Raw genomic sequence first — 121,896 nt, 5'->3', positions numbered from 1 at the left:
CGTGGCAAGAATTTGGCAAGTAGATCAGCCTTTTTTAAAACGTCCAAGCTCCTCACTCTATTTGCAGATCTCTTGGAGTTATAATATGATTTTTTTTCTCTATTATTCAAACTATAGAAATGTATTCTTTCAAAAATCATGAAAGCGGGTGTTTCCACAACACTTTCCTGGTCAAACTGGTAACTTTACGCAGTTTCCAATGAAACTGAGCCTCTAACACAATGCCAGAATTTGAAAGCAGAAAGGAGTGACACGTCACCCAAGCGGCTGACGGTGTGAATGCATGTCTTCACAGCGTCCCTTTCCAGTAACACGAGCTGCCTGACTAACCATTCTTAAAAGTGTATACTGTGGAAAGTGAGTCTTGGTCCCTGGGCAGTATGTGTTTGTATTTTCAGTACAGAATGGAGTAACTCGTAGTAGAAGAAGAAGTTGGATATTTCCAGTTTGTTTGTGCCTTTTTATTCATTTGCATATTTTGTGTGTATAATTCTCTATGCTGAGTCATTGTTTGTATTTTTTAATGCACTATGCAAGCACTTTGTGTTTGACATTACAAATAAATTAAAAACAAAACAAATGTTTGCTTAGGCAGTTAAAGTTGTGTAACACACAACTGACAACCAAATAGCCCCAAATATACAGGAACAGCTGAACAGACACAGTGAAAATGAGACAAGAAATCAAAAGATCCAAAGTTCCAAAGTTATCTTTATTGTCCCAGTTGGGAAATTGATTTGCAGCCAAGATGTCCAAAATACATAAAAACATACAATACCAATAAATACACATAAAACACACACACAGAGCAATCAACCTCTGTTAGGAAAGAAACAGCACATAGAGCAACACATAAGAACACATATTGGGCAGAGTAGATCATCTGACTCGTAGATTGTTGCATCAAACTAAGTCATAGTATTCATAGCCCAGTGCAGGGTTAGCAGCGGGCTACCACTTTCTAGTAAGACACTCTTTGTAAAAGCTAGTGAGTTGGAACTAATGGCTTCATTAATGGCTTAATAAATCATTTGCTAATGCTTTATAAAGCCATTAGGCCATTATGGAAAATCCCATTGTGTGTATCCTTTACAATGTAGTTACAAATGTTGGTAGCCACTAATAAATGCATGGGTTGCCCTATGATACCACTTTCTCATAGGGCTTCCTTCATAAAGGGCTTATACGTGTAAAGAAAGAAAGAAAGAAAGAAAGAAAGAAAGAAAGAAAGAAAGAAAGAAAGAAAGAAAGAAAGAAAGAAAAAATTGGGGTTTGTGAGCTTATTTTCATATTAATTTCTAATGGTGGGTTTCTCGCTTTATAATAAGCGAGCGAGTCTGCAGTTATAACTGTAATAAAGAGGTCTAATCAATACCCTTACATAGACCCTTAATTTCCAAAAGGGTCTTATTGCTACCACTGTATGAAAATTAAAAACATTATTGTAGAAATTGTAAAATCCAACGCGACCGTGAATAAGCGTCTGATAACTGCAGGACAATTCCGACACGACCTTTTAATTTACGCTGCAACGCAAACGCCTCCTCGGGGACCTGTTGCTGTGGTTAACGCCTCACACGCACGTGCGCACTGAAAGGCCCGGCGGTGCTCTCGTGCGTAATTACACCGCCACTAATTGGTAGTTGGGTCGCAGATGCGCTCAGCCGACCGACGGTCTTAAAGGGGATGCTGCACCTACACGCGGTGGGCGACCCGCGTCTGCAGAAAGCGCGAGCAAAAAATGGGTGTGCGTGCGCGTGCGTGCGCGCGTCAGTGAGCATCTCCTCTCTCGCATCAGCATCACGGGGTTTAGTCGCTCTTTCTCCATCACCGAGGAGGCGTCTGCCTGCCTGTCTGTCTGCCCGCACGTCGCCGAGGAGAGGAGTTGTAGTTCGGAGACAATAAACCGGTTCTACTGGTCCTCTGGGGAATCTCCTCTCTCAGCCCGGAAGACTCATCACATTCTCTGCTTAAAGGAAGTTGAAGCGAACAGGTGCGTGAACAACAGCTCTTTTTATTTCTTGTTCTAGCTATTTATTTAACAAACACATCATGTATTTAAGAATGTATCCTTGTTTTTATTTCCTTAAAACATCCCTGTGTATTTAAGTGAATGCGTTGGTTGAGTTGGGAGCCGTTCCTACAGGTGGCATTTTCAGACCTGGCGGAGAGAAAAGCAGGGCGGCGGCATTTTTCCTTTCCTTTTCCAGTCTTGTCTCGCGTTTTTAACAGCGAGCGCTCGGATCCGGGAGCGTCTTTCTTATTTGCGCCTCTTTTTTCACATCTTCACATCCTCACAGTTGTGTGCGGCAGCCAAACGAGCAGCCATGGAAACGTTCAAGAAGGGCTTCCTCAAAGCCAAGGATGGGGCCATGACGGTGGCGGAGAAGACCAGGCAGGGAGTGACTGGAGCGGCTGAGATGACGAAAGACGGGGTGATGTTTGTCGGTGAGTGATTGATGGTTATGTGATAATTACACAACTCTGATTTAACACTCATCTGAGCCATTTTATTCATATTCTTGTGACTAATTGAGCTTCACCTGCATCCTTTCAGGTACCAAAACCAAGGATGGAGTCACAACAGGTAACACCATATATTCCATTTTAATAGTATAGCCTATACACATTCTGTTTACTCAGCTGCTTTTTTATAGATATAGATATTTCTGACATAAAAGCAAAAACAAGGGTAATCTCACTGGATCCTGGTGGTGGTCAGTGACAGAGATGTATATCATACCCATCCTGCCTCGCTCCCCACGGGCCAGGCCCCCGCCATTTCTCATCCATAACAAGCAGAGAAGCCAAGGGGGACTTCCTGTTGGCGGCCTCCAGGGAAATGGCTGTGTTGTTGCATCACAGCTGCAAGTAAAGCGAGTGTTTTGGAAAGTATACACCGAACGAGGGAGGATATTTTGTTTCTCAGCGGGGCCGAGCGACCTACACCAGACGTATAGGATCTGATAATCCGCTCTCAGGAGGTCCACACATGACGCTTCACAGCAAAGCTTAGCAGCGATTAATCGTTCAGCTTTTCGTTTTCTTTATTTGTGACCGCCGTGTCAACAAGAGACGGATACAAATATACTTTATGTTCTGTATTTTTGTCCTGTGCTGCTAGTGATCTCCTCGAATCTAACATTTTCAGACGTAATATAAGAATTAATTAAAAACAATCTCTTCAAAACAGTTTAAGTTTGAGTCACAGGGACTATAAACTGTTTTCACATCTGATCCTTCCTGAGGAAGCACATGTGAGATCAGATGCTGTGATATGCTAAATCTCACTTTACACACTGCATTGTTCAGTGACCAGTAAGAGGCGGGGTGAAACTGGTGCAGGCTGTTCCTGACCTTCTTCAGTTACACAAATGACTCTGCAGGTCGTACATAACTCTGTAGGGCGGTCCAACTGGAATCGCTACTCCGACTACAGTAATGCTAATTAGCTGACACAGAAACGAGTAATGATTAATCAAGTTGATAGTCTGTATTAACATGTGACAATCCTCACCTCAAATACATGTTTCCAAAAGGAATTACCTTGTAGATGTTCTCAGCTTTTTTTCCTTTCAAATCTAACTAAATGAAGTATTACATATAACTTGGTGTGGTGTTAATAAAATTGAGGTCATTTCTATTTCCTGTCAGCACCACCGTATAACATCTAACGGTTAAAGATGAGTCAATAAAGGGCCACTCATGTGATCCAGTATGGTGAGATGATCTGTCATGTTTGTCTCCCTGCATGCTAATCCTCACAGCGTGGCGTCGAGGCTCTGCAGAGATACACCCTCCTCAAACGCCCCTTCTTCTTCCTCCTCTTCTTCCTCCCCTACAGCTGTGTCTGGAGTGTCTCAGGTGAGCGGGGCCGTGGTTACCGGGGTTACCGCTGTGGCCCACAACACAGTGGAGGCTGCAGGCAACATGGTCGCTGCCACTGGATTGGTCAAGAAGGATCCAGCCAAACAAGTGAGATCATTTTCATTCAAAGCTTTTTCTTTTTTTTAAGAAATCATTAAAAAACATACTTATGCTTATAATAGCGCCCCCTACAGAAGCATACTCCAGTATGAGAATTTTTCCATTAAGGTCCTGTAGCACTGTAGGAGAATATTAAGCCACGCCCACATCAAAACACACCCACCTGATGCCACGCCCCAAATCACTGCACGTTTCCGTGCAACAGACCTGTTTCAAATGGCTGTTTGCAGCTCGTCCCTCCTTTTCCCACACGTTGGCCACCAGCTATAACTCCTGACTGTCATCATGGCTGACCTCGAGTCATTCGTCATCACTTCTCATGTGTTTCTTCCTCGAAATGAAAGCCGCCACATTTTGTTGGCTCTGCTGCGTTGTTCATCTTGTCAGTCCAGCCATCGTTTGTCAGAAGGAGGAGGAGGAGGAGAAAGCAGTTTACCGTCGCAAACAATTAACTGCTGCGACTCGAGTCAGAAAAACGATTTTTCTCTTCTCCTTTTCTTTTTTGCCCTCTTCTTCTCTCGAGCGAGGATTTTGATTGATGATGATATATTTTTGACATTATGTTGGAAATGTCCCTAGAAATTTGTTTTTAACTTTTTTTTAACAATCAAAAAACTATTAAACTTAAGTCAGGAATTTAACTTAATTAATTGAATTAAAAAAAAAACACATAATTAATCAAAACTTGGGGAGTAAGACAAGTTAGACTCATGACTTCAGTATTTCTAAAATATTTTCAAATTTACATTTAACATCCTTTTATGTTTTTTGAGCACTAGGGGCACTATAGAGCAAAGTTTCCACAAGTGGGTCCTTGTTTTCTTACTAAAGGCACAGTTTGGTCGACCGTTTCACAACAAAACTCTGATCAACATTAAGTTCCTGTATCTAATATACATAAAAGTGTGTCTACTTTTGTCACCAGATGCTATTAGTGCAGAAACTCTTCCTTCAAGTGGAGCAGATGGGCCTCATGTTCATACTCTGCTTATTTTTTTTTATTTTTTTTTTACACCTAGCAGAATTGCTCCTCTTCATTTGTTGTCAAAGACTAAACTGGGTTATCCCAGGATTAATAAAGTGTTAAATTGGATGTAATTCTGAAGGGATGGCTGAATGTGCCTGTAATGACCCTCCTCTCCCGTCACAGAGTAGCAGGAAATGATCAGCCAATCAAATATGTCCCCGAGCAACACTTTGTTGACTGTTTGTTGTGATGCTCCATCTCCGGCCCCTTAATTAGCAACGAGGCGCAATTTAGTCGTCGAGAGATAACAGCGCGCGCACACTTGTTGTTTAATTGGCTCTGATGAGTGAAAAGTACCAGGATGAGAAGAAATGATCGACTTGTTTCCCTGCCAATGGCAACAACTGACACCTGCACAAGCAGTTCTTATATTGAAGCAAACAAATGAGTTCCCAACCAAGTCACGCTTCATTTGCTGCTTTTGATTTCAATATGAAGAAGACGCTCGTGGTATTTCCCTCAAACGTCCAAACGCGTCCTTTCATCCTCGTCATGAGGAACGCTGATGAGCCGAGCTGGCTGGCGGCGACAGATGGCTGAGAGAGTCAGCGTGCTGACTGATGGAGATAAACGCAGGAATAAACACCCAGATCCTGTTTTCTTCTTCTTTTCTTCCCAGCGAGAGATTGACACGCAGACATCGGCAGCTTGTGCTCATTTAAACACCGTTCAGCCATTAAACGTCATTAATATTGATTTAATTTAAAACATTGATGCCGGCTTCAGAGAGCACATCAAAGATTGCCTCCTATGTCTGACACACACACACACACACACACACACACACACACACACACACACACACACACACACACACACGTGTGAGGATGGTGGGACGCTGAGGCTGATTAATCTCCTCATCTAGTTGTTTCTCCAATTCATCCGCTGCAGTGACTCATATCAGGAGGCAGAAAGGGAGAATGAGAGGGAAATGACAATGAGATAGAGAGGTGGAGGGTGGCAGGGAGCTGAGGAAGAGGAGGAGGAGGAGGAGGCATGATGGGAAAGTGGTCAACAACACCACATCTTATTGCTCAAAACCTTTCAGCGACATGCAATAAAAGAGGCGTCCCCAGGAAGCAATTTCTGCTCTGAAACAATACAGACAGGATGTTGGTTTACAGATATTTCTGGTTTCATTTGTCCGGGAGAAGAAAAAAAGCAAACAAATCTTCAACTTCTGGCTAAAGTTGAATCTGACCACAGTAAAAAAAAAAAAAAAAAAAAAAGGTTGTGTGTCTCCATGAGCACACGTCTCTCTGGCTCCGCTGGGTGGAGACAGATGGAGGCGTGATGGGTGGTGTTGAAGGCGACAGCAGGAAGGTGAAGGTGCAATAGCAGCACACCGTGACCATATTAATGAAGGTCAGTCCAATGGCACGGTCGAGGCCCCCCCCTTCTTCATCAGCGCTTCACGCCCCTCCTCCGTCTCAGCGGCCCACCAATCAGAACGGCTGCTTCCAAAGCACCTCTTCATGGAAGAGTGGGGTGAATTCTGTGGGTGGTTTTGTGTTATATAACATTGCATAAATTATGGCATAATGGTAGTGAGTTCATCCAGATGTTCTGATAGTTCTGGAGGTGCATCTGTGTCTGCAGGCTGCAACTAATGATAAACACAAAGGAAAATAATTATCAATTCAACATGCTCGATATGTGCACAAATACAGGCACAGAGCACATCTTATATTCTTTCACTCTTTTCCTTCTGTTTCCACATTAAACATACAGTACCTCTCATAATTCACGTATCAAATGGGATGATATTCAAGCTTTCCTTTTCGTCGTTCTCCCAGGGCGATGAAGCGTCAGCAGTACAGGACTTGGCCGAGTCACCGGTTGATACCGACCCTGCTGATGCTACAGAGGTAGGACTCCATAGCAACAGTCAATAATGCTAATACGAAGCTGCGTTTCACATTTTGGAAGGACAATATCCGCTCCTCAACTGTGTAGCCAAAAATGCCCTTAATGAAACTCATTAAAACCATTTTTGATCCTCTCTCTCAGGACGACACCGATGACAACTGACCGGGGGCGTCACAATCAAAAAGCGAATGATCAACGATCAATGAACGAAACATTCCATGTCGCTCTGCCAAGTCCCGTTGTGCCTCGTGTTGATCCTTTTATGGAGTCTGTGCCCAACGTCTGTGTGTGTGTGTGTGTGTGCAGTTTGTTGTTACGTTTGTCTCTGTGTGTATATGTTGGAGAGAAAGTGGATGTTGTGTGATTGTGTGTGTGTGTGCCTTTTACAATCCAGTCCTTCAAGTGACCAGCTGTCATTTAAATAGAGTAAATGTCACTGTGTGTGTGTGTGTGTGTGTTTCCTGTCTACTGTGTGGCTACGTCAATAAGTCAAACATGGAAATATACCACTTCAAGCACCTAAGTGTCTCTATATTAATGATATACGGTGATCTGTTTGAGATGGAAGTATACATATTCTCTATTTTTGTCCGTACACTGTCACTGTTTTTTGCGGTGGACTCTGAAGTGCTGAGCTGTTTGTGCATTCACATTGTATTTTATAATTTATCTCTGCTGTAAGACTGGGCTTTCAAAAAACCACGAGCATGTAAAACAACGCAGCTGAGCCGCTGTGATATGGATTTATTTGGAGTTAAGTGTTGAATAAAAAATATGTAATAAAAGAGAAAAAAAAAAGGTGTGTTGTGAAACAATCATCCGGGGGGGACGACACATGTCGCAGTTAGGAATTTCAATATGTGCCAAGAATGTTTGTAATAAAAGGCCGGGTGATTGTAGGGACTGTTATTCTCATCAGGGGGGCGATACCGTGTGTCTCTGGGTTTAAAGGGAGTAATAATCCCTCCTGCATACACTGAACCAACCAGTGTGTTATTACAATAGAACATGCTGGCCTTGATTATGTGCTGGAAGCTCTATAATGTGTGTTTAAGCGGGAAATAGGAGACAGACATGCACTTAAAAAAAACTCCTTTCCGGCGGTGCCTTGCTCACATGCATCTACAGCTGTGGTACAGCTTTGTTTTCCTTCACTACGACTACGCTTCTTCTGAATATACAGGTGTAAATGTGGCCTGTTGAATCACTCCCTACATTCCAGTCGTGAGAGTGAGTCATTTCATTCTCTACTTTTTCACTTGCGTTTCTTACGAATGGATCCTGCAGAGGCAGACACTTGTTACTGCCCACAGCTGTTCCCTGCAGCCTCATTAAGTAGTCCATGACTCAGTTGCCGTTTGCCACGGCTTCATGCAGCGACAGGTACTGAGAAACCATGACAACATTTTGCTTTTCGGAGTTTAAGGTTAGGTTTGCAGGACACAACGGTCACTCTCTGTTTAGGGCATGTTCAATATCAGAACCCCAGGCTATCAAGCCGACGACGGATAAGTGAATGCAGAATCTGTCTGCAGAGGTTTGGACAGTTTCAACCTTCTCTGTGTGACCAGTTCCGTCTCCGAAAATGTGTCTTTCTTCAGCATCCCATGTAGCCATGTTTACTCCTCTTAAAGTAGAAAACTGGCTTCTCTCCCTCTAAACACCCACTGAACAATGGCTTTTATGTAATAGTCTGTTCATGTCATGGGGTTTGTATTACCAATCCCCCCTCTACCATGCTGGGAATAATCCTGAATCTTAATTTACCGAGCTTGACTGGAAGAACATGGATGGAAAGCAAGAGAATGAAAAGATGCAGCCATTTATTTGTTCAGTTTTTAAGCACATTGATGGATTCTGGTTAATAAAAAAGGAGAATGCAAACCGAGTGTTCACTGCTGCGCTGACTGACACTTCCAACAACAGTATCCGATCGCAGCAAACGCCTACATCATAATATTTGACAACTTGGTGTGCATTCCTGACAGCTTTTTGTCAGACGCTAGAAAACGGGTGCTGCGACAGTGAAGTTGAATTTGTCCCATTTTGCGATGAATATAGAATCCATGAAGTTTAAAACGGTTCCCATTTAGACACATTTCAACCTCTAACGGGCCGTTATCCACATCTGGATGGTAGATGTCCATTTCACAGGGAACAGATGAAGGAGAGAAGTGATGAAGAATGAGACGCTCACTTCTTCTTCCTCCTCTTCAGGGCCTTCCACTCGCCCTCCTGAGTGGCCAAGCTGCCAAAGAGCTCCCTCACTTTCTTCTTCCTCTCCGAATCTCTGAAACACACGACACGCAAACCGGTTAAAAGGCTTTTCCACTGAAGCATTTTGGTTCCTTTCCACATGGGCCCTCTGCTCCAGTCCGTACCTGTTCATGACCTCGTTGAGCTTCTCTCTGGCGAGGAAGCGCGAGTCCTTCCTGATCTCCCTCAGAGCGCCCTTGAACTCCTTCTTGTACTTGTGCTTCAGTCGCTCCTTCTCTTTCTCCTCCCTGGTGCTGCCGCGCTTCTTTCCGTAGTCCAACCTGACAAATATTACAAGAAAATGAGGTATTTAAAAACAGCTGCACTACCAAGTAAAGTGTGTGCTTCATCTCTGAGTCATTGGAGTCCATCTTACACTTCAACGATCTTGGGTGTGAGCAGCTTCAGAGGAATCGGCTTCTTCTTCTCTAAAACCAGCCGGCTGCGAGTCACCGGAGCGCTGCTGATGGTCTCCAGGATCTCACCGTGGAGCTCCTGCCACAACACAACAAATAGCATCATTAAGGAGAAACCCACGCTAAGATGCGTTGAGAGGAGAAAAAGAAAAAGAGAAGACGCCGCTGTGTCAAAAAAACAGTTTGGCAACAACCTGGAGAAGCTCTGGTAATGTTTGGGCTGAAAGATGTCTGGAAAGCAGCGTTGCGATTGGCTGGAAGATGCACGTGAAGGACATGAGGTCTTTGTAGAGCAGGCAGCACCGCTTCACCAGGTCCAGGCAGGTAGAGAGACACATCAACCTGCAGAGAGAGAGAGATTACAGGTTTATAGTTTGATGTTTGTCTCGTGGTTGCGGCCTGTATTATGAAGCAGGTTCATCACACCCAGGGTATGTTTTAGTTATTCGGCTTAACAAACCCCAACAACCACAAGCTTTGGTGCCATCGCCTGAATCAAATACAGAAATTAGAATATGACCGGGTCGTGCTGTGTTCATTACAGGGTGGATCAGACCTCCAAGCAAGGCGTTTTAAAGATGACATATGGAGTAGGTGTTTAGGGTTGCAGCGAGCCTCCGTCTGACTCAAGAATTAAAACACCGTATAACTGCTGCCTTCAAAAGACGATGCTTTATGATTTCTAATCATTGAAACTGATATTAGATGCATCACTGATTAGATTGAGGTTTGGTCTCGCAGGTTTAATTCTTTTTCTTTGACAGATCGCCAATAAATGAAATGAAATGAAATGGTCTCCAACGTAACTGCGTTTGAGTCTGGGTCATGTGGTCGATGGCATGTCACGAGTATTCATTTTGAGCACAAACACAAATGTATACTCTGACAAGCTGCACACACTCGTGGTGCTGAAGCCCGTTTGCAAGCTTTGTTTTGTGCCCACACACCAGCTGCTGTGTGAAACGGCGCTGGCGACTCATGAGAACGGCACGAGTGGATGCAACGGCTCCGAGGTAAACACAGTACGATGGGCTCATCGCAGCTTTTTATATCTGTTTTTATAACGCTCAACAGACATTAAATCCTTATCAGCATTGCATTCTTCGTTACACTACGTTGTAAAGCAACCGTTTAAAGAAAAGGTTTGTATGAGTGCGTGCATCCATTTCCTCTTCCAAAAAAAAAAAAAAAAATTAAAAATCAAACAAGCTTGTCTTTTTAATTTATATATAGGGAGATTAATCTAACTACATTTCTTCATGTCGTGACATTTCTCATTTTTGGGTTTTCAGCTCTGGTCCAAACAACATGAGAAGCTGTAAGAAGACAAAACATTTTCTCACACTTCTTCTCCCTCCCTCCCTCCCTCCCTCCCTCCCGGGCTTTTAATTGTCTCCAGACCAGAATTCGCTCCAGTTACTACATGATGTCGTTAAATACTCAATACTGAACGGCCATTTAAGGCATTCTGAGGCCTGTTGTTGTGGATGCCTCGTCTCTGGGAGTCAGCTGTGTACACAGAAGGGTATTCAAACAATGTCTGGAGGATTTAATTTAAAAATAATTTTTGGAACGGTGAACATATAAATCAGGAGCAGTAATGTAATAAAGAAATTACAACGGGGCTCTTGTCATCAAAACCTTCCACATAGACCTGGATGATGTCACATCTTTTCAAAAAACGCGCCATATTATATTTAACAGATGATATAAATATATAAATAAACAGGCTTTTGAGAAAAAAATGTTGCATGAAAAATGCATTCACGGTATTCACAATAATACAGCTTCAGAATATCTGATTTTAAGACCCAATGAAATTGTAACTAATTAAACTTCAATCAATCATCAAACTATTTGACTTGAGCTGTTAACCAGGCTGGAATAAAAAGAAAATAATAAAAGGTAAAAAGGAGAATAAATGTCTGTTATGGCCAAGAGTTAGGTTATTGCTGACAGTCTTGTTTTTCTACGTTGTCGTAGAAAATTGTTAAACACGTGAACTATTATTTGATTGTTTTTTCCAACTGAATTAAATAATATCACAGGAGTCTACGGTTAATGGTCTGAGCAGCTTCTTTCCCTCCAGGTGTACTCCCCTCCCCTCCTACCTGTGGTGATCTCTGTCGAGGTCACTTTTGAGCTCCAGGTGTTGGGTCGCAGACAGTGGAAGGCTTTTCTTGCTCCAGCTCTTGCAGGACTCCGAGTCTGACAACACCAGCAGATCACTGCAATTCCCTGACGGCCTGAAGGGCGGCACCACTGTGTAACCTGCAACACAACGTCACAGTCCGTTCACCTTACAAATGTCGACCCCAAAAAGTACACAACAGAACTGTGGAAAAGTGTGGTGGGAACGTGTGTGCAGCTACCCAGAGAGGTCTTGTCCTGCACGGCCAGATGCAGCGTTCCAGACAGGAAGTTGACGAGCTCAGGCAGGAAGCGCTTTGAAAAGGAGACGTACTCCACCGCCAGACAGCACAGCACTAAACCGGACGTCACGTCCTGTAACGATCTCACTGGACACTGAGGACATACAAATCAGGGATAAATGGACCAGACCAATACCCGTGTGGTATTTAGACTAGTGGTCGACCGCTATGGGTTTTTCAAAGGACCGACTAATCGGCCGACCGCTGATTTAGACTCACTTCAACATGACTGCCATACAAACACTGAGTGCAGGAACAAACAAAAAGAGCTCTAACAACACACTGACTGTGTTTACCTTGGTGAGAGCCTGGCTGATGTAAAGTAGTGCTGGGGTGGTGACTGGGTGTCTGAAATCTGAGGTAGGAAACAGCAGGGCTGTGACCTTCAAGTAGACGAGCTGGAAACACAAAAAACAGACACACAGAGAGGAAAGAATGAGGAACACATTTTGTTATTTGATACAAAGAAAAGGACAACATTTCAGCTTCTCGTTGTTTTTCATCAATCAAAGATGAATCAGTATTTGTAGTAAAGATATAAATAGAACATTATGAAAGCTTTTATTTTGTATTTATTTAATGACGACGATATTTAACTTGAGACTGGAAGCAATATGTCAGTCATTTAAAACCTCTTAAATCTCATTCACTCTGGTGGACATTCAACACGTTAGATGTATTGACAGCATATAATCCATACCATGTCTAGAGCTGGGAAAGCAACATGCCCTTTGACCTCAAGCACCTCCTCCGTGCCGTGGCCAGCGTCTCCGAGGATGCTCTGCATGCCCTTACAGGCTGCTTCTGGAAACATCTGGCATAAAGTGTACAACTCTCTACAGAGAGAGAGAGAGAAAAGGAATGATCAGATACGTTTGGTTTCCAGGACTAAATCTTTGAATCAGGAGGTAAAACTGGAGAGAGAACTCACGGTATGAGTTTATCTATGGTGGTGAGTTCAGGTGGACTCCTGGTGGCCAGTTCTCCAATGTACTCCAACAGGAAGCCAAGAAGTTTCTGAGACAAACAGAACACTGTTATTTCATATGGCACTGAACGCAACCTAGAACTGACCACGGAGACAGAAACGCCTCACTGACTTACAGGAAGCACAGCCTATACTCTACCTGAAGTTTGAGCTTATTGCCGACAGCCAAACTGGCATGGTTGCTTTTCTGAGTCCTGGCCACAATGAGGCGCTGGTTGTCAGGGGTGTGGCCATGGAGCAAATCCTTCAGATCGCTGTAGCTCTCTGGAGCTACGAGGAAGAAACGCATACCGATATTAGAAATACAATAATTATGAACAACTATAGAAACATACCTAAAAATAAAATGATTAAATTAGATATTTTTTAAGAGTAGAATTAAGGTGTGATTTGAACGACGTGGGTCATCATGAGTGTAGTTTTTGAGTGCCGTTACCAGTGAATGTGTATGGGAGCTCTGCTTTAGCTGCTTCCTGCTGGGCCTTCATCTCCTCTTCGCTCAGACTCGGTTTGGCACTGGTCTCTTCTCTCTCCTCATCCTCGCTTTCTTGCTCGGACTCCAGGTCCGAGTGACCATCTTCTTCATCAGTGCTGCCCTCCTGCTCCTCTTCCTCCTCCTCCTCCTCCTCCCCCTCTTCATCTCCATTTTCCTCCTCCTCCTCCTCCTCCTCCACTGATCCCTCCTCTTCCTCTCCACTTTGTCCCTTTTCTTCATCTTCATCCTTCTCTTCCCCAGACTCCTCTCCGATGTTCCACTTTCCATCCTGGACACACAAAAGAAATGCAAATGAAACACATTCTGTAACAACAACAAAACAAGTGAAGAAGGAACCCAGTTGAATTGTGATCTCTCACCTGATAGGACAGCGTCTTCGTGTCGTCCTTATCCAGGATAAAGCCATCATTGAGGTCATCAGCAGACATGTGGATCTGACTCTGTGAACTCTCCCCGACTTCATTTCCCATCATCCTCCTCAGACGATCAGCCTAGGAAAGTAAAACACCAAATTAAACATTTTAATAAACTATGTGTGATACTGACAAACACGTTGCAGCTACCCTGCACTGTGAACATACCTCTAGTTTCTGCAGCTTCTCCCGCTCCTCTCTGGCGACCTCCTCCGGGCTTTTCAGCCTCTCCGAGGGTTGAGCCTTCATCTCAAAGCCCAGCTCTCTGACCATCATGTCGTACTGCTCCAGCTGTGATGCACAGAGGAAGCAGAAAGAGGACAAAGAACTATCAGGCTCTGCTACGGGGGAATGAAAATGCACAGCGGCAGAGCAACATTCTGCTGATGGATAGGTTTGACCCCCACCTTTGGCTTCTCCTCCTCGGGACGTTCTCCTTTGGGAATCTTCTTCACCATCAGAGCCTGGATGCTCTTCCACTCCTGATCCAGCTTCTCAGTCAGCTCCTGAGACTCCTCTTTCTGCACCTGACGTTCCCGCTGAAAATGTCAAAATGGACCACAAGCAAATCTTTAGAAACAGGTCACTAATAAACACTTAAAACGACACTGCTAATATTTAAACTATGCAAGAGAATATCTGTAATATCTGCTGTGATAGTGAGTATTTACAGCACCAGGACAATAAATGTGGGATCAACTCAAAATAAACTACGATGGCAGCGTTCAAAGTAATGAAGGACCACGTCCCGAGTGCTACAGTGTGGCTCATTGGTGTGTTTTGAGTAATTTTTGGACAACTAAGTACATCAGGCTTTAGCTACACAGACCATACTTATCAATCCATTCATTGTTGCTTTTATTTGGTCTGGTGGTAATCCACAATTGTTGGCATATATCCATCCATATTTAATAGGGACCAAGTTAATAAATGGCATTGTGTTACGGGCTCACCTTCTCCTGCTTGGACTTCTGGATGAGTTCTTCAATGAGCTCCTGTCTGGACTTGGCCCTGTATGTTCCGTCGTCCCCCTGCTCCTCCCCAGATGCTTTCCTTCTGAGGAGACCCCCTCCTCCAAAGTGGGCGGCGGTCAGCTCGGCTAGATGAGAAAGAGAAATAGTGGCACTATTAAGTACCAGACTGTCATCTGTAACATGACTCATCTAATCTAGTTGTAGGTTGGATATGATAAAACCACATCTAAAAATCCACCATGTTTGAGAGCCTTTTTTTTTTACGGTTTTGTTTTCTCATAATCATTAAACATGCACTTTTATGGATTTTGGTTTGGGGAAATAACTGATAATTTTCAGATCATGCGAGGCTAAAAGGTGCATATATATTGCCTTCAAGAGCTCTCAACATGGCGGCTTGCAGCTAACGGTGCAAACAGGGCTAAGAGTACCGACAACACCGACAGTGCCAACAGAGCAGAACAGTATTAACTAGAGTGTGCACTACGCTCTGTAACACTGCTGTCTGTCAGGACGGCGTTATCAGTGTAGCCTATATCTGCATAGGCATTGCCTATGTCACCAAAGAGAGAGTACAGCACACACTTACATCACAAATAGTTGTTTTTCACTATATTTACACTCTGATTATCAATAAGAGTACCTTTAATTGAACCAAGACACTTTTCACAAACATCCCACCAGGCTTCGGCAATGAAATTATATTTACATCCATTTATATAAAATATGATCACGACTAAACTTTCTGTTCATTTGGTGTTTGGAAACAAGTATTACTCACCTGATAAAAGACCTTTCTCTTCTGTTTCATCATCACTATTCACATTGTCATTGAATTTCTCCATCTCAGCCAACGATTGGCCGTAATGAGTCAGCTCCTCCTCCTCGTTCAAGTTGTACATATCCTTCTTATCGTGGGCACGCTGAACGATAAGCAAAGTTTCGCTGAGTTTAGTTCACATAGTGAGATTTGTTATATGACATTTTTAGCAAAGTATTTAATATTACATTTGAAATAAATACATTTATGTTTTCATATCTGTCTGGAAGCTAGGTTTACTTTACTACATCACTCACCTGTCGCTCCATCGCAAACCTCTTCAGGATCTTGTCTTCCGGTGCCATCTTGGTGTCGTACTCCCCAAATCGTCTGTCAATGAATTTGCTGGACCTGCCCTTCTGTTTGTATTCCTTCAGGAGCGTTTCTTTTCTCTAAAGATTGAAAATCAAGAATTGCATATCATACACACAGAGAACTCTGTATTTCAAGAGTTATGTCAATGCTTTACTGATCAATCTATATGATCAGCAGCAAAAGCATCATGTGATATACATACACAATCATAAATAAGAAGGAAGATTTAATATGTTTAGTTCAGTAATAGGTGTCGGGACTCTACATTTATCCTCACTTGAACTTAGTTAACTTCATGGTACTCTCTGTCCTTACGAAGCTCTCAGTCTCTCCTGCAGAAAATCCCTCTCTCAGCATGAATGTGTGAGCACCAGGCTTCACAGCACAGATAGTGTTAATGGAAGCTGAGCTGTGAGCCACAGTTGCCAGAATAAAGTGCTACAGTAAAATTCATCACAGGGTAGAATCATGAACGACTTATTGAGAGTCTGCTGCCTTCTCTTTGTTCTGCTGTATTGCCCAGATTTGTCTCATTTTCTACGGCTTCTATTTGCAGTTTTGTATTTATGATCAGTTCGGTCAAAGAACTTCCTCAAAACATCCTAAGGCTATACATATCTCCTGATCAGCTGGATATTTGCAAACTTACACAAGATTATTTACTTTAAAAAAATACAAAATAAAATCTGACGTCAGCTGTGTTCATATGGCTCCAATTGGCTCATCAAGGAATACAAGAACTCGTTAGAGATGATGGTTCTCATCAATTAATAAAGTTGACTTCATGGCATTAACGACCCATACAACCAATCACTGTAGACACTTGGAGTGAATTCATCCTACAATTATATCTTGAAGATCAGTCATTTTGAATGAAGATCTAAACGTTTGTACTGAACAGCAGCTAATGATAAAAATGCCCATTATGAGCCTTGATGTTACCTTTTAAGAGAAAAGATGAGGATGTTTGTCCATGTCATGATTTATGGAACTGAAGGCAGAGACAGAAGTTTGTGTAATAACATGAGATGTCTTCTAACTTACCTTATTAATGGCCTTGGATCGGGACACACCAGGAAGACCCACATCGTGCTTGGTTTTTCGTCCCAGGATATCAAATTTCTTCCTGTTGATTTTCACCTCAAACGGGTTGTTTTTGATCTCAGTAGAGGTCTTGGTTTTGCGGACCTTGTCTGCGAGGCTCCTCTTCTTCGTTACCTTCCCCATCTGTAACAACACTGACGTTAGACTCTGCTCATCAGGCGACCTCCACCGGACTCTTTGGAAACTCTTATTCCAGACACCACATTAAGTAAACGGGCTCTGAATAACGTAATTTTGAATTGTTGCTGCTGGAATGGTGGCAGCTATCCCTCCTGTAAGCTGCTAACATTAGCTAACGGTTAGCTATCTTTTAGTTGTTAGGGGGGACGGTAATGTACTCACGAAAACAAAAGTGTAATACGTGTAAAAAGAAAAGAAAAGAGGGGAACCTTGCAAAATGCAAACAACTGCAGCTACTTTATAGCAAGCTAGCTTCACTATGAGCCGTCGCAGATAGTAAACAAACTGACATTACGACACGGAGACAGTCTTACCTTTTAGCCGCGTTAAAGAGTCCACTTGTTAAATCCGGGCGGAAGAAAACATGGGAAAATAACGGTCTGCCAACGATTTTTATAAATAATAATTGTATCTTTTACTATCCACGTTGTTTCACTGGGTTTCCATATCCAGCGTGCACAACTCTGAGGTCAAAGTTCAAAACAGGAAAGACACATGAGCGACTTCCGGTGTGAGATTCAATACAGCGCCCCTAGCGTTGATTCATCCTTCAAAATAAGGGCATGGGTTATATAGAGAACTGTATAGTTAACTTATTTCCTACAATCGCCAGCAGAAACACATAACTCATCTTAATGTCTAATCTATAATAAAAAAAATAAAGTTTACATTTTAATACCTCCAGAATAATATATTGAATGATTATCTTGTAGTTGGCACACCACTTTGGTCCAGACTGACACACGGTATCTCGATATATATGATGGATTGCTATCACATGTTGTACAAACATTCACGGCCCCCAGAGGATGAATCCTACTGAGTTGGTGAACCCACTTTGGTTCAGTGGGAAATACCCATGCATGAATGATCCACTAAATACTTAATATTGAATGATGGCGATGGTTTACAGTAGATTTACACTATGAGATTTTACAGAAATGACTACAAGCACAATACTGATTTTCACAGTAGTGTTTTATTTTATTTGTGGCTGTAAAAGAGAAAATAGAGATGGAAGTGGTAAGTCTGAAATTGGTTTAATGATGAGACACATTTAAATTGGAAGTAGTTCAGACAGAGAATACAATTCAACATAGCTGCAAGATAAAAAAAAAATCTATGGTTGACTCAAATGAAAACCATGACAAGGACTTTAGTATTCTAAAGCTAAAATAAAGTATAATTCAAATAAAAAGGGTAGTTACAGTCATTTTAAAGGACAGCGCATGCTCCAAGCACTCTACAAATGCAGTCCTCTATGAGTCAGACATTCTCAGCTTGTATGCAATTATGCAGATACACCATCTGTTGTGAACACAGGTTTATTAACCGTCTCAGATTAAGTGAAGCTTCCCGTTAGTTTTCCCCTTTGGTTCACAAGTGAGATTGATGAATGACTACCCCTCAAATAAAAAAGGATGAATAAAGTTAGCAATGAATGGAGATGATTTTTGTTTTAAGCACAGCTCATTTGCAAACACACCTTTGATTACACATCAGTGACATAAAAAGGGTTTCTCTAGTGCACATTATGTCTTTACTGCAACTGAAAACAGAGAAGTATTCAATGCAAAAGTCACATTTGCTCAGAGTGGAGTTTTACACAGGAATGTCCAGGCTGATCATGCAGCTTCGTAACAGAGAATATGTAATGCAACATTGGCTGCCATAGAAAGCCATCATGGCTGAAGCTACTTTGTGAGGAAAAACAAAACAAAAAACGAAAAAAATTAGAATAATAAAGAGAATTTATTTTTACACATTCCTTCATTCTTGCGACTTACAGCCAATCACAATTATATCATCAACCCGAGGAATAATAAACAAGCACGATGCTTGCCGTTTCCTGGGATGTTGCCTTGTTGTGATCCACACTCACTATCAGTAGGTTAGAACAGGATCATCTGCAGGTTTGCAGCACCACAGATTCATCTGGTTTAGAGAAATATTAAACCCAACTTCCACATTATATGAACTATGAGCATAACATACCTGTAAGGCCGTGTTAAATGCTTGTGGTTAGAAGAGACTGAGTAATAAAAAAACAACAACAACAACAAACAAACACCCGGATGGGATTTAGCTTGTGGATGATTTAATGAAAATATTGGATTATAGTCACATTAATATGGAATTCATATGACTGCATTTTCCATAATTGATCACCTGAAAATATCCCAACGGTAGTTTTTCTGGCCTGCGAACATGTTATTACACGGGAGCACAGCTTCAGAGGTAAAATTAGCACTAATCAACTTGCAGTTTTCATTGTCAAAGATGACCACCAGTTAAATGCGAGTACAAGCTTCTCTTTCTGCTTTCAGCATTTTTAAAAGACACTAACATATTTTCGATACAATCCCAATACATTCTAGTGGTTACAACAGTTTAGTAATAAAACCCTAAAACCCCACATTAAGCGTGTGAGGGCCTGGAGTAATAGACATGCACCAAAGGCCAGATGGAGTGGAGAAGACAGAATGTATCACTCACTCACAACCGAGAAGCCTCTAATAATTAAAAACCTATATGCAATCATTTTTACACTGTATACAAAATTGGCACACACTAACGAGGAAAAATAGGTTAATAAGCCAGCGACAAATGATATCAAAACGACAACAAAAAAGCATAACTGTGTTACGGTGGCTTGCTCGAAGGGTGCAATGATAGCAGACAAAAAGCGAAAATGCAAAGAGGCAGAGGCCAGCCTTGAGGACCGATCCAATACTCTCCAACCTAGGAATCAGTCTTTTTTTTGTTTTTCTTAAGGAAGGAAGGTGTGCGGAACTTCTTTTTCTTTTTGGAGGGGGATTTGCTGGGAGACTCTTCTCCCTCCTGGTCGCCAGCGTCAGCGGGTTCCTCCCCCTCAGCCGTGTCTGCGCTGGCAGGGGCGGAAACTGATTCTTCTGCAGGAAGTGCTGGGGCATCGGAGGGGTCATCAGGTGTTAAGTCTGGAAGGGTCTGTCTCAGGGTGGCGGCGTCACTCTCGTCCTTATCGGTTTGCTCTGGCAAGGACTCTGGTGGGACGAGGGAAGAGAGCGTTAGCGACCTCGAAGGACAAACTTATGGATCTGCGCTGCTGAGCTTACACACCTCCAAGGCTACTACAACTCAACCGCTGGATGAGTCAATACATCAACATGATTTTCTCTTTACTTTATAGCATCTATAAGATTGATGGGCTTTCAGGAACATACAGAAGAAACAAAGGTCTGACACTTCCAAAGTTAACATTCCCACTAAATTCACAAACACACACCAATAATAAAACACCACACCAGACAGCTTCCCTCAGGTCAAAACCCCAGAGAATAAATATGCACCGTTTTTATTACAATAAAAGAAAGGCATCTCTTCAGGACTCCCCACTTGTACTGCTTACCTTCAAGAATTAACAACTGAAAATAACACTTTGCTCTCATTAATCAGGATTTCATCTTTCTCTCTGACTCCTTTCATTTTCCTTATTCTGACCGGCCCAAGCTGATACACGGCATTATGTTTTACCTCATTTAAAAAGGGAGATCTTAATGAGTGCAGTTCCCTGGCTCATTTGCACCCTGTGTAGAAAAAAACAAAGATCCAAGTCTACAACACAGAACATATTGCATTGTGTTTTTAAGAACATAACCACACAAGTGAGGTTAAGTAACAAGTCAGGGGGGTGGGGTCGAGTTAAATTCAGTTTGAGTTAAGTTCATTTAAAGCTGCCGAAGCTCTCCAGGAGAAATCAAATCAAATCCTGATTGATTATTTGACGGCAATTTCATCCAGTTGCTGGGAGTGTAGACGCTACATCGAGCTGTTTTGTATGAGAACAAAATTACATTTTCCTCATCATACTATACTTTAATACTAGGGCTGCAATTTTGTAGATTTTCAATATTTCTTATTTATGTCAACTTGAGACGCCAATGATAATATCTGGCCAGCTATAACTAAAACTGAATGCGTCCGTCTCCTGTAAAAATCAACCATTGTTTTCACCCCAATCCTGTCTGAAATCATCACTAGATAAATAGTTAAGAGCAAAGCTGGTGTCATCCTTTAAAAATACTCCCAGCAAAAAGAGTCCAGAAGCAACAAGTCCTGTTGCTGGACCCAGAAGCTCTTCTTCAGTCGGCCTCCCGGGCCCAAACGGCATCCAAATCACTGCCTCATGCTCAGGTAGAAGCTCACACCGTGCTGTCAGGTGCAGAACAACTAGAGCTTTGTTCATTTTTTATATTGCTCACATGCTACAGCGACGAGTGGGAACAACTCTTTAGACCTGAGAAAACCCTCCACACTAGTCTTCATCCGTGTCTTACAGAACAGAGACGGCCCGAACACACAGACAGATAATAAAACCAGCACATTTAATCACCACCGCACAGCCAAAGCATCCGACCTCAACCATCTGTAAAACTAAACCGACAGTGAGTTGCGAAAGCCGACAGCAGCAAGTTTGGTTGGAAAGCCACACCCAAATAAAGCACTGATGTACCTGGTAAAGGACTCGTCTGTAAGACAAACAAGCATTCAACACATTTTTAATAAAACATAGAAATGCCATAGAACATCGATAAAAATGTGCACATGTGCAAGAGAGGTTGGTTAGTTAGACTGTGAATCGTTGGCAGGAAGAAAAGAGGTTATCTAACGGAAAGGTTTGGAGGGTTGTGAGGTTTACTTCAGGAGCGTCCGCCACTTTTGTTTAGACCTCGTCATTCAGGTAAAAGAGACACTAATTCACCATATTACAGAGTCATGGATCATATCTGAAGATTATAAGCAAAATAACTATTTCTTGCCATGGTTATTTTTATTTATTTATTTATTTTTAAATAGAAAGTGGAAACAGTTAATCATGGCTGATAACAAGAGAAGGAGAAGTTCTGAAATAACCCCCATCAACCCCAAGAAAGAGATTCAGAGGAGTTCAAGGAACAGAGTTAAAACAGACAATCTCAAACCCCAGAAAAAAGGGTAAGTCCGGACCACAGATCAGCTCTACTAGTGAAGCCATGCAAAGAAAAAAAAAGGGGGGTAAATGATCAAACACAGCTATGGAGGGTGACGGGTACTTAGGAGGGCGTTGAGGAGTTGGAACATCACATACTTACTATGGCAACAGGTACTCTTTTGTATTTCCATCTCCTGATTGTAATCGCAGCCACAAAGAAGAAAAAGCACAAGTAGAAACAAATGTCTATGCAGATCAAACCACAGGCACAGTGTTAAATAAAAAAAATTAATAAAAATGTGGAGAGAGGGAGAGAGAGAGAGAGAGAGAGAGAGAGAGAGAGAGAGAGAAAAGAAAAACACCCGAAGAATCTTAAGACCTTCAACCTGAAGAAATCTTAGACCCCAAAAAGATGGAGAATGGAAGTGAAGGGGTAAAGGAGATATTGTACATAGAGACACATGTTATCTCACAATATTTCGGGTATTAGATTACACCAGCGATCAAAGCCACTCATCCCCTTCCCTCATGCGGATAGTAGCTCATATAAAGAAGAAAACTTCATGTATGGAAATAATGCCAATTATTGTTTGAAATAGAGATTATAACTTTAATGGACTTTTCTAACCAGGTATCATCGTGGATGATACAGTTCACATAGGTGTAATCCAATAGTAATAAAGACCAAGAGGGAGAAAATAAATATAAAAAAGAACAAAAATAAAAATAAAAACTTGTCTGCACTGGGGTCTATTAATTAATGCTTCATTTTTCAAATATGTCTGTTCTAGTCTCTAGAAACTATTACCTGACATTATGTCTGGAGACTGTAAATTTCCATCTCTCTGATTAAATTATCAAAACCTCTTGGCCTGTTATTACAGAAGACACAGCAGAGCACATGTAGTAGTATGATTATTATTAAGGACCACAACATGAACAGACCCCAAGACAGACAGGCAGGTGGACTGGCAAGAGCCGCCGCATTCTCTCTGTAGACCCTAGAAAAGCTTCAAAACCTAAACGAGGACCGGAGAATCCCATGCCGAACCAGGCAGAATCAGGCCGTAGAAGGAATGTCAAGTACGTGAGGCCAACCTACCTTCCTCTGCTCTGACAGGGGTGCTGGGTGGCGTGGTGGTGGGTTTCTGGCTTTGGGGCTCTTCCTCCTCAGGCTCGACCAACTGCTCCTGGTCTAAGTGGAAATCAGCAGATAGGAAACGATAAGACATCATGAAATAAATGACCATTTAAGTCATCTTAAGATGTCAAGAGCAACGACATAGCAGCACTAAGAAAAGGGAGGACAACACCAAGAACCAAACCAGGGAGGAAGCCTAAATCAGGAGAACACGGCAAATTATTTCAAACAAGTCCCAGGAAAAAAAGAAAAATTAATCAATCTTAACATATTGGGAAGAGCTAAACAAATCATTCGTTTTATTGGAAATCAGGAGATTGGACACCAGCATATATAAATATATATATTCAGGACAGGTCAGCAGGAAGAGACACCATTATATCCGATCTCCGATTGGATGACTGAGCTCAGACACAGCTTCCACAAAAAACGTTAGCACAGCGCTCCGCTGCAAAGGCACGGAGACATCGCCCTCAGAGTGAGGGGATGGTTTTAAATCTGTCACTCCTCACATCCTCTCTAGTCAGCTCCTCGTCCAATCAAACTGCAGGAAGGTATCTGATCTGCCAGAACTCTGATGCCTTTGAATAAGACATCAGAGAGAGCGGGGATGGGGGGGGACAATCAAACAAAAGGCTTGAAGATTGAACTGCGGGTAGGGAGGATGCTTGCGCGTGGTAAAACAGCGTTAGCAGACTCCAAACCCCCAGATAAAGGAGAGGACACAGCAGGCTGGGATCCCCACCCTCCCAGTGCAGCAGTGTGCAGTGAGACGGACCAGGGCTGAGCAGGGGAGGAGGGAAGCGGAAGGCCGGATTTTAGGCGCGACTCCGCTTCATGTAGTGTACCTGGAGCCCGATCTGCCTTAGCTGCCTCTACCACCGATGGCTCCTTGCTGAGGGCCCGCAGCACGGCGCAGTGGAACTCTTTGTGTGGGGAATCTAGAGCCGGTAAAACCTCTTCTGTGGCCATAAAAACGTCGTCTGCAGAGTTCGCCCCGCTCCGAACTGGCTCGGTGCCACCGGAGAGGACGAGGGAAGAAGAGTCCTGCTCAGAGGCCGGTGTGACAGTTGTGGGCAGGGTTTTCTCTAAGACGGGCGTGTCTGACGCAGACTGTAGAGGTGTGGAGATAGAGGCTTGGCCCGTCGGTAGCGCCTCAGGACAGGGTACGCTGGAGGCTGATCCTTCCCTACTAACGCCTCGGCCCTGCACTGTGGAAGCATGTGTATATGTGCATGTGTGGAGAGATAACATCACCAATCTGAAGTTAATTAGGCTTTTGCATGATTCTGCAGGTTTTTTAAAAATATAATCTATTCTTTAATTATGCATCATTTATGACCATCTCATTTATGATTATTTCATTTTCGAGTGCCATTTCAGTCTAAGGTTTAAGCCCACTTCCTAATTTGGTGATTATCGGGATATAAAATTTTCACATTGAACCATGCCTAAAGAGAACATACAGTATAACATTAAATAAAGTGAACATGTGAAACACACAATGTGAAACAGCTCAGGTGATCTCTACTAAATTCTTGCTGTGGAGACTGTTTTATGCGACTTTTCTCTAACCCTTTCATCTGCATCGATAGAAATGCTACCACCACTAGTCATTGTGTAGATGTATCATCATCCGATATTTGTGGAATACAACAATGAAGGTTAGTCAGCGTTCCTAAAATGTGATAAAAAGAAAAAAATGCTGGCAAATTCCATGTGAGCTGATCACAGTGGTCATACTTTACCAGTTGTGAATATCATTTCTATAACTGAATACCAAATAATTTTTTCCCCCACTCGTCATCTTTACCTTCAGGCCCCTTCTGTTTCTGCTCCACCTCCTTGCGGTACTCCTCCAGCTCCTGGTCGGTGAGTTTGGTGAAGGGGTTGGGACCCTGCTTGCTGACGATGACCTTGGGCTGGTACTCCTTCTCGATGATGGCCTTGGATGCGGTCACTAGCTCCCCCTTCAGGACACACAGAAGGAAGGCAGGAAGAGGTGGTTACCATCTGTAACCAGGATCTATTTACTGAAAACGTTCTAGCAGTGCCAAACGCTTGAATACATTTCAACTGAATTGATTATAAGACGCATAATTATTTTGCAGCATGAGCAGGAGTACCAAGCACAGATCTGAGTTCAAGCCAACAGAACACCACCAGGTGGACAGGACATAGTTATGGTTATTAAAAAGCATGACTGTGGTAAACTAACAGCAATAGCTGTATTCTTTAATCCCAAAACATTAACAGTTTCTTTATCAAGGACTTTCAAAAAAATCCGTAAAATACATGCAACAAACACCTCCATCACCAGATACCTGCCCTCTTTACTCCTCACTTCAACGTTTAAAGGAGTCATAACCTGGTTTTATACGTATCCAGCCCCCCTTGGATCGCTTTGGATCAATTCGTAAAACTTATTAGAAAAAAAAAAAAAAATTTTAATCAAACATTGAGCTTGTTCTGACCCTTTTTCGTACCGCGATTTTATCACGCGAGATTACGCGCGAGGTTTTGACTGGTCCGGATGTGCATTGTATAATATGTAATGAGGCGCGCGTTGATTCGCCGCAGGAAGGACAGAGCCGGGGGGGCTTGCCTGCATGCAGACTCCAAAACATAATGGCGGCGCTTCGGCGATTTCAGGTAGCGGACGGGGCGGGGTTGGGTGGTGAAAGAGGGGTGGGCTTATGCAAGTAGCCGCCACGGTGACGTCACCGAAGGCGCAGAATCAAAATCTCGTGCTTTAGGAATGCACACCCTTGTGTGCTATTCCTGTTCGGAAAAAGAGCAGAAGCGAAAAAACGGCGCCACTTTCAAACTCCAGCCTTTCAGGCAAGTTTCAACTGAGGTCAAACACAGATATGCATGTTTTAACAAGAGAAATTGCGATTTCCTGGTGATGACTCCTTTAAAAAGAACGACAGCAGGATACACAGCTGGCTTTAGGGTGCATAAACATGAAGGAAAGACTAGGTCACACCGCACACGCATAAAAAAGAAAAAGACCTCATTCTCACGATTACCGTGACTTCATCAATGACTGGAGGATGGTGTGAAGTACAGGAGAACAGTATATGTAAGTACCTTTCTAATAGATTTAGCAGGACTATAGGACCCCTCGGACACATCGAGGCCATCAATAGTGTCTGTACAGTCAGACAGAGGGGCGTCCTGCAATAGTAAACCCAGTGAGGGGGGGAGCAAAACCCAGCTCTTAAACACTAGCACATTCACATCGGGCAGGCATGAAATGTGTGCAGCCTTTCAGAGACCTTTCACACACACACACACACACACACAAAGGTGGAAAGAGCATTGCACTATCTCACTGAGGTCCACAAGCTGATGCGAGGCTACCAATTTGGGGAACGCATTTAGGGCCACTGTGAAAGCAGCCGTATTGTCAACCTGACCATGATCATTTCAATAGGAATACACACTTAGAAATATCCCACGTGTAAAGTTTAGAGACATCAGCTTTCAGAAAAGATTCTCAAAGTGAATGTGAGTCCGCCCTTTTTTTAAAACTAGTTTCTTTTCTTCATGAACAAGCTGAATGTAAGCTTGGTGAAAGTAGGGGTTAATAATTATTTGTTTGTTTTTGTTGAGTTACTTTCCACCTCTGCACACACACACACACGTAACACACGTAACACACGTAACACACGTAACACACGTAACACACAGTATTGGGAATGCATGCATAGAGAGATGGGTTTGGAAAGCGATGGTTGTGAAAAGCATAGCAGTGATGGAACAAACAGACAAGATCATGCACCGCAAAGACAAACGATCCACACAGGGCGTTGCTATACAGTATGCAGGTCATACAAGCAGAGTCTTAAATAACAGCACATCAAGGACTCCTTTTGGACGTTAGCAGCTCAGTTTAAATTTGCCCATGAATTGCAAAAATTGAGCTCTTTTACTTCTCTAAAGAGGATAAAAGGTGCATGCGCAGAAAATAATGTATTAGTCTGTAGTGGGGATCCTGTTAAATATGCAAGAGACCAAAACGACCAGTCTGCAAGTGCTGTGACGGATAACATCCTCAAGTATGAAATAAATAAACAAAAAAAAGCATGAAGGATAAAAAAGGCGTATATATGAATATGGACACAACCACAGCTGGCAGGTTTGGAGAGGACAGTGAGGTTACCTCTCCCAAACATTACTCACCTGCCAGATAGACAATCTCTGTGGTCAAAGAATAATGCGTTACAAAGTCACCCCATGCTCTGGGACACAACACGGAGGACATATTTCTCTCTGTTATTAGAAGTGAAGTTACTCCTTCAGAAAACTGACGTCAGCTCAGATTACAATGAATGGGTTTTTGATGACGACCAATTTATCTCTATTAAAGCGTTGGACAACTCCAGACCTGGACAGAATATATAATCAGAAGTCTATTTCATTTCAATGGTTTTAATAAAAATTATTCCATCAGCATGAGACACATTCATCTCCAGGTCAGGATGGCAGGAGCAGGGAGGTTTTTATGTGCCACATTCACAGACTGACCTGGCTGAAGGTGCGCTCCACGGTGCTGGCGCACAGAACCTGCGACTGAGGCCCTGCTGTCTTTATGTCCTGCAGGTTCTGCTCTCGGATCTACAAACGACAACGTTCAAGTCATACGAGGATAATGAGCACAATCATGTGGTCTTCGTTTGACAAAAGTAAAAGGCAGTAAAAAAAGGAGGAAAACCTGATACCTTATTTCTCATCTCCAGGACGTCTTTTGGGTTGGTGTTCATTGGGATGAACTGATTGGCTGCGGCAGCCTGGCGGAGCCCGTCTTCCTTTGTCCACTGTAAACACCACATAAAGTGTTCAAGACATTACTAAAACCGAACATCGTGAATGACATGAAAACCCAAGCACAAAAATAGATTTAGACAAAATACTATGCAGGCTTCACAACACAAGAATCATGCTGAACTCAAATGGACAAAGTTGGATGGCTGTAAAAAGGTTTGAATGTAATAAGTGAACCAATGATGATGAGATTCAGTTCTACTTAATTTAGCGGGGGGCTGTTATACGTCCCTACCTCTCTGATTCTTACTTATCAACCCATGATGCAGTGGGGCTCCAACACAGGCCGAACAAGGGACTAAACTCTCTAAATTGAGAGCATTAGGGCCATCTTCATACAGGATCGTTTATTTTGTTTGTGTGCGACTTAATGAGAAACTGCATCGAGCTGAAATAAAATCTAAGCAATTTGTCTAGAAATGCTAGAAAACTACAGACATGATGCTCACAGGAAAAGATGTGTTAATGTCATTTAAAAATGAAGTCACTTAAATCTGTCTTAGTATTTATAGATTCAGCATAAAGAATCATGTCACCCATAACAGCCGTATCCTTTACTTTATAAATGTTCATCCTTAAGTGCCGATGCTAAAAACACTAGAATAACAGTCAGATCTCACGCGTGATGTAGTTTTAAGATGCAACAACCGAAGCCCGACTGTCTTTATACTATTACTATAACATTTGTCATCATCATTGATGTACTATTAGAAATGAAACAGAAGGAGCACACTGAACTCAACGCTCAACTGAAAACATCACAGAATGAGAAAACGGTTAAAGGGACGAGGAGGGGGGGGAGGTGAGAGGTGGGGGGGGAGGTGACAGATGATGAGGCTGGCTTACGAAGCGAGAGTGGCAGTGAGGGGTGAGCTGGCATCACCAAAGTCATTTCCCAGGCTGATACACAACAACGAGGACGACAGATAAGAGAGAAACACACCCGAGGACACTCGTCCACGTTGGGACGAAAAATAATAATAAAATAACGCCACAAAGCCACAAACTTAAAACAAGAGTGCGTCTTCCCTGCAGAGGATGAAACTTTTCATTGTCATGACATTTTTAAATATGAAAAAATACCCCATCTACTTTCCAATGTGTTTTTCTAAACCTGGTAATGCTCAGCATGATTGGAGGAACAAAAAAAATAAGTCTGTACTCATTTCTTGCACCAAACTGAATGAGCAGCGGGTGAATAAACAAATAAAATATTCAGCTTTCATGCAAAAATACTTAGTTGAACCCGTTTAAAGGAGGCATGTTATTCGCGGTGGAAAGCGTAAGCTCATGACTTCATTCCTGCGTTTACTTTAAGCTTGGCTGGTTAGCTGCCAAACCAGGGGCTAGATGAGGGAGGGTTTCTGGATGGAAGTTGCTGGGTTGGGTTGGTTGAGTATGAGATGAACATCAAAACGCGATATACTCACTCAGAAAGAGTCTCACAACACAACATTTCCTACTTTTCCAACAGGAGATAATTGATTTTAATTCAAAGTCAAATTCCACAGCTTTTTTCCCCTTTTCTGTTCTCATGCACTTGAGGCGTTCCAGAATAAACTGAAAGCATAAAAATAAATAGAGGGAGCAAACAAATACAACCGGGATCCGTGTTTGAGGAAAATATAAAACTAGAAAAGCAGGCTGCATAACTCTTATGCCAAGGAAAATTAACATTGTTTTTGAATTATTCTGGTCATTAAAGATTCTCAGTTAGAAACATGCCACCTCCCTCATTTCTGTTTGCAATGTAAATCTTATAAATGGTAAATATTTGTGAGAAGCAATAAAGCAAACTCACATTGAGAAAGGTTGACTCAAATCTCTCTGTACTTGCATTTTCTTTATCCCTTTTTGCTGAAACATGTTTGAGCAACAAAGTTAACAACAGCTAACTGCAAGAGACTAAATTCAGAGTGCGTTCTGCAGGGCAGTAAACTTAAGGCGGTTGGTTAGCAGTATCGTCGCCGTATCTTTGCCACATTCACCTGCCCGCTAGAGGACTCATGCCACACCCCTGCTGTCCGCTCCTCTGGGAAAAACATCAACACATACAATGCATTTCACTACTACACATGCAGTGGGGCATGCTTTGGGCGGCTGGCCCGGCATCATGAAGCGTTAGGAGGCCAGAAGGGAGAGGGAGCAAAGAGGGTCAACAATTATACACAACTATGCTACTTAACAAAGCACAGTTAACTGCTTTAGAAAGGTGTTTTAATAGGACATCTGAAATTACAGTGCCTACAGTGAGTCTGAAAGAGCTGAAAAGTAGTGAAAATTAGCAGATACACTCAATAAAAGATCATCCCCCAGTCCCACTGTCCTCTGAACTTCAGGATGCCGGCCATCTGCCCATTTCCACCAACAAGGTAGCTGTAAAATCTTTACTATGAACAATAAGGTAGGCACAGACCAAGCAGTTGGTTATACAGCTTGGCACGCAGACACCAGACGAGAGAGACTGCAGCAAGGGTTTGACGTGATCGTGTGTTATGTTCGTCCACACCTTAGGCTTCGACTTGGGGCTGCTGCCGTCGGGCCCGTCCTCGTAGGGCTCGTCGGGCCGGCCGCCGGCATTGAGCCAGCGGGTCTTGTCACGCTGGCCGCGCTGGAAGCTCTGTTTCAGCGGGGAGCGAGCACCTGAGTCACTGTCCTCCCCGTATGAGTAACCACCGTGGCCGGAGGGAGCGCTGTCCCCGTCACTGTACTTTTTAGATTTGTCACGCAATGACGGGCAGCGGTAAGGGTAGCCCGTCCTGTAGCCCTGGGAAACAGGAAGACAAACAACAACAGGGGTTAGCCGATGGCCAATACACCATCAACTAATATTTAAATTGGGCGCTGGATAGCTCAGTGGTAGAGTTGGTCGTCACTGCAGAGACCCTGGGTTTGAATCCGACCGGCGGCCCTTTCTGCATGTCATCCCTTCACTCTCTCGCTGTCCGATCTCAATAAAAGGCACAAGGGCCAAAAAAAAGTTGTTTTGATTATGCAGATTGGAGAGGTGGGTAGTAATTCAACACAAACGCAAAAAAAAGCAAAAAAAAAGCAAAAGAGACTTTTGCCACCACCTCCAAGTGTTCAAAGAATAAAGAAATCCCAAGCAATTGTTTGAGGCTTCCCTTTTCCTCGTTCTACTTACCAAGTTGTCGAGCATCCTCATGAGAGCCTCAAACTCCTGCTCCCCGACTTGCCACTTGGGTTGTGCAGAGGACCCGTCTCTGGCTGGCTCTGGGACAGACGAGCGTGCCTTGTATTTGGTTGGGTCCAGAAACACCAGATTATCTGGCCCTCCAGCGCTGGCCAGTGTTCTCACCTGAGAGAAAAAAAAATTGTGAGGGATACCACAGACAGATACGGAAGGAAAATTAAATATGGACATGCACACATGAACATGAGAAAAGATGAGACAAATACAATTGTTGTGAAAAATGCAGATAAACAGCAAGTCAGTTGTCCAGTGTTATTTCAGAGTTAATGTGCTTTACAGCATGCACGTCGGTGTGCTTCTTACCTGGATCTCACAGGCGGTGACCAGATTGTGGATGTAATAGAAAGCTTCCTCCACTGTTGCACCTACAGTCACCAAGCCATGGTTCCTCAGGATGAGCACCTGTGAGAGAGGGGAAATAAAAGGAAAAGCACATTCTCATTTCTTCTATGCGTTTTAGAGGTTACTAAGAGGAATTAAGCAGGTATTAATGACATCATTGTATTTCAATTTGACATTCCCACACCTGCGGAAGCAATATTTATCTTGTTTTTATTTTCACGTAGATAAAGACATAAACACTTATGTTACCTTGCTGGTAGGCCCAAGGTTCTTCTGTATCAAAATATCTTCTTCTTCATCCACCAAGATGCCATTGTAGTCATGATAGCACACCTCGCCCAGGGACAGTGCCTCAGGTGAGATGGGCAGCAGGCCGCATTTCATGGCAGACACCTGCAACCAAACAGACCACACAGCATATGACATAGGACTTGAATGTGTCCATGTCTGTGCTTATACTGGGTGTCATTACTTTGCAGACACTGTCCCTTACCGCAGTACCCGCCGCTGTGTGTATATGTATGACACAGTTGACATCAGGCCGGAAAGCGAATATGGCATTGTGGAGAGTGAAGCCAGCCTTGTTGACCCCGAGGTTGGTGCTTCCCCGCTCAACTATCTCACCTTGAGAGTTTATCTTCACCTGGAGAGCAGGGCAGACAACGAGCAGCAGCTTTAAGTGAAATGTCTTTAGCCATCAATCTCACTTGTTTTCACACGAGACGCAAACTAATCCCCACAGAAATCTGTGACAGAAAAGCAGAAATAAAACTTAAGACAAGACTTCAGCACAGATTCTCACCAGACTGGAGGCGGTGACTTCACTGTACAGGAGCCCAAATGGGACAATTAGGAAGGAATCCTGGTTCACCCTTACCTACAAGGACAGAAACAGTCGATTACAGAGTTATTTTATTGTTAATTTCACTTACAAACACCCTCTTCGATTACATTGCAACCTTCCAAATCAGAACATCTACCCACACTGTATGTGTACAATTTAGCCTATATTTGGCCTACATTTTTAGCAAAGTAGCACTAATAAAGAGTGTGCTGAATTAGCTTTTGTCAGTTCCTGAATGTGCCCATGAACGCACAGACAACCATCACTGTACTTCATTTAATTAAAAACGTGATGAACCTTTCGTGGAACAGATGGATATACTAAAAGCCTCAATGTGAATATGTCTTTACTTTACTGCTAGATGATATTTCCGGTTGTAATATAAAGAAAGACGGCCATCTTACTGTGAGGTGGTTGAAGATGAGCTGGGACCAGCCAAACAGGTCGCAGACACGGTAAAAAGCAGCCAGCTTGCAGCGAAGCAGCTTCTCTTCCTTGTCATAGGAAATGGAGTCAGAGCCACGCAGATCGTTCACTGGAGTCACCATGCCCAAACCTGAGAGGAAGAGATGTGATTAGACAGAAAGACATGAAAGGTTGAAAAATAATAGTGAGGAACAAGAGACAAAATGGATCAAATATCACGCTCTGTACAGGAAACAAGAAGTATTCCTGATTCCTTGCAGGCAGGAAAGAAAAGAAATCCACATACAGATAACAACAATTAGATGGAGTCTGCTTGCTGAAATCCCAACTGGACTCTTTGTCCAGAAATTAACTTTATTACTCGTGGTTAGCAGAGCTGAGGTCAAAAAGTCACACACACACTCATTCTTCTCTCTGCTTACTCATGTTGAGTGCTGCCATGCCTCCCTGTGGTGCAGCTGGATACATGGAAGGCATGCTGGTGGTCATGAAGTCGGCGATCTGCTGCAGAGCCAGCAGGCTAGTGGGCGTCTTCCCCTTCTTCAGCTGATCCTGGATCATTGTCTCCAGCTCGTCGCAGAATGCCTGCCAGTCATCAACGAAGACAGAAAAATGTAAAAGGCAAAAAAAAAACACACACAAAAAACTATGTTTACGAGATTTTAACAACCATACAATTGCTGTGGCTTTTTAAAAAAATGTTTTTTTTTACTGTATTAACTAAATTGAAAATTTTTGATACTGCCGTGTTTACCGTCACATTTTTAATTTTCTGAATGGTATAAAAACAACTTGCAGAAGCGTTATACTTTTTGCTTGGTGAGAATCCCAATTTGACATTTTCAACCAGAAGTTAAATGATACCCTTCATGAATATAGGATAATCTGGGGGCAAGGGGCTATATTTCTGCAGTTCTGGTGTAGCCAATGGATATCTGGGCCAAGACTTCCTTTTCCAACTCCGTATGCATATTCATGCGACAAGATTTTGGTAGTGAAAGCATTCTGGTTTCTGTTTGCAGTCCAACAGTAATGACTAATCACGTTTTTGTTAAAAGACAGTTAAAAAACACTTTTATAATGTGATAGAGCGCAATTGCATAGTTAGACTACATTAGTTGGAGCTGGGTGAAACTAGAAGATAGGCAACTGAGTGTATATCAACAGAAATGTCTACAATCTGAGTCACGTAGAAAACACTGACCTGAGCTCAACAAAGTAAAAAACTCATAAGCACCACTCTGGGCTCTTTTTCCAGGACTTGAACCCATCAGTGCTTTTCACACACATACAATTAGCCTTTTAACAGTGACACTCTGTTGCTGGGGAATGAACCGGATCCATCATGTGATGTTGAGAAAGCTGCTGCCTTTACACTAAAAAGAACCTATTCACATTCAATACTGGCTGTGGCAGTGTCTCCACAGTATTTTGTCAGTTCATGAAGTGTATGCTACTGAACCAGTCTGTTCCACTGACCGGGCTCTGCAGTATCATGGAGACCCTCTTCCTCTGCTCCATCATGTTGAAATCCTGCCGCAGGTCGGGCGCCATGTTTCTCTCCCTCTGGTACTCCGGGCTGCTCTCATCGACCCGGTCGAAGTACCGCTCCTTGTGGGGGGCCGTGGTGGGAGGGGGGGCCGTCACTACGCCGGCACCTGAGTCGCCGTTCATCCTGGGCTGGCCTCCTGTAGAGGAAGGGATTTTTTCCACTGTCAGATAAAAGCGAATAACAAGTCCGAGGGATGGATGAAGGTTTTTCTGAACACATTTGACCATTAAAAGCACAGTACACCTCCACGAACACCAGGTTTTATATCACGGCGTCATGGGCATACCGTTTCAGGAGAGCTCGATAACATCAATAAAAAATGCTGACAGAGGGATACAGAGAATGTATCTGCAGTGAAATGAACATCGCCAGTCATAAGACCAGAAAGCCACTCACACAGACCACACTCTCCCTTACTTCCTGTCACGATCATGTGACCACTCCTCCCAGCTGAGATGGGTTTACATTGATTTCCACAAGGTGTTTCCTGGAATCACAACACCACTCAACTGTCAAGGCTGGGCGACAGAAAGTAAAACAAAAACAGGAAGTGACTCATCACTCAGCTTGATGAATAAAATTCAAGCAAAAGTCTTACCATCATCTGTATATGATAACTATTACAGTATTCTGTATGTTTTGGAAACAAATAACCAACATTCAGCTCAAAGGTTATCATGCGTCTCCTTCAACTGACAACTGGGAGCGATTAAGAGATGTAAAGAGAAGAGTGAGACAGACTTCCTATGGATCAGTGTCCATCCTGCTGGCTGGGTGTATGTGAGGATAAATAGTCTCAGCCTATCTATCACAGCGCAGACTACTCAAGTCCCAACTCTGAAGTACACAGACGGGCTTATGAGCACGGGGAAATGTGATGTGTGCAAGCATGCATGGGTAATGTCTGTAGGGTTGCTCTGGCAGAAACTGATGCGGCCCATTAGTCGGCATCAATACAAAAGTTCAGCAGAAACTACCATGACAACTGTGGACCAAACCCGAAGCATCCGCTATCACACTGGGAGCTGGAAGAGGCCCTCTCTTCATTTCTGTCCACTTTTACTGGTTAGATTTTCCACAACATCCAACCCAACATTTATTTTGTCCATTTTCACTCCATACACACATTAAATGAAGGGAATCGCAACAATCACACCATAAAAACATCGTATAGAAAAAGCAGCAGTTGAGAAAAATAAAATGTGAAAAAAAAAAAAGGATTTTCAATGCAAGAAGAAAGTAACTACAAGAATCGGCTATATTGAAAAGTTGGGATAGTAGGAATGGGCCAATTTGTTTGTTTTTCATAAAAAGGATGTTCATTAAAAAAAGGGAATAAAATACAAATATTTGCTTGTCAACAAAATGCAAGGTAAAGTGATTACAGTGGATTTTGGTGCCATTTCAATGATAATCGGGATAATATCATGAATTAATTCAATCAATTATTTTGGCCAGGATAAAACCCATATATTATATATTAATATTATTTTGTATAAATATTATTATTTACTGGATTAGGTGCTTTTATTTGCCATAACTGCGGTGGCCATTTTTCCCACGCCTCAAACCAGGAGCTTTAAAAATATCCCTAAAAGTCACACTGAACAAATAGATGGTTATATTGACAGATAGAGGCAGAGTAGGTCTGTTTAACTCTAAAGGTGTGTACACGCCGGAAGAACTGCCCGACTCGCGTCGGTAAATGAAGTCGGGCTACTTAATATGGCCGACTCGAACAACGACATGGGCGGTTCACACCTACGGAATTACAGCCGACGCCATACGTTCCGCGCTTGCGCGAGATGTAATGTCTCCAAAACAACAGGCGGCGCTAATCTGTATTGTGGGCCAAAAAACACGAAAACCGGAAGTAGCCGGTCCTCTCTAGACCACCTTCTTCGATTCCACTGGTTATCTGGTATGTTTACCATCGTCACTTCCGGGCTTCACTGATTCGCTAGTCAAGCTGCTAGCCTCCACCAATCAGAATGGTAAAAGAATGACCGACTCGAATGGCGGATTACACATTTGAATCGGCTGAAATGAACGCCGACGTGGGCCGATTCGAGCGACCACACCAAGGAGACTCATGTCACGGACGCCGACTCTCTCAAAGACGCCGATTTTCGGTCTGGTGTGAGCCCGCCTTAAAGAAAGGTACGTGACAACATGAGAGTCTCTGCAGCCCCTCCAAGACCGGCCCGTGTCAGTCTGGTGTACAAGAAAGAGGCTCTTAATTCTTCTAGACGGCTCATCTGATCTCATCCACTTTGCTCTGACTGGTTTATGTTGCATTGGCTGTCTGCTGTTCATGTTGGTGTTTACCATCAGCAGCAATGAAGGGAAGCAAACTTGTCTGTGGACAACAGGACAGCTGAAAAAAAGTGACAAATCCCCCAAAAGGATTAAACATTCTTGCTGCTGTTCTTTTGTTCAGAAAGGAGAACAGATCTACATTTTCAGCACTTCAACGCTGATCATGCTCACAACGAACCATCGCTATGTACTGAAGCACTGCAGGAATTGTGTAATAGGATCCTTTCAATTGTCTCCTGGTTGCCATTGGTCTGCAGTACACATGAATACAGTTAGATAAATTGGGTCGCTTACACAACCTTCTTGGTGAGAATTTCTTTGAATAAACTAATTTAAAGCTGCACATAATATTACACACCATTCCAACACGAACAGCTCATGTGTGTTTCTGTAAACTACACTTAAACAAATATTCATAAGTTGTCCATTTTCTGTGGACAATGTAGCAATAACAATGGCTGTAGGAAGGAAGGAAGGACGGAGCTTTATCTATGGACACTGTACATCTCACAACCACAGGCACCCCCACCTCATCAGACCCCCTACTTCTCATCTCTCCTCAGATATGTAGGTGCAGAGGATTGGCTAGCCTCCACTCCTGTGAAGAGTGCAGTCACTATGGAAACCAAACACAGCACCATGGAAACAGGGGACAGCCTCTAAGATTGCTGTTATGTAAGACCATGGGCAGACATCACACTGCAAGCCAGGCAGTGTCACAAGGCGCACAACTTCAAACTAATGGTACATATTTTACATTAGATTCAACAATTACTCTGGGACTTGAGGGAAATGCAACATACACTGAATTAATAGTTGCATTTGTTTTAGATTAAGATGAAGTCAAGTTGGGTAAAACATATCTCTAGAAGTTTGATATTATTATTATTATTATATGAATAACATGATCTGGCTATAGTCATGGAGAGCCAAGGAGACTGATTTGCAGGGAAACTAACATGTTTTACTGTTAAATGCATCAACACTAACTGAAAACTCAATATTTCCTCTGTCTACGTAGCTCCAAAGACATGTGCTTTTAAAGGTGTAACCAGTTACAGCAGGACCATCTTGTGATTAAGTCATCTGAATTGGAAAATATCCCGTCCTCAGTGTGAGTGGGACCATGGGTGTGCCTAAAGCTGCGACTCATGCACCACCCTGCAGATGTTGGGGAATTTACAACAGCACTGATAGTAAGTATCTGGTCCTGGCTCTATACGGTCTGGCCTGACTAGCACTATGTGTCCTGCATGTTTGATCAACTAGCCTGTGTATACAGGGCTTCAATACACACAACCACAACACAACATAACGGCCTATGGACATCACACGCTACTATTTCTGCCTCCATTTTCACTTCGGATGTGTAAAACCCTTGGACTGGATGGATCCATGGGTTTACTCGTCTCCTAGCAACTGGAAGAATGTGATGACCAATCACGTGTAAGGCACCTGACAAACCAAGGAACTTCATAAGCAGTCGTGCCAATTGATTTACAGCATTGCCCACAAAGGTCAAATACACACAGAAGTGTTGAGATAGCTACCTCCTTACCAACAGTATGGCAAAATGGCTGATTTTATGGTATGTAAAAACGGCATGTCATCATTAGGGTTGGGCATCGTTTGGATTTTACCGATTCCAATCCCGATCCCGATCCTCTGTTTCGATTCCTGTTCTAAACGATTCTCGATTCCGATTCTTTGAGGTGCAGGTCAACAGGTCCAGTGTTGCCACAGTTACTTTGAAAAAGTAATCCGACTACTGACTACTCCTTTAAAAAGTAACTTAGTTAAGTTACTGACTACTTGATTTTAAAAGTAACTAAATTAGATTACGAGTTACTTTATTAGTTACATTCAACAGCTGCCGACTACCGATTTTTGCCAATACTCACTTTATTGATGTGCTTTTTTAACAGTAACATCAACAATGTATCCACTTACATTTTAAGTTGCACTTGAAAACTATGTCCTGATAGAAAATACATGTTTTTATATAAAAAAAATAAAAACAGTCTTTCTTGACTTCACTTAACTTAAATAATTGTTTGCATATTGTAATGGCAGTAACATCATGAATGAACATTTTATGAATATTGAACCAGCATTAGAGCAGCAAGGATTGGTTTTATGAAACTAATGAGCACAGACCTCGAGTATGAGCAGCGTGATGATGAAGGGAGGGGGCGGGGCCAGCAAGCAGCGAGACATTTCTCCACTAAACACTCAAGAGAGACTCCGCTCGCATTTCAGCACAGACTGAGTTAGCAGGAGCTCCGAGTTAGCAGGAGCTCCGCCATCCATGTTGAGTGAGTGACGTTCTATCGCGGAGTCTCCGCACGCCGGGCGGAGTAATACAAACAAAGTAGTACGAGCGGAGTAACAAACAAACTGGCGCGGAGTCTCCGCACGGCGGGCAGTGTAATACAAACAAACTAGTGCGAGCGGAGTAAAACAAACAAACTAGTGTGGACGTTTAAGAACCGAAAAAAAAAAGGATCACAATTCCAACAGCTTCTTAACGGTTCCGGAACCGGAGGTTAGGAACCGGTTTCTATTTGGAACCGGATCTCGATGCCCAACCCTAGTCATCATATTGCTCAAACATATTAGAAAAGTATACGCTCAAATGCAAAAAGGTGCTCTTCATCTTAAATACATTTATGTGCTTAACATGACGTTGCACACTCAAAAAATACATTTCTGAACAGGATGCTGTTTAGTTGAACAAGCGACTGAATTTCCTCTGGATGGTTGACTAAACTGTTGTTTAGAACTTGCAATGAGACCCCTCAATACAGACGTTTCCACCACCCCCCAGAGGCTGCAGTGAGCCAACGACAAGAAGGCCAAAACGTAGAGACATAAGTCGACGAGTACCAGGCTTAATGCTCTTTCACAGCGGCTGGCTTTAAAGCACTGTGCACTTCAATTTGATCATAATTCTTTTGAGACACGGAAGCTTGCACTAAAACACATTTTCAGCATGAATAAGCTCTCTGAAAAAAAGAAAGCAGTGTGATGCAAAAAAAGATCCATTTATTGTGTTCCAAAAATATGCCAATCAAGCAATCGGCAATGAAAGGATCATTATGGTCCGGGGGGGAAAAGATGGCCGAACAGTCTTGCTTGTATTGGTGTGTGGTTGCCGTTTCATGCAGCTTTGAACATTTGAGAAAAGCATTCGGACAAGGCTCTTTATACGTCTGAGCCGGATGCCTGTCATTACTGGGGACGAGGAATCCAATAGCAACTGGTCTTGTTACAGACCCCAACCACTACGACTTGTAGGAATGCATTAGGTGGCATTTTTAGCACTGCCCCATGTATGGTCTTGTGTACCAGACAGAAATTGTCACACACAGATGTTGTAGCATTATGGAAAACAGGAGCTTACAGCAGTAGGGATGGGGTTAATTTTAAGCATATTTTAAAATTGCAATAATTTTGGCCAGGATAATTTTTTAACTCTTTTTTTTATTATACATTTCTGTATCCTGTATTTATTTATTTTTAAAATCAGGCTCTAGTCTAGCCTCTACCATGATAGCGAGCTAAACAGCTTTTTCGTGACTATATTAACGATTATCCAGATAATGGATAAGAAGTCACCACAATAAACGTATTGTGAGTATTTCCTAGTGTCCATAGCGTCAACAATGTGAAAGGGGTCAATTATCACCGGAATCTGCAGCTCCCTTCAGCTGTACGGCATTTTATAGTAACTTTAAGCCATTCAGGCACAACTCGACTGTTTAGGTCCACTCTCATTGCTCTCATCATAGCGCTGTTTTCAGCCTCAGCAGGCAGCTGAGCTCTTAAAAACCCACCGACTGTGGGTGTCACAGTTAGCGACTAGCTGGTTAACTTAGTCATTAGACCAATAGCTCCCTTTGCTTTGGTATGTCACCATGAAATGATCATCAAATACATTAGCCAAGCAATACATTTTAGTTTCAAGTAAATAGCTTGTGAGAGGATCAAACATTGTGCTTTAAAAAGAAAAAAAAAAGTACTGTATGTCAAGCTTCACCATCACTTGGACTAACTTCATGGGAAAGGTTTTATCTGCTGCAGACTACCAAGGCCAGGCCTGTTGCTGTGTTGCGTTGGAATGTAAGTACAGTGACACGGGGGTTATCTGGCTGTCGCATGTCATATAGAGTGGCAGAGTGGTGGGAGATTGCTCTCTGAGACAACAAACTCCTCCCTGTGCAGTTTCCTTAGTGTCACACTCTAATCTGCTGTGTGTTGTCCCTAACCTGTACATCTGACACGACAGTGAAGACACATCGGCGGAGCTCTCTAGAATCTTTTGCCGACAACCAGCCAAGGAGACAGGGAGAGAGATGAATAAGGAAAATGACAGCAAGATAAAGGTAGATTTAACAAGCCAACGCTAAATTAAGGTTGATTGTTTTAGTTTAAAAGAACATTCACCACTTACGTTATGCTCTATTGATTGGTGTTGCATAGTCCATGCAAGTATTGTGATACCATGACTTTAAAACCAATATGATACGGTACTTTAGGTATAACCGTGTTTTAATAAGAGTTGCGTTTCTAACAGCAGGGCAGGGATGTGCCTGCAGAGCTCTTCTAGGTAACTGAATGGATCCACACGAGAACGGGTTGAACTTTGCAGCAGTCAAAACATAAACAACACATCCAGGATTTAGCTAGCATAGCTAAATAGAATCATGGAGGCAACAAATGAATTTGAAAGGATAATTAAAAATAGGACATGAACCGCTTGCCAGCTGCACAGTCCTGTTCTGAGCTGTTGTCTCCATCAGCAGAAATCCATGATTCAAAAAACAAGGAAAATAATGGACCAACCAAACCCACTGATAACATTAAACTCACCATCTCTTCTGAATCTGTCCAAGCATCTCCTGTAATGCAGCAAAGCCCGTCTCTCTGACCCGTCTGTGAATAACCCCTCCTCTCCGTGCACACTCAATTCTCATGCACAGGAAGGATCATTTCATAGACCAAAATACGTCATGTAACTTCAGGTGCTTGTGAACGAAGCCATGAAGCCAGCCAAGCTAAAGCGTCATCTGATTACAAAGCACCTGGAATTTAACAAAATATTTTTTTCTGTCGAAAGAGCAAGGAATACATCTGCCAGAAAACACGGATGGTGAACCTGGCCACAACTTCAGAGAAAGGCCAGAAGGCTTCCTATTTGGTCGCTCAATGGATTGCTGAAAGTAAGAAGCCACACACAGTACTGTAGTTTACTCCCTGGCCTGTAGCGTACCCTCCAGCCTGTAGTGTACTCCCTGGTCTGTAGTGTACTCCCTGGCCTGTAGCGTACTCCCTGGTCTGTAGTGTACTCCCTGGCCTGTAGCGTACTCCCTTGTCTGTAGTGTACTCCCTGGCCTGTAGCGTACTCCCTGGTCTGTAGTGTACTCCCTGGCCTGTAGCGTACCCTCCAGCCTGTAGTGTACTCCCTGGTCTGTAGTGTACTCCCTGGCCTGTAGTGTACCCTCCAGCCTGTAGTGTACTCCCTGGTCTGTAGTGTACTCCCTGGCCTGTAGTGTACCCTCCAGCCTGTAGTGTTCTCCCTGGCCTGTAGTGTACCCTCCAGCCTGTAGTGTACTCCCTGGTCTGTAGTGTACTCCCTGGTCTGTAGTGTACTCCCTGGCCTGTAGCGTACCCTCCAGCCTGTAGTGTACTCCCTGGTCTGTAGTGTACTCCCTGGCCTGTAGCGTACCCTCCAGCCTGTAGTGTTCTCCCTGGTCTGTAGTGTACTCCCTGGTCTATAGTGTACTCCATGGCCTCCCCTTAGTGTCAAAAGGCAAGTGTCTTAAACATCGCCTATATTGACAGTAATGGTATTGACCTCTGTGGTGTGAACGATAGTTAAAGAATGACTAGCTTAAAAGATGTCTCCTGTTAAGTAATCACATATGGGCAGGAAGGAAGAAAAGGGTGAAATAGAGAGAATGGACTTGAAATGAGGAACACATTTTCAGCTGCACTGCAGTCAAGGGTGTGGGCGTGGGGAGTGGGAGTAAAATAAACACTCTGTATCTGGAGTGAGAGAGAGTGTGTGTGTGTGTGTGTGTGTGTGTGTGTGTGTGTGTATAAAGTGTGTGGCTACATGGAGCCAGACTGACAGAGCTAAGCTCCCTCCTTTGGGAGTGTTACTCATTTTAACAGAATTACCAAATCCAGAGAGTTACCATGCCTTACCACACACACTCAGATAGTTCATCTTGACTGTTTGGCTTAGCTAATCCTCATACAGTATCAGGGGGAAGGGACTTTTTTGTCGACTTCAGAGAGAAGCAAAACACAGCTACAGATTAGTCGTTGTGATGCCCGCTTTGGGGCTAAAAACCGAACTACAAAAAACTTTCACAAAAGGCAGTTAAAGGCTTACAAACTCTCCAGTTATCATCACCTTTCAATACACTCTGCTATTAGAGCTGGACAATTAGTGCTATAACTAACACTTACTTTCATCAACTATTCATCTGTAAGTTATTTCTGAAATGACTGTTAATCTTAAAGTCTATAAAATGTCAGAAAGTCATGAAGAGCGATCATCAAAAGCTTCCAGAGACCACGGTGACATTGTTTTGTATAATAATATTGTATGAAAACAGAAAACAATTATTAACAACAATTAAACAGCAAATATTTGATTGTTTTTGTTAAATGTTGCACTTCTAACGCACAGTGCATCACGTGCACTATATTTTGCTGTATATTTGGAGTTGAGTATAAGTTTCCCTCTGTCTTTAGTTATCAAGTTTTTTATTTCTATGTTTTCTTCAGTGCATGTCCCCTAGGGATTAACACCATACTTTAACTGACAGTCTGCCATGGGTTTTCCCATCTTATACTGTGAAAAGACAGTGTCAGAAGAGAATTATAAAAAATGAATGTGCATGATGTGCGTTATTATGCAGGACACAGTGCCATCTTAACAACAGGAAACCGCTCCTTCAACACACAACTGAGTAAAGGCCCATCCCAGAATGGAAACTAACAGAAACACCACATTAGGGGGCATATCGACCCGAGCAGCCCTTATTAACAACGCTACAGTAACTGTGCGACTGCGAAAAGAAAAAAATAATGCAACCACAGGCCTACTCGGGCAGCGGGCTAACGATACACACACTGGGCAGCTGAGTGTGTGGCCGCGCGGTTGTTGTTGTTTTTCCCAAAACGGGAAACGCATTGTGCTCAGGCGAGTTCATTTAACCACACTAAAAAGACAGAAAGTCACGTTTATAGCGATACAGCGTCTTCATAACTGCAGACTGCACCGAGCCACACATTAGCAAAACAGTGAGAGCTCGCCGTGCGGGAACACAACGTAACTGACCAGAAAACATTATCGCGCACACATACGGGTCATTGTACCGGACAAACGGCTGAAAAACAAAAGGCTTCGATTATTTCCGGCCTTACCCTCTCTTTGACGAAGTGGTGAAATGTGTATAAACAGTTCTCGGTGAAAGCAGGCCGGTGGGGTTTCGCTGTCTTTATCCGCTACTCTAATGATCTCTGAGTGGGTTCATCTCTCTGCTGCGCTCGTTGTCGCTGCGTCGCTCCGCCCAGCCGCCATCATCCCACTTGGGTGCGGCAAACTGGGTAATGCCCGGCTCGCTATTGGACACCTGTAGGCACGTGACAGCACCGGAGACAGTGGTTGGAGCATTTGGGTATGCGTCTACTGCTGCCTTCAGGTGGTATCGGAATTATGGGAAATACAAGATGCTGCCTTGGAAATTGCATAGAACGCCCCCCTCAAATCGTAATTACGATTGGGGAAACTCGGAGATTTTGAGACACGAGTTGCCGAGTTGGGGTGGCCATTCTTTCAACATGGCGGAGAAGAGTACAGATACAGTAATGGATGAGACGTTATTCTTTCTTTTTAACAGTGCAACAAGTATTAGCTGTTGCTTGTGTGCATAATTTTCATCTGGAATATATGCACACTTGAGTTGATATAGACCAATGCTATTTATCGTTTTATAATTTTTTGAATCAAAAAAGGATTCCCCCAAACCGCAGGTAACAGCAAACCTTACGTCCGCCATTGTTTCAATTCGTCCCGACAACAAAGCTCGTAATTCCGATTTCACAAGTGGGAAAGAGGATCTTCCGAGTAGCACTTGAAAGCAGCATACTTATAGACAGTATGCAGCCATGCGTTTGTACTTAACTGCTTACTATACATCCGTAAAGCTCATTAGAAAAAGCATTGGAAAATTACATTGAATATTTAGAATATGCAAAACACATTTTTAAATATATCCTTTTATTTACCATGACTGCTGTTCCCCAGCGGTGATTTAGCTCAATGCCACTCTCTTACCAAACACTTAAAACATGGTTTGATTTACTGTTAATTAAATAGTTGTTCAGAACATAAATGCCATTTGATTTAGTATGTACTGAGCTTGAATAAAATGTTAAGGATTGAGGATGTTATTTTAACAACTCCAATACTCATATCGTCATCAATCCAGCAGGAGGTGCTACAGCAGGGTCGATCAAATGTCCTATGAACTCAGTCTGTTTCAATTGAACTGCCTGCGATTGTCAGAAGACATTTTTTTTTTATGTATAGATGTCTTGTACTGCTGCAGCACAGCAATGGTACAATGTTTTGTACCATTTTGTATCACATAAACATAATTCAGACATCAGCGCATACAAATTGCTTGCTCAATTTATTTCAGCCAAATCATCCGCACATTCAACATTATAATTTATTCCTGCGAGATCAACAATTTCCATTGTGCATCTTAATAATCTTATAATTTTGACACAAGAAAATGTAGGCCTCCTTCCTGCACACTGTCACTGCTGAACACCCAACATCAGTCATTGTCAAAAACCCTCTAACACCAAAATATGAATACAGATTATAATTTGATTATAATTAATGGTTCTGTGCACAACTCGTTTTTTATATGTAAATATCTATCCCTATCAACATCAATCCTACACATTGTACATTTAGTATACAGACATCTCATCCAGTCCATGTTTATCCTTTAAGTAGGTATATGTCTTTGGAGTATTTTTTATAGTTTACAATTTACAAATCACTTGACTTTTATATATATTTCTTATTTGATTGTTGGTCACTGGTGTTTATATTTACACCTATTTGTTTTTACGAACGTGACAGTCCTATCTCATTTTTACCTTTAACTGTCCAGCTTTCTGTCCTTTTCCCTCGCTGGGACTCGATGCCAGTTACATCACGATGTTGACTTTCATCAACTTGCCTCCAGGGGGCGCGGTACAGTCATGTGTCGGAGACGTGGATGGGATTTCCGGTGAAAAATACCCAATATACCCGCTTGCACACTCTCACCAATCCAATACGTTTCAACATTTCAAAGAGCATCACGTTGCTCTTTAAAAATAAATGATTTCCGATTATAACTCAAACGATAATCAGGCACACCCTTCTGCGCACGCGCAAGGTACGTCCACGTGCGTTCATTCAACATATGGATGAGCTGTTTGATATTTGCCACTAGATGGTACTGCTCTACCACACTGCTGTCAGTCAACATGTTGTTTCCTAAAGTAAACCTCACCAGTTTATTTATTACACGACTATTGCTTTAGGGAAATATGTGGACTAATAAGCTTATGTAAAAAAATAAATAAATACACCACTGCATTTGATCAAGTGAGAAAGCAATTTACACCAAACTCCTGTAAATCTGTCCTACAGGAATTATTTCTATTTAATGGGATTAAGTCGCACAACAACCTTAACATGTGTCCGAAAAGATAATACAAATAATACCAAAAGCAGTTATTGAGCAAATCTCTGTCTTGTAGCTTGTTGTACTGCATTTCGTCAATTGTGGGAAACAAGATGTTATTTGTTAATATTTAATGATGAATCTATCATTGAACCTCTTTGCCTCATTTTTCATGGCAACAGTACTGACTAACCTCTGTTTATAGCTGAATGACCTCACTACTTAAGGAAGTATTTTAAAACGTAAGCTTTATCGGATCTTGTATATAGGGGTTGATGTGCCTTATTAAACCCATGTGTTTACTGCATATGTATATATATATATATATATCTGTGATATGAACGGAGCAGTGGCCCTGACCTCTGACTCCTGTGGTGTTGATCCTGTACCGTACCAGTCGACAAACACATGCACTCCCCTCTTGACTGACCTCAGACCAGCGCTGGGCCTTCCAGTGTTGTGAATAATTGTGGTATGCCTTGTAGCATGGATACACCAGCTAGGGACTCTAAATATATCCAACTGGTGTGTCTGAAGCGCTCAGGCATGAAGATCATATACTTACACTGGAAATCTACACCTTAACTCTATTACGTTCTCATCTATTGTGCGTGTGTGACTCACTGTTCCTGTGGCATTTACATTTTGGACATTTATCTGATATTCTTATCTGGAGGAGCATTAAAACAAACAATTTTTTTTTTTTTTTAATGCAGAGTGACGGTAAATTAACAACCATCAGGTAGAATTTGGGGGGCAGATAATAGAGAAAAGACCTACATGTAGAAATCCTATGAGATCATAAAATGTCTTTTAAAATGCAGATCTGTATAAGTGGTGACAAATCATTTGAGCACCAGCATTACGTTTGGGTTTCAGTGCACATTCCTCGGTCACCTGTTTTCTCTTAGCAGCACATGTCAGAGAGTGAAGATAAACCCAGCTGCTTTACGTATTCATTTCAGGCAGCTCTTATCGTCCCCTTTTAACTCCGGCCAGCCTTTAACCCTAAGCTCTAAATTCACCAGGGGCTGATGTGAAAATAAACAATTTGTAGTATAGCGGAAGTTGCCGACAGTATTGGCATATTTAAGGCTACGGCGAAGAAACGTACATTTTAGACACATTGGAGCTCAGCTGCGCAGGTAAACTGTTATTTAGCGAAGCCACAAAGCAGCCACAGAGGTAGACTGGCTGCTGTTCTGTCTTCCACCAGCAGCGATTTGTCTTTTACTCAAAGATGGTATTGTATTCGGCCGGCAGTGCCATGGAAAACCCCTCTCCCTCCTCCTCTGCCCTGCACAATGACACAAGGGTCAGCCTGTCTTTCCTTCACTGTGTTTTTGATTCACTTCTCCTTTAGGAAAATGTTGTGTAACCTTTGACCTCCAACTGTGACCTTTTAAACCCACCGGCCCCACCTACAGAGTCCTCTCAGCCAAGGTTTAAGGTAACTGATTCTCCACCGGGGCTGTCACTGGCTACCACAGACGACATTAAGGTCATGTCCTCCTTTCTGGAAGTTTTTGGGGTTTGAATGATTGAATTGAAATTAAATGGAATATTTTTCTCCACCTAAATTACATACATTTAAAGAAAGAAGCCTTTGAAAAAGTCCTACATTCAAAACTCAAAGTAAAGGTACAGAAGTTTTAAGAAAAGTGCAGCATCATTGTATTTGAAATTGGACTATTACTACAGAAGCATATAAACACAGCTACAATAGCGTGGCTGGAGGAGGTGGAGCTAATTTGAACGCACTGTGTTTGGTAATGTTTTATGTATGCTTCATAGTTGTATTTGTGTAATATGTAATATAACCAGTAAATCCAGATACCATTAACTGTAACGCCGTAAAAAGCCCATTTACCTCTGAAATGAAGTGGAGTGCAAAATGGAAATACTTGAATAATGTACAAACACCTCAAAATTGTATGTACGTCACTGTACATAAATACATACGTTTACGTATTTATATGTCCAGTTTTAATCAATTTATATATTTGTCAATAACTTGACTTGGTTAAACAACTTGAATTACTTTTAATATACTTATTTTTAGCAGTTGTGCAGTGGCATATAGTGGAGTAGAAGTTATCTAAAATTAAGTAATGTACCTCAAACTCATACTTAAGTACAGTACTTAAATTAGTTACCTTCCACCACTTGCTATTGTGGGTGCAGAAAATAAAATCATAGAAGTACTTCAGTGCAGTTTTGAGGTACTTGCACTTTACTTTAGTATTTTCACTTTCATATTACTTGACACTTATAAACCACTGCGATTCAGAGTGCATAACTTCGTGCATAATTCATATATAGTATTATAAATTAAGATAATACTGTATTGTTTCCTGAAGGGATTGTCAGCTGCAACATTAAAGTGATTATGCATCAATAATCTAAATCTATTATAATAATATTCTGCATAATATCCGTTTTTATGTTAATTTAAACCCATTTTGAGCTAATCCGCCTGTTCTGTCCTGTTTTAAATGAAGGACCTTTATTTTGACATTGCTTCACGTTCCATAAGTATGAAGGTCTCCGAGTAGTTCTCCCTCAGCAGCGCCGCCTCCCCCCGCCGCCTCCCCCTGCACCCTCCCCCTGTCTGTTGATATCACAACCCAGAGAGGTTTGAATCCAGTCCCTGGCCCCAGCCGCCGCCATGCTGCGCTGAGAGAGAGAGTTTAGAGACGGAGACCCACCAAACTTTGCTGCACCGACGCTCATCTCCGGACACGCCGGGACAAAGAGGAAGCCTCCCCCCCTCCACCCACGGTGAGTAGCACCTTCGGGTCTCGCTCCAGCGCAGCCTTTAGCTCGTACCAGCCGAACCGCGTCCCCGGTTCGTATCGCTGCGTTGTTCCAGCCCGCGCCCCGCCGCGCGTGTTCCTGCGCGCCGCCGCGGACTCTCCACTGCACTTGTTGCGCTGCAGCCGAAAAGCCCCTCAACCGAGACCCGAAAACACCAGGTCGTAGTTCGAACACATGCTTGAGGTGTAACGTGTTTCTTCGCAGGATAAAACATTTAAGTTTCAAAAGCCCGACTGCAGTGGGGGGATAAGAAAAAATAAGATGTTAGCGGACGACTCGTTGCTCTGCGAGTCCGCACGGCCGCTGTCACTGTCCTCGCGACGTACCTCCGGGAGAAAATAGTGCGTGTTCACCAGCCATGCTCGCACGAATCTTTTTAAAGATTAAACTCCCCGTGCACTTTGGAAATGCCATTCTGGCACCCGGAGGTCATTCAGGGGTTTCTACCCTTGGCATGCATAAATCAAGGGTTGCTCTTTCACTGCGGCAACAAAAGGGCTTTTTTATTGACAGCGCTGAAGCATATCCATCCACGTTACTGCGGTTTGTGCGGAGTCTGGTTCTGGTTGGAGCACCAGGCCAGAGAAATACCTGCGCGCACTGTTGTGGCTCGAGTTTTTGAAGTTTCCTCAGTCTGGAAGGCGTCTTGTGCCAAGACTTGGAGGACTGGTCCAGTTCAGCTTCGGCTCATCAGCGGACCGTCATAAACATTTCACCTGCGTGCGCGTCTTTCTGCGTGGACCAGGGTGGAGCAGTAAGAAGTTAAGGAGCTGCTTTCTGTCTCACCTTTTGCCCTCTGACCTGGCTAACTGAACTCTCCTGGCCCCCAGCAGTATAATTCATACTTCACCATCACCACCGTGGTGCTTCTCTTGACCTCCTTCAACCTGAACATGAACTTCTGAGGGACTGAAGAAGGAGAGACTTGTGCCTTCACGGCTCCAGTTTTTCGGTGTATTGCTTATTTAGTTGACCGACAGAAAATAAACCCAAAGCCACGTTTTAAATAACTCCACTTTCCCAAATGGGAACATTTGCTTTTGCTTCATTATAGTAAATGGAATATTTTTGACCTTTGGGACAAAAGGCTCTTTGAAGACGTCGCTTTGGGCTCCAGGAAATTGTTTTGGCTGTTTTTTTAATCTATTTTGTCTGGTTTCTTTTGTTTGTTTCTTGAGACCAAAGAATTCAGCGATTTCTATCCAGAAGAAAATCTACAAATGAACTAATAATGAAAGTAACCATCTATGATTCGTCTATATCTTTGTGCCGTTTACCATCACACGCAGGAAATGAATGAATGCTCCGTGTTTAGGAGGGAAGAAGAAACGCCCCTCACATTACATACAGGCTTAGGTTGCATAAGCACTGTGGAATTTTAAAAGGACACCGGCTGTTTAGTTTTCCCCTTTTTTTTATAAAAACAAATACAGCTGTTGTGTTTTCTAAATCTGTTTTCCACTGCTTCGTTAGTGACATTAACCGCCCCTCGTCTCCCTCGTCTTTATCCAAATGCGTGGGCCATGACACCCCTTCCCTCGCAGCCCCAATAAGTCATTCTTCTGCCTCATCGAGTTTGATTCCTCAGGTCCTTTTGCTGGGTCGTATCAGGCATGGTGGTGGGGAGGAGGGGGGCACCCGGATCTTGTCAATATGATGGGCTGGCTGGCGCTTCAGCAGCACCGGGGCAAGCCAGAATCATGTCAGCTAGACCCCTCAGGGGGGGCCCGGAGAACCAGCCAGAACAGGATATTGCTGTGTGATCATTCACCAGCAGCAGACAAATCATTAAACCGCTGGCTGCGTGCCGCTGAGAGGCTCCGTCACACCGACGCTCCCCTCAGGTTAGAGGTTGTGTTTGTACGGTTGTCATTGACGGGCTCCGGAGCCGCCGTCGGAAAGAAGGGTAGATGTGTCGTTTTGGGTGAGAATCTGTGTAGTAAACGTCTTTTCCCTTCTCTGTCCTCGGCTTCTGCGTAGTCTTGAAGACAACTCGTCTTTCTTTCTAGACTTGTAGACTCTCCCATACCGGCTTTTTATGGGAGGAAATCTTTGCACACATTTCTTTCCCAGGACTTCCCATTTCAGGAAAACTAATTAGTCCTCTTTTTGTGTGTGTGTCTGTGTTTGATTTGCTTAAATACTATTAGTGGAGCAACTGAGCTATCCTTGTCGTTTTCCCCCAGACTCATTGGAAGCACAGGATTCACATGTGCTAAATGAAATTACACAGAACGCTCTTGCTTGTTAATGATAACCGCACATAAGCATGCAAACGCTGATTTAGAGTCCCTCCTTTAAAAAAAAAAAAACTAATCGGCAATCAATTTAAAATGGGTGGGAACTTTGTGGCTGAAAGAGGGTTTTGTTCTAAACTTGAACTTTGTGCAGGAATGGCATTTGTTTTGGACGTCGGGGGGTTATTTACTTGGATGCCCTGTTTGGTTTTCAGGCCGAGTCCTGGCTGTTTGTCAGATTCCTCTCTTGTAAAACGGTGGGACCATTGAAATCGGCTCTTACTGGAGCGCGTCCAGCGCCGCATATAGGAGCGCCCATTAAGCACACATTCTGTGTTTGTGTGTCACCCTTGAGATGCAAACGCCGTTCGACCAAGACGTCACGTTTCCTCACATGCCCGCAGTCACTCCGCTGTCAGGTAATTGAATAAGCTCTTAATGGATTTGAGGGTGACCATTCATGAGCGTTCGGAGGCTTTGTTCTCGTCCCCTCTGCTGAGTTTGGTCGTCAGCCAGCCTCCTGTGGAAGAAAAGGCTGGAATACCTGCAAAATGGTCCGGGCAGCGACACTTCACCTCCTGCCGTGGAGGTCACTGTAAAAGGTGCTACATCTCTGACACGGACACACACAACCCCTTATTGTTCCTTCCTGCTCATTAGCGATCTAATTATCAGGAATCAGCTGGCAGTGGAGTCACAAACACGGCTCAATTTAATTCTAAATCCTACGCATTGCAGACTGGAAGTAGCACATGACAACGGTAGTTCCTAAGAGCCTTTTAGGAAACAAGTGAGGGGGGTGGATTTTGATGTCTTGTAGTAACCTCATTGTTTTGGTCCTGCTGGATTTAAAGGGTTAGAGGTCAGGCAGCCAGTCTGATGTGGAGGTGTGCTGTGCTGGCTCTATGAAACAGACATCTGGGGCAACCCCCCACCTCCTCTTTTTGAAACGCACACAAACCTACTGCCACACCCCAAAGTATCCCAACACCCTCGGGCTGGAATAATTTCCTCCCGGCGAAGAGGGAAGCATCTGGCTCCGTATCGGCCGCAGACAGCGCCATGTGTAGGAGCTTTATGTGTGCGCTCGCGTGTCAGTGGCCGTGCATAATGCACTGCTGCATTCCAGAGATGTCTCAGCAAAACGGCCTCATGATTGAATGTCGGTTTTACATCAGCTGATGCAAAGACAAACAGTGGACGTTAGATCCTGGTTTCCTGTGCTTCTTTGTTCGGGGGGGTGACTATAAAGGTGAGGAACGCTCCACGCCCCGCAGGGCTCGGCTTCACGTCTCCTCAGCGATCCAAAGAAACTTTGGCGTCCGCAGCACCGCGGCCCGTTTATTTATTTGAAAGCGCTGGGCGTAGTTGCATTCTTGGAGAACTTCTCAAGGAAATCTGTGAAGATTCCCAAGATGCCCAAGCCCTGACTGCTTGGGCTGAGAGTGCAGGAAGTGTGCTGATGCGCCGCTATTGACAGGTCACTTTTATGCTTTTGAAAATGTTCCCAGCGTTGTGTTGCCGAGAGCAGGCAGCTGGAAGGGAATGGAGAGGGGAGCTGGACATACAGTACATTCTGTTGCTGCGCCACACAGCCGACTAGACGGAAGGTGCTCCCCTCATTTGTGTCACTATCAGAAGAGCTTGTTAGTTTTGCATAGAGGAGATGTTGCATGACAGAAACCTTATTTGCAGGCAGCAGATTTTCATCAGTTTTTCTTTCACCAGCTTGTTGTGGCTCAGTATTTTAGTTAAGCGTTATCATAGAGAGGAACGAGTCCCGTCAACGATTCATGGCCTGAGGATGCAAACTGTCTTTACAGTTAAACTGTGTGTGTGTTGCCAGTTGATTACAGCAGTCATGGAGCGACTCACCTGCTCATGGTCAGCTTGTGTTGAGGCTCTATTAGACTGTTAGTTTTAGCTTGGTGTGCTTTTTGAACTGGCAACTGTGTGTAGATGACCCAGCTGAATACAGTGCTGAGAGAGGAAGGCAGCTGGATCTGTAGTCCCCCATTCACAAAAAAAAGAAGTCCCCACAACAATAGACACAACCCGACAGACGCAGATACACACTACCCTAACCTCAGCCCCCAACCCCTCCCCCCCGTCTCCCCTCCCCTCACCCGCCACCCCAAAAGTCCCCCTCCCCCTTCTCTGCAATTGTGTGCGTTGACGGTTTCCAGAGGCGCGATCTCAGCGCCGCCGCTCTCCGCTGGCAAGCAGCGTTTGACTGCTGTGACAGAGGAAACCGGGCGTAGACAGTCCACCCTTTTTTGATTTAAAGTGAAACAGCCCTTTAAATGAAAGCACCATCTCTCCACCTTTTGCAGCCTCTCGTGTGCTTTTTGTGTGTGTTTATCGTGCAAGACAGAGAGGCAGGGGGGAGACCAAAGGAGGGAGTGTGAGAGAGAAGGAGCATGACCGGGGAGCAGAGAGGGAGGAGGTGACCAAGCGCTCGTGCCGGATGATCATATTCTATTTTCTTTTTCATCTGTCATGCAAACCACTGCCGACTTTCCCAGTAATGACAGTGTGACTGAGCCAGTTTGGAAGAGCGTCTCTTTTCCTCCCCTCTCAACCTGCAGGATCTTCCCCCTCCGATGATGGTAAGATTCACGTCTCGGCGTGGACGCCCGCGAATGTGTTGACTGCCGGCGCGTCAAAATGTCAACACCTTGTTCCTCCGCCACATCAACCAGATTGCTTTTTTTTTTATGCTTACCATGTGCAGTGCAGAGAACCTGCAGTGCAGCACATGCTATTTTTACCCAAATTGCATTTGAGGGGTAAATAATTCAGTGTTGTGGCGGATGGCAGGTTTTCTGGAGGTGGTGAGTGGGACTCTGCTGTGGCTTTATTTGAGTAAATACCCACATTTCACTTAGATCAGCCGCTTTTGTGTGCCTATTTTTACGAGCTAAGATTTGAAAAATGAAAAAGCAAATAGAAAAAGGGCAGTATTGGCACTGTCTTGTTAACAGCAAAGCTGGACATACACTATGGATTTGGCCTGAGTTGCGTGCGGTTGATTAACGATCGGATGGATTTCTGGCATGTCTGAAATTCTGGTCGGCTGTCTTTGGGCTCGAGCAGATGCACAGTGCGATTTGCCCTCATGGCTGCCGGAGTCATGTTTTTACACGACACGTGTTGAGGACTGTGATATTAAACCGAACGTAGACACATTGTCTGAATCTTCTAGACATCCGAGACTTTGTGTCTTTCTTTTTTTTTTTTCAGATCGAAGTGCAGGAAAAAAAACGCTGCCTTTTGACTTTTTGTCAACATCGACGATCCAGCCATCTTGTTTTAATAAACTTTATTGCAGCCGTCACTCAAAGCAACCAACCAGGGGTTGCGTGCGTAGGTTCGGTGCGGTCGTGGCAGGTCAATCGATGAATCGAATGAAAAGGTTCTGGCTGTGCAGACAGGCTGATTTTTAAAATAAAGTGTGAGTTAAAATACCAAATTGCACAGCGTCTGACCAGCTTTAGATGTGGAAACGGTTTGTTTTCCCCCGGCTGGCTGCTGTCAGCACTCATAAATCACCCATAAGGAGTGGCATTGTCCTCCCTGCTTGGACATTTCAGATTTTCCTTCACCACGCCACACGTCTTTTAACTGGGCATCGACGCGGCTGGAAAAAAAAAGATGCTGGCTGTAATCGTTTGAGTGTTTGGCTCAGGTAGATCAAAGCTAGCTGTCTGATTTCAAGTGCTATCACTCTACTTTCAAGAGCACTGTTCTTCTGTCTGAGTGCGTCTCTATCTCAGCCGTGCACCGGTGGAGACAATTCTATCTGTTGACATTTCAGTGACCCTTTCTAAACCACCGGCTGCAGATCTCTTGTTCTTTATTGTTGAGCACTGTTGAACGCCAGCATCGGGGCACCGCATCATTGTTTGCGTGAGAGTTTAATTTCGGGCTTTGGGTAAAGAACTCCCGCCTTTTCAAGGAAAACACTGCATACATCATCATAGCAGCGTGCATGGGAAAGCATGAGATATGTTCATATAAAACTCATATTGTCACATTGTGCAAAAGCATGGATTCTTGCATATTTCAACAATTCAGTAATGTAAGGAAATGTCATTCAGAAATGGGCTTATTGTGCTTCTTGAGAGAAATGCTGTGACATTTCATACAAAACATTCTGATGGAGCCTCATTTCTTTTGTTCTTTAACAAAGAATTAAACATTGCTGGATAACCCCAATTCATTCAAATATTGACCCGATAATAACTGTGATGTCAGAGTCTTTGCGTTTATATATTTCCTAAAGACACGGTGGCTGAGAGACGAGAGGAAATGGAACTTAATTGATTAGCAGAGATTACTTTGGTGTAAACGGCTAATGCCTCTTTCTGGACTGAAGACTGACACATGACTGACAAAAGTTCAACGGGCTGCCATTAGACAGGGAAATTAGAGAGACAGATGAGCATTGGAGGTAAATGGAGGTCTTAAGGATGCAGGGTGCAGAATTCAGGTGTGGCGTAGTATGGAAAGTGGAAAGGAAAGCATGGGAAGAGGGCTACGTCAGCCTCTGGACCCAACATCCCCACACAGACAGACTCCGAGGCTGGTGGCTCTCTGTCTGGCTTTGGGGCTGATGGGATTGATTGGGTGGGGGTTACCTTCACTCTTCTACCTCCCTCCAGTTGTCGCAGACGGCAGTAAAACCATTGAGTCCTCTTTGGTTAATCAGTGTGGGATTATTAACTGAAATAGACCTATTTCTGAGGTGAAACGTGATTTAAATCTTTCCTTTTCTGCCCCGGGTCAATCATGTGTACTTGACTGTCTGTAAGTTGGTATCTCTATATCCCTTTATCTGCTTATGGAACCTAAATCTCCCTTTTGGCAGATTTAAATCTGTGTGTTGACACAAACCCGGATCTAATCTATGAATCTAATGCGCTGCTATCGTTGCCGTTTAAAGGCAGATAAGCTGAATCGCTAATGGCGGCTTTTGTTGAGTTTGCTCGTCATCGGCGTACAGGGCACAGGATGCGTCTCGTCTCATCGCCTCATTAATATTTCAAAATCTGAACGCTGGCAGTGAACAGTTGCTGTTTCATGCGCATCCCCAAATATGCATCATTAGCAGAGGTGTGTTTTTCATAGATTTCCTTTCTTTTAAACCATGGCACTTGTTCCACCCACTTGATAATGTGCGTTATCTTTTCATTAGCAGTGATTTATGGATTATGCCAGCTTTGATCCAGCTCCACAGAGCCCGAACTGGCCCCGGCGCTCCCCGCTCACACAATGCATTCTTCGTCTGTGATTGGATTCATACTGTCTGCTCGCGGCCCGGAGGATTCCTTGGTTCACTCTATTTATACAAGCTAGCTGGCTGGTCGGCTGCCTCGGTAACTATGGTAACAGTATCCCCCAGAAAGTCTAAGAGACCAGAACTTGCTAGGCTAATTGTGAGCAAGTGAAGCGTGTCTGCAAAGTTAGCGGTGGCCCCAGTGGCCCCAGCCTGGACCATGGATTTCACTGGTGTGCAGAAACCATCACAGAAAATGTGATGTGCTTGTTTTCTAAAGTGTTTGCTTCCCATCAGAGAGCACTGAATCCTCACTTGACCTACATACACAAAATTTAACATAAAAAAGATGATTTGATGTTTTTTCTTTGTCATCTGTGATGGTTAACCGAATATCTTTGGGTTTTTGACAGTCGGTCGAGTAAAACAAGCTAAATTCATCACTTTGATGAATTAATCTTAAATGATCACGACAATAGTCGTTTACATGGTGGTTTTCCTTGAGTTACTGCTGTTATCTTGTCTACCTGCTGTCGGTGTGAATGAATGATTTGCTCTCCCCCTCTCTCGTAGACTGGTGTTGAGACGTTTGCCTCGGGTCTCTCCCTTCAACCATTTCTCACTGTGTGAAGGAAAGTGAAAAGGCGTCTTAATGAATCAGTATTCGCTGGCCGACGCCATGACAGACAAGTAAGTGGTTTAACCTTTTCCCCCCTCAAAAGTGCGTTTGTGTTGCATGCATGCAAAGAGCCCACTGTACTCTCTGTGTGTCCCCCTTTGTGCAGTGTGAAGTAAGAAGATGATGTTGTCTCTTGTGATTCCACTTCTCTCGCTCTGCACAAGATTGTCTCCTGGAAGTGTTTTGTGAGAGTGTGTTTGCAGTGCAGCGGTGGAGGAGAATGGGGGTTCTGGTAGCACAGAGAGAAGTGTGTTGTGTTGGGGGTAGGGGGGGTTGGTTTGGCATAAAGACAGTCTGTTTTGCCCCTGAAGACGTATGACATTTGCATCGGGGCTGATTTGCATTCTTGTTCACTGTGCTGGTATGTTGCTGCTGCTGTTGGGCTTTATTCCCCTGACAAAACAGTCATTTAGAGGGTTTGGAGCCTTTTGCCGTTCTACCTCTTCCTTTGCTCCTTCTCTACATTCTCCATCTTTTTTGTCTTTTTTCCGTCTTCCCCCCTTTTCATTTAGGACCCATTCTCTATGCTCCCTATCTCCTTTTTGTCTCTTTTGTCAACTTTGCCTTTTGTCTCTCAGTTCGGTCTTGGATTTGATCTATAGAGAGGACGGAGGATTTTGGGCGCAGTAGGCAAAATAATCTGCTGTCAGCGTTCATAATAAGAGGAATAAGTGGCGCGGACCAGTCAGCTCAAAGGGTAGCAAACGCATGGCGAAGGCCAAACAAGTCCGGGGCCCATTATGTGCTTGAGTTACAGAAAATGAAAGGCGCAGTTTAAAAAAAAAAAAGAATAAACGGTCTATCTGGAACAAAACTGAAGAAACGGGTTGTTTTGAGAATACTTTGATGAATCATGGCACTTGTACAGGACTGAAGAAGCAGAGGAGGTTTATGAATATTAAGTGTAGGTCGATGACATGGAGGTTGATGGGAATCGCCGTATGGATGCACTTTAGTCAAACTCAAGCATCTCTCGGAGGAGATCTGGTGAGTCACTCTGGCTTTCTATGAAACAGGCCTCAGGGAAGCTCTCTTGGTTAACACCCGAAATATATAATGTCATGAAATCTCGTGCATCTTTTAGCAGAGCTGGATGATGCTATATTTGCCCAGAGGGGACTTTCTCTTGCAAATTAGAAGGTTGTACCACTTCAGCTGTTCGTTTAAGGATGCGTTGCAAGTTTTTGCAGAGCCCGACGTTTGAGCTTGGAAGGTTTTTAAGTGTTTTGGATGCAACATAAAAGGCAAGCAAGAAAAAAGAAAAATGATCTTGGAAGCTATGTTTTAAAAAACAAGATGCAGCAGTGTGTGTTTTTTTTTTCTAATGAGGCTCTGCTGGACCGAAAGCGATGCAAAGTGAAAGGTTGGGAGTCTCTAAGTAAGTGATGATGTTGTTGACAAGCTGTCCCGCTGGATGAAAGGTATCCGAGCAACCAGAAAGGGGGGCGGGGGCGGTAGTTTTTATTGTGCGCTAGATGCTCGTCCATGTTGTAGGATGATTGTTCGTTGGAGGAAGAATGATAAATGTTACGCCAAAAGGAAGTGAGGGGAAAAGTTGGAGGACGTGCCCCCCGACGGTGACGGCGAACAAAGCCTCCCTCAACGTGGGACTACTTAAGATTCATACAAAGGCAGAAGAAGACGGCTATTTATTTGCTCTCTGAAACACACACACACAAATGTTTCTCTTTTTTTTTCTCATGAGCAAACATTTACACAAAGCGGGATATCAGTGGACATTCCTGCAGATGTAAGCATTCCAATTGGTTTTCCCAGATACACACTAGCCTGCAGATAGGAAGTTGAAAACTTTGCAGTTTTCCCACAAAGTGCACGTACGTTTCACATTTGTATAGTAAAAGAGTTGTTTTTTTTTCTTGTGTGTCTTGTGTTTTCAATGCAGATGTCACCTTTGATTCAGGTGCTTATTATCCAGCTGCAGATGTGCTCTCCCCTCCCCAAAAATGAACACGTTTCAACTGCAGGACTTTAAAGTTCAGCCTCCTATTGTACCAGGATGCTCTGGGATGAGGAAAGTTTCTAAAGCCAGATTTGCTCCGTAGTGCTTGTAGACAGGGATTCTTTCTGTAGAAATTCAATCCGCCGTTAATCCTCTTCAACACACTGCTTTGTGTGTGTGGGTGTGTGTGTGTGGGTGTGGGTGTATGTTTGTGTGCAAAAGTGCAGAGTCCATGCACCCTCCATGCAGGATTTGAATGAACTGGAATTTCACCCAGTTGTTCTGTTTTTTTTGTTGCTTGTTTCCAAATCATTTGCCCCAGCGTTCACTTTATTGCTTCATGCATGAAAGTAGGGCAGAAAGACAATTCACCAAATCATATTGTCAAAGTACACATTTTCTACGTGTAAGCTGTGGATTGTACCTCCAACTGGCTGCCCCCCGTCCTTTTTGGGGGTAAAACACAAAGACAGGAGCAGGAAGGAAAATGTTTTTCCATAAGCCCTCCAACCATACTCATGTGTCTTTATGCAACGGCTCCATTCTTGTTTTCCATAAGAGAATCCTCCTCCTACTCATTTCTCCACGTTCTGCTCTTTGTCCTCTCTCTTCCAGCACTGTATGAATTTGCACGCTTGAATATCCTCTCTCATAGCAAACCCTGTTTTCCTCTCTCTTCCTCTTCTCGTTTTCCGTCCCTCCCCCACCTGTGGGGTCACGCTGACAGCCCTGTCAGAGACTTGGGATGTTTATAGACGGACAGTAAGGATGGCTGCACAGATACCAGTGTGTGATGGGGGGAGGGAGGGGCTTTTACCAGGCTGCTGTACATCTGTTTGCGTTGTGTATCTGTATCGGTTAATGCCCCACACGTGTATTCATGTCGGTCCCGAGGGAGAACGAATCCAAACCACCATGAGAGACGGGTTAAGAGCTTTCAAAGTGTCACGGACACAAAGCTGCAACATGTGTTCCAGTTGGAAAGCTGCTCAACTCCCCAGTGTTTGGTCAGAAGTTGCACCCTTGAGGGTAACGACGTTTGAGGACATGTTTAATAGGTTCCTTGTGCAATCCAATCTGCAATCTGACTGTATGTTTGTTGATTGATTATTACATTTCTCAATCCCACACACTCGAGGGCAAAGATTTATTTTAAAATACGGACTTTGCTCTTAACTGCCTCCCCATGCAACGATACTCCATATTGATTTTCAGGGATTTTTGAGGTTTGTCTTTCACTTTGGATCCAGACGAATGTAACAGCAATTCCAGCCATGGAATTTGAGACAGATGTTCATGGTCCCCAGAGGATGAATTTACTTTGGTGACCCCCTGCTTTTCCTCTTGTGCCACTATTCCATTGACTTGTGGTTTTGAGTGAAATGTCTAAATACTTGGATGGATTTCAATGACATTTTATGACCCAGCAATGAATCTTAATGACTTCGGCGGTCCTTTTAACTTTTCATGTGGACTCATCATCAGACCAACATTTCTGTCCGTCTAATACTTTGGTATTTATGAGCCTCGGATGTGCTTTCTGTTTAGTGCTAATAAGCACATGTTGGCGTGCCAAACTCAGATGATCATCAGCATGTTAGCATGGTCATTGTGAAAATGTTCAAAGCTGTGCCTCACGCTGAGTCACACAACATCGGGCGTGACGGCTATTTGCTGCGAGTTTGTGCGGCGCCGTCACATTGTCACTAATGGTCCATTGACTGCATGAAGATTTATGTCTTTAACGGTTCTGGATCGTTGATTGATGATTCAGGTTGTGTTTCTCCAAAATATTATTCTTTCAACTTTCTGCCGCTGCTGCATTAAATGTTTCCAGCGCCATAGCCTTAATACACGACCCACATTCAAAATGAATGGGAGGACCGGTGTTTTCACTGCTTGCATGCTTAGTTTTGTGTTATTTTATGGTGCTTAAATGAATGGAAACCTACTTCAGAACGTAGCTGAAACAAGAGAAACTCTTCTGATAGTAGGATTTGGTTGAAATATTTGAAATAAATTCACATAGGGTTCTAGAAAAAGAAATGGACTCGTGCTGGTTATAAGCTCCTGATGGAAGCTAGAGCTGGGACCTTTCATCAGCTCAGGGGGGAAATCATAGCTCAATAGCCCGTCCTGTCAGTATGTTTACCATAGTCTGAGTTTCTGAAGTAGAGCCCATTAATACATTTGTTCTGGCTCGGAGAGTCAAAAGGCCGGCTTTGACCGGTCATCATTCAAGTCCACTCATCAATTAAAGAAACCCCGGACCCGTGACATCTCCACTTCCTCCCTGTGCCCTCTCCAGGCCGCCGTGTCACCAAGGGTGTGGTTTTGGGGCACGGCTGGGCTCGCAAACCCGGGCTCGACCCACTCGAGGCGTCCTGAATTGAGACATGTGAAGGCGTGGTGTCACCGTTGTCACCGGCATTCGTGGGCGCATTGTAGAAGTCCGTATCAACTGTCACGCGGTCTTGTGGGAGTCGAGGGAAGCCGAGTCAAAGTGCTTCCTAAGGATGTCGAGGGGGATGCACCCTTTGGCCTCCAGCTCATCAATCTCAGCCAACTGTCATCTTCTCCCAGTGGACCATTGATGCTGTCGGAGGAGGGCGAGAGGCAGCGACCCGCTGTGTCGTGGATCTGTGCTCGCTTGCATGCGTGTTTTTTTTGTTTGTTTTGTTTTTGTCTTTGTCTTTGTGTGCGTGTCTTTGCGTGAGGAAGTGACAGGAGAAAGGGAAAGTCTGGATAGAAATGGGAATACAACATTGTGCATGTTGAAGGATCGTCTCAAAGTGGCTACACACTGCAGCTGTGCAGCACGGCTCTTGACCTTGAGCTACAGGAACAACCCTCTGTGCCTTTGGGAAACTGATGGTAACCATGAAACTGATCTGGAGATAGATGCTATGATTTACCATCATCTAAAAATCTATATTTATGTGATAAGCCATTGTAATATGGGTAAATCCTCCCCCACCGCAACCAACGCATTACAGGATGCTGCACTCAGTTTATTAATGTGAAACCTGAGGACAGACGGTTACATACAGTTATGTTTTGTCTAAATATGATGCATTGTGGGTTAACTGCCCATCTCTGCTTAACATAATCTCATTATTGTTTTGATACAGTTGAGCCGGGCTGGTGTGGGGGAGGGAGGAGGAGGGGGGGGGGGGGGGGCTGCATTACAGTAGCTTACTCCACCAAGCAAATGCTAATGAATCTGCATATTTGGGTTGATTTGGGTGACCTGAATTCAGTTGTCTGGAAGATTTGTCTCCTTGTTCTGGGGCATATTTGTTTCTTTGCCAGCAACATCCATCTGTTATTTTTTACAGACTTTTGTTTATTTCAAGATAAACAAGTGTTTTTTTTAGGATGTAGGGATAATTTGTCCGATAGACTATAAACTAGTTTAGGCAAAGTAAATATGTAAGGCCACGTTTTGCCCTCACACAGAGTTGGATTGTGGTGGACTGTGGGAATAAAGCTTGCCTACTTGTGCAGGGAGAATGTATTCAGCCTTGTTGTAAAGGTTTTCATTTTGCTCAGGGAAGCAGTCTAAGGGAACAGCCTGGAAGTGAATGGAGGTCCAACCGTCTGTCGCGATGGCAATAAGAAGATTTCTATGTTTCTCCCCTTTTGACTTATGAAGTCTTGTTTTGAGAAAAGCGAAAGAATTTTCCAGCCGACCTATTCTGTTGCTGCCGATGCAGATTATTCCCTAAAGGCTTTGTTCTCCTCCTGATTCATTAGTGATGCACAACTCCCGTGCTGACGCAGTGCAAAAAATCAAAGGCCCTGAGAACCTGTTTTCTTAATCAGTTTCTCTTTTTTATTTTTTTTTTGAGGGATGAGGGCGAAGTTCAAACGCTTTTGGTCGGTGTAACTCCAACCACACTGACGCACAGCAAACCAAGGAGATCAGCTGAGATTTTGAGTGTGAAATTACTACCTCATAATACCTAAGGATGTTCTCATGATGTTGATGATCCATGATAGTCATGTGGCTCCAGAGATCCCAATGTCAGGCTGTCGGTTGGACATAGTTGTCCGTGACATTTCATCTGGCGCCACCAAAAAAGTCATCTCTTATCCAGCCGAATATCTCAACATGTATTACATGGCTAGACATGCATGCGTTTCCTGACCTCCTGAAGTTCCTTTGTGTTTTTTGGGTGAAATGTCTCATCTTCACTCACTTTATGAAATGGAAAACAATGTATACAAGAAACTTTATTGTAGCCAATGCATAGGGCAACATTTCTCTACATACCTCCCATCAAATATAATCTTATAACTTGTACAACCTGTTCTTCCTTCGCCCTCATAGAGCAGATTGAACTGTTGAAGGGAGGGGCTGGCTTTTACATTTACACCTGGTCTTTCTGTGGAAGGCCAAAAAGTGGAAGAGGAAATGAATACAGCAGCCACAGGCCTCAGGTTCCTCTGGAAGTATTAGCACAAGATATTGTTTATCATTTGGCCGCTCTTCATTCATTTGTCCTTGGTTTATAAAAAGTTAGCGCCGTATCCTGACAGACATCACATGACATCAGCGGCTGTGGATATTTAAGCCACTATATAATTGTTTTGTCCTTCCCAAATTGATCTGTGTGTGTTTGGATGGACACATCAGCGGTGACCATCTGTGTTATTTAATGGCAGTTTTATTGTGCAACTATCTGTCTAACCATTGTCTAGACAAACGACCACACACACACACACACACACACACACACACACACACACACACACACACACACACACACACACACACACACAGTCTAACTAACTATCTTGTCTGATCTTTCTGTCTTCTCCCTCCCTAGCTTGAGGATTTTATAATTCTCTCCGGAGGAAGAGCGTCGCATCTTGTAAGGAGCCACAGGTCAGAAACTCTACTCCTCTCCCCCCTTTTTTTGCTGTGCAGACCGACACCGAGCTGCTCTCGGGCCTGCATGCTTCAACACGAATGCTGCATGCTTCTCCAACCCCCCCGCCCCCGCCCCCTGTAACCTCCTCGGGCTGTACTCCTTTTTTTGATTTTATTACCCTCTGCATGACCACACCTGGCCAATCCACCTTTTGATTTGATTCCGCTTGGCTTTGGTGCTTCTGGAGAAAATCTTCTTCCAATGACACTTTTCCTTTTTTTACCAATCATTTTGCCCTCCATCAGGTGATTTGATTTTCCTTTTCCCCTTTAAGTTGTGCTTCTCTTGTTTTTACCTGCTTTTGAAGCAAGCTGGTGTTTGATGTCTTATGTATATCCACTATGTTCATGTCTCCAGTGGCCTTTTGGACAACCAGCTTGGCTCTGCAATCGACTGTTTGCTTAACCCCTCCCCCGAACAGTGACTGTCCAATATAGCATAGCAACCGTAACTAGGCACGGCAGGCCTGTCAAGCTTTGAATTGCTCCAAATGCTGAATCGTTGCCAGTCGAACTCTAAATTCAAGAGTTTGTACAGTTGTGCAAAAAACGACAAAAGAAACATCAACAGTAAAAAAAAAAAAATGGATAAACCATCCCTACTTCCAAAAACAAAGAGCATATCTTAAGCTTACTATCTTACTATGTGTGGTAATAAATTAGGTTTGATTAAAGCATCGTTCAGTGGTGACACACAGGGCCAACTCAAGCTTAACTTAATAACGATTACTCGGCAACAGTACCTAAGGGAGGTTTACTGATGTCTCCCAGGGATCAATACTTTCATAAATGCTGCCCAGGCATTTATTTTTACTTTTTTATGATGTACTTTTACTTTTTTTATGATCTACTTTTTTACCTGCTTAAATTTGAAGTGATTAAACTTTCCTTAAATGCCTTAAATTACTTCCATTACCACGGGGGACGGAAGTGTGCCCTCAATCTGCCCGCCAGATCACGGGAAAAACAGTGTGGCAAGTGTTTAAAAGTTTCAGGCTCGGCTTTGTGTTATTCATCCCTCTCTGCGCCGTGAATGAAACGGTGAAATTGGTGTTTTTATCTCCTGGGATGCCAAGTTCATGAGGACACACTGTTAGTGTTGTGGCAGCCTGTGGTTGATGGGGTGAGTTTTCACACAGCACTCCAAAGGAGGTTTTTGTCTCTGCCTGGGCCGAAATTACCACCATGAAATCAGTGCCTGCTGAGAGAAAAGCAAAACAGAAAGAAATCCTCCTTTAACGGCGGAAAGACGAGGAGGAGAATATAGCAGGGTTTTTAGTGATGTTTACAGCCCCCGCAAATGTCCCATGACTGGTGGGAAAACAGAGGAACTGTCGCTTGAGACTTTTGTTTTATCTCATCAAAAAATCAGTATCATGTTTGCAATGTGACGAAGGGCAATCAGATTAAGATATTTTGTTCTGCGTCAGATGATTCAAACCCCAGAGATGTGTTCCCCGCTGGGAGCTGTAGTCACCTGTCCTTGGTTATCGCTGGTTTTAAAAAAAAAAGCAGCCACCAATGCAACTAACATTCACCAACTTGGGACCGCAAGGCCTTCAGCTGGGGACCACAAGACCTTCAGCTGGGCTTTCGCAGCTTCCCAAAATAGTCCCATATTACACGCCCCAAGGTCTGGCTGGCATCACAGTAGCCTGAAGGAAACTACATCAAGTGAAAGGTTTATGACTTCACTGTGAGTGGTGGCTTCCGTGTGACCCCAGGCTGTATAATGTACCAGTATTCACCCCAAGATAAGCGGAAAATAAAAAGTTTTTTTCACCTCCAGCATGTCCTCTCCTCCAGCTTAGTTTTTGGACGAGACAACAAGTCTGGAAATGTCTCCTTTTTTTCTTCTTCTTCATTTACTGCTATTTTTGCATTATATGTAATATTTGCATTTGGCTCAGATACACTCTGAGACGGAGAGGAAGTGTCTGTTTGTACAGGAGTAATGCCTTAATTAGCTTCAGGAGACTGTTTACATTGGTGTCTGAAAACTGCACAGGATGACGGCATAAAAGGCCATTGTCATCATAATACATAAGTCACCTCTTTTCTAGGTGATCCTCAAAAGTAAAGTTGCTTTATTGTTATTTTTGCCAATGCAGATGTCAATAGTAAAACCTTTTTTTTTTTGTCCTTTTTAATTAGAAGAAAACGTGCCTGGTGATTATGCTTTCATGTCGGACTACAGAGGCACATTGGGTTCTTGGATGGGGAACACCACACAGCAATCCTTGTTCCTCCAGTTAGCTGACTTGCCTGTATGTTTATAGGGACGCTTTTCAGATCTTCCAGAGCCACGTGACTCAAGGAAAGGGCGTGTTGTTTTTAAAAAGCTTGCCATCGACGGACTAAATATACCCTTTACTAGACCTGACCCCTCATTTGCCTTTGCTGTGGCCACTCTAGGTCGACATGCTAGCTCAGCAGGGGCCCAACAACTAGTAATTATATAGGAGGGTTTCCATTTAACATCCCCTGTATAGTGTTGCCTTCACACAAGGCGCTTTTCCAATTTAGACATTTGGGTTGTCATTGATGGTTCACCTTTTTTATTTAACCAGAACTGTCTGTGTCCGGCCTGCAGCAGAAATGAGCATCATGTGCTCCTTGTCACCATTCAGCCATAAATGTAGATGTGAATTAATGAATGTAAGTGATAGTGCTGTTAATCCTTGATCTGGCTTTTTAAAACGTCGCCTCCCATCTGTCATCGGGCGACCACGGCTGACGTACGGCGACGGCTGCATCAGCTGCCCTGGTTTTTAGATGATTTTTTTTTCTCTGTATGAGCAACAGTCAGCTGTGCGGCGCAGGTTCATTCAGCTGTTCGCCGGCTTTCACGTGGCTTTATGTTAACATGATGTGGCTTTGACACGGTGGCTTTGCACTTCACGACTGAGGGCTGACGTCTATCTTCGGTTAATTCCAGATGGTTCGGACACGGACCACAGCGGCAGGTGGAACTGTCGCGTTTATCCAGACAATTAAAAGAGGAACAACTCTCCGCATTGGTGACGTTGGTTGAAACTGAAAGCTGCAAGTTTGAAAATAAAAAGTCGGGGCTGCATTGTGGTGTCAAGTTCAGACAAGGAAGAGGAGAGTAATATGATGGTACCCACCATGACGGGCACACAAACTAAGCAGGATGTCGTCTTCATCATCAGATGGAAGTGTAATGGTCAGCTGTAGTTTTTATAACGGACTTGAAATGTCCAAAACAGTTCATCAGCCTGCGGGGAGAAAGGTAACCCAAACCTCTGCTGCAGCTGGCAGTATTTTAAGACGGGGCTCTCGGTTCCTGTCTGGTCTTATGAGAAGGATTTGATGCCCGCAGTTGGCATTATCGTGTACACATGTGAGTGTGCTCGAGTCTCTGCCACATCTATAGCCAAACTCTGCAAATGACATTGGAGCAGACATCTGTCCCCATCAGTGTGTCATCCTCTGCGGTCTCAGTATTTTCTTTCAAGTCGAGGCTCTCTCGCTCGCTCACTTTCTCATCCAGGCTTCAAATAACCCACAATGCCCCTGGAGAATTTAAGAGCAAGCAAGGAAGAAGCACCAACACTATGAGACACTGGAACAAACCTAGTATATTCTACAGAGTAATTTCTCAATGGATTCATTGCTTGGCCTGTAGACTGTCAACAAAAGTGAATTAAATTACCGTGTCAAGTTATGGTTGCCCATGGTTACGTTTTACAATGTGCAGTGCAGAGAAACTATTAATTTATGCATTTTCATCCATCTTGATTCAAACTATGCAGCATTATCTACTGCCAGTCACATGACCATTGCATGGCTACCGGTTCTGATGTCCAACTGTGATAGGTCCGCTAAGCACCATCATTAGCGTAAGCTGCCAGTGCTGTTATCAGCATTCCCACAGCTGGGTGGGTTCTGTACTGATGGTCCTGGTGATTAAGTCGGCAGTCACACAACTATGACGATGCGTTACATGTGCTGAGGATTAGACTGCAAAGACCGTTTTAAGCTGTGTACCTAATAAACTATCAGTCCCAGCTTCATCCTCGTGTTTCTGTCAGGCTGCGTTACACGACAAAAGCTCGCTAAAAACGGGAATGTTTATTTTCCTTTTGCTTTTTAAAAAAAGTCCCGCGTTTAGACAGCATTGTTTTGAAAACCATCCGCAAAAATGAACTCTAACGCTGTAGTATGCATGCCAGGCCAGTAGTTGGCGCTGGAAGTTTGGTAATACATAACACGTCTTGAAAATTTGGCACATTTAAATTATCCGCTGATCACAGCAACGGTGCAGCAAGTCTACGCTTTGTTGCTGATGTTGTCTTACTACTCACGGATGGCTGTGTGACTGGCGTGACATCACCGTTTCCACGGGGATCGGTTTTGGTAATTGAAACGGCAGCGCTGCATATCCAGAAGATTTCCCTCTGGGACCCGGCTTCAGAAGTTTCCGTCTGCAACCCCCCAAAATGCCCGTTGTCGTGTAAACGAACGGCCAGAACACAAAAATACCTTTGCTTATTATGTTGAAAATGTTGTCGTAGAAACTGCCCCTAAATTTAAGCCCAAGTTATGCTTCCGCGTTGACCCAACACAAGGGGGCGTACGGACCCTTTACGTCCTTGCGGACCCCCCTTACGTCCACCGCAAGGGCCTGACGTGCATCTCCCAAAAATCCTAGACGCGCGTCGAGGCGACGCAACACCAATGCAGCGGCATTGGCTGTGATTGGTCCGCTAACTACATCCGCTGGAGACCGCTTTTCCGGTTTCCACTTTAAACTTTTAATACTTTTATTGTTTGCACCTTGTCGCTTTTGCACAAAGAAATAAAACACTGAAAAATTGTGGAGGTTTAAAGCCGGAAGGTAAACATATAGGCTATAACGAGGCTAACGACGATATACGTCAAGAGTCTCGGTCAGTCGGTCAAAAACCAAACCAACCACAAAAGCCCTCTACCGGTGTGGCATTGAATTGCATTTCGACACGTAAACCCAACGCAGAACCATCACGGTCTCCAAGCAACTGCGTGGCCATTGCGTGATCACTACGCGGAAGCATAACCAAGGCTTTAGTCTTCCCTCATTGATCTAAATGACCTGCAATGGTTCCAACTCCTCCTCCTCAGTGCTCAAATTACGGTTAGAGACTTTGAGGTGTGAAGCAGCAACTTGACAACATCAGATTTTTTTTTCTCCAAGAGGAATGTGAGCAACTCGGAGGGAAGTTTAGTGGGCAGCACAGCATGAAAATGCCATAATGAACTGCCAAAAGAGACATTCTTTCCACAAAATGAACGACTTCAACACATTTCCCATTACACCAGTTTGTTTGTGCGCGGTTAGGCCCGTCGGTATTATAGCAGCAGACGGAGCAGGAAAAACAAAATGAGTTTGCAGCCTCTTGGCATGCTGCAGGAAAAAAGAAGAAGAAGAAGAGCATCTCTGTGCATTGATGCTGATGATGAGTACACGGAAAAGAGAGCCAGCGACGGGAAAAGAAGCGAGGGGTTGGAGTTGTTGGCAGGCGCTGAATGTCCAACTCCTTCACATCACTCTCCATCTCAACGTACTCTCCGCTCACAGGATGTGGAGCTTCTTTTTCTGCACCCTCTGAATTGGAAATGAGATTTTAATGGTGAAGCCGCCACGAGGTCACGACGAGACATCCTAACGTTTCATCAGGAAACTGGTTTGACTTTAAATCAGAGAAGGTTGGTTTAGTTGATATTAGCCATTCTAACCGATGACAATCGCCACCAACACAATCAAATGAGTGCCAGCCCTCACTCAGTCCGACTTGAGCCCTCCATTCATTTGGATGAAGCCGGCCTGTCGACGCAGCTGCGGTGCCAATCCCCACTTAAGGCAGATTTATTGTCAAACAGAGGGGGGTTAACAGGAGTTAAAGTTTTGATTCCCTGTTCCGTGTCGGATTTCTCCCATTGTTGGCACCACTGCAGCACTCGATACAGGCATGCTATATAATTTAGCCCGTATGCTTTTAATTATAATCTGTGGAAAGGTCCACCTTCCTTTATGACGAGAAGGCTGCGAGGCGCCATAACACCGAGTTGCATTTTAAAGAACGTGCACTTTGGCGTTGCCTTCAATGTAGCTTTGGATCAGCGATGACGTAACGAACCACACTGAGTACAGTTTCTTTGTCCGTGTCATAAATACAGTGATTTGTCCATCGGGGAAGTAAAAAGAAAAACCAGTGAAACGAGCAACTAGGACCAGTCAAGTCCACATTCATGGCGGACCCCTCCACCTCTGCTGACAAGTTTCAACACATACTTTCACTGATTGTTGCCAGATATTTTCCGAACGTTCCAGTTGTTTATTTCCCAGCATGACTTCCCCTTTTCTACAGTGATGGACATGGACTGTAAAAACTGTCAGCTCGTCCTCCTCCTTGATATTTTCTGTATCCGTCTTCACCGCAGTCGGCTCTAGTCTGTTGACCTTTCGTGCTGCCTCTAAATCTGACTGAGCATTTTATCTGCTCCCAGCAGAAGGAAGTACGTTTGTTTTTTCTGGGTTTCCTCTTTTTAGTATAATCCTTCAGATACACCTGTTGCTCTTTAAACAGAGATTATCTGCTGTGAAAATGCCACTGTGTATCTCTTTCCTTGAGTAAGACATGCAAACAGACGTTCTTCTCCTTTAAAACACTGCATTTGTTTTACAAAAATCACGTATTAGGACAGAGTTTAGCAGTAGTGTGATGCATTGATCGTTCAGCAGCTGTTGTGGTCGTGCATGAGGATTGGAATTAAACAGCACATGGTTAATGATTAGTCTGTGTTGCAGGAAGACATTTCCAGATAGTTTTCCCTCTTTCATGCTCACTAGCACATCCACAGATAGGCAGAGCTCCAGTGTCCCTGTCCTCAGTGGGCAGCCGGCCAGCCAGCGAGCAGTGCAGTGCTGGGAACCCCAAGGCCCCAAGCAGGTGTCAGCCTCCCTGCTCGGCCAAAGGAGCTGAAAGGGGAACACAAAGGGCTCAAAGAGACCTGCCAGCATGGTAACAGTCTTAAATATCCCTGGCCTGTGTGGCCACTCCTCTAAATCTCTCAGCAGCAGAGGGTAGCTGCCAGTCTGCTCTCTCTGCTACTGTAACACCAACTCTCAAAGGGGGGGCTGAAGCTTTTACTATGTTTTTTTTTTAAAGCGCTGCCCTTAATGGGGCTCAGAGTGATAGAGGGCATCAGGAGTGCACAGATGGAGGGATGAGTCGAGTTTGAGGCTTTTCTATGGGCAGCTACTGGAAAGAAGTCAAAAACCAGAGGCTGGAAAAAAAAAGCCGAGCTCATCGGTTCACACTGCGCCTGCATCCCGGCCCTTTCTTTGTCCCCGTCAGACGGTTTATAGATCGTCTTTACGGGACGCTGCCACATCTCATGGGCGGGTTTGATCTTTGGGAACACTAGCTTGACTCGGGGCTGAGCTGTCCTGGCATTTAGATTGGCAAGACTGTAAAAGAAGTGGATGAGAGGGAGTCGTGATGCCTTTCTTTCTCTCTCTCTCTCCTTCGTCCTCTGTGCTCCCTCCTCTCTCTCTCTCTCTCTGTTCATTGTTGCCTACTCTGCAGTGATGATGTGGATGTGATGGGGGGAGGTGGAGTGGATTGGAGTGGAGGCTACCCTCATCTTCAGTAAACAATAGGACCTTGTGTGTTTGACCCCCTCTTTAGCAGAGCGGAATCCGCGGCTCCAGCTGAAGCCGGGATGGAATTCCATCTTTGCCGGAGTTTAGTCGGTGGAAACCCTCGCAATAAAAAGCAAACAATCCCACTGTTGGGAGGGTCATAGCTCTGGGGTAATTTATTCTAATTTACAAGCACATCAATAATCAATTATGTGGTGGCCCTCATCGATTGTTTGAATGTTACCACGTGATGTGTCTCCCCCCCACCTCGGCTCTGTAACTGATTACTAACCTATATTTGAGTGGGACGAACCACAATGGTGCCACTAGGTCATTAAAAAGTGGTTGACAATGATTTATTTGTGCTTCAGTCGTATCATTTGTTCTGTAATTCTGGTTAGAAAAACAAAAATGAGGACAAATGACCCGGGAGGGCAGTAGGAATGCTTTACATTTCCCTTCAGATTCACATCTCGTACGTGGCTTTTTATTCCTCACGTCTTCTTTCGGCCTCTTTTAAGGCTTTTCAGTAGCTTGAATTCAATCCACATTACTGGGACATGATGAGCCTGCATGTTGGTTCCTGTGAGAGAGAGGTTTTCTTATCTCCGTTCTCGTCTTACGAGACACCCGATAACCTTTTTATCCCCGTGTTCGCGTGACCGGCCCACCCATTTTTTTTCACGGAGGTGTGCTGCAGGTACTTCTGCCTCTTTTGAGCACATTGTGAGAAACCAGAATGACCTGCTTTGTGCCGGATCACTTTACTTCCTCAGCAGCGCATGCAATCACCTCAGCAACCTGTCTGTGACGACGTTACTCTCTGAGCGACAGGAAAGCTCAGGACGCGTCCCGCGATTACATCAGGAGACGGGAAGCACTCCAGCCTTCCATTTGAATGATGTCAGTCCATCACTTTCTGAGTTAATGTCATTTCAGTTTTATATCGATCGCTCTTCCGTCCACGTCGGGATGAATTTGGTCGACGGGCATGAAAATGGACCTCCAGATTCTTCTGCATGTGCTCTGCATTGCAGTAAATTTGGCAAACCTGGCATGTTTTACAAGCAGGATTGAGAACAGATTTAGAGATTTATTTTAATATTTAACTTAAGCTTTAAAGCATGAGCTTTTCTCCCCCTGCAGCTTTTCTGCTGACCTAAAATAGGCGACTTGAAATTTCGGCTTGTTCAACCAGAGGATATCGCCATTATAGACACAAACGAGCGACTGGAAGCACAAAAACATGATTACTTATAATAACCGAAGCTTCTACATTTGATATGCATCACTTCCCAAATGAAACGCAGTGCATTTCAAGATGAAACCATGTATTTATCCTTAATTTCATTGTGAAAGCATTGAGATTGTTTTGTATTTAATAACATTTAAAGATTGATTAAAGCCATCGGATTACTGTTTACTATTTATTATAGCTCTTCTCAGCGTTTAGGAATGCTTTGCTGAATTTAACAGCTGGTTTTATTGAATATGAAAGCATCAACATCCTGATGTGGGTCTGGATGAGTTAAACACTCCACAAATTGGATGAATGGAAAACGACACCCGCGCGTGACGAGATGATGGCGAGCAGGAATGCTGTCTTCATCGGCATCATCATTGTCATCGTCATCATCACCCGAGGCAGACGGATACACCTTTCACTGTGTCCCAACAATAGTGCAGCGCAGAATAATATGTGTTCAGAAAAAAGGGGGATTTTCTTAAGCTGGAGGTGTTGCACAACACACACACTAACAATCAACTGAGGTGTCACGCAGCGTTCAAACACGCAGCGTTCAAACACGCTGCGTTCAAACACGCTGCGTTCAAACACACGTTCATCTCTGTGTCCGGCCGTGTTTGAGCGCTTCACAAAGAAGATCAGGTGTTTTCCTGCCGCTGTCAGTGGCGTTGCTTCAGGAGGTCATGGTGTGCTGCAGCTCCCTCTCCTCCCTCCTCACTGCCCCCCCGTCTGCTTCCTCGTTCACATCTGGTTTCCTGCTTCGTTGTTCTACGGTTCTGAAATGGCTCCGAGATCCAAGAAGCGCTTTAAGATGTCCACTCAAACCACAGGACGAAAATGTGCAAATGTCAGAGTTGTTATTGAGCACTAGCAAGAGTTTACTTCCTTTTTTCTTAGCGGTGAGTTAAAACAACACGACTGCAGATTCATGAACCAACAACTTCCTGATTTAAAGGTGACTTTTGCAGCTGACTCTTTAGCATACAAAAGAAGCATGACTAAAAGGTGAAATAATAAAAAGGCACACTGGGTCTTTTGACATGTCATAATAACATTCCTATATATGTGTCATATGGCAAGTAATTATTTTCATCATTGATCAATCTGCACAATATGTGAAAGAAAAGCAGCAAGAACTCTATTTGAGTAGCTGTAACCCGTTAATGAAATATTACTGAAGTGATTAATTGATGATTAACTGACTTATCTGTAAAGCTTTTTTTAGATTTTTTATTCTGCCGTTTCTGTCCCAAATATCTTCACCCATTGATTTAATTCCGATGCGTCTGGCGTGCTCTACGAGCCTCCTAAGCGATACAAAAGAGGATGAGTCAGTCCTGGCAGCTTTCAGTACGAGGGAAGTGGTTTTGATGCCGGTCCCCTTTTTAAGCGTGCATGCTGCATGATCGGAGATCAGCCTGTGAGGAACCCGGTCACTTCTACATCCCTGTCAAACCTGATAACAATATATTTTTTATGCGTGATGAATTGCTTTTTTACTTTTTGTCTTGCAGAGGAAACTTCACAGTTCCGAGGTTATCAGAGGCGAACATGGGCTTCGGTGTGCTGGGAGTGTTTCTGGGGCTGCTCTTGGAGGTCTCCACCCACGGACCTCACGCCGTGCCTCGGACCTCCTGGAGACACCAAGGTAAGCCTTCGTTGTATTATAGAAATAACTGGTATTTCTGTGTGATTGAAAACATTCCGTTTGGTAATTATAATTAGGTTGAAATGTCAATAGCATTAGTTAGCACTTACTACTCCGAATATTGCTACAGCAAAGACATAAAATAGAAATTAAAGAAGTCAAACTTTGCTGCGGTCACTTTAAATTGCCATTTATTTTTTTGCTTAACTGATTAATTGATTTTACAAATCAATTATCAAATTAAGTGTATGTATACAAACAAAAAGGGGTAAATCATAACGTGGATTTCACAGTAAATCCTCAGACAATTCAACAGTTTCTGCTGAAACCTGTGCCGTCTTAAATTGAAACCTTGCGTGAGTCTCCAGCCGCTCACTTTGGGAAGTCGTACTTGTTAGAGTCGGTGTTGGTATTTACGAGGTTACACTCATTTAAAGCGACGTTTGCCGAGCTGTATAGATAGATCTGGGTGATTATATCAAACCGTTTTTAACTCAAGGTGCCTCACGGACTTAAAAGTATCTCAGACCAACCACAGCGTCACCACAGCCCTCCAGTTGGAGCGTTTAGGCGTCAGGCGGAAGTTTCTGTGTGCATGCCCGTCCACAGAAATAGCTCCAGTAACCCAGTAACTCTGTGAGAACCAGTGCAGCTCAACCCTCTTAACAAAGTTCCTCAGCTCGCCGCGGCGCAGTCACTGTTTCAGTCAATCAGTGAGGGTGTTCGCTTTCATCATTGTGGCGTTTATGTCCGGGCACCTGCAACCCGAAACCCACTTGCACCTGGCACACCCGAAGCCAGCCAGACACGAGCGCTCCGCTGGGTTTCCGTCAATCCCAACGCTCGGTATGAAGAGAGTCAGGGACACGCCTCTAACATTCAGCCTTCACTCTGACGAGAGTCGTGTGTTTGTGGCTTTATCTCCAGGCTACATCCGTCACCTTGATGAACTCCCAGCTGTAACTTAAATGTCCATTAAATGTTTTTTTTTTGTCCACCAGGGGGCAGCGAAAACGAGCGGTAAACATATAAGTGACATATTACAGTTTATAAAGTTGTCACGATGAGCAGTCTATACATCTAGCAACATTAGCATTCATTTCAAGTGGTATCCCTGGCAACCAGATTATTGTTTAGTCTCCCTCCTAAATAAAATGCATGACTCCGCTGTGTTTGCCAGCTAGCCACTAACTTTGGCGCTCAGCAAGAAGCGTACAGGTTTTTTTTTTAAAGCAGTCCCGTGCCTTAAAACTAGAAGAATAAGCTTGAAGAAGCTAAACCGCTCCATCAAGCTGACCTCTTTCAGGTCACACAGTCATGTGATATTATTATTCTAACATATATAGCAGCTTTAAATTAAATTCTCAACAATGTTGAATACACATGTTTTTTTGGTTGTGCTCAGATTTAGATCTGATGGAGTTTTCGGAGCCGGACATTTTCAACTACTCCACGTTGTTGCTGAGCGAGAAAAGAGACGCGCTGTACGTCGGAGCCAGGGAGGCCATCTTTGAGCTCAGCAAGAAGAACGTCAGCGTCAAAAACAACAAGGTAACAAATATGAATGAAGATTTCTGACAACGAGAGGAAATAAAATATTCAAGATATTTAGCCTGATTTTTTTTTTCTATACACTTGAAGGTTGGATGGACAGTTGCAGGAAACCCCATGGTGATGTGCATGCAAAAAGGAAAATCAAAGGAGGTTAGTTTAATAATAAGTGTTGATGGTTTTTCAAGAATCACCCAATATATATGTATTTTAATTCATCGAGCGTTGTCTTCCAGAGGGATTGTCTGAACTACATTCGAGTGCTCCAAGTCGTGGACGAGGAGCGGCTGTATGTCTGCGGGACGCACGCCTTCCAGCCTCAGTGTGATTACCTGGTGGGTTCATGGAAAGGTCACGCCGCTCCAGTAAACATACGCAGTCACGGTTACCTTCACACTGAAATCTAATCTTTCAGAACCTCGCGGACTTCTCGTTGGACGGCCGACCTGAAGATGGCCGAGGGAAGTGCTCCTTCGACCCGTCACAAAGCTTCACCACCGTCATGGTTGGTGAGTTGAGGACCAGTTTTGTCATTTCACAAAGAGCTCTTTTGGTTGTCGGCTAAAATGCACAATAATCCTCAATAATCTCTTATTTTCCGGAGGCGAAATGGACTTGCTGGACAATAAATTGCTTTTTTTTTTTATTCCCTGCCTTTCTATCAGATGGAGAGCTGTACTCGGGGACTGCTTATAATTTCTTAGGCAGTGAACCGATTATTTCCCGATACTCTCCATCCCAGTCCCTGCTGAGGACCGAGTACTCCACATCATGGCTCAATGGTGAGTTGGAACAATATGTTTGAGTGTCTGGTAGAGCCGTCCTGAGCCGGAACCCATGGATCGGCATCACAGATCATGATCTTTACTGCGTTGCAGCGCCTCCCTCCTTTAAGATATCGTACTGTGCAAAGATTTAGCAAAACATAAACATGATTTGTTTGCAATAGTATGGTTGCTCCTGAGTTCAGACACTTTGGTCGATAAAATACACCAAGTTGCATTTTTAAATTAGTTTTTTAGAAGACGTTTCTAAAGGTCTCTGCTGGTCTGTGTAATAGCACCCTCAGGAGACTTTTACCAATCGTTTCTCTCTCCGTCTCTCCCTGCTTTCCTCGCAGAGCCCAGTTTCGTTTTCGCCGACGTTATCAGCGAAGGGAGAAACCGGGTGGACGGCGAGGACGATAAAATCTACTACTTCTTCACTGAGGTGTCGGTGGAGTACGAATTCTTTGGCAAGCTGCTCATCCCGCGGGTGGCGCGCGTCTGTAAGGTCAGTACACGTCATGGACCATCTGCACATACCAGCAGCATCCTTCCTCAGCCTGCAGACACCTGCTGTCTCTCTCTCTCACCTCATATCATGCTACAAATCAACTACAGTCAGTCAGCTGATGAGTTATTTATTCATGCACATACAAGGGTCCGGCCCACATTTGACCCATGAGATTCCAGAAATACTGTCTCATTGAGAAACATTTGCCAAACAAAGAATGTATGTTTTGTCCCATGATTGAAATGTTTTGTTATTTTTAAAACCCCTTTTATTAATTATATAAATTGTATTAAAAACACAAAAGGTATTTCTTAAATCACACCTAAAACACATAAGAAACGGAGCATGACATTTCTATGCAAAATGTCCCATTAAAAAAAAATATATATATATATAAATATATTAACAGTTCAGGCATATTCATAAGTCTGTTCCAGTTGAATCATATTTATGTGACGTTTGGAGGTTCAGGCAATAAGCTGTGATGCAATTTATTAGTTTGTATAGAAGCCAGAAGCGTAATTGGAAACAGGACACAGCAGTTAATTTTGTTATGGTAAAAGACATTAATAGCTGTTGTACCAACTGTACACAAAGCTCTGTATTGTTGATGCATGAACTTATCTTAAAATCTGATTGATAGATTATGTTTAATTTTCATCTTTACAACAAAGAACACTGTCCTGTCTTTAACTGGCGTTCAATTCTAGCGTCCTTTTAGGAGAACATTTATAGAAAACAGTGCAAAAATAAGTTGTAGCACTTTGGGAGGGTAATTACTGAAGGCTGCTTCGGAGAAAATATCATTTTGAAAAGCAAAAGGGACTTGTTTCCCCCCATCAGCAGTGGAAATTACACCCATGCACACTCTTCCACCTCCCCCTCCTTCAGCCTTCTTCCTCTGCCTCTCCCCGCGCCGCCGAATGCTAAACCTCTCTCTCCCACAGGGTGACCTCGGGGGGCAGCGCACCCTGCAGAAGAAATGGACGTCCTTCCTGAAAGCCAAGCTGGTGTGCTCCATGCCCGAGCTCAACTTTGTCTTCAACGTCGTGCATGACGTGTTCATCCTGAAGGGGGCAGACTGGAGGGACACGGTCATCTACGGGGTCTTCACCTCGCAGTGGTCAGTGATGGGAACGCCGTGAGAAGGGGAAACTATTTCAATGTAATCCAGGTCCTTAAATTCTCTTCTCTTCCCTCCCCCGCTCTCCTTCCGCCTCATCATCATCATCATCATCGTCACCCTCGTGCCTCCAGGGGGAACGTTGGCCTGTCAGCAGTGTGTGCTTACAACATGACAGCTGTGGAAGAAGTCTTCTCCAAGGGCAAGTACATGCAGAAGGCCACGGTGGAGCAGTCCCACACCAAGTGGGTCCGGTACAACGGCGTCACTCCTTCCCCGCGCCCCGGAGCAGTACGTACCTTTTAACGCACAGCTAATAATTAAGACTGAGCTCAGGTTTGCAGAAATGCTTGTGCAAACCTTCTGTAGTCCATTTAGTCGTGCATTATTTAACGTCTCCTGTCTGCCTTTTCCCCTCGCCAGTGTATTAACAGCCTGATGCGACAGCAGAACATCAGCAGCTCCCTCCACCTGCCAGACAAGACCCTCCAGTTTGTGAAGGACCACCCCCTGCTGGAGGACCCCGTCCTGCCCATCGGCAACGGGCCCCGCCTCATCACCAAGGACGTCAACTACACTCAGATCGTCGTGGAGAGGGTCCGGGCGCTCGACAGGAATATTTATGATGTCATCTTCACCGGAACAGGTAGGAACACAAATAGTTATTTATTCACATTTTTATTGATTTTATTCATTATTTATTGATTTTTTTGATTATGAAATATATCTGCATTAAGAAAAAGAGCTTTCTGTATGACAACTATTATATAGTGGTATATAGTGTTTTTTTTAAATAATACAGAAGATGATATGTAAGAATTTTGCAAATATTCAAATGCAAAAAAGGTGGTGCATGTAAATCACCACTCAAAGGAGCTGCATTCATATAGCATGTTTATCTTTATAACTGATACCATTCAATTGAATATGAGTAAATCCTGTATTGTAATATTTTGTATAATTTCCAGCTTCTACCTCGGCTAAATGCTTTACCGTTGTTACTTTTAGATAAGGGGGTCCTGCACAAATCCGTGGTGTATGAAGGAGAAGTGCACATTGTGGAGGAGATCCAGCTCCTGAAGAACTCCGAGTCCATCAAGAACCTGCTGCTGTCCTCTGAGGTCAGTGACGTGTCAGTCCGACTCCCACCTCTGTGAAAGTTTGAACGTTGAGTTCTTGTTTAAACTCTTTGAAAGCGAAACCAGCAGTTCTCTAAATCCGACGAGACTGCACGTTTGTGGTTGGTTATCATCGTGATCTTTCCTTTTGTTGTCATATTTATGTACCTCGTGCTTCCACAGACACGGTCCCTGTACGCTGGCTCAGACTCTGGTGTGGTCCAGTCCCCCACGGCCTTCTGTGGCCGCTATCTGTCCTGCGCTGACTGCGTCCTGGCTCGAGACCCGTACTGCGCCTGGGACCCTCACAACGCCGCCGCCTGTGTCAATATCTTCGATGCTCCCAGTCAACGGCTTCGGTAATCTTGTTTTTTCTGCATACCGGTACTCCGCTCATGCATTATCAGGCTGGCTAACGAAACCAAAGCACCATCACCTTAACTGATAATCCATCCAGTTTGACCTGCTTTACTGTGTGGAAGGGTGTGTGCATATTTCAGATTGCCATGAATATAGAGCTTGTTTTTGTTTGATTTGCAGGAAGCTAATCCAAAGCCTGAATGGTGACGCAGACAAGTGTCCTTCAGGTAGGTTTCAACACGCTCACATCCGGCCTCGTAAAGAAGCCCTGTTACATGGACAGTGAGTATAAATCACTTGGCCCCAAAACTCACGACTTTCTTGTTTGCCTCGTAGCGGCGGGTCCGTCTCCGAAGGACTACCAGCGTGTGACGGTGAGACCAGGGAGCTCTGCGGAGCTGCCGTGCCTGGGACACTCCAACCTCGCCCAGGTGATGTGGAAGTCCAACGGCTCCGCTCTCACCGAGGCTTCTCGCTTCCACCTCATAGGCGAAAACGGCCTCCTCATTTACAGCGTGGCCCCGGAGGACCAGGGTCACTACGAGTGCTGGTCAGTGGAATGGGCCCCCGCGGCCGGGAAGAACTTCAGCCGCCTCCTGGCCGGGTACATCCTCACCCTGGATCCCCCGCCCCGAGCCCCAGCCCAGGCGGGCCAGGTGACCACCACCCTCGGCAGCCAGGAGACGTCTAGCACACGTGCAGCTGAAGGTAATGGTAAGACAGACAGAGCCTTACTAACGTCGGCCCTTGCCCCTCCCAGCTTCACATCCACAGTCCAGTTCACCCCCCCACCCCAAACTGACTCATCACTAACACCGCCGCCCAGCAGCACCATCAAGATCCAACCAAAGCAGCATGTGGCTCCGAGCTCCAACGCTCCCCGCCCGGACATCCAGGACCCGGCGGCCGAGTACCTGCAGCACAACAACAGCACGGCCCTCCTCTTCCTCTTCCTCCTGTTCTTCCTCCTCTTCCTGGCCGCGTTGGTGTACAACTGCTACATGCAGTATCTCCCGGCGCCGTGCCTGCGGCTGCGAGCCGCTCTGTTGGGCAGCCACAAGAGCGCCAATCAGCCCGAGTATCGGGCCTGCGAGGCGGGACTGATGGAGGCATCCGCCACGGAGAAAATCAACATGACGGAGCAGCCGACGCAGAACGGCAGCCAGACCACCCAGAACCTGCGGGCGCTCCGCGACACCGGCTACGAGACGGAGCCGGAGTGCGGCAACGGTCAGATCCCGTCTCGCGCGTTCGGAGGCGACAGCCCGTCCCAGGAGAAACCCTTCGATGTGGACTGTGAATCTCAGCCCATCCAGTTTGCAGATGCAGATGAACCGTACTGCTAGGCTGAAACCTCTCCGAGGCTCACAGATTAGAGACGATTACACACTTTCACTGCATCTTTCTCCAATGTGGAAGTATGTCCAGTGTGACCGTTTCATCATCAACTCGGGCGTTCCACTCGGCTGTACAGATTAAACTTCCTGTCTGATTTAGGGTTTATGATGATAAAGCGAAAAACTGTATTCACAGAAGCTGCACACTCTCAGCTTAGTCCAGCGAGAAAAGCTATTTCTTAAATTCCAGATTGGAAACATTGTTTACCAAATTGGTAAGTTAGCTTGATGTTTTCCAAATTGGAGTCCTTTTTTTTTTTTTTTTTACAGCCCGTTTGAAGAAAAATCTCTTGAAGCTTTTGCGTCTTTTTTTTTCTTGAAGCAACATGCCGGCTATTGGACTTTGGGTAAATGCTTCGACACTACAGTAATTTCTCAGGGAAGATTTGCTGAGTACGTTCTAGACTAGCTTTGTGCAGAGTTGCCGTCTGCAGCACCCGGTACGCGGGGCCTTAATCGCACACCAGTGAGGTGGCAAAGTACGGTTTGAAGGTCGGAAAAAAGTGGCCAAGCGACGACTTGCATAATAGATCATGCTAGAATGAATCAAACCACTGTTTTGTGTAGCGTTGTCTTATGAGTGACAAGAGTTTCTCTGTATTTAATTATTTTTCCTCCTATGACGTCGACATTCCTACGTGGATTCAACCTGACGGTCCTGCGTATTAACTTCTACTAGTCATTCTCCATCATGTGGTCTGTTGATAAGATGTTCAGTATGACGCAATGCTTTGATAAATATCAATCATCAGTTCTTTCTCGATAAACAGCCCTGGAAACGATCTTTTAAAAGAAGTTATTTTTCTATTATTATTTTTTAATTAAGCCTTCAGTTTTAGACATTTTTCAGAGAATTATTATTTAAGATGAGTCACATTTGTGGTGAAATCATTTTGTGTAAGTAGCTGTGATCTTCCTTCCTTTTTATTTTATTTATTACAGCATATTTTTTCCCAGATCTTAGTCCAGTAGTCTCCCTCTTGTCTCGTCTTGCATGTCTCCCCATTCGTCTAGATTTCCTATTTTCCTCAATCCTCTCTCTTCTCCCATCACTCCCTCCCTCACAGCCTCGTCTCCTGTCGACACTTCATCTCCCTTGTCCCGCTCTGCCCTCCCTTCCTCCTCTTCTTCCACCTCTGCCGCCACCCAGCCCCACAGCGTGGAGGCCCGGGAGGCAGAGGTGAGACTGTTGCCTCCCCTGCTGAAGGACCAGGCCTGGGGGGTTCACGCCCAGGAGGCCTTCCTGCTCTTCTGCCTGGCCTTGGGTGAGTGGTGTCGGTGGCGTTGACTCGACTCACACCGCCCCAACTGGAAATCTCTCACTTTTTAACCCCTCCCCCTTTTCCACTCATTCTCTTTTTCTTTCTGCACGTTGCATGTTACCATTTCCTACACTAACTGTGTGTGTGTGTGTGTCTGCGCGCGTGTGTGTAAAACAAGCCTGCCCTTTTTTGCTTCAAGGCGTTTGACTCGTGGAAAAACTGTTCATCTTCATTGTAGGCGTCTGGTAAGATGCCTGTATAATGAGCGAATGTTTAAAAAGACAAGATTCAGTATTAAACTGTCAACCTCGAAGTGATCGAAGTTTCAATTCTATGTGAATGAGAGTTTTGTGTATCGTGTGATGTAACAGCAGTCCGACGTGAAACATGTAACATTTAGAAGTGGGTCCTTTTCTATCCAGGGTAATATTGTAGTCTTGCATCTCAATACTTTATCTGGATCTCTTTTTTTGTGCCTGTAAACAAGTGTAAATATAGATGTATATATGGAAAATACCATTTGAAGATGTACATAAGTCTAGGGGACATTTTGGGACTTTTGCTCTTGGTAGGGAGGCTAAATAAATCTTGTCAAATGTTTTCAACACTGGCTTGTTTTCTTACTTTACTTTACTTTAGTTATTTTTAAAGAAATTTGTGACAATAAGTGACCAAAAGTTTAGGATCTTGTTTGGTATACTAAAAATATCAAACTAATATCACTGGTAATCTTATTTATTGCATACAGCTCATTAAATCTGGCTTCATCTGTTCAAGATGTGTTTAATCACAGCTGAGATCAGGCGTTACGCATATTTTCTGCTGCATGTGTATTCGGTTTCACCTCTAGAACTCACGCATCACAAACAGGTCTACCAAAGGCAAGTATTCCCACTTCACCTAACGGCACGTCTGTGTGGCGTGTCAGCGGCTCCACCAAACGGGGGTTAGGGGGGTCAACATGAAGTCCTGTTCTGTCCCCCAGGTCCCAGTGATGTCCGCATTCACTGGCTCATAAATGGGCACAGCCTGGACACCCCCATAATGGAGTACCGCCGGCCACTGGGCCAGAAGGAGGTCCTGGTGAGCAGCTGGCTCCGAGAGGGCCCGCTGATCAAGGACGCCCGTTACCACTGTGTCGCCGAGGCCAGCACAGGAAATGACATGTCTGAGGTGGACCTGCGCCTCACTATTGGAGGTATATCTGGACCGAAGCACGTGTGTGTCCAGTGTGAGGAACGTTACGGATATGTCTGTGTCTATACGTCTCCACAATGTGAGCTGTGTTGTGAGGAATGCATGTAGAGAGGTCAAAGAGTTATTCCCATAAAAGATGTTGTTATTTGACAGACGAAGAGAGCATTCCATCCCGGGATTTGAACCAATGGAGGAGTGCGCTCACAGAGCATGAGCGACTGCTCAAGAGATGGGCGAAGGCTTGGGTAGGTTCACGTCCATGCATGCGAGTGAGTCTTCTCCCGACCTCATAATGGTTATTGTGCGGTTTGCCCGGGTCGACAGACATCATGTGCACTAGTTCTAACCTGCTCTGCATGTTTGGCTTCAGGCTAGTGGTTTCAACTCTCTGCCACTTTGAGGTTTTTTTTTTCTGCTGCAGCAGCAGAGAAGTACAAAGTCCAGATTTATACAGGGCAAATAATTAGGGACACGAAGCTAAAGCCAGCTGATTGATATTCCATCAAATAAACAGTTTAAGTGTTGTGCAAATGATGTTTATTCTACTTTTCTTTCTGGAATAAAGTGTTTGCCAGAGTTTGAAGAAAGTGAAGTGCACATATTTGACTAAATTAGCTTTTCCTGCAGCTTTTTTTTTTAAACTCCTTTCATCACATTTAACTGCATTGACATTTAAACACTTTTTATGTTCCACATGATCTTTTAACCACATTCAGCTAATCGTGTTCCAGATAACGAAAGACTTTGATGTTCCTTAACAAAAACAAACAAAAAAGAAACATTACCAAAGGGTTCTTCCAAAAATACATGCACAAGTCTTGTGACATATTTCAAAATATGTCACAAGACATAAATTAAAAACATCTTATTGGGAGCATGTCATTAGGACTGTAGCTGTAAAAGTTTGGATAAATATGAATTAATATGAATCATCGGATTAATGCCTGATAAAATGGCAGATTTGGTTGAACGGTTCAACATCTGTTACTAACATGTCGTCGTCCTCTACTTGTGCAGTACCACTCTGCTCGTCCCCCCACAGGAAAGCTGTGATGGCCACTGAGCTCCGAAGGCGTCACAAGTTTTACTGGTGTCCGGCTGAATCTGGTTGTGAACGCGGCCCTCGCTCAGCCCGGGTGGACTGACCTTTGACACTGAAACTCTCGCCACCAGACGGAAACACGTGTCGCTTCTTACTTCACGTAGATGCTTGACGGAGAATTCACGACACCTGCCTTCTGCAGGGAGGCTCACCTGGCTGTGGGGACGGTGTCGGGACTCCTTCCAAAAACTGACGAGGATCTGAGGACGTGCAGTCTGAGGACGTGTGGGCTGCCTTTCCACCTAAGTGTGCATTTATTTCTGTTTTATCGATGAAAAGGAACATCCTGGAGTCGGTGCTTGTATGGGACAGTAAACCTGATGGCATATGAGGAGCACTGATCTGTATTTGTAAGCGATGCAGCAGCTGAGGCTTGTAAAATAGTTTGGGTTTCTTTTACAAAGATGTTTGCACTTCCAGAGCCTCAGTACGGTCTTTCAAATCTTCCCTGCAGTTTGACATTTTCACTTCTTTTTTTTCCCCCTTCCAGAGAGTCAAAGACTGAGCTCATTCACTGGATGGAGTAGGTTACTGTGGGAAGTTCTTTTCAACCCCAGTTCACCTCTAATGTTTGACATACCTTCCTGCTTTCTGTCTGCAGTTAGTTTTGGTTTGAAGCAGAAATAAACTGAGTTTGTTTTATCCTTTGTTTACATTCACTCTTAAAAGTCTATTCATCACATGTCCAGAAGCACGTTTATCAAATTCTTTTTTGAATCAGATGACATTAAATATTTAGTTTCACCCATTTATGACTCTGCAGGATCAAAACTAGAGTGGCATGGTGACACAGCCTTATCCACAGGAACTATTTTTTAACCATCTGAATTATTAACCGACCGACCAGTTCTCCTTGGAAGTCATCTTTGACATTTAAAAACGTATTTTTGCCTTGAATAGTTATGTCCATAGTTAATATGTAACACAAAATGCAACCGAGGAAAATAAAATATTGATTATAGGCAGAATTTCTGTAATGCTTTTATATATTCATAGCACCATAACTTGTGCCACAGCGCCCTCGTGTGACCAAGTGAGGGAGCACAGGCAAAGAAAAAAGGAAAACACAAAAAATGTGTCTTTGTTTATCAAATAGATGACTCAAGTGTCACAGTAGCAAAGTCATCTGTAGGGTGTGATGTAAAGAAGTCCTTTTTCTCACAAATACCGATTTGAGGATCTATAAGGCCTCACCAAAAAAGTTCCTCCTTCCATCAGCCCAACACTGATTTAGGCATGAAGTCACAAGACGGTTCTCTCCTTACTGAATGCATGAAAGCAATGTTGTGAACCTGAAACTAATGCAAACCCCTGTAACCTATCATTAAACACAGATACGATTCAGAAATGCTGTATTGATCATTTCAACAAGTTGATAATCGGGGCACTTTGGGTGTTGCTTGACCGACTGAAATGATGTTTTTCTTTCATTCATAAAGTTATCATGAGGACCAATACGGAAGGATTTTCTTACTGAGGCACAATGATGTTGCTGCTTCGAGTACATTGTTTTAGAACAAACCCGCAGTGCATTTTGCTTTTTAAAAGCACCATGTTTGTGGGAGCCAGTAAGGTTTGTGTGTCTGCAGACTGGTGGATCCATCCTGTGGATCCAGTTGTTTTCACTCGTCTTCAGACATCAAAACTGCTCTGATTTAATCAGTGGTGATTATTTATAGTTATTGGAGATGAGAGGTTCAAAGTCAACATGTTGTGAGGTTTTATTTGTTCTTACAGCCCAAACAGAACATGATAACTGTCAATCAATAACAACATTCATTGCATATCTCGCACATGGAAAGCAAAACAGATTGGAACATCATGACTGTGTTCTGCACATTTCTAATTTTCTGTATTTGTGGAGTTTATTTAATAAGTATACGAGGTGCAGCTCTCATTGTGGAGCCTCTCTCATGTTCATGTCAGGACATAAAACTCCTCAGATTTGTGGAGATCACAAGACTACAAAGTCTAAATTGACACTCTGTGACCTGTGTTGTCCTTCCCCCCCATTTATGATTAAATTCCAAGAAAAATATCATAATTGAGTTTACATCCCATTTATAGGCACGATAATTATAATCAGATGTGACCATTCCAGTTTGCCCAAAACATCTCAGAACATGAAGCAAAAGTTTGTAATAAGGAGAGCTCTGTGCTGCAGCTTCCGACCCACAGAAGACCATAAACTAATGAGATAATCAATTAAGAAGGTCATTTTCTCATAGACTTCCATGCAAACAGATGTCTTTTTGCAACCAGAGGAGTCGCCCCCTGCTGGCCAGCAGCGAGAATGCCAGGTTTAAAGCACTTCCTCGTTGGTTTCACTTTAAATAACCGATGGTTGCTGCCTTAATCTGGTTCTGACCCACCTTGTAATGACGTCGATGACGAAAAAGGGTTTACTTCCGGGTTAGGCTGCTCCGTGGCGGGTGCGTCCACTCCGTCGATGAGCGAGTGAAGCGCGCCGCACCTGTGTCCCTCGTGCATGTTCGCGTGCATGTTATCGCTGCATCTTTGCGAACCCGGATGATAACGTGTAGCTCGTGCCTCCAAGGTATAATGCCTTCTTTCCTCCTTCATTTTATGTCGGCCTACACGTTTTTTAGTACCGAGGAGCCCTGTTGGCTGCTGTTTTGGCCCTATAGCTTATTTAACATACTTAATTGAATAATTCATTTTGGTAACCTTTTGTATGAGTTCGTGTTGACATAAACATTTTAATAAAAAAGAAATAACGCACTGACAGTTAACTGACCTCTCCAACAAAAGGAACGTGTACATAAATGTAAGTGGCAAACCAAACCTCAGCTTATTTAAAGGGAAGAGCTTATATTGTTTTTTCTGGGTAGACCAACTGTTGCTAGTAACAGAACTATTAAGCTGTTCCATTCTTTCAGGTGGTTGGGTTTATTTCTATACACGCAGTTTAAACCCTGAGTGCTTCTGTCTTGCAGTGTGAGTGTCAGCTGTGTGTTTCTCACGATGCTGGTGGTGGTTTTTAGAGTCTCCTCCCGGTGGTTTCCCTGGCACCCTCTCCTGTCCAGGTAGGCCTAATGCTGCTGAAGTAGGATGCTTTTCACATAGAACATATAACATGCTCTCTGTTGCAGCTTTGTCTCAAAGTATCAAATGTGGATCATAGACTGTATGAAGTGGCGTAGTCATGGTTACTTCACCCACTGGTTTGTGGACTACAGTTCTGAAGCCTTGAGTTCAGCATTTTGCCAATCGCCATCTTGTACATTTTGCTAACAGTGAACAGAAGTGACCATATTTGGACTGCAAAGGAGCGACGGGTGGATCTGACAAACACAGGCAGCAGAGCGGCAACCGTACTGCATCTGGATCCATCTGGCTTCTGGTGTGAAGCTGTTTACAAAGTTAGCTTCAGTACGTCCGTAGTGTGGTAGCACCCTGTCAATCACAAGGTAGCCAGGCCCTAAAGCCTTCTCTGCTTTTATTTATTTATTTATATATTTATTTATGGTGTATTTGACTCTAATTGGACCATGGAAAAAACAATTAAGGCAGCGTGTCTGTTTGGGCATCTGTCTGGAAGACTCCTGTGGAAGTCATTTCACACAGCACACATTTCTGGTCAACCAGTGATGAAAAATAGTGAGAACAAAGGACTAAATACTTGTCTTCATTTTATTTGCCATATAAGAAAATGTATTTCACCTAATGTTCTTCATTTGCTATTTTATTTGTCATTAGATATTTACAATGTGGTTCATTATTGCTACCACACTCCTATTGAAATTAGCTACTAAAATTACGTAGCTGTAAAGTTTACGTTGACTTATGGAAGATAACTTTGTTAGCAGCTTCACACCAGAAGCCAGAATGAGCCAGATGCAGTAAGGTTAAGGTCCGTCGCTTATGTTCCTCTAATCCCCCTATCCATCCTCCACAGTCCAAATATGGTCACTTCTTTTCCCTGGCTGCAAAAATCCAAGATGGCGGCGGCCAAAATGCATAACTCAAGGCTTCACAAACCAATAGGCGACGTCCACTTCTTATATACAGCATGTGGTAAGAACCACAGTTGTTGTAGGTGTAAGTATTCCCCCAATGACCCCAAGGGGAGACGAGCCCATTCCACACTCAAAAATACATTTCAACAAACGACACAAAGATGAGATTTATGCTTCAAAAGGTATTTTTCTGCTCCCTGAAATGCCTCTTTTTCAATTTTTCCATGGTGAGGAACTTCCTTCAACTAAATGAACTGGAGTGATCAGTTTAGCCCTCTTAGCTCTGTCACCAGCCTATCAAATGCACTCGGGCCCAGATCTGCACATTTGCAGAACAAGTCATTTGCGTTGTGAAGTGCAGCTTTTATCAGCTTAGAACGTGAGCCAAATGGAAGTCGATTTGATCTCATCCAGCCCTGAAACCGTTATCCATGCTTTGATCACCTCCCAGCTTAATTACTGTAACTCCTCGTATATATAGGGTTGACCCATTCCACACTAACTGAACTCCAGATGGTTCAAAATGTCAGCTGCTGAACTTTTAACTGGAAAAAAGAAAAGGCAACGCATCATTCCTGTCTTGGCTCTTCTGCCAATGAAATGCAGAATTGATTTTAAAATGTAGCTATTTGTGGTTTATGCCTTCAATGGATTAGTTCCACAATACATTACTGACCGACTTGAATCCATATTGTGTTGTTATTGTTATATATTAACAACTCCTCACTTATGCCTCAAACCCACACGTGGTCGAGCCTTTTCTTTGCTGCTCCTTATGGCTCTGGAATAGCATCCTGTTCCACCACTGACAATCTTTAATTAAGTTTAAAAATTACGTTTTTCACTTGCTTTGGTCCAGTCTGAGGCGGCCCCATGACTTTTGTCAATCCCCATCTCAACGTATTTCTAACATCGCCTTAATAGTTTTTAATCTACTGTTGATTTAATTCCATATCTCCGTCTCGTTTTAGCTGATCCTCTCATCCTGCTGCTGCTGCTGCTTTTTTAATGAACCATTCACAGAAAGCTCCGATGATGCCCTAGACCTGATTATGAAAATGAGCTCTCAAGGCCTCGCATTGTCCTAACAGGAAATTCTTACATCACTCCGCTCCTCTTCAAGTAGGCTATCAATACTGTTTCCCTTTAGCTATTCATTTGATTGTGTGTTCACTGAGCTTTTAAGAAACATGACACATGTATAACGCGGGCAGTAATGCTATTGGAGTGTGGTCACGAACAGGTTGTTATTAGGTCACGGATGTGGGGCAAGAAAACGACACTCGGTTCCATTCAGCGAGAACACAATGGTGACTGAATCTTGTGTAACGTTTTATTTATATATTTTTTCATTAAATATAGAAGTGTCCCTGGCCCATATGAATAGACTGAATATGTATGGCGTCAGCTGTGTGTTGTTAATTACATAAGTTGTAATAAAAGTGGGATGTTAACCGCAGTAAAACCATTAGATGGCTGTTAGAGCATCGCGGTGAAGTAGATTTTAATTATTTCATCAAAACTGAGCTTGCACCATTAATCATTTTATGTATTTTACTTTTTTTTTTATGTAAAAGTGGCTTGTTGTCCCTATCATCAAACATATTGGTTTTGTGAGTGTTACCCAAAGAGTAACATATTAAATCGTATTATTGGTTCTGCAGCCTTGTGGTTTTGTAATTTATTAAATAAGCGTTGTAAATATTATTGCCCCTGGCTCACCAAGACAACAATGGAAGGTGAATCTAGAGTTTTTTGTTTTTTTTAACCAAATTAGTTAGCTTCACAGAAACCCTGAACTGTACGCTAGCTAATACTTCAAATCAAAGAAAATGCCACACTCATTAGTCTCCAGGCCTGCAAGGTATCCAGCAAACGTCACTACAATGAGGGAAAGAAGCTGACCACCTTTCTGCTGAGAGATTTCAAGTTGAATCCTCTCAGAATCATTTGGCTTCCGTTATGTGCATTTATGCAACCTTCTTGTCCGCAGTCATTGCCTAACAGATACCATAACCTCAAAAAATACGTGGGATGGCTGTTGTAGTGTGACCAGCAGGATGGATTCAGAAATGTGGGCCCATACCTGTCATGAGGTGTGTTGTATCCCCAAAGACATTCAATTAAAATAGGCAAATACTCCTTTTGTTGCGATAATTCTACAACAGTATTAGGTTAGTTGATTAAGAGGCATGGTTTGGATTAATGGTGTCTATAAGGCTACAGAAACACACTTCTGCTAAGACACTTCTGGTGCCCCAGACCTAAATATGAAAATGAGCTCACAAGGACACATACTGTCCTAACAGGAAATTCTTACATCACTCTGCTCCTCTTCAAGTAGTCACTCAATACAATTTCCCTTTAGCTATTCATTTGATTGTTCCAGCTTTAAAAAAACATTAAACAATTGTATAACTTTTCTGCTAAGGTTTGAATTGTCTTTCTCTCGATGCATTCAGGGCACTCCTGAGGTGAGTCCAGCAGAAACCTATTAAACCTACCTGGATGACTTACATTTTGTGAATGTTCTCAGTATTATTCATGAAATAAGTGGAAGACACATTCATAGAGCACTCTTATTTTGAAAGCTTTGCCTGTCACAGACCTGTGGGTTGTTAAAATGTTAAAAGATTCATTGGAGGAGGATAATCCCGATTGCACCATCTTATTTATTATTTATTAGACACTCTGAGCAACAGTGAACTGTCCACAGATGGACCCTATCAGACACTCCTGGAAGCCTATAAAGACTACTGCACAGCAAACGTCCCCCAGAGACCAGTCATCAGTGGTCAGTCCAGCAGCTGGCAGATATTCAAGATATTCCCGCCTTTTCTTTTCAACTGAGCTCACTTGTGTTTCTGTTCACATTGGCAGGGAAACGGAGGGTGGGCCTTCAGTGCCTCTGGATCTCTGGACACCTGCTTACAGAACACTACAATGTGTGAGTAGAGCTTTTTTGCACCTCTAGCCCACGCAGCGACCTCTGAAAAGTCAAGCCAAAACTGAAGTGCCTTAAACTTGCATTTTCTCCATTGGCCATCAGGGGGCGACCCCTGCAGTTGAAAAAAGAAGTCTGATTGTATAGAAGTCCATAAAAATGCCCTTAATGCTCACTTGATTTATCATCTGAGTAAACATGAGTTTATGGTCTCAATCTCTAGTTTCAAGTCTTCTTCAATACAGCATGATGTTCATTTAGTCAATTATGATCCATTAAGAGTCAAAAAGTTGATAAACACCACCGTCGTTACCACACGACCGTGTTACAACCGTTGACACGACCACGTTACCGCCGTTGACACGACCACGTTACCGCCGTTGTTACCACACCACCGCGTTACCACGCGACCACGTTACCGCAGTCGTTACCACATCGTTACCTTGCGACCACGTTACCACCGGCGCTACTGCGCGACCGCGTTACCACACGATCACATTACCACCGTCTCACCACATAAAATATTCACAGTTACAATTAGGGGTGGGGGCGGTATCTCGAATATAGTCGATGTATAGTGGTTTGTTGTACATGAGATGTCTTAGTGACTATACCGTAAATATCGCAACTTGTCGAGTCTAATTTTGTGAAACCGCTGGCATAAACAAACAGCACAAGTGTTATAAAAGTATGCACTTGATGGTTTGGTATTTGTATAGCGACTGTTAACGGAGGCAAGTCAGTGACTGTCCTGTAGAACGCGGTCAGGAATCATGGAGTAATGGGCTACATCCATAAAACATCACAAATCTGTATCAATGGAATTCAATTTGGCATCTCATTGTCAATTGTCTAACCACGTATCAGGTGTGTCAAACCGATCCAGTAAAGGGCCGCTGTGGCTGCAGGTTTTCATTCCAACCAAGCAAGAACACACCTGATCCAACCAATCAAGGTGTGAAGGCAAATCAGGTAGGTGAATAAGTCGAGTCAGGTGTGTCCTTGCTTGGTTGGAATGAAAACCTGCAGCCACAGCGGCCCTTTACTGGATCAGTTTGACACACCTGCACTAGATGGTACTGTAGTGTTTCTAATGACTTTTCTCAAGCACGGACTTCTGTAATTGTATGCATCAAAGGGTTAAATTGAAAAATTCATTTATTAAGTACTTATTAAGTACACCTAGAGGAAATCTACATATATATATATATATATATATATATATATATATATATATATATACACACACACACAACTTAAAAATATTGCAATATTTTTTATAAGCCATATCGCCCAGCCCTCGTGACAATGCTAGCATGTGGATGTTTAGCAGGTATAATGTTTACCATGTTAATTTATTTTCTAATTAGCACTAAACATAAAGTAAAAGCGGAGGCTGTTGGTTATGTCTCTAGTGTTACAGGTATAAGCTTTTTTATCCTTTTAAAGTCCATGATTATCAATTTTGACTGCTGAAAAACAGTTGCTGGTTGCTGATTGTATTAGCTGTAGCTGTAGTAATACGCATTAGCTCCATACACAGGGTTAGACGGCAGGATCAATTAACATTATTTGACTCAATAGTTTGTAGTTCCAATAACATTTTTGCCGATAGCGATATTTCAAAAATGAATAGTGAAAATGAATACCAGCAAATTAGAGTTCAACGTGAGTTCATATTTCACTTTAATATTGACATCCCTGAACTTCCGTACCGCAGGCCTACTGACTCACCCTGCACTGATCCCAGCTTCTCATATAATCATGCATTAACTTTGCTTTTACAATGTCTAAACCCAGTTTGTGACATATTTAAGTTAATAGGATGAAGAACCATAAGACAACAGTATAAAACTGCAAAATGGTGATGATTTTTAGTCCTTTGTACAATATCAAACCTTTCAAACAGCAGCAAATACACATTTCACCATGTGCAGTTTTTACTTATTCAAGTAATTTTAATTTCTAGCAAGCAGAGACTATCACTGTCCCCGGGTGTAGTATGACAAAGGACATGATAAATGATTTAAATTGTCAACAAAAACATAAAAACATGAGTATAAAGGATGTCATTCTAATAATTAAATCAATAGGATGTTTTTTTTCCTTCAAAAGATAAATGTCCAAATATGTTTCACCAGATTTGTCAACCCAAAACACATTTGTTGTTCTCGTACATTTGTCCTCATACATATAAACAGTAAATTGCTGATTAAACGTGAAGGTGGCAACTGTTCACATGAATGTGGAAAAAAAAAAGCAGATAATGGTGACAATCAAAATCACGGGGGTGGCATTTCTGCTTCTAATTTCTTTTGCTGGCTATCTCTCTTGTTTGCTATTTCATAAACGGAACATGAGCTCATAGAATAATGCGAACGTCTCATATCTGATGATGTATGTAACATTTTTAAAGGGCAGTGAAGAGAAAACAAAATGTACACCTGCGTCTGGAATGGTCTCTTCCACTATTCTGCAAGCCTCCCCTGAATGAGTCATCCAGCCGGCTGCTCATTGGATAAGACCATGCCATCCCAAGGGATTGCCTTGCAGAGGCAGAAAGGCCTTGCTTCCATTCACAGAAACATTGGTATGCCAGCCTGCTATTTCATTCACATAAAAGACTAATATTGCATGCTTTTTGTCCTCCGCTCTCCTCCTCCTTTGTCTTTTTGCCTCCTCTTTTGATTTGCGAGGGCCAACCTTTTTCTTCCCCGCTTTTGTGTTTTTCTGACGAGAGAAGGCAGACGTGCTGTCTTTTTTTTTTTTTTTTTTTTTTTTTCTATATTTGCCCGGCTGGGAAGAGAGATGTTGGGAGGGACTGCAGTGCGAAATCTGCAGCAGAGTGAGAGCGGAAGCTGCTTATGAATGAGTGTCAGTCTTTCGGCTTTGCTAGATGCTCCTGAGGACATTTTACATGAATGGTGTCTGGCTGTGTGCTTTCCGCTACCGTGGAGACAAAGATGCTTCATTGCTGCTGGTTTTAAGGAGACTCATGGGCTTTTTCCTGTCATCCCTTTGGCTGTTTCATTGACTCATCTGCCTGAGAAACGTGTCGTTCATACTAAGTTTTTTTTATTATTATTATTTTTTTTAGTTGTGTCATTCATGTAATTCAACCTGGACCAGTTGCTGGGTATTTTAGACGAGCCGTGAGATTGAATCTGCTTCCTCGTTGTGAACGGAATTTTATGGATAGAAAAATAGTGTTGCAAATTAGACACATATAGTCTCCAAACAATTTTATGGAAAAAAATTCTTTATTCATTTTTGCATTTATCCATGATTATTAATATTTTGTGCAGAGAGAACGTGTATTAAGCAGTCGTAGGTTTTTCAAAGTACGTAAAGGAGTGATGTCGGTCCATATTCTGCAGCTATTATATATTTACATGGACAATATATTAATGATGTTGCGTATTTCTGGCCATGCTAAGATTGTACTGTATTGTTGCTTTCAGTGATTCACTGTATCAATATTTATTTTAAGAATTTCTTTTCGGAAAACGGGATCTTTATGAAACATTTAAATAGAGATTTTATTCTCAAATGAAACACGTCTGTATTTAATTTTTTTTAAGAATACGATTTTGGCAGAATTATAGTTGTCAGTTAGATTGATGCTAGTTTTCATTACCTATTTAATTTCATTCATCTGTGATTAGGTTATTGTGAGTGTCATCCTTTCCATCACAACTTTGATCAGTTCATCCATTCAATGAGGGATTAATTGTCTATAACATGAATTCAAGCAGAAAATGATGAATCATTATTTTATTAAGTGAAATAATCAAGTTACCTCTCAGTTTTAATTTCCTTTTCTCAGAAAGACAAATGAGGGGGAAAGAATTACGGGGAATAAATATCAGACTGGGGAATTTAAAAATTGATTGGTTCTAGTGTGCTGTAAGTGGGAGGTTTTTTCTCTCTCCCTCCGACAGGAAGTGATTTGCAGTGTTCAGCAAGCCTTTTGTTGAGAAGGTTTTCTCAGATCAGTGAGTCATGCTTTAGCTCCGAGCCAGCAGGCAGGCAGCAGTCAGAGTATTTGCTCTTCCCCTCACAGTATCCGTGATCATCGACAACATAGACCTTTCTCTGTTCTTACTTTTTTGGATTTTTGAAGCGAGAAATCGGCATCAAGCGTCACCGCTGGAAAGCAAACAAGCTGCACCACAACACTGGCAGCCTTTTAGGGACCTTTTACTCTCCATCCTCTTCTTCTTCCTCCTCTGCCTCAATGCTGTGTTTCCATGGATTGTGTCTGTGTATTCCTCTCTGACGGATTGGATTGCAGCTCTGGATTTTACTGAGAGCAGATTGGACTTTGGCGACAGCAGCAGCAGCAGCAGCAGCAGCAGCAGCAGCTCAACACAACCACCACTGTAACCTCAATAGAGAAAATTACAGTCAGGTGGCCTGTGATTGCTAAAAGGCGCTTGCTGCCTATACCGCTGCTGCTATGTTACAGGAGAGGGTAATCAGCACGGCTCAGCCACGTCTGCCAGCACACTTGTGAAGGAGGCAGGCTGTGCGTGTCGGTTGGCGGAGAGACGGGAGGGAGCAAGAGAGAGAAGGGTATGCTTCACCGTACCAAATACAACCGCTTCAGGAATGAGTCAGTAACATCCGTCGATGAGCTTCTCCACGGCCTGTCCATGAACCCCAAGGTCTCGGCCACCCCCCAGTCTGCAGCCGAGACACCTTACACACCCCCGACTGAGGTCCAGCCCTCCTCCGCCACCACCGCTACCAGCACCGCTGCCGGCCATGGCTCCGACCACCTGGAAGATGGAGGCACCACCCTCTGCACCCTCATCAACAAGGTGTCCAACCTGAAATTCACCAACTCAGGCAGCTTGCTGGGCATCAAGGGTCTGCCCTCCGCCGTCAAGGACCTGGCTGTGTCTAAGCTGCAGGGGGGTGGGGGATCGGGCTCAGGCAGCTCGAGTGGCCCGAGCCCAGGCGCGGCGACGGCAGCCTCCGGCGCCGGCGGCTCTCTGTGCAGCTCAGCATCCCATTCGACCCCCTGCTCGCAGCTGGAGCCAGCCGTCAGCATGAGCAAGAAGAGCAGACTGGACGAGCTGCAGCCCGGCGGGGACGACTGGCATCCAGGTGGAGGTGGTGGACTGGTGAGCAAACCCCCCAGAGGATGGCTCCACCTGAGCGAGAAGATCTCTGGTCCAGGAGTGACATACATTGTGAAGGTTTGTGGTCTCATTTCCGTTTTTCCTCCTCTCATTCTTTCCTATTCTTTCCCCATTCTCCCCTTTCTTTCAAAACTCAAGCTCGGCTACCTGCAAGGCGTTGGATAAAGGAGAGATAATGTAGCTTCACTGGCAAATCACAACATGCCCTTGAGTGGGTGTATGTAGGTTGTCTACATCACAAGGTGCAGGAGCAGCGACCAGAAAAAAAAAACAGACATTGAATAATTCAGGATACACAGAAGGTCAACACTGGGGTAAAGTGGAGGAAAAACCTGTGATGGGAAAACAAAAAACGGCAATTATCGGTGTCATTTTGAGCGCGCTGTAAACATTTCAGTTCTCACCGTCTTGCCCTGTGTATGTGGAGCCACAGCGTTATGGTTTTGTAACCATGGCGACGTGTTATTTCTGTACATTGTGCATCTCTGTGAGCCTCCGTGGCTGTTTGAGCTTCGTGAAATGGTGGAACAGCAAAAAAAAAAAAAAAAAAGACGACATGCAAAGCACGCGTTTGTCTCATAGCGTCCGTTTACCTCGCGTTAATGTTGTTCAGCCATCGTGCATCATTTAAAGGGGGCACGAGTCGGCGCACAACTACGGGAGCTGTGAATGTCATCATGCCGGCAATGAGTCACTGGCATGAAGAGGGATGATGCTGAGCCCTTGCTCTTCAAGGTGTAAAGCGAATGGGAGGGGGGGGGGGGGTTATTTTAACTGAAACCACAACGCAGCAGAAACATCTTTTTTTATTTACGCAGCACATTAAACCAAAGGTAGAATGTGATATCAGGGAGCTGAATGAGCATTATGTGATGTGTTAATAATACTAATAATCATCCACATCCGGTTCCACCATGTTCATCATATGACGCCTGTTAGCACAAAGTATATGTGACTGTATTAAGGACAGGAGCGCTTATTTGTCAACGGTCAATTCTGCTGAAAGCAGCCACACTGTGAGAGGGGAGATGGGTCCGGTCCACCCCCCCCCCCCCCCCACCCCCCCTCTGCTTTTCCTGGGGTTCGACGTCCTGTGTGTATTGAGTTCAACGTGGTGCTATATGCTCACAGCACTTTTAATTAGGCTCACGTGGTCACTCCTCGCTCATCACGCACCATTACTCTAAAGGGGACATTGATTGACAGGGACGCTGTTTACACCTACTTTTTTTAATGGTAGCCATGTGTGTATGCAAAAAAACTAAAGTCCAGGAGGAAAATATAAAAACAAAAAAGCCCCGTAGATCTGAAGGGAAATGTGATGTTGATTATAGCTGCTTTAATTATAGTAATCGCCACCCTTTCGCATTTTGTTAGTTTATTTATTTACCACTCGTGTCTGTTCATCGGCCTCGTTGTTTATCGAACAAGTGCTTTGTCCTCTCGACCTGACGCTTCCTGTGTAGACCGCACACAACTGGACTGATGTTTCTAATACAACAGCTGAGCACATGATGCAACAACAACATGTTTTGTGACAGTCTGCGTGTTCCCGGAGATTTTTATATTAGGAAATAAATCAAATCTTTAAATGTATGAGCATCATATGACTCTATGTTTCAGGTCTTTGCTATAAAGCTGACAGTGTTCACGTTCACTTAGTATCTAAGAAGTTGTGTTGTTCAATCATGGGCTCGTCAGAGCCGGCCTCCCATTGATTTTCATAATTCATTTGAAGTTTTACTCCGTGAACCGTGTACTTGTTTGTGGTACAGCGTGAGAGAGAAAACGTCTTCGTGTTCATGCTCAGAATAGGCCTCGACCAATTTTAGAACCGCTTGATATATTTTAGGCCCACGCTGAATTGCACACTTCAAACCCACCACTCTGAAAATAGAGAACATTAAAACATTTGGAAACGTCACGTTGACAAAGTGGCATTTGTTTTGCCGGCGCTCGAAAAATAAAATAAAAAATAGCTCACTGGAGAGAAGGTGGCCTCCTAATATGAAAGTTATGATTCAAATAAGTTAGTTCTCGGTGTGGAAACAGAGATGTTAGTGTGCTCCGGATGTTTTGTTTACAGCCAGATTATGAATGCGATTGTGATAACGATAGGAGCTCTTCGGCACAGAATGTTCTCAGTCGGTGCAATATTAATCAGAGGAGGTGTTGTAATGTGAGTAGGTGGCTGCTGCTGGAGACGGCTTTATGGGATGGGAGGACGGCAGTCGCTTCATGTGGCGTAGTAACAACGCAGATTCTTTTCCAAATCGCATTATTTTAATTATTCCAACTTTGTCTTCAGGTTTGGGATTTTTTGTTTTTTACTAGAAAACCACGTTTGCTGATGAAACACAGGTTCAGGTCTGCTGCTAATTTACACATTTACAAGCAGACGAAGGTGGGATGAGGGGATCTGAAGTTGCTGTAGATCAGTGTAACGTTGGCACAAAACACACCTAGCACGAGTTATTATATCAGACTGGATATTAAATCGTGACCCACTGAAAGACAGTGCTGTAGTGTTTGTCATAAGGGTTGGTTATTCAATAAAACAAGATTAAAAACTTAAAGTTATCACGTGAAGTCTTCATGGTAATCAAACAAATATAGATGTTTTGCATTGTGTGCATCCTTGGGGCTCGACACGCGTGTTGAATTTCTTTCCTGCCTCATAAAACGTCTGCAAAGCTGATTTCCTTTATTTAACATCCCCGTCTGCTAGGTAGCTGACTTCTTCTTTGCTGCCTTTTCTTGGCACAAGTATCTTTACCGCGTCATTGCTGGTCACCGTCGATAAGTCGATCCGCATGCATGTCCTCAAGATACAAGCAAATCAGGAACTCGCTCACAAAACAATGCTCGAGAGTGCTCCTAGTGGTCAAAAATGACTCTGCAGAATGTTCCTTTCTGGTTTGGTGTACACTGAAGGACGGCAGTTATTTGGCTCGTCATGAATTACATTTGTGATATTTTTGTTTTCCAGTATCTGGGCTGTATAGAAGTCCTCCGGTCGATGAGATCCCTGGATTTCACCACAAGATCACAAATAACAAGGTACGTCCACACTTCTGACTTTACATGATTTAACTTAAATTCCTTCTAAATCAGGACTGAGACTTGATATAATTCCTATCTCTGAAAAACATTTTTATGAATTATTAGTCTTTCTATTTTTAAAGAATTACTGAAAAACCACAAACATTTACAATTCAAAAACTGTTGTTTGCACCAGAGCTAAAACATGACACCCTAAACCCCAAATATATACTAATACAAGATATTATTTTGAATTATATCCATCACAAACGGGAATTTATGGACAAAAATTCCAAAACCAAAAATTGATTAAAGATTAAAAGAAACTTTACGTTTACCAAGTTCATTCATAAAATGGCAACGTTTTTTCACCATTAGCTAGTTGGCTTATTGATATGCTAATAGCGGTTAGCAATAATGAAAGTTATCATCGCTAACTCAAAGACAAACAGCAGAAAACAGAAAGCAAAGACAAAGCAGCCGAATTGTGAATTCATAAAACTTTACGAACCATATTATCGCTTCACATTGATGAGTGAAAATCACTGATCTGACCAGATGATGAGTAATTATTACATTTAGTCTATTAAAACATTTTTATAAGAAATCCACTGCTCTCTGTCATGTCTTACTGATAGACACAAACAACTTCTGATTATTAATAAGGCTGGATCTGCAGTTAAAATCATAATTGATATCGTGTGTATTCAGAGTACATTCGGGGCGCCTGTTATCACTATTTGTTTGCATGGAGTTTTGTGTGACTCCATGTGTATCTTTGAAATCATTGACCGATGTGCAGTGAGGCAAAGGCCAGCAGTGAATCGGTTTGTGTCATGTCCACTTTTCTGCTTGACTTCCTGAAGTCAGTCCAGACTAACGTTAGCTTGCAAGGCCACAGCAGCAGTCTCTCTCTCTCTCTCTCTCTCTCTCTCTCTCTCTCTCTCTCTCTCTCTCTCTCTCTCTTCCTGTTTTCCTCTAATAAAGACACAAACGGAGAGAAAATGTTGTCTCATGCCACTGCTATTATTAGACTTTCTAAAAGAACCGACCGCTGTGCATGATTTATCCACGTAGAAAGGATGCAAGAGCCAACGTGTCTGTTTCCGCCGCGAAACCCAAACTCACTTTGACTCCGAGAGGAATTAGATTTTTCACTTTTTACATCGGGACGATAGCACGGCGATGGCCACTGCAGATAAAACGCTTCACATCTTACAGACAGTTTTAGGTTTCAAACCGATGTGTAGCAGCTACAGTTGCATAGCTTCACAGAGGTGCTGTGCATTTGTAATATTCCCTGTGGCATCTTATAAAACACTCTACGCTGCATATTGAATCTTGACTCGGGTCTCTCGTGGCCAAGGTGATTTCATTTTATGTGCAACAACCTGTCGAGTTCAGGCCCGCTGTAAACACAATGCTTTTCCTTTCAGCTCAGTGCATTCATTTCCTTGTTTCTGCTGTTGTTTTTTTTTATTTATGGATAATTTATCCTCATATCTTCATAGATGCAAAATCCAAGCAACAGCAGATGAATAGATACATTCGTAAATAAAGCAATAAATATGTAAAAGGACAGAACAAGGCTACATGATATAAACATTAACTGTACATTTATTCCCTAAGATTCATGGACGGTCCAGTAACTCACGCCAGGAGAAGTAAATACTATCCGTAATAATAAGTAGGAATATTATTATTAAATCACATAACAACTACAAACCACTTGAAGATAAAAAGGTGTTGGAAAAAAAAATCTCATGTCCACTTAAATAAAATCTGCTTCTAAATAATGTGGTAATTTGTTAGCATTTAGCTGAGACTTTCTGCTGTGCAGCCTCATAGAGCCACTAACACGGCTGTACGCCTTTCTTCCAAGATAACAGATTTAAAAAAAAAAAGAAAAAATTGTTGGCAAAGGACATGAGTCGTAACCGTAAACAAAAAATGGCCAAATAACAGATCTGTGGCTGTCTGTGGTCACCATGTTGGCTTCACCCTCCTGTCTCTAGGGAAGCCATCAGCCTGGTGTGTGAGGCGGTTCCTGGGACCAAAGGAGCCCTGCGGAAGAGAAAGGTACATGGATGGGGGGGGGGGGGGGGGGCGGAGGAAATGAATGTTAGTGGAAGGTACAGTGGAGAGGAGGAAGAGAAGGAAAAGAGAGGAGACGGCATTAGATATTCATTTACCCTTCCACGATCCATTTATAGCATCGCCTCTGTCTTTTTCAGAGAGAGAGGGAGGGAGAGAGAGAGGGGGAGAGGGAGAGAGAGGGAGGGAGGGAGGGAGGGATGGAGATGTGTGCGTGGGCGTAGCTCCAGCCCATGATGCATTGCACAAAGTGCTTAGTGACTCATGTAGTGCACGATATCTGTGATCAGGAGGCTGAGCTTGTGTGTGTGTGTGTGTGTGTGTGTGTGTGTGTGTGTGTGTGTGTGTGTGTGTGTGTGTGTGTGTGTGTGTGTGTGTGTGTGTGTGTGTGTGTGTGTGTGTGTGTGTGTGTGTGTGTGTGTGTGTGTGTGTGTGTGTGTGTGTGTGTCCACAGAGTGCGAGGAGACTGTGTCTTAATGTGTGGTGTGATAATGAAGCATTACTCTGCCCTCTAGAGCTTGTTCAAATGTCAGGGAAGAGTATATAACAGAATGGGCGCTGACTAGTTTCCCTCCCAGAATAGATGTGAGATATAAGGTAATGTTATTTTGGCTGCGTGACAAATGCACTGCGGTGACATCAGCTTTGGTACGGAGAATTCTGAATGGGGTTGTGGTTAATTTTATCTGACCTCGTCGCCTCGTCTCTTCATCAAAATCACCACTCCGACGGTATTAAGTATCCATCACTTCACAGTCGCCAATTATGAGGTTAAAATTGCCCGGCCAAAACTGCAATCAATAAAAGAATTGAACAATAATGTTTCCTCTTAAATATTATGTTAAATGAGGATTTAATTGAAGTTACAGCGAGCAGCGGGTTAGCTTAGATTAACTTTGTTGGTGTAATTTGTTGCGTTTCCGTCCTCTGATCCTCTCAGCCGCCGTCGAAGGCTCTGTCCAGCATCCTGGGAAAGAGTAACCTGCAGTTTGCTGGCATGTCCATCAACCTGAATATCTCCACCAGTAGCCTCAACCTGATGACCCCCGACTGCAAACAGGTCAGTGTGCACACTTCTAGGATTCTGTGAGCCACATATATGTGATTAAAAAATAAATGATACTACTATGATGCTGTGTTTAAGAGTACTGTAGCACCTTTGAATTAGGGGGTCAGCAGCCACATATGAGAACATGACCTCTCCAGATGATGCTCGAATAACCAGAAGAGGTTGGCTTTATACTGTATGTGTAATAAAATAGTGTTCACAGTGTGTGTTGCTGTCATCCCCTGGTTTCCGTACTGCCAGCAGATGGCGCCAATTTAAAAAATATTACAGATTAATAATCCTATAGTCAGTCAACAATGACATGATAACATTTTTGAATAAGGAAATTTCCCTAAACTTCACCTGAACAGGTGAAAAACATGAAGAAACCTGCACCGAACTGCAATAGATGTCGTGTGTACAGAATACACAGAATAATTACAACATATATATATAATAACGGTAATGGTTGACAAAAAAATCAGCAGAACGCAGAGAAAATGGCAAAGTTAATAACACAAATATGAAGACCAATTTTTGATGTATTTAAAACTATATACATGCGTGGAATGCATGCATGAGCTTTTTTTTTATCAATCTGTGTCTAATGAAGAGGCATTTGTAACCTCTTAACAGATCATAGCCAACCATCACATGCAGTCCATCTCCTTTGCATCAGGTGGAGACCCCGTAAGTACCTCAATGTCCTTATAATAAATGTGTCTTGTGGGAGTAATAAAAAATCAACTAACCAGAAAATAAAGGTTTTATAGTTGGACATCAACAGTTGTAATGTGTCTTTTTTTCTTGTTTTTAGGACACGACAGATTACGTCGCCTATGTAGCAAAGGACCCCGTTAACAGAAGAGGCAGGTGTTCATTCCTTTGATTCTCCCTTTCCGTCTCCCGTCCCACACATGTCAAACCCGCTCGTTAAAACGTCTCCCTCTTGCCCTCATCAGCGTGTCACATCCTGGAGTGCTCCGACGGACTGGCCCAGGACGTCATCAGCACCATCGGCCAGGCCTTTGACCTTCGCTTCCAGCAGTACCTGCAGTGTCCCTCAAGCAAACTGTCCTCCACACATGACCGGTGAGGTGTTCATGAAGCCCGAACACACACACACACACACACACACACACACACACACGCACACACACACACACACACACACACACAGGAGGCATTGAGTTTCATGACCAAACCGTGCTTTTCCTCAGGGTCTTAAACATGGAGGAGTTGCCATGGACGGAGGAGGAGGAGGAGTCGGCCGAACATCCTTACTATAACAACATCCCTGGCAAGTTGCCGCCGCCTGGAGGCTTCATCGACACCCGGCTGACCAATCAGAACGCAGCGCCAGACGGGTGCCAGGTACAACTCGATTCCTGCAGATTGATTTCAGGAGTAACATCTGCTTTTCAGCGTGGACGTAATCTCAAACCGAAGTGACGGCCGTGTGTTTGTGTGTGAGCAGATGGGTCCGGGTTCAGTCGATCAGACGTATTATCAGGGGCGGCACTGTGGAGAAAACTGGGCAGATGAGAGAAAGACTATATTCATACAACAGGGTAAGAAATACTGTGATTTTTTTGCAGAATTTCATCAATTCAACGCCACGGCTTTGATCGTTTCCCCCAAATGTCTCCCGTAGGATCATTCGATAAGAACAGTCTGCCCGAGAGCAAAGCTCAGCCACCAAAAAGCGGAGAGATGCCGGCGTACGTGAACACTCAGCAGATCGACGCCCAGGTGCTCGCGGCGCTCCAGGCAGAGGCGGAGAATGTGACGAAGGGCATGGCAGCTGCAGCCAAAGAGAGCCCTCAGAAGGACCTGTTTGACATGAGTAAGTCTGACGTCTCTGTGGGGCACATGGATGAAATAGTTATAGAAATAATTTTCCAATCAGAGGTTTTTGATTGTAGAGGTTTCCTCGCGTTTTGTTCCTCAGTGACGTCGGCGTGGCGTGATAATAACACCATATCATACGGAGACAATGGGAGTTAATGTCAACGTACAGCTTCAATCTTTCCTCCTCCCACCCTAGCGTTGCTATTATTACACATGAAACATGCGTTATGTGTGTAACTACGTGTGAAGAATCCATGACATAAATTACATGTGAGCAGTGAACTATCCCATTCAAAAGTTCTATGAACTGTTATCATCCTCCTACTGTATTCCTTTAACCGTTAATGGTCACATTTTACTTTGTTCCTCTACTAAGAAACTCAACACTTCAATGACAGAAGGTCCTGATTTAAATGAGTTGGTTTCTTGCATTATACAATGAGGAGAATTTTTTTTACACAAATTAATTGCAGGACCATTTAATAGGTCATTATGTAGTGATGAAAAATGTAATAGAGCTGAATGCATGAGTCATAAAAGTAAGGTTATCACATTGGCTCAGTTGAAAAAATAGCTTAGCAAAAGTGATGTTATTACTGGGTATTTTAGAAATCCATTTTTGATTTGTCATCAGCACAACAGAATAAGAATATGTACAAAACAGGTGGCGACATCCAGTTCTGAAAAAAAGCCTTAAAACTGCATTCTCTCTGCTGGCCATGAGGGGGCGACTACTGGTAGTCTATGAGAAAATGAGCCTACTTCTCACTTGATTTATTACCTCAGTAAACATTGTAAACATGAGTTTATGGTCTCAATCTATAGTTTCAAGTCTTCTTCAATCCAGCATGATGTTCATTTAGTACATTATGGTCCATTTAGAGTCAAACAGACCAGAAAGCAGAGGATGCTTCAGGGCGGGGCTACCTTGTGAGTGACAGTCGCTACCAATCTACAATGCAGCTAGCTAAGATGACTTCAACACTTAGCTGTGAAGGTGACCTTTTAATTATGAAGCTAACTTTATTAGCAGTTTCACACCAGAAGCCAGATGGATCCAGATCCAGTAAGATGGCTGCTCTGCTGCTTGTGTTCATCTGATCCACCCGTCGCCCCTCCACAGTCCAAATATGGTCATGTCTGTACATTTATGTACATAGGGATACACATGCAAATTCAGTGTACAGTAGATACAAAGAAAAAACTCCCAGTAAATGTCTATTGAGTCTATTTCATGTAAATAAGAAAATATATAATTAAATGAGGAAAAAAAGACTCAATGCAGTGGTTTGGTTTGTGATAAATCCCTCCTTCTGCTCCTGCTATGCTGTACATTTCACAGTGTCCTTTCTTTTATGCACGTTTTATATACAATGGAGTTCAAGCACCACTACACCGTTTTACTTGCTTTATCCTGTTTGGCTAAAACAGTAGTGAATGATGGCTAAAAGCCCCTCAAAGATAAAACCCTACTTTAATGTGATTAATTCCCTTGAAATAACGATGTTTGTTCGTAACATAACACAGTCAGATTATGTTATTTATACCAAAGGGAAGATCAGTTTTGATAGGATAGCATCACCATGTGTGCTGTTATTAAAAAATATGAGATTAAGACTGAAACCCTGAATGGATGTAGCAGTCCACTTCTTCTCTGCCTCTTTTTATTGCATTCCTGCGTTTATCGCTGCATTAGCACCACCTGCTGGAATAATATGCAATAGCAGCAGACGTGGAAGAGATTATCCATTCATAAAACTAACTAACCCAGTTAAAATCTTTTCACCATTATGAAGGAATAAAGAAACTGTAATGCTTAATGATGACCCTTTGTCATACGACTACATTAGCAAATATGGATTAGCATAGTCTGCAGGATGGGTATCCTTCCTCTCTTAATTCATCGCTTTGGCGCTGCCCTCACTTACACCAGAGCCCTTCGAGGATGCCATCCAGTCGCAGTCCCATCCACCGTCCCAGGGGCCAACCCAGACCCAGGTCTCTGGTCTTCACAAGGCAGTGTCCGTGGACAGCTCGAGCCCTCTACTCGTGCGCTCGGTGGCGTTCAGGGCGCAGGAGGAGCTGGAGGGCCAGACGTGGTACCACGGCAAAATGAGCCGCCGCGACGCCGAGAAACTGCTGAAAGAAGACGGCGACTTCCTGGTTCGTAAGAGCACCACCAACCCAGGGTCCTACGTACTGACGGGCATGCACAATGGACTTGCCAAACACCTCCTGCTGGTGGACCCTGAGGGAACGGTAAGACGGGGTTCAAGGGTCAAGAGAGGGGATTATGGGAATGCATAGACTGATAGAAAAACTGTGACAACAGACGTTTAACGTGTCTTTCTCTTTTTCCAGGTACGGACAAAAGATCATATATTTGACAGCATTAGCCACCTTATTGGGCATCACCGTGACAACAATCTGCCAATTGTGTCAGCTGGGAGCGAACTGTGTCTCCTACAGCCCGTGGGAAGAAAACAATGATGTTTGCAATGCCTGGTGGGAAAAAGGAAGCTCTGAACAGTCTCTCCTACCATCCTGAAACTTGAAACACGAAGAGAAGACGCTCGAAGGCTCTGAATGTGTTGTGACATTGTTGTTGGGGAAACTGGCCCGTAGTTATTTACTGGAGGCAGCGGAAGACACAAGATTTGTTTAAGATTTAAAAAAAACAAAAACAAAAACAAATTATTTATAGAACTGTTATTATTTTGTTGTGATGACTGAAATGCTATATTTTTGAGAAGACATAGGTGCATTTGGACATAATATCTTGATTTGGTGTTTTAAAAATATATAAAAACAAAAAAGACGATTGTTCTTGTAGTTTAGATGAAGTGCAAATCGAACCTCAAAGAGGTGTTAACAAGAGTATTTTAGAATAAAAACCTGAAATTTTAGTTTTGTCTGTCAAGCACAACCACATTTCTACAGGAGCCGTTGGTAAAAGAGGTCGAGGAAACTTAAAAAAAACAGTTTGGACAACAAACGCTGTTTATCATGAATTACTTTAGGGCAAATGTCCTTTAATCTCACCGAGTGTGACGAGTCGATAAGTCACTATATGAGATCTGCTTTTATCGGGGACTAGAACTGAATGTGTTTTGCTTTGCAGTAGTCACAAAGTGTCGGGGTGCAAACGGACGCCCTTCATAGTGCTGTCAATGGCTTTAAAGAAACTTTTCTATGAGGTATTTTCTCGTGTCACTGCGGTCGCATGACTTAAAATCAACTGTTCTTGTGGACATTGTTCGTAGACCTTGATGCCCCTTTATTTGAAAGAGGTGCTTGTGTATGCTGACACTGTAAAAAAAAAAAAACTATTTATGCTTTTCAACCAGTGATTATTTCTGAATTGGTTTTCTTTGGCTTCTTCTTTTAGGTGTGTAGTCAATGATTAGTTTTGGGGCTTGAGTCGTGCAATGGATATTCTTAATTGGCATATTTCTGCTTTTTTTCTTTTGTTGTTGAAATTTTAAAAAAACTTCTTATTTGAATGACCACAAATGAATAGCACAATCAGAGAGTTAGATCACCGTGTTGAGATGTAACACACACTTTTATTTTTGTTTTGCTTAAGACGCCATATTAGACAAAACGCACTCAATACACAGTGTTTAATATTAGATCACCTTCACTCGTTGATGTTAAACAAAAAGATCTGATTTCTCAGTGCGTGCATGTCTTATGGAAGTGCACTACCAGGGTACCACCACTAGATGTCATCACAGGAATCCGTGTTTACCCCTGCCAGTCCCCGCTCACTTTAATTCTCTTCTCTTATTTCTTACAGTAGCAACAGTTGCTGGCTTAGTATTAGTATAGTGCGGGGGAGGGGGAACACATTATTACTTGACAGGTCAGTGCTAGTTTGCATTTTGCAGTCCACTGTACACAATCGTTCCTCAGAACAGTTTACTGTATTTAGCAGGTTTTATTTTCTTTTTGTAGAGTGGGAATCAAACAGACTCTTAAAATGCTCTCATCCTTACTGTTGTCAGTACTCTGATGGATACCAAATGAATGGGGCATTGTATTTGATATGCACTGGACCACTTCAGTTGAACCAAAATCAGCATGTGTTCAAAGAGTTTGACAAGACAAGATGCAATGTAATATAATGTGCCTGTATTTTTGCTGCAAGACGAGAGTGTATAGTACATGCATCTCACCACGACACATATTTTAGCAAAGAGCAGTATTGGGAATTGTTCGTATTTGGGAATCGGAAAATAACACACCCACCACCAGCTTGGTTTTTGGTTTAAGTCGGTAAAGACTCGTTGGTTCCTCGTGTCCCTTTGAGCAAAGCGCACAAGAGGAGGGCGGGGGGTTCAGAGAGAAGGGGGGGGAGAAAAGGACACCAAGAATCAGTGAGTCTTTTTGTTTTTTTAATGGTAATCCCCCATTAACTTTGAGTCTAATTCTTTGACATAATTTCATCAAATCTAATATCTAGGGAGAAGGAATAATGTGCTAAATTGCTTTTTCAAAAAAGCACTCAAGAAATCTTTGGAGATTAGTGTTTATATCTAAGGAGCAAATCTGGAGAATCACCAAAGTAAAATATGATATATATAAATATATATAAATAATCAGGAACAACTCCATCCTTGAATCTCTCTGATAACATTATGATTAGCTGTGTGGCATTAAGAAATTACACAACCAAACATGCTGGGACACAAAAAGAACATGGCTTCTTTCCAGATTTCTGTTGATGAAAATGTGCCTTTTATTTGTACAAATGGTATTTTTATTTCTGTCTCTCTCTCTGTCTCTCTCTTCAAAGTGCAATAGCTGATCTTCGATGGGGCATGCCTGTTCACTAGAGGTTGTGTTTTGCCCTGCTGCGTGTTGCTGCTTGAGACTACCGTTTTCTCTCTCTTATCTGCCCCTCCCTCCCTCCCTCCCTCTCTCTCTTATATATTATAAATGTATCATTTCCAGATTCTAAATATAAATCTTTGTCGGAGGGAATCACACAGAAACTCACTATTTTGGAAAGGTAGAGTTATAAAAAAAAAATTAAAAAAGGAAATAAAAACAAAGAAGTCCAAATGATGTTTACAGATTTAATCTTTTGGTTGTATGGGTTTCTCATTATTCTGTATGACTGTTGGCAATAAAACCGTGAATGTGTAGAAGCTCTGTCCTTGAACGAGAACATATTTCAGTCTATGGTAGATGCAGCATTAAGCCACGGTGCCGTCAGTTTATCCAAGTTATTGAAAAAACACGTATTCTCACTTACTTATGGTGATATTTGCTAAAGCAGATCGTTTTTAAGAATGGGGCTGGTTTTCAAGATATTTCAAAACAAAAGAAGAGGAATTCTTGTTATTCTGCTTAACCCACAAAAGTAGTCCCCATGAAAACGGTCACAGTGAGGTTTTGGATTATTAACAAAGTGCAGCTGCAGAGAGGCAGATCTAAACCTGGATCTGAATCATGAAGTTATTTCCTCAAAGGGATGAGGAAGACATTGCACGCTGACACTCTACTAGAAACATAAGGGTTATTGTGTCAAAGCTGATCATGTTTGCATCATATTAATAAGCTTAAAGGACACATGCTGCAGCCACATGCCTCTCCCTTCTGTACGCTGGCTTCATGCTACAAACATGGATTTAGGCAACTTTTAGAATAATCAGATAAAACACAGAGAGATATTCTGTACTAAACATGCTGCATGTTATGAAAATATGATGCGATATGAACTGCCATTCTTCACCAGCAGATGGCGCCCCGGCATCACTTCAACATACTGACGTTGAATAAACCGCGTCCATTAATTATGGACGGATGTTTTCTTTCTTTTTGAACTTGCTGCTGCTGATATTATGAATATCTTCAGCACGTGTTGTTGTTTTTAATCTCATTTACGTCACATCATAAATGTATAACGCAGTTATTTACAGTAACTGCACAGTATATTGTAATATTACTGAGTAAATACAAAATGACGGCTGAATAAATTACGTTGTCACTACACTAATAATTGTCTACAATCATTCATTATTGTTTGCAGAACTATAATTGCACTTTAATTCATTGCATTTTTGGTATTTTTGTTTGTCTTGGATGGTCATATATGTAACCGCGGAGTTAAAAGTCTGTTTTTCCTGTTAAGGGTAAGAGCATCATTAACAAAATCCACATCTCCAAACCGTCCGTGCATGAGCTGAGAACAGAGGACGTGTCCAGCTTTTTGAACAATGCATTTCTTTCATTTAACAGGGTTTTTCTCTCCTCTAATAAAGAGTTTATCCTTCAGTTCACTGTTAAAGGACCACATTATACTTGGTTCTCATTGGACAGCGATGGAATATGACCTCTACGTCACAGAGAGGTGACATTGACTGACATGTTGGCCCTCGTATGTTAACAGTGGACTTTTTAAAACTTCCCAGTGATGGATGACATGAAGCACAAAGGAGAAACCACACTGCCCCGCAGTCTAACAAATCCTTCATTCTCAATCAACTCCAGTTCCTTTGGGTCCCCGGGTCCGAGATCTGCACAGGGGCCTCCCCACGCCACACACCTGTGCCTCCCCCATCCTTCAGTCTTTCCTCTCTGCGACGGCCTGAGCCGCTCCTCCCGCCACCACCGACACCTCTCCGTCCGTCGTGTCCGTCTCCTGCCCCTTCCCGTTCCCCGGCTGCTTCTCCGCCTGCCTGGAGCCCTGCTGGTTCGGGTTCGGGTTGTTCTGGCTGCTCCACGACTTGCTCCTGCTGCGGCTGGGCTCCAGGGACTGCTTGTTCCCGTCGCCGTGCGCCGACGTCTTCCCCCCGTAGCAGACGCCGCACACCAGAGCCAGGAAGGCGCGCCTCATCTCGCGGCTGGCCAGCGTGTAGATGACCGGGTTCATGGCCGAGTTGAGCACCGCCACGGCGATGAACCAGTCGGCCTTGTAGAGGACGGGGCAGCGCTGCGGGGCGCACGCCACGTCCACCAGGAGCAGCACGAAGATGGGCGTCCAGCAGGCGATGAAGACCCCCACCACGATGATGACGGTGCGCAGCAGGGACATGGCGTGCTCCGAGTTCCGGTGCTTGCTCACCTTCCGGCTGCTGGACTTCACCAGGATGTAGATGCGCGCGTAAAGCACCGATATGGCCAAGAGCAACACCATGAAGACCGTGATGCAGAAGGCGACGTACTTCTTGGTGTAGAGAGGGAGCACCGTGGAGCAGTCCGGGAGGTTGTCCAGGCAGTTCCAGCCCAGGATCGGGAGGGCCCCGAGGGAGATGGCGATCAGCCAGCAGGTCCCTATGAGCAGGAACACCCGGTAGTTCTTGTTGGCGTCATAGGGCCTCATCTTGATCATGGTCAGGTGTCGCTCTATGGCGATGGCCAGGAGGCTGAAGATGGAGGCGCCGAGGGCCACGAACATGCTGCCCTCCCGGGCGAACCAGAGGACGGGCGAGAGCTGCAGGGTCTTCTCCCCGGACATCAGCAGGTTGACCAGGTAGGCGACCCCGGCCAGCGTGTCGCACAGCGCCAGGTTGCCGATGAAGAAGTACATGCGGTTGTGGAACCGGTGGTTCCTCCATATGGCCACCAGCACGGTGAGGTTCTCCAGGACGATGAAGCTGCAGACGACCAGCAGCACGACGGTCTGTGCGTCCACGGTGCCGGGGCTCGTCCCCACCGTGGGCCGGTGGTCCAGCTTCCCCGTGTAGTTGTAGTGGAGGTACACCTGGGGGTTGATCATCTTGGGGGGAGGGGGAGGGGCTGCTGACACCGGATGTCAGAGGTGATCTGCAGGGGGGTCCAGTGTCAGCAGGTCCGCCGCGTTCAACTGCGGTGGGAGATGTGAGCGTTAAAAGCAGAGAGAGAGAGAAATGTGAACTTGAACGCACCTCTCTTCACTCCAATAGGTGTTTTTTAACCTGCAGGGGAAACCACCTTAAATACACCACCTTAAATACACCACGATGCTGTTTGTTTACATAGGAATCTTGGACCGGAGCCCCAAACCACCAGCTCCTTTAACAATGCTAATTCATCTACACATCGGCTTTTAAATACGTTACCCGGCGTTATTTCTAGCACACACTCCATTAAATTCCATTCACTTAAAGCGATCAGGAGATAATTAGCCTATGTGTGAGTCTAGTGTCCCCCAAAGGAGCCTGGACTCACCGTGGGATGCTCGCAGTCCTGGTCCCGGATCAGTTGGAAGTGAAGCTCACGCTGAGAGACAAACATTTCATTGCTGAGTGAGTCTCGGTGTTTTTCAACGCGGCTTTACTTTAATTCCGTGTCCCTCGGCTCGGTGGAAGAGAAGCAGCTCCTCATCTTTCACTGATCTCTAAACTCCGGAGTTTGTGGACGGCTGACTGGAAGTCACTCCCCCCCTCCTCCCTCCCTGCAGCCCGGCCAGGCAGCGCATGGGACGGCTGATGGCTCCGTTCAGTTCATGAAGAGAAATCCAAGCCAGGAAAAAAACTGCCTTTCAGACTCCTGAGAGTATCACGTTACTGCAATATATCAATATAGGAAACAATTAGTTGGCATTTCTCATCTGTTTTATCATTTATCTTCACACGTGTGTGTGCGTGTGTGTGTGTGTGTGTGTGTGTGTGTGTGTGTGTGTCAGAAAGTGTTTGGAGTCTCAGTACAACAGAGGCCTTGAACCACTAATAACTAGTGTACAGTAATATTGATTTATATGCACCAAAACAGGCAATTTCCAACTTGAGCACAAGCTGATTTTCCCTGCTGTGTTTTGTTCTTTCCAAAAACACAAACAACAACAGAAAAAAGACAAAGAGCGAGCGTACAATGCGGTGAGAGTTTAGGTTAAGATGACTGCAGCCCATCCTTTGTTCTGGTCCTTCTTGTCGTGACCTCATATCCAGGAAGGATGGGCAGGGCTGGCAGCGAGGAGAGGGACTCGGGAGTCTGGGAGGCAGAAAGACAGATGATGACTCTCTGAAATAGATGTGACAGAGTGGAAACTACACTGCAGCGCTTTTTAAGACGAAAGCTAAACATAAATCACCATAACAATAAACTTCGCTTTCAAACAAAACCCAGAAACGGCACCAAGAATAATTGAGTCATGAACGCTGTGCACTGGAACTATGTGAATGTGACTCAAATGCTAAGAATCATACTTTATTTATTTTTTTAACTTCATTCAATACCACACATTTAGCTGCTTGCCATTTTCCTCCAAAAAACTAAGCACATATTGTACTGTGTCACAGACCAAATCATTAAATAGGCGATCTCTTCCAGTGTCTGTGGTTATTAACCCGGAGGAATGTTTTGTGCGGTTGAATAAACAGCTGTGGCCTGGCGTCGGTCCATTAGCATTGTTACAGTCACAGTTCTCAGTCATTTCCTGCAGGTCGCACTGTGCCAGCAGCAATGGGGGGAAAATGGCAGGGAAAATGGCCAAATAGTTGCTCGGGACCCGCAGCAAATCTGGGACCAATCACGGAGCGGGTCTACGTAGAGGCAGCTGGATTAACAGACCGGGAACATGGTTGGAAAAACCTTGGGTTTTTCAGCGAACTACAGTGATGTGGGGCTCGCATCTGCATTTACATAAACTTTGGGCCAAATATGAAACCATCAGCAAGTACAAACCCATAATATGTGGTTGGAGTGAGTCTATGTCTATGTGTATTCATAGACTACTGAAGAGGAGCATGGGTGGAGGGGTTTTTCACTTCTGCGGGACCACCCTCACTACGTTGGAGGCGACCGCTTCTTTGGTTTGAGCTGAGTTTTCCTGTCATCTTTGACAGCGGGATGGTAATTAAAGCTGTCTGTAGCTGCCATTTTTCCAGTGTCACGAGCTGCACGTCTCCTCTAAATCATCAATGCGCCCTACGTGTGATTTCCTGCTATTATAAAACTATATTATTTAAGTATAAAGCTTGCAACCCCTCATTTGAAAGGACTAAAGCCAGCTGGTTAAACCATTCCTCGAGGAAAGTTTCCACCGCTCAGCTCCAGCCTTCCCCTGGACCTTAAACAGTATACTGTTTCTGTGTGATATTGTCAGCGGTTGGAAGAAGTACCCGCATGCTCCATTAAGTAAAAGTAGTCCCATCAATGTAGAACTACTCCACAACCAGTACATTAGTACGGCACATTAACAGTCAAAAAGTTTGATCAACCACATGTACTTTAGAAAGTAATCATGCAGCAGAATGTCCACTGCCAGTCGTTTATTAACACATCAGTCATGCATTAACATTGAAGCAGCATTTTGATGTTGTTGCTGATCAACTACGCAATTGGATATTTAAATCATCATATTTCATAAGACCATTCTGTTTTTTATTTGTGTAATCTTGGCTGCAAATCATGAAAATGGTGCAAAAAAAGTAAATTTTGCCTGAAATGTGTGTAGCGTAAAATAGAAATCCGTCGTTGGCAATCATAATAGAGATTGAGTCTCAGATATTGAAAGAGTTTTGTAGAGGATCTACTTCCTGTCTGTAGATGTAGATCTACAACTATTAACTGACTCAGGAGATGGACATATCAGAATATTCATCATTAATCATCGTGCAATGTAAAAGTACACTTGCAAAAACCAAAACGTATACAATATTCGAAGACCATTCATAATTGATTATAATGCCGTTGATATGAACTTGAGGTAGCATAATAGCCTTTCGTTGGAAGCACAGGGCTAATGGTTAAACGAGAATGGCCGGATAGAATAAAGATAAGGGCTCTAGTATAAGCACATTACAAAATCTATTTAGCCGCATCGCTGTAGCCAGTACTTCGCCTTGTTCAAGCTCTCAACCCTTCATTAGAGCGCAAGAGCTGGGGTCAAAGCCGTGGGCAGTGGGCACATCCATGTGCAATTACATGGAAACCCTGCCTTTAATTTCACCCTCGCCATTTTGAGGCAAAAACACACCCCGAGAGTCTGGGCTACGAATCTGAGGCGGCCAGTCCCCTCCTGCCCTGTGGCTTTGTGGCGGCGGTATTTCTAGGCACGGCGGTCTCTTGCATGCAACTTAACAGAACGAGGCCTCGGAGACGCTTCGGAGGCATAATTTCAGCTGTGGCACAGTTTAGTCTGGGATCTGCCAACTTTAGGAGGCCACACAAACGGAGAAAGGTCTTTACTTCTGTCACTTCCTTTTTGCTGCAGCGTTATTTAGCGCTCTCACCTCTAGAGGTTTTATTTTTCCATTTCGTTCGTTTCCAGCCGAGAGGTTAATCGGATGGTTTTTATTTCAGCTCTGCCAACAGGTCTGACTTCAATAACACTACGGTGGCTCCTCAACAGTCAAACTGGCCGACATTACCATACCAGCATAAATATAATGGGCTGAAATCACTTAACACTGAACATGGAAAAAAAAAAAAAAACAGAAGCCGCAGTTTTTCTCGAGTAGAATAATTTCGAGGGCTTCCGTGATAATTGCACGGTTTCCAGCCGAAGTTGCTCTCTGCTCTGCTGCATGTCAGCACACATCATCTTTTCTTCACCTCCACGGGCATATGGCAACAAATACATCAGGCTTTTAATGTAGTAATATAGTACCATCCAAACTAACAGCAACCCACTGTATTTCTGCTGTGTTGGCGTCTTGAATTCTTCCTCAGGCACACACACACACGTATATATATATATATATAAATGCACTTATAAATGTTGATGTCAGTAGGGCGCCGGATAGCTCAGTCGGTAGACTTGACACCCTACGTACGAAGTACTCACTGAAGCGTCCCCGGGTTTGAATCCTTTCTGTGTGTCGTCTGCCTCTCTCTCCCAAAGTCAAACAAAGAAACAATTATTCATTGTAATATTCACTATGTGAAAAATGCACAGTATTAATAACAGTCGAACCAGCCAGGTGACCCAAAGTTGAAGTTTTCTACCAGCTAGGTTGAGCTTCCTGGAACTCGTTGTCTTTATCATACAGCTGCTCAGACCGAAAGTAAAGTTGGATTGTTTCCTCTTTTCAGATTTAGAGACATTTCTCATTAGAGACGTTCCTGGTATTTATTCTAAGTCGACTCTTGGCCTTATGTTGAGTCTTATGCCCCCCGATAAGTTGTCAGTCAGGCTACTACGCCTGCATTAGGTAGTGAGCAAAACCGTTTCCTTTTAGTTGAGTGCAATTGCATTGACCTTCCAGACAGTTAATGTGAGTGTGCAGCGTTTATCACAAGGTCCGGTTTCTCTCTCTCAGGCCCATTAAGTCTGCAGCGCTGCTTGTTGTTTTCATGTCTAGCAGTCATTGGTCGTTGCCCGCCTCACTGCCGAAAGGATGGCTATTACATCGTTAACCAGAGACAGGTCTGGAGTCTGTGGACAAGAGGGCAAAGTTGATACACAACCCCAAATGTCATTGTCTCACATGCATTATGTTTATTGATCTTTCATTAGGTTGCTTTTACCCTCACAACTCCTCTCGTCTTTTCGTCCTTCCTTATCACTTCAACCAAACATAATCCTGTGTGTACAAAAATAAATGCATGAGAATCGTTTTCGAAAGCCGTTTTTTTCATAGTTTTGGCAGTGACTCAAGCAACTCCACTTTAACCACATCATCTAAATTTGTGGTCGTAGGTGGCAAACCTACACCTGCACCTTTACTTCAACTCCTCTGCTGGTGCAGAGAAACACGCTGATGTTATTTTAACCCAATAAAAAGCTAATGTATCTGAAGGCGTTATCACCACAGTGTAACCACAGGACAAACAATATGTTTAAAAACCAGCCTCAAGGTTAGTTCATACGTATGAATATATTTAAATATGAGTGTGCACACTCATATTTAAACCAAAATAAAAGAGGAACTACTCATGAAACCACGACCTTCCAGAGTTGAACTCTCTCATTGCAGGTGAGCAAATACATCAAATCGTTTACTTGGCCTCAAATGCATGACAGAGTGATGTTTTTTTCATCACTGCTGTTTTGTAATGCATTGTTTAGTGCTATAAGAGCATATTTAAAACCAGTTATCTCTGAAATATACCAATAAAAGCCTGATTTATCGCAGTCATATCGCTTATCTGCAGAAATCAGACAACATTTACCATCAGTCATATTACTGGTATGATCTAAGTTGATCTTGTCAAGAGAGATAATCATCTTTGTGATTTGTTTTCTTCCTGTTGGCGGAATCAATAAACTGCTCACGCTAGTAAATTACTAAGATGCATAGTAAGTGTACAGGAAACCATTACAGCTAGCCTGCAGGGGATGGACGCACACATGCCAGATGCATGCATGTCAGTACTTACAATACCTAATTTGTTGAGCATTGAATTGGCTATATAGATGCTCCTGGCATATTGTTAGGAATAGAGTTTTGTCAGCTTGTCTGCCAGTGTTCTCCTTTGTTTGTCCTCCTTCCTGTGTTGCTCTGACCCAGTCCCGGTGTCCCCTCTATGGCCTTAAGCCATCAAACCTCTGGGACTAAACTGACTTCACCTGGTAAACGGTGGAGTATGAGAAGCTGCAATGACTTGAAATTGTATAAATACCAATACTTGACATGTCACGTTACTTTGATGAGAGAAAAACAAGTTATCTACAGTTGTTGGTTTTTATTTTACATGTTTTATTTTTGTCTTGGTGGTGAGGAAATTGTTAATTACTCATTTTTTGCCCAAACTGCTAAATTAAAATAAATGTTTGATGAATAAACCAGCTGTGTCTGCTAACATTCCTCTGATTTCATGTGTTTTATGTTTAATCTTACATCCTTAATGTTAATATTTCTGTGTGAGTATATTATGACAGGATGAACACCCATGTGCCACACTCTTTGTTTACCCTTTTGTTGTCTCTGGGCTTCCCCACGGAGGACGTCACGATGATTTGTGGGTAATTCCTTCAGGCAAAGTCTGCAGAAATGGAGACTTACGGAAAATGAGCATTAAGGGCTCAAAATGTCTGCGAGAGAGCCCTGAAGCATTGTGATTTGACAGCGGGACAGCCCTAAACCCTCGCACACTCAGAATCCACGAGTCCTTCAGGATTGGGCCTTTGTGTTAGCCCGCCTCAAAGCCACCACCAGCCTCTTCGGTTTTCCCGTCCCTGGTCCCAATTGTCCTTCTCATAAAATTATAATTAAACTATCTAAACCTTCTCCCTGAGTGCCTGTGCTTTGTTTCTCCTTGAGTCCGTAAAAAAATCCATGAAAACAAGGGATGAACATAAATGTGCTCTTGGTGGTCAGGTTGGCACGCGCTGTCAACAAGAAGATAAAAATCACAAAGTCACCATGAAGAAAGTATTTTGAACTGCTTCCTTCTTCTTTTTCTTCTTTTTAGATGGAGACATAAGAACAGTGATGACGTGATATGTGGCAAATGTTGTAACTTGACTCTTGAAAAACACACATAACACAATTTCTTTGGTTTACTCCCTTCAACTCGGATCATCAAATGCTTGTAATCCCATCACCCAGCGTTTCATTTAGAAATGATGAGTGAATAACACAGTGTGAAGTTAGTCCGGGATGTATTTCTACACAAAGTACGAGGTCAACAAATACAAAGACCACCGTACACTCTAACCTGACAATCACAGGTTTCCTTTAGGTGAACATGTGCTGTTCAATTTTTAAACAAAAAAAACCCCATGCCATAAAAATTAGGCCAAGTTTCCTGAAAGAGAACAATACCTCACACAGTAGTGTCAGCTATTCTAGCTTCATCACTTCATTGTTAAAAATAGATATGAATAAACTATGAAGGTAGAATCAGTCCTCATGGACACATTGACTTCATTCTAGGACTGGTGCCTTCCTGACTCTGGCTGTCTCAGAGCACACACACACACACACACACACACACACACACACACACACACACACACACACACACACACACACACACACACACACACACTTTACTTCAGTAAACGCTTGGTGACTGTAATGTGTTACGGGAGGGAAAGATCTCGCACAGTTTAATTTTTAATTTTTAAATATCAAAGAAATCAAAAAGCCACAAGAAACAAGAACCTTAAATTCACTTCTCCATTCAAACCCACTTGGTCTGTTACTGCTGCAGGAAGGAATTTCCCATACACATGCTTTTCATCTAATTCACTTTCCTACCAATGTTTTTAACAGTTATTAACTTGGTGGAGCATTAAGCAGATATTTGGTGGAGACCGAAACAGAGCTAGAAGGAGTGTGAGTATTGGTGGCCAGGGACAGGACTCCAAATGAATGATAATGTTGTTAAGTATCTGCTGGGTTTGTATATGAGTTTAAGTGTTTGTTAAGAAGTTCGCTGTTGCATTTGGACAACCATGTACAGACAAAGCTTTTATGTGACATCACACTGTTTCAAAAAGGAAGCCATTGACCTCAAAGAGCATTTGTGACCCAGTGATGCTGCTCGGCCCATATCCTGCCTCCCTGATGCATTAAAGTCAGTATGATCGCAGTAAACTATAGTCGCGCACCCTATTTTTCCCTGATAATGTTACATTGTGAACAACAAACGTGTTGAAATCATACAAATAAACAAAAGAAACCTCACTGTAAAAAAAAAAAAAAAAACACCTGTCACCATTTTCTAAATGTCTGAGCGTCTTTATTGTGTCAATCAGGTTCTTCTTGATGCTTGGTGCACAGGAGAAGTTTCAGTTGGTTGCACTCTGCAATCCTCTCCACTAGATGCCGCCAAATCACACAAACTGCACCTTTAACATTACAGTTTGTCAAAAAAATCTTATTGGGTTATATCTTTTACAAAACCACTATATAATTCCATGTGCTCAGTAAATTTGGAGCCGCTGATATAAACGTCAGTAAGCAAATTTCTAATTATGTTGTATGTATTGTTATCCGAGATCTTGTGACAGATGAAATGTTGCTTTTCCAAGGCCCTTTGTCTTGAAGGTGTTTCCGTGTCGGCCCCTCAGAAACCCCACGGAGAACATCAGACCGTGTTGCTGCTAACAGTCCCTCTGGTCTAACTTGTAGCTGCATTGTGTAGCTGCATTGTCACACAGCTTCCTCAGAGGATGTCCCATTAGAAATGCTTAGTGTGTGCAGGCATAAGGCAGACATACACACACGCAACCAGACCCAGCCAGGACCGTTGCGTGTACCAATAAGGGCCGTGGTGGATCATCAGGATGGTGACTAGAAACAGAGAGAGGAACCCAGACAGGACTGCAAGTTAATGGGTCAGGAAGTCACACCTCAGGAGGGTTGGGGTTCAGGAAGTCATGCTCACACACAGACATTTTACACGTTGTCTTGTGGGTGTACGATTTCCCCATTTAACTGTCCGTCCTTGACTCACGCTCCAGTTACTGCA

General features: G+C 43.5%; 6 protein-coding genes across 12 annotated transcripts; 3 read left to right on the top strand and 3 right to left on the bottom strand.

The window, feature by feature from the left end:
- The first annotated feature begins 1,822 nt into the window (after positions 1-1,822).
- Positions 1,823-7,667, top strand: LOC311029580 (uncharacterized protein). Its single transcript, XM_084034797.1, has 6 exons — positions 1,823-1,993; positions 2,301-2,448; positions 2,558-2,587; positions 3,845-3,975; positions 6,811-6,882; positions 7,025-7,667. The coding sequence occupies exons 2-6, from the start codon at positions 2,328-2,330 to the stop codon at positions 7,043-7,045; spliced, it is 375 nt and encodes a 124-aa protein (XP_083890923.1). The 5' UTR covers positions 1,823-1,993; positions 2,301-2,327; the 3' UTR covers positions 7,046-7,667.
- A 1,022-nt stretch (positions 7,668-8,689) lies between these two features.
- Positions 8,690-17,740, bottom strand: nop14 (NOP14 nucleolar protein homolog (yeast)). The gene is made up of 19 exons (XM_084035489.1): positions 17,592-17,740; positions 17,038-17,220; positions 15,936-16,070; positions 15,640-15,781; positions 14,838-14,983; positions 14,292-14,423; positions 14,053-14,175; positions 13,831-13,962; positions 13,412-13,739; positions 13,115-13,245; positions 12,919-13,004; positions 12,688-12,823; positions 12,284-12,385; positions 11,928-12,081; positions 11,667-11,826; positions 9,750-9,897; positions 9,516-9,634; positions 9,265-9,420; positions 8,690-9,173 (listed from the first exon to the last, which is right to left on the bottom strand). The coding sequence occupies exons 2-19, from the start codon at positions 17,218-17,220 to the stop codon at positions 9,077-9,079; spliced, it is 2,610 nt and encodes an 869-aa protein (XP_083891615.1). The 5' UTR covers positions 17,592-17,740; the 3' UTR covers positions 8,690-9,076.
- A 497-nt stretch (positions 17,741-18,237) lies between these two features.
- add1 (adducin 1 (alpha)) lies at positions 18,238-44,492 on the bottom strand. 4 transcript variants are annotated; one of them, XM_084035493.1, is made up of 17 exons: positions 44,337-44,492; positions 34,505-34,713; positions 33,448-33,610; positions 33,004-33,155; positions 32,558-32,632; positions 32,249-32,398; positions 32,005-32,148; positions 31,717-31,815; positions 31,345-31,518; positions 30,709-30,966; positions 28,097-28,192; positions 27,903-27,992; positions 26,463-26,549; positions 25,183-25,339; positions 24,218-24,580; positions 23,331-23,423; positions 18,238-20,300 (listed from the first exon to the last, which is right to left on the bottom strand). In XM_084035493.1, exons 2-17 carry the CDS (start codon positions 34,697-34,699, stop codon positions 20,020-20,022), a joined length of 2,577 nt encoding a protein of 858 aa, XP_083891619.1. In that variant the 5' UTR covers positions 34,700-34,713; positions 44,337-44,492; the 3' UTR covers positions 18,238-20,019. The 4 variants fall into 4 exon arrangements, with proteins under 4 accessions (XP_083891619.1, XP_083891616.1, XP_083891617.1 ...); XM_084035490.1 differs by lacking the exon at positions 26,463-26,549 and having other exon boundaries at positions 30,616-30,966; XM_084035491.1 differs by lacking the exon at positions 26,463-26,549 and having other exon boundaries at positions 44,337-44,491.
- Positions 44,493-49,309: 4,817 nt separating this feature from the next.
- sema4d (sema domain, immunoglobulin domain (Ig), transmembrane domain (TM) and short cytoplasmic domain, (semaphorin) 4D) lies at positions 49,310-86,782 on the top strand. Of its 4 annotated transcripts, XM_084035607.1 has the most exons (20): positions 49,310-49,444; positions 57,569-57,685; positions 74,979-75,112; positions 76,518-76,663; positions 76,754-76,816; positions 76,900-76,998; positions 77,079-77,172; positions 77,329-77,445; positions 77,784-77,935; positions 78,886-79,061; positions 79,196-79,352; positions 79,485-79,707; positions 80,070-80,182; positions 80,363-80,538; positions 80,720-80,766; positions 80,876-81,247; positions 83,004-83,201; positions 84,184-84,396; positions 84,549-84,640; positions 85,438-86,782. In XM_084035607.1, exons 2-20 carry the CDS (start codon positions 57,648-57,650, stop codon positions 85,456-85,458), a joined length of 2,631 nt encoding a protein of 876 aa, XP_083891733.1. In that variant the 5' UTR covers positions 49,310-49,444; positions 57,569-57,647; the 3' UTR covers positions 85,459-86,782. The 4 variants fall into 4 exon arrangements, with proteins under 4 accessions (XP_083891733.1, XP_083891730.1, XP_083891731.1 ...); XM_084035605.1 differs by lacking the exons at positions 83,004-83,201; positions 84,184-84,396; positions 84,549-84,640; positions 85,438-86,782 and adding an exon at positions 64,467-64,525 and having other exon boundaries at positions 49,425-49,444; positions 80,876-82,931; XM_084035604.1 differs by lacking the exons at positions 83,004-83,201; positions 84,184-84,396; positions 84,549-84,640; positions 85,438-86,782 and having other exon boundaries at positions 80,876-82,931.
- Positions 86,783-96,275: 9,493 nt separating this feature from the next.
- On the top strand, positions 96,276-110,756 carry shc3 (SHC (Src homology 2 domain containing) transforming protein 3). Its single transcript, XM_084034653.1, has 12 exons — positions 96,276-97,625; positions 100,558-100,628; positions 102,626-102,689; positions 103,645-103,764; positions 104,389-104,442; positions 104,570-104,621; positions 104,715-104,844; positions 104,973-105,126; positions 105,230-105,323; positions 105,407-105,598; positions 107,537-107,862; positions 107,965-110,756. Exons 1-12 carry the CDS (start codon positions 96,999-97,001, stop codon positions 108,091-108,093), a joined length of 2,013 nt encoding a protein of 670 aa, XP_083890779.1. The 5' UTR covers positions 96,276-96,998; the 3' UTR covers positions 108,094-110,756.
- s1pr3b (sphingosine-1-phosphate receptor 3b) lies at positions 110,360-114,506 on the bottom strand. The gene is made up of 3 exons (XM_084034654.1): positions 114,402-114,506; positions 113,761-114,098; positions 110,360-113,416 (listed from the first exon to the last, which is right to left on the bottom strand). The coding sequence occupies exon 3, from the start codon at positions 113,327-113,329 to the stop codon at positions 112,175-112,177; it is 1,155 nt and encodes a 384-aa protein (XP_083890780.1). The 5' UTR covers positions 113,330-113,416; positions 113,761-114,098; positions 114,402-114,506; the 3' UTR covers positions 110,360-112,174.
- Positions 114,507-121,896: the final 7,390 nt, after the last annotated feature.

This window comes from Eutrigla gurnardus (assembly GCF_963514095.1).
Source record: "Eutrigla gurnardus genome assembly, chromosome: 19".
Lineage (NCBI taxonomy): Eukaryota > Metazoa > Chordata > Actinopteri > Perciformes > Triglidae > Eutrigla > Eutrigla gurnardus.
The sequence above is the reverse complement of the archived record's forward strand: the minus strand, read 5'-3'. Positions and strand labels throughout refer to the sequence as shown.

Coding starts and splice junctions, on each gene's coding strand:
- LOC311029580 (XM_084034797.1), top strand. CDS start 2,328: ATGGAAACGTTCAAGAAGGGCTTCCTCAAAGCCAAGGATGGGGCCATG. Junction 2,588..3,844: donor CAAGGATGGAGTCACAACAG/GTAACACCATAT, acceptor CCTCCCCTACAG/CTGTGTCTGGAGTGTCTCAG. Junction 6,883..7,024: donor ACCCTGCTGATGCTACAGAG/GTAGGACTCCAT, acceptor CCTCTCTCTCAG/GACGACACCGATGACAACTG.
- nop14 (XM_084035489.1), bottom strand. CDS start 17,220: ATGGGGAAGGTAACGAAGAAGAGGAGCCTCGCAGACAAGGTCCGCAAA. Junction 12,824..12,918: donor ACCATAGATAAACTCATACC/GTGAGTTCTCTC, acceptor CTCTCTCTGTAG/AGAGTTGTACACTTTATGCC. Junction 9,898..11,666: donor CTCGACAGAGATCACCACAG/GTAGGAGGGGAG, acceptor CTCTCTCTGCAG/GTTGATGTGTCTCTCTACCT.
- add1 (XM_084035492.1), bottom strand. CDS start 34,699: ATGAACGGCGACTCAGGTGCCGGCGTAGTGACGGCCCCCCCTCCCACC. Junction 26,550..27,902: donor TGGAGCGCACCTTCAGCCAG/GTCAGTCTGTGA, acceptor TTACTATTGCAG/GACGCCCCTCTGTCTGACTG. Junction 25,340..26,462: donor CTGCTAAATCTATTAGAAAG/GTACTTACATAT, acceptor TGTGTCCTGAAG/GGGGAGCTAGTGACCGCATC.
- sema4d (XM_084035604.1), top strand. CDS start 57,648: ATGAATCAGTATTCGCTGGCCGACGCCATGACAGACAA. Junction 76,664..76,753: donor TCAGCGTCAAAAACAACAAG/GTAACAAATATG, acceptor ATACACTTGAAG/GTTGGATGGACAGTTGCAGG. Junction 77,446..77,783: donor CTCCACATCATGGCTCAATG/GTGAGTTGGAAC, acceptor CTTTCCTCGCAG/AGCCCAGTTTCGTTTTCGCC.
- shc3 (XM_084034653.1), top strand. CDS start 96,999: ATGCTTCACCGTACCAAATACAACCGCTTCAGGAATGAGTCAGTAACA. Junction 102,690..103,644: donor GAGCCCTGCGGAAGAGAAAG/GTACATGGATGG, acceptor TGATCCTCTCAG/CCGCCGTCGAAGGCTCTGTC. Junction 105,127..105,229: donor CAGCGCCAGACGGGTGCCAG/GTACAACTCGAT, acceptor GTGTGTGAGCAG/ATGGGTCCGGGTTCAGTCGA.
- s1pr3b (XM_084034654.1), bottom strand. CDS start 113,329: ATGATCAACCCCCAGGTGTACCTCCACTACAACTACACGGGGAAGCTG.